At 41.4% G+C, this 144,179-nt stretch overlaps 5 protein-coding genes across 5 annotated transcripts; 1 reads left to right on the forward strand and 4 right to left on the reverse strand.

Moving 5' to 3' along the window:
- Positions 1–603: 603 nt before the first annotated feature.
- LOC117560569 lies at positions 604–16,881 on the reverse strand. Its single transcript, XM_034237494.1, has 5 exons — positions 15,269–16,881; positions 13,965–14,152; positions 12,671–12,815; positions 6,033–6,338; positions 604–1,787 (listed from the first exon to the last, which is right to left on the reverse strand). The coding sequence occupies exons 1-5, from the start codon at positions 16,841–16,843 to the stop codon at positions 1,629–1,631; spliced, it is 2,373 nt and encodes a 790-aa protein (XP_034093385.1). The 5' UTR covers positions 16,844–16,881; the 3' UTR covers positions 604–1,628.
- A 29,334-nt stretch (positions 16,882–46,215) lies between these two features.
- On the forward strand, positions 46,216–50,202 carry LOC117560619. The gene is made up of 7 exons (XM_034237550.1): positions 46,216–46,257; positions 47,097–47,360; positions 47,466–47,511; positions 47,987–48,078; positions 48,685–48,795; positions 49,131–49,404; positions 49,724–50,202. Exons 2-7 carry the CDS (start codon positions 47,149–47,151, stop codon positions 49,937–49,939), a joined length of 951 nt encoding a protein of 316 aa, XP_034093441.1. The 5' UTR covers positions 46,216–46,257; positions 47,097–47,148; the 3' UTR covers positions 49,940–50,202.
- Positions 50,203–50,835: 633 nt separating this feature from the next.
- LOC117560480 lies at positions 50,836–53,142 on the reverse strand. Its single transcript, XM_034237329.1, has 7 exons — positions 53,032–53,142; positions 52,699–52,785; positions 52,263–52,522; positions 51,905–52,030; positions 51,616–51,756; positions 51,294–51,417; positions 50,836–51,088 (listed from the first exon to the last, which is right to left on the reverse strand). The coding sequence occupies exons 1-7, from the start codon at positions 53,075–53,077 to the stop codon at positions 50,871–50,873; spliced, it is 1,002 nt and encodes a 333-aa protein (XP_034093220.1). The 5' UTR covers positions 53,078–53,142; the 3' UTR covers positions 50,836–50,870.
- LOC117560621 lies at positions 53,079–56,306 on the reverse strand. Its single transcript, XM_034237551.1, has 10 exons — positions 56,258–56,306; positions 55,815–55,999; positions 55,176–55,389; positions 55,005–55,080; positions 54,505–54,764; positions 54,305–54,385; positions 53,957–54,027; positions 53,510–53,607; positions 53,139–53,229; positions 53,079–53,103 (listed from the first exon to the last, which is right to left on the reverse strand). Exons 1-10 carry the CDS (start codon positions 56,291–56,293, stop codon positions 53,079–53,081), a joined length of 1,137 nt encoding a protein of 378 aa, XP_034093442.1. The 5' UTR covers positions 56,294–56,306.
- A 14,743-nt stretch (positions 56,307–71,049) lies between these two features.
- aqp4 (aquaporin 4) lies at positions 71,050–75,883 on the reverse strand. The gene is made up of 4 exons (XM_034237460.1): positions 75,500–75,883; positions 74,647–74,811; positions 71,818–71,898; positions 71,050–71,288 (listed from the first exon to the last, which is right to left on the reverse strand). Exons 1-4 carry the CDS (start codon positions 75,881–75,883, stop codon positions 71,082–71,084), a joined length of 837 nt encoding a protein of 278 aa, XP_034093351.1. The 3' UTR covers positions 71,050–71,081.
- Between the last annotated feature and the right edge of the window lie 68,296 nt (positions 75,884–144,179).

A 144,179-nucleotide genomic window follows, 5' to 3' on the forward strand; every position in this document is an offset into this window, starting at 1 on the left:
TTATATGATCATTATAGTTATAAAATAAGAGAATACATTAAAAACAGGTATGAAATACTATATATTAAAAAAAGAATACAGTTTAAAAGGGGAGTGATTTGTAAAATATCCATAAAGAAAAAGTAAATCTGTTTACAATTCTGTTTCAAATGGGTGTTGAGAGATGTATCCATAGATCTCTTCATTTTGCTCTCAAAGTGCACCAGATTGATGCTTTTAACTTCAATATTTAAAAATCTTCCCGGGGGAGCTTGCCCCCAGACCCCCCTATGTGAGGTCCACACACCACCTATAAAAATAGTACTTTACCCCTGCTTACACCTATATGCCGTGAGCTGATTATCGAGCCTTCATGGTAACAGTCGCGGGTACACTGTGTATATGTGTGGGGAGTGTTGCAGTAGAACATTCCACTGTAGCGCCCGGTACATTAATGGGAAACCATAAATGTTTGAGCACCCTCTATGAAACGTCAAGCTACCCCACAGCACCCCCAAAATAAATCTCTGGCGCCGCCACTGAGCCTGACTATTTGTGTTGGGGGGGCCCGACTTTTTTTTTTCTCCTGACAGAAAAAGTTTGAGAACCACTGCTCTAATGTTTCGATGCTTCAACGTTCAAAAAGCGCTTTATTTTTCTCATACTGCCTGTGCTGCAGCACCTCTTTTCACCCTCTGTCTGAAACCAGAGCCCAGCCTGCTCTGATTGGTTAACTGGCCAGCTCTCTTGTGATTGGTCAACCGCTTAGAGATGTTTCGAAAACATCCAGCCCTTTAGCTTACCATGTACAGTGTGTTAGAGCACTAGCCAATAGAGACGGGAGTATCTTAGTGATGTCATTATAATACGGAAATAAACGAGTCAAATCTAGGCGTTTCGGCAGGGAACCGGAAAAATAAGCGGGCCTCTTTAATGCGTTATAAGCCCTAAAAAAACATGCACTAATTTGATGAGCTGTAGCCACCAGTCATTTCCAAAGAGTGTATTTTTTCATCATGCTGTAAACATAAGCATGATGTGAAAGTGCATGTGTGTTCAGCACGTGGTCTGAGACCATGGACAATAGGAATAGGTTTGGTCCAAATCACAGTTAATATACATACTGTACTTTCTATTTTGAACTTGATAGGTCTATCTTTAACAACTGCTGGGGAAAATGTGGGCGATGTCTAAATCTCTGAGCAGGACTGTTCTATAGCAGGACCAATGTACATGTTTTTTGCATCAATGTGATGAAGTGCCCTGATTTTCAGGTATTTATTTGATGGATAAAACAAAAACAGTCATGAGCCTCTCATTGTTATCTATCAATGTTTTTTCAATTTGATTCCCTGGAAATATACTATATCACAATATAAAATGACATCAAATATATAATCTACAGTGCTAGCCTCCATTTCATTTCAATATAAATGCTAATGCTATACGTCACCTTTCCCCCTGTTCCCCTGCACCGATGAATCTATTTTATACTGTAATAATACTACCGTCTAATTCATGTGCTAAGTAGTATCAAAAAAGACTTGCATCTCAGTCACCCATACAGCCTGTTTTCAGAGTGTTTTTTTTTCTGTCATGCTGAAGTGAATCGGCTCTTGCTGTGATAAACAGTTGCTGGAGTTTCTTACTCAGTCTGTGAGTTCATGTTTTATTTGTATGAGGTTGGGGGGGCGTCGGCTCCCTTGGCCCTCCCTCCGTAGAATGTATTCACTAAACTGGGATGAGTCCACTCCACCGCCACATGACCCTGTGATCCAGAACCCTCTCTGCTGCAACCGCTCCAACACCTGCAGGCACACAAAGCAGAGCAGCACATTTACACACTTCATCCACCTTTTCTGTAGAATGACCCGCCTACATTACTCTCTGTATTTGTATGCTGTAGTTTAGTAGTATCTACAAACAAAGAGTCGATATTTTTCTAAGACCATTTAGTGCTTAATAAAATACACAACAGCTGTAGCCTTATTATGCTTTAGGAGCTAGGTGTGTGTAGGTGTGTGTGGTACAGTGCGTAGATGCGGCGGACAGACGGGTCTCAGTTGGTTTAGTGTCCTCTGCTTACTTTTAATAGGCCTACTTGTAAATACAACTTTTGGCCCGTAATTTCAATTCCCCATTTCAGCGACCAGAGAGAGGGGGGGGATATATCCAGTCTCTGATAGTGTTACGTTATTATGAGAGTGCTCTCATACTTGTTTGATTCTGAAATGGTATATATTTATATAAATGTGTGTGTATATGTCCGCATCTGTAGCCTGTTACTAGTATACAAACTGTAGTATCATATAATGTCCTTTGTTTTCTGTCATGTTTGTATTAATGTTTGGAACTAATTGAAGCAGGTCACCATTGTAAAAGAGGTCTATGATCTCAATGGGTTTTATCTGTATAAATAAAGGTTTTGAATTGAATTGAATTGTTGTCTCATTATACCGTACAGTGAATGAATTCAAAGTAAATATATAAGTGGTCATGAACACATCTGTCCATCAGACAGAGGGCTGCTGTGCCTCCTGTCATCATTAATGGACGTCTCTTTAAAATGACCGCTCAGAGGAGAGGAGTTCTCATTTCTCTAACCGCCTGCTGCTTCCCCTCCTCTCTCCTCGGTTCCCCTCCTCAGTCCTCCTCTCTCCTCGGTTCCCCTCCTCAGTCCTCCGCTCTCCTGTGGGCGGGACTAAGTCTCGAGGATAGGAGTCGAGGAGGGGAGTCGAGGAGGGGAAATTAGAGTATTGAGAAACCTCTCCTGTCTTTCCATCAATGGAGTTTTTCTTCCCTGATTGGCACGGGCATATTCATCGTTGACAATGCCAGGATTCATCGGGCTCACACAGCGTGAGACATCCTTTACACACATGGATTGGCCACCACAGAGTCCAGACCTCAGCTCCATTGAGGATCTTTGTGATGTGCTGAAGAAGACTTTGCGCAGTGGTGCCACTCTCCCATCATAAATACAAGATATTGGCGGAAAAATGAATGCAACTCTGGTAACATTGCAGCAGATTATCGAAATGATGCCACGGCAGTTGCTAGTTGAATCAACTGAGGCAATGAGGCATGGTCACAGCCAATGATGTTGGAGGCGTTTGTGTCACTGAGTACGTTTCTTCTTAGTTTGACCGTCTGAACTCTTTAGTAGATGAGGGATTTGTTTCAGTCTGCAGCTTTATTTCAGTAACTCACAACTCCATCACATGTACCCTTCAGCATCTGCGCATATAGTACATCAAAGTGTAAGCCTGTGTCAGCATGCAGTTTACCAAAGCGCTAACAGGCGTCACTATATAACGGGCATTAAACAGATGCCCATCTGTAACAAGATTGCTTCATAAAAGTGAAAAAGGAGCAGTCTTAGCGCTGCCTTTTTAATGATGTGATTGGTGTTCATGTACTTCTTTGTGATAGAAACTCTTGGAGCAATGAACCGAAACACAAAGCTTAGGTAAGAGATCTCAAACAGGTTAATGGGAAGCTATCTCCACATTGACAAAGTATTGACCTTCTACTTTACTCATCCGAAGCACAAAAAACATTCTTCTCCAAGATACAAGTTATTGTCTTCTGAAGAGAGAGTATGGCACCAGAAACATATCTACAGGTGAGATGATGTCCTTTCGGCTCTCTGAACCTCTGTATTAACTGTATCATCTGAAGAAGAAGAAGAAGGTGTTCATGACTTTGCTTTATGCATATTCAGAAGTGAAAAGGAGCTCATCTCTTAACACAGCTGATGCAGAGAGCCTGAGGAACCAGACAGGCTTGTTTGAGGGCCGTTTCTCAATGTCGACTAGAGCTGCTGCAGAGCCACTATTTCATATAGTACGTCATCGAGTGGCGCCGAATGCTGGGCATTTAACACTCGATGACGTAGTATACTTGAAATAGTGGCTCTGCAGCAGGTATACTCGACATTGAGAAAGGGGGTGTTTCTCACCAAGAAGTGGTCGACCAATCACAACATAGCTGACCAGTTAACCAGTCAGAGCAGACTGAGCTTTGGTTTCAGACAGAGGGTGAAAAGAGGTGCTGCAGCACAGGTAGTACGAGAGAAATAAAGAGCTTTTTGAACATTAAAGAATGTCAACATGTCACAGTAGAGACACCAAATACAAATATGGCCCCTTTAACAGATTGTTGCCCCTGCACCAGAATAGAGCTCATCAACTCTAGTCAATTTGAGTCCTGAAAGAGAACTTTTACTTTTATGTTGTCAGCGTCCTTATTTATTAAGATGAATACCTTCTAAGCTGTGAGCTAGTTGGTGTAAATGGATAAAGGCAGGGGATAAACATACATAGCCTACAGACAATGAAACAAAGATAGGAAACACCACCAAATACAGGAATGAAAAGCAGCAAAACAAATAGCTTGTTCTTTGGTAGGCTATTTGGTTGTGTATTCTCACTTCCAACCATTTCTGAGAGCTTTGCACATTGTAGAAATTGATCAAAATGTTTTCTTCATTTGTATTTCATTCTTAAAGTGTCTTCAACTGGTGGACAGTCAAATTAATACATTTACTCCAGAAGAGGAAATGTGATACCCTAAAATGATATTGCCAGTTACATGTGGTCAGTGTAAATGCAAAAGAAGAAAAACATTCTATGATTAATGTGTAACCTGGTGACGCCTGCATTGATGTGTGTGTGTGTGTGTGTGTGTGTTTAAATGTGTTGATCATAGCTGAGAAAGAGGGTCACTCTTCATGCTATCTGGGTAAAATCCACCAGCCTGTGGCCTGAAACACCAACATTCAGGAGCAGTCCATTAGTGTGTCTCTCCCTCCCCTCCCTACTGAAGGGTACAGCATGGTGACATTATCTCAGTCTGCCCTAAGGAGCTTCTCTGGCTCTCTCTGTCTCACTGGTATTTCCCTTGAGACAAAGCGACACAGACATACAGCAATGAAATGTGTCAATTCATCTCCACTTTTGAAATTCATCGGCTCATTGTCAACGTTTTCATTCACGGCTTTTTGACTGAATATTGATCTGTAATTTAATTAATGAAAAACCGATTCAATGTGACAAAGCTGGAGACGATCTGCAGAGACGAATGGAATCCAGACTGGAGGCTATCATCACTGGTAAGGTGCTTCAATTAAGTAGTTCATGCTTATGTCGATATGATGTTTCAGTGTTCCTTAGAATATATATACCAAATGTATTACATTGTTTTGCTTTGTCAATATGCGTTTTTGAGTATAGATTGATTAATTCTAGCAAAGGGCTGCAACATAACAAATGTAAAAAAACGAATGTGACTCAGTAAAGTCGTTGTTCATTATTTGAGAGATGAGAAGTAAAATGTACAATCGTTTTTTTTCAAATCAAGACGTAATGTATTTTATAGAAACAAATAATTAAGAGAGCAGTGTGTAGTATTTACATATAGTGCCATCTAGTGTTGAGGTTGTAGATTGCAAACAAGTGAATACCCCTCCCTTTCCAGCTGAGAACTAAATTGTCCATTGATGTACGTAAAAGTCCCTACAGTTTGATTTGTCCTTTCCGGGAAAGGAACGGGCTAATGGAGAGACAAGATTATACAGCTCCACAGTGCTACAATAGAGTTATGAAAACAATTTCAATGTATGGCTGGTAAAACTAGATGCACATGAGAAATCCTGAATGTAAAATAGCTTACATTATTGGATATTATCAATAAATAGTTAATAGTACGGTCATGACTATTAAAAAATTGGCATATAAGTAAGTTTCTCAGACTGTTTAAATCATTTATGTTTTCTGTTTAATAATTGGAAATCTTTATGGAGTTACAGTGCATGCGAAAGATCATCAGTTACATGTTCCACAGTAACTTGGAAATTAATCTTATTCTTGATATATACATGACAAAATTCATCCATGGTTGCTTTTGTTATTTATCACTATTGTAGTTTTATAAATGGTCACGCTGGTGAGAGCCAAAAGCACATTTTTTAAAGCAGGGCCTATAATATCAGTTATTGTTGTTGTATGCTCACAGAAAGTAAAAGAAAACCCACAAAGAAACTAAGCCAGTACCTGGACAGAGTTGAGTTGGCAGTATCCGTTGAGTGGGAAGCGAGCGATGTGTGTGGACTCCTGGCTCCAGCTGGTGTTTCCGGAACTGGACATGGCGTCTCTGACTTCAGGAAAGACCTCTTCGATGGTGGCCCGGCGGGCACTCACGCTGATCCTCTCACCGAGCTCTGGAGCCACATGAATCACCACACACTCACACTGCGGGGACACACCTGCACAGTCCTGCTCCATCCTCCAGCGCTCCAGAGCAGCCTGCAGAGGAGTCAGCTGGAAGAAGCTGGCCTCTTCATACAGCAGTGAGTATTCCTGCAGACACACACACACACAGAAAACACATATACAATAGGTGAAGACAAGCTGAGAGATATACACACATACGGAGGTAACAAAGAAAGAAAAAAAGCTAGGAGATAAACAAACAACAAAGAAGCACAAGCCCACAAACATACATTAGAAGAATAGTTTGGGTGTTTTAAAGTTGTTTGATGTACAACTCTATAGGCAGTGTTACCCAAAGGAAGCTAACAATATTATGCTGCGAAGGGGGGCAGCAGCAAAACGTTTTTCAGTGTACAGTGGGTAATACATTTTCGAAAATTTTGTTTCATATTTAAAAAAAATTGGTCATCTTTGTAAGGCAAATGGAGTTTGCCTGAACAAGTCAGGAGTGAAATTGTTTATCTCTAACATATTCAACTGCCTGCGTCATCAATCTGTTCCCTCTGCCAAGGACAAGCAACAAGAGGAATCAAAACTAGAGAAAGACACAACACATCGCTCAGAAAACCTTGAAAATCTATCACTGCACCCGCCTGAGGAATGTCTTGATTATGGGAGACAAATGGAGGAGTCTCCACCGCCCTTCACCCCCCCTATCACCTCTGAGGATACTCTTCCTTCACCCCACAGCTCTCTCTACTCTCCGTTCACCCTCGCCCACCCTCCTGGAGATCGCTGAACACATGAAGGAGATACAGAGGGTTGGCACCGATTCCTTCCTGGAGTTCAATAACCAAACTAAGGTGATACGCAGGGCTGGCAGCATGTCCTTTACCCCCGCTCCTTAACGACGCCCATCAAAATCACCGAAGCAGAGACGCGCACCACCTCCCCCGTCTCCGTCACCGTGCCTACGTCAACTACCTCCTCCCCCTGGATGCGCACCAACACCCCCGTCACCATGCCTACCACAATCATCCGGACCAAAACGTCCTCCCCCCCTTCAAGACTGCTGTCTCCGAAGCCTGATAAGGATGTGTGTGTAAAAAACGCAAACACTGACTGATATATGCTGGGTCCAGGCTCAAGGGCGTATGGCACTCTCAACTCTTTCCAGGACATGCCGGGGCCCTGCCTGCCAGTAGCTTTGCAGATATCTGTGTTGATAGGTAATAGATTAAGAGCGGTGAATCAGCTTAGAAACAGGAACGCTCAAAGGTTTGTGTGAGTTTATCAAATTTAGAAGTGATTCCATGTCAGCCACAGCTTGTTACAAAAAACATGACTGATAGTGTGTTTAACAAACTTAAACTAGCTTTATTAAATGTTAGGTCTTTGGCAGGAAAAACATTTTTTATCAATGATTTTATCACTGAGCACAATCTCGATTTTATGTTTTTAACGGAAACTTGGATTGAACAAAATAACAGTGCAGCTGTTCTTATCGAATCAACCCCTCCCAACTTTAGTTTTATGAGTCAGGAAAGAATGCTTAAGAAAGGGGGTGGAGTTGCTATTCTGTTCAATGATTCCCTTCAATGCAGGAAGACATCGTATGGAAACTTTGATTCTTTTGAATATGTGGCCCTTCAGCTGAAATGCTCCTCTCGAGCTCTGTTCCTAAATATCTATAGACCACCCAAATACTGTGCAAGCTTTTTTGATGACTTTACTGAACTGCTGTCTATAGTGTGTATTGACTTTGACCGTCTAGTCATTGTTGGTGATTTTAACATCCATGTTGACAACCCCCAGGACAGAGGGGCAAAATAACTGTTTTGTGTTCTTGATAGCTATGGACTGACTCAGCATGTGACAGAGCCCATGCACGCACAATAAGGGGCACACTCTGGACTTAATTATCTCAAAGGGTCTGAATATCTCTGAGGTTGTGGTGACTGATGTTGCACTCTCTGATCATTCCTGTGTTTTCTTTGAGAGCTCTATTTCTGTTCACAAAAATGTTCAAAAAGAGGTAACCACAAAGCGATATTTAACTGAAAACACTAGGGAAATGTTTACTCAGAATTTTTCTTCCACACTTGCCCCTGCTAACATCTCAGTAAATGAGCTAGTAGGTCATTTTAATTCAAAAATAAAAAATGTTATAGATGCCATTGCTCCAACTAAGGTAAAGGAAGTGTCTGGCAAGAAAATATCTCCATGGAGAAAGGCCATGACCGTGAGAACAGAGAAAAAAGAGTGTCGAAAAGCTGAACGCAGGTGGCGAAAAACAAATCTCCAGGTGCACTTTGAAATCTATAAAGAGAGACTTGGCCTTTATAATTTGGAATTGAAATTTTCCCGACAGTCTTTCTTCTCTGATATCATTGCCAAAAACAAAAACAACGCACGTGCCTTGTTCGCTACCGTCGACAGACTAACTAACACCCCAGTGTCAGTAGCCTCTGAATTTCTATCCACCAGGGCGTGCAATGAATTTGTCTCCTTCTTCTTGCCTCTGCATCAGGTACAGCAAATGTTTTGTCTCTGTGCCCACTTAAAATCAATTCAAACACCATGACACAATTCCATCGGATTAATGATAAAAACTTAGAGGACATTATACAACTTCTGAAATCCTCCTCCTGCTGCCTTGATATTATTCCAACAGGGTTTTTCAAAAATGTTTTTCCTTGCATGGCCTCAGATCTACTTCATATAGTAAACAAGTCTCTTCACTCAGGTGTTTTTCCACAGACCCTGAAAACTGCAGTCATTAAACCGCTCTTAAAAAATCATAATCTAGATGCTTCAGTAATGAACAATTACAGGCCCATATCAAACCTCCCATTTCTAGGTAAAATCATTGAAAAAGTAGTCTTTCAACAGTTGAGTAATTTCTTGCATTTAAATAGCTGTTTTGATGTGTTCCAGTCAGGCTTTCGTCCAAACCACAGCACTGAGACTGCTCTTGTAAAGGTCTTCAATGACATCCACTTAAACACAGTGGCAAAACTTCAGTGTTAGTATTATTAGATATCAGTGCTGCGTTTGACACTGTTGACCACAACATATTACTAGACCGACTAGAAAACTGGGTGGAACTTTCGGAAACAGTTCTAAATTGGTTTGAATCCTACTTAAAGGACAGAAACAACTTTGTTTCTATAGGTAAATACAAATCTGAGTTGACAAATATGACATGTGGGGTTCCTCAAGGCTCCATCTTGGGGCCTCTTCTCTTTAACATCTACATGCTACCACTGGCTCAGATAATGAAAAACAACAAAATAAGTTACCATAGCTATGCGGATGACACATACATTTACATAACCATTTCACCAGGAGACTATTTTCCAGTTAAAACACTGAGTAAGTGCATTGAACAAATCAATGACTGGATGTGTCAGAACTTTCTCCAATTAAACAAAGACAAAACTGAGGTAATGGTCTTTGGAGCCAAGGCACAGTGGCGACTGGTCATTAGGGGCAGGTGGGGCACATCCCCACCTAGTGTCAGCAGAAAGTATTAAAATAATGATTACAACAAAATGCAAAAAATAAATTAAAATATATTTTAAGATCATGTTTAATCATCTGATTCGTCTGTACATTGCTGTTTTAGTATGTGTTCTTCTAATTAGTGTCTACAGTGTGTGCCTATTGAGCTGTTTAGAGCCATGTGGGACAAAACCCGATCATGCCCCTCCCTCTCACTGTCTAAGTGAACGGTGACTGTAAAAACTACACTGCGCATGCTCAGAGTATTTTCCTATTTAATGTGTGTGGCAAAAAATAATGACCATAGAGGCATAGAGCTGCCATCCCCACCATACATCATCTCACATAATTCAGAGCTGATTGGCTGTAAGTACGTGTGCCGCGAAAAGTGTGGTGTGTGAAGAGGAGGAGAGAGACGTGTCCTAAAACCAGGAAGTAAGCTGCGCATGGCTTCCCTCCACAAAAAAGCAATGAGATTTCTCCATGGGATTTTAGAAAATAGCTCAAAATAAGATCTGTGGGAAACGTACCTGTTAGATAAATGCACGTTTTGTTCAGCCGGATAATATCCTACTTTTATCATTTTCGAATCATAAATCTATCAATTAGATTTATGATAGACTTTTGAAACTACAAGAAGATAGGGAGGACTTTTACAAAAAAGTAATAGAGATTTTTGTCCAGAAGGATAGGCAAATGGACTTCATCTTCAAGTCAAGGTAAGATCGCAATTTTATTGAAAATGGGATCTTACTAAGAGAGAACAATTCAATATTTAAATGATACAATTATTTTTTTTGGGTATCCTTCTGTTGAACTGTCTGTTAAAATTAATTGAAGCATCAGACAAAAAAAGCTTTTGAAAATAATATTATATTTTGATTTAGGTCAAAATATAATATTTGTAAACCTGAAGAGTCAGTGCCAGTGCCTCACCAGCCATGAACCTCTCTGCAGAAGCTTATCTAAGTTTTTTGTGCCCCACCACTTTTGCACATATAGAAACGCCACTGCCAAGGCAGAACGTATGAAAGTTAGCGCTGAGCTTCAGCCTGCAATGTTCAAAACAACAGATAAAGCCAGAAATCTAGGTGTAGTCATGGACTCTGACCTGAGTTTCAACAGTCACATTAAAACTGTTACTAAATCAGCCTACTATCACCTAAAGAATATATCTAGGATTAAAAGACTAATGTCACAGCAGGATTTGGAAAAACTTGTCCATGCTTTTATCTTCAGTAGACTGGACTACTGCAATGGTGTCTTTACAGGTCTCACTAAAAAATCTATTAGGAAGCTGCAGCTGATTCAGAACGCTGCTGCTCGAGTCCTCACTAACACTAAGAAAGTGGATCACATCACTCCTGTTCTGAAGTCTTTACACTGGCTTCCTGTGTGTCAAAGAATATATTTCAAAATACTGCTGCTGGTTTATAAAGCTTTGAATGGTTTAGGCCCAAAATACATTTCTGACCTCCTGCTAAATTATGAACCATCCAGATCTCTCAGGTCTTCAGGGACTGGTCAGCTTTCTGTCCCCAGAGTCAGAACTAAACATGGTAAAGCAGCGTTCAGTTATTATGCTCCAAATATCTGGAACAAACTCCCAGAAACCTGAAGGTCCGCTGCAACTCTGACTACTTTTAAATCCAGGCTGAAGACTTATCTTTTTGTCGCTGCTTTTAATTGAAACTGAGCAGTTGTGTTCATCAGTAAAGTGGAACTTCTGTGTGAACTATTCATATCTTAAACTGTACTGTAACTTTTTATTCATGCACTTTTTATTCATGTATTTTTTATTTTAATGTTTCTTTTATTATCTTTTACTGTTTTTAAATGCCTTTGTCTGAATGTCTTTCATTTTTGTAAATCTAAAGGTGCTATATAAATAAACTTGCCTTGCCTTGCCTCTTTACACTGACAGCAACCAATAAATCAAATGCTCGGACAAAAACAGTCTGTGGCTGCCATTTTCACACTCTCTGCCCACTAATACTCATTGATAAGCTTCCTGCTGGTACTCCTGTCTGTTTTTCGAAATTGCTAATCTAAACAATACATTTAACTGAGTATTCATCATCGTAAATGAGAAAGGACACGGTCATAATTAACCCTTTTCATTATATTTTAGGGTTCAATATTTTGATCATAATAATTACCAAATGTGACTGTTAATCAAATAGACCATTTTAAAGTCCAGTTCAGCCTTTAATATGTAACGATAGAGAGGATGAAGGGTAACGGGGCTGCAGGCCGGATTTGAACCTGCGTCCGCTGCAGCAGGGACTGAGCCCCAGCTCATTTGCCGTCAGTTTACCCAAAGGAGCTTTGGGTAATAGCATAGTAATGATAATAATAATGAACATAATGAGCATAGTTCATCATTTGTGATCAAATTAAGCCTAAAGCCAGATAGGCTCTGGTCTTGACTTTGTTGTGAGCTGTTGGATCTTAGTGCATGCTTGGCTTGGCATTGGGAGTGTCGTTGGTTGAAGTCCCTGACCGGACCCCCACACTGCTTCCAGGGCGCTCTGTATATAATAGCTGCTCACTGCACCTACAGTAACTAGCATGGGTTAAGTGCACTAAATTTAACTTTGCACTTGTGTGACGATAAAATGATGATTCAAAATTGTCCATTTTCATTTCATTCCATCCCATATTGAAAGGAACTACAGTAAGGAAATCATACGACTTACATCCAACAAAAGCATGCTTCTTAGTTCAAAGTGCTGTGCCCTGTTCAGTGACCGACATTACAACATTGTGATAGACAGGATGCCTGAAAAGTTCTGAGCCATTGTGGTAACTACAACATCATACACTCTTAGGAAGGTTTCTGTAACTCCTCTTAACGTTTGACCATAGTTAACTCTTCCTCCTGTCTGGACACCTCAGTCTCTTGGTCTCCCTGTTCAGACACTGCGGTGATAAACTGTGGTAGTACCTGATCACAGTTCTAGACAGACACTCACTTTGAAGTCATCAGGGATGAAGAGTTTTGCGGTCCGGAGGAAGTTGAGGATGAAGCGGAACATGGGGCCGTCCCGGTCGATGAAGTAGTGCTGCTTCAGACTGTCCAACACTATGGGCTCCGTGCCATCAAACAGACGCCCGATCCTGCCAGAAGAAACAGATGAAACGGAGAACTCTTCTTCCAAAGGTGTGTCCACTACACGGTACCCATCCTCTCCACTTGGCTTGCTCTTTTGGTTTTTCCACTGTGGATAGTACCTTTTTAAGTAACACATCTGCTGATGTTGCAAATGAGCTGAGTGGATTTTAAATGGCTAAGTGAAAAGAACTGCAGATCCCTGATTGGTCAGAGAGAATTTGAGCTAGCACGCAACAAGACCTCAGTTACACACCCAATGTTTTTAATTAGCAACTACCGTCAATAGCAATTGCGTTTTCTTTTCTTTTCTCATCCCAGATATAAAACAAATGTTTTCCAGCTAAAATATCGAGGTCGTACACGATGCCTTACAAATGACTAATTGCAGAGCTTTTATTTTACTGTATTTTTGTAGAAGAGAGAATCCAGCTAGTCTTACATTTACATAAAAGTTCCAAGCAGTGTCGCTCTGCCAAACCACTAATCATCACACCTAAACTACACTGAGGCGATTCTATCGTAAAGGAAATTCTGAAGAAATCAGAATCCAGTAGAGCCGTACCATGCTGTGGTAACATGGGCGAAAACTAACCAAATGTTGGGGAGCCTTTCATGTCTTTTAGCCACAGATGACCTAAGATATGTGGCCAGCAGCTTAATGTTTAGATCTTATGCTTTCCTATATGTAATATCTATAGTCTAAGAATCAATACAACTTGTAAATATGAGCTACTCCCTCAAGCCAGAAATCTGAAAAGTGAGAGTCAAACTGTGATGTCATCCAGTATGATGTCAAGAGCTACTAAGACAATGTGAGTGGTTTGTTTTGTTCTCAACACTCAAATGAAGTTTCCTATTGTAGTGTTTCAGTTGTCAAACACACAATGTTTCAATATACTCAGAACATTCCCCAGTGTGCTCTCACTGTCATTTAGCTTTCAGATTTCATGGTATGGAGCAGTTCCAGACTTTAAACTTGATGGCACGACAAAGCTCAGCGCCCTAGTTTTTGGATTGGGTGAGTGAGTGTTATTATTTTTGGTTTGTCTTAGAACACAGCATAACAGGAATGTTTATTAATGGACAAATGATGGTGACAATACCAAACACCTTGATATAAGCTTATGTGAACAGTAGAGGATGGGTGTTCTCACCGTGACCCAGGGTACTTTGTAAGGGTGGCCAGGCTGCTGGTGTACATGTGTCCCCCCACATCGATGTGGACAGGTGCGTTTGTTTTGGTGAGCTGGGCTGCTGTGGGGATGCCGGCTGAGCCAAGAGGAGACACAGAGAGCCGCTGCTGACTGCACACACTGCTGCTGCTGCTGCTGCCACGGCTGTCCTGGGACACCAAGCACACGTGGGGTAAAATTAGTGTAGTCAAACTTCAACAGGGACCGGATATCCATACTCACTTTAGAACAGTCATCCAACAGCAGCAGTATGGTGTAAGGGCATCACTTTAGATTATAACACCAAAGTATTGGAAAATACTGTAAATAAAGCGTCACACTTCTCTACAGACTGTCAGTACTAATCCATCTGTCACTCCATAAGACTGCACATATCAACATACAGTGGATTAGTGCAACTTCAATAAGGATATGCTGCAGTTAGAGAAATGTTATCAATAACAATGGATCAAATGTCTCTGTAAAATGAGCGGTATCACCTGTAGGGACAAACCGGGACAAACCCAAAGAGAGCTTTATGGAAGCTTAAGTGTTTTTGAGCTCATTATTTTAGGAACTTTTTTCAAAACTTTCCCATATGACGCTTCTAAAATTCAGGAATCATCACCAGCACTTGTGGTCAGATCAGTGGTGGAATGTAGTGTTTGTACTCAAATGCTGCACTAAAGTAAACATTTGAGGAACTTTTGTACTTATATATAATATTTTTACATTACATTACAGTTTTTAATAGAGTTTACAAATATAATTTGTTTATTCATTTCTACTTTAAATCAATTAAATGATACATCAGTAATAATGGTTCATAATATAATAGTAACTCTGAAAGTTGCTCCACTGCATTGTGAGAGATGTGACTTTAAATAGGCTACACCAATATTTAGAGGCTACTACATTTTGAATGAAGGACTTTTACTTTTCATGAAGTATTTTTGTATTTGGGTTTTGGTACTTTTACTGAAGTAAAACAATTATTCTTCCACCCCTGCCCTGGTCACAACCATTGTGCCAATGCGCAAACTGAAACAAATAGTAGTGCCCAAGCTGTTTGATCCCTCTTATTCTATAACACTTTCATGTTGAGCACACTGTCATTCATTACACACGTGCACGTAATTCACAGAGAACATGTCCTCTTGAACAGAGGGTGCGCGTGGGGGGGGGGACGTCATGAGCTCAGTTTGTAAAAACAGAATCTACAGTATGTGCACACAAACAGGAGACATGTGGTGCTGATGCGGGAGAGGTCACGTGTCCTCTGTTACCTGTGTGGGCGCCGAGGGGGACCGCGCACCGGGCTGCGGAGGATCAAGGGAATCCGACTTGCTCTCATTCCTCTCCATCGGCGTCTCCGCACGTGTCCCGGGGCGCACGCACAGCCTCTTGGCGTGTGGAGCCCCCGAGTCCTCCTCGCGGACCCTATCCATCGTGTTTGATGTGTTTATCGTTGCACCTGCCCCACTAAGCGGCTTCACATCTTCACCGTCAGTCACCAGGCGGAGGTACGGGATCACGAGCTGGATGTCGGACTGCGCGTGACCGTTGACCGTTTCCGAGGCAACGTAAAGCGTCGTCGTCGGCCTGGAGCTCGTGGCGCCAACGATGCTGTTCAGCGTTGCTATGGAGACGGCGCCGATGCAGTGGTTGGTGTAGGTCTTTGAGAGCTTGGCGGCGCGCGACATCATCTGCATCCTTGTGCCCAACAAGTTCTTACCGATAGCTTTGTTCTCATACCACGTCATGTCGCTCGCGCAGCAGTGGTCCCGGGGCCGCTGGAAGTACGCCCTGCACAGCGGGTTCCGTTTAGACACGTACCGGACGAAGCTGGCGTACGGACACTGCTCCGAGCCGGTCTCGTACATCCGGGGCAGAGTGTCCTCGTCTGAGTCCGGACGCTTCCTGGTCCAGGCGGCGGAGCGGGACTTGTGGTACGGCCCGAGAGCTTTAAAATACACAAACTTCCTCCCGTCCTCATCCACCGCCAGACCGAACGAGTCCTCCTCCAACTCCCGCTGGTTCTCCCGGCCCCGGGTGCAGAAATACATGCAGGTCTCGAACCAGACTTTGTTGAGCAGCCCGAAAGGTGTGTCGGTGTTGAACACGGAGGAGTCGTACAGTTTCCGCAGGTCCGATCGCGTGATGGCTTGTTTCTGCACCACGGGACCGGCGCCCTGCTCCTCCAGCCGCCGGATGACCGCGGCCAGGGTCAGGTTGGCGCTGCGCAGCTCGGGGTCCTTGGTGAGGTCCAATGTGCGGCAGTAGGGTGGCTCGTTCAGGTACCGGTTCAGGGAGCTCCGGATGCTGATGAGGGACGACTTGCTGTACAACTGTCCACTTTTGGAGCGCGCCCCCGCGTAAAAGGAGCGCAGAACCGCGCACAGCGACTCCTTATCCAGAGTTTCAAAGTCTGGACTTTGGGCTTTCTCACTCAGGTAATCCCGAAAGATCCTCACCGCATACCGGGTGGCCAGACGCGTGTTCTCACTCAGCCTGTTCCGCTCTGTCCGCTGAATGTCTCCCTCTAGGTGAGCCTCCAGCCCAGCGGGCATGCTGCTGCTGAAAGGGTCCGCCTCCCCCTCCTCCTCTCCTCGGTCCATACTCCGCATAACGACTGCCTGTATCTCCGCGCTAGAACCGCTGGAGTCCAGCAGCACTGTGTCCCCAGACTCCCACTCCAGCTCCACACCATCTCTGTCGGAATCCTCGTCCTCTTCATCCCCGGTGATCTGGACCTCCTGTATCTCATCTTTATCTTCCTCCTCATATTCCTCTTCCCTGCTCCTCTCGGGGCAGCTCATCTGCTCCTGCTCCGTGTCTCCGCTGGCAGGCATGCTCGCCATATTGCAGTCTGCGAAGCAGTCCTCCGGCAGCGCGCATGCGCTATATTGGACCGCAGCGCTGAAAGCCTTTTGTGTTTAAGTGACCTTCAGCCGTGCACGAGGTTTTTTAAGGCAAGGGGAGCGAGCGCAGCGGGAGGGTAAATTTGGAAGCGCGCTCCCTGTCAAAAGGCTGCAGTATTGGACTGCATATTGGACCAGCAGCATGAACACTGATGTGGTGAACACCAGGACTGCAGGAGAGTGACCCCCAGTAACTAAACTTACAGTTTGATACATCATTTGATGAGTTTATGAAAGCATAATCAGAAATTAATGAAACAAATTCATTTTGCCAATCAATTAGGTAACTGTGTTTAGCAAGAGTTGCCATCTAATAGGCCTACCTCAAAACAGACTACGCAGGGAGAGAAAGATACACGCAGCCATCACTGAGGGAGAATATCAAATCAAAGCTTCAGCACATACAAACTCACACAGATATGACATATCTAGCTTCACCTTGTGTAGCTAAATACTGCAAACTACGAGGAAAGTAGGCTACCTTTGATGGTTTGTGTCTGCCTGTGCTGATGTTAAGTTATTTTAGCAGCGTCTTAATATAGTATCCCATCACGGCTGCTCACAGCTAAGAGCACTGGGTCCTCCCCTGGGCAAACATGACCTTGATATACAGTCTGCAGCCAACTTATTATCTCATATTAAACTGCTGCTGGGTGAAAGACGTGCCACTCATTTTTTTCTGTCCCTGAGGTTTGAATAACTTTAAAAATGTGAACATTTCACAATAAAGTTATAATTTACTTTAAAATATCATTTTCTTTGGGCCCATATCTTGAAATACCTGATTTTGTTACGTTTTGAGATAATATTGAGAGAATAAGGGCAATATTGTCTAAATGGTGTAACCATAAAAATGCAGTACCAAGAATATAAGTTGTTGAAAAAATGTGTAATAATGTTCTAAACAGCCTCTGAAATACATTGGCATAATCTTAAACAAGTATTTTTTAATACCAAATGATAATAGAGACACATAGCAGTTCTGAATATTTCCATTAACATGGGGAATCATGTCTGCTAAGTCAAACTTCTGGTATGTCTAGTGGTGTAACCATAGATATATATAAACACTATATGACTCACCCGCGCTGCTGGCCAATGGAGACCGACGTTGCCACTTGGCCGCCATCTTGCCACAGGCAGTTCTCTCATTCATAACATTATGGTTTACTATTTAAATAACCATAGCTTGCTCAATTTTCAACCAATTTTCAAACGGTTTGGGTTTTTATAAACATCAAAGATGTAGTTATGATACTGCATACTTATAATCATGGACTTTCATATGAAAATAACATTAATCAGATAAAGCAATAGCTATACACACACACAAGGTATTTATATAACATTTTTGCCAGTATATATTTCCATTTATTTTATTATATTGTTAATATTTAAAATAAATTATAAATAAATTATAACATTAAAATGTTGACGGCATTCAAAGCAGCCAAAACACAGCACATTTCTCTGTTAATCTCCAAAAACAGCCATAAACCTCAGGTTCTTTTTAATGTCCTCGACTCGATCATTAATCCCTGTGATGTTTCTCCAATTGTGCCATCGACTACTCTCTGTGATAAGTTTCTTACATTTTTTATTGAAAAAGTATCTGCTCTTAGGCTAGCCCACACTAGTGCTACCCCAGATTCTGCTCCCTTTCTGTGCCCTGCTGTCCTCGACCACTTTGAGCCTGTATCCCTCTCTTCTCTCTCGGATGTAGTCATGCACCTGCGGCCGACAAACTGCACCTCAGACAGCATTCCCTCTCGCCTTCTCAGAGACGTCTTCGAATCAGTTGGAGCAAGTATTTTATTACTTATAAACACCTCTCTTAGCTCAGGATGTGTCCCAGCTGCCTTCAAACATGCCGTGGTCAAGCCACTACTTAAAAAGAAAAATCTTGACCCCTCCATTCTCGCAAATTTTAGGCCCATTTCCCAGCTACCTTTTTTATCAAAAGCCCTGGAGCGAGTAGTCTACGCCCAGCTGCAGTCTTTCTTAACCATGCATGGCATCCATGAAAAGTTTCAGTCTGGCTTTAAACCCATGCTGAAACAGCCCTTTTAAGAGTTTTTAATGATCTGCTCCTAGCCGCCGACTCAGGCAGCCCAGCTGTCTTAGTGCTGTTAGACCTGACAGCTGTGACACTGTGGACCATAGCATCCTGTTGTCACGGCTTGAACAGTCCGCAGGCATCACAGGCTCTGCCCTTGCATGGTTCAGGTCTTACCTGACAGACCGTAGCTTTTTAGTGTAGCTAGGTGCCTTCTCCTCTGCCAAAGCCCCTCTTACCTGTGGGGTCCCCCAAGGCTCAATTCTGGGCCCCATCCTCTTTTTACTGTACATACTGCCCCTAGGTTCAATCCTCACGAAACACAATATCCCCTTCCACTGCTACGCGGACGATGTACAGATCTATCTGCCTCTCAAAGCAAATGTCAACTCACTACAGCAGTTGATGGACTGCTTAACAGAGTTAAAATCCTGGCTGAGCAAAAACTTCCTCAACCTCAATGAGAGCAAGACCGAGGTAATCTTTTTTGGACCCCAACCTCTAGCCTCTCCGGTTGATATTCTGGGCTCCCTAAGTAAAAACATCCTCCCCTCTGTCTTGAACCTTGGAGTGACCTTTAATAGCACTTTTAAATTCGACAAGCAGGTCAGCACTGTAGTAAAATCCTGCTTTTTTTAAATAAGACTATTGGCCAAAACCAAGTCGTATTTATCTTTTAAAGACCTGGAAAGGGTTATTAACGCCTTTGTGACCTCAAGACTGGACTATTGTAACGCTCTGTATGTGGGTATGGACCAGGCATCAATTAAACGCCTGCAGCTAGTCCAAAACGCAGCTGCACGTCTCCTGACTGGCCACAAAAAGCGTGACCACATCACCCCAATTCTGGCCTCACTACACTGGCTTCCAGTCAGGTTCAGAATTGATTTTAAAATCCTTTTATTTGTATTTAAAGCACTAAATGGGTTGGCTCCGGCCTATATAGCTGAACTCCTCCAGCGCTACACCCCAGCCAGAGCTTTAAGATCTGCTGACCAGCTGCTGCTGGTAGTGCCTAAGACCAGGCTCAAAACCCGAGGGCACCGAGCCTTCGCAGCAGCTGGCCCCAGGCTCTGGAACACTCTTCCCCTCTATGTGAGGTCGGCCCAGACCCTAGGGGCTTTTAAATCCACACTGAAGACACACTACTTCTCTCTGGCCTTCTAGTTAGAGTGGGGTTACGACTCCTGACTGTTCCATGTGTTGTTTTTATCTGTTGTGATTTATTGTGATGTAATGTGTTTTTATGTGTTTAAATTACATGTACAGCACTTTGGCTCGACCAAAATTGTTTTTAAATGTGCTCTACAAATAAAACTTGATTTGATTTGATTTAAAATACATTTATATTTTATATATAAAAATCGGTCTCATGTTACCACTCTGTAAGCCAAGAGTTGTTAATTTAACAATGCCTTAGCTTGAAGAACAGGGACACAACTAATGACAATAGCATATGTTGGTATATTATTTAGATATTCACACCTTTATCAGAAGAACCAAACCAACATAAAATGTGCTCACAGACAGGCCAGTTCTGTCTAATTTATCACAATTATTTTTGACATGAGATCTTCATATCATCCTAGTTTTGTATTTAGTTTCTAGATTTGTAAACAAATCCAGAACCTTTGAAATATGTTATTGAAAAAAGACCAAGAATAATATAAACTGTACCATGTGTCCTTTTGTGTCCTTCTGTAGTCCATTTGTGGTTTGTCTTGTCTCCCCCCGGCTGATATATCACAAAATCCACTGTTTAAATTGTTCCCTATATTGCCCCTATGCCCCTGTAAGGTGTCCTTGGGTGTTATGAAAGGCGGCCCCCCAAAATAAATGTATTATTATTATTAAGAAGAACAACTTGGTGTGGTGTGGAGGGGATGTAGGAAGCAGGAGCAGGTGGGGAGAGATGGGGCTTCAAGGTTCAAGGTTATTTGTTTTAAATGTGTCTTGGAGATAAGGACCAGCTGCACACAATAAAATACAGTATAACACAAAACCAATAAGACACACGGTGACACATGGACATGGCACACCAACAATCAATCATCGTCCAGCCTCAGCTTTGGTATTCTTTCACAACCATGTTATGGGTTTATTAGACTGAGCAAACATAAACATATGTGGGGAACATAGTGCTGCGTCTCATGGAACATGAAGATTTAATAAATACATAATACAAAACCGTCCCTTCTTAGGGCGAGTTCCCACTGCCTCCTCCTCTCTTCGGTTTTGGGAAACCTTAAAAACATGAGAAAGGTAGCCAGATATATAAATTATTGTCAACATTTTCCTCCCTTCTTTCCTTTAACATTAAGGGTAAGGACAAAAATACACACCGAAATTATCATATTTTTGGTATGTATGTATGTATCAGTGACGTGCGGTGAGGTTCATGGCTGATGAGGCACTGACTCTTTCAGAGTCAGATTTACAAATATTATATTTTGACCTTAATCGAAATGTTCGGTTATTTTCAAAAGCTTTTTTAGTCTGATGCTTCGATTCCTTTTAAACAGACTGTTCAACAAAAGGATACCCAAAATCTAAATATTGGATTGTTCTTTCTTAGTAAGATCCCATGTTCATTACAATTGTGGTCTTACCTTGACTTGAAGATGAAGTCCATGCTATCCTTCTGGACAACAATCTCCATTACATTTTTGTAAAAGTCCTCCTTATCTTCCTGTAGTTTCAAAAGTCTAGCTTGTTGTTTGCGTCTGCGTAGAATAACAGTAGCAACAAGAACCTGTGGGCTCACGTTCGCCCCCTTCAGTGCGGCAGAGGTTATGGCTGCCTCTCCTGGTGCTTTTCTCATTGCCGTTGTATGATGAGACCAGCGAGCGAGCCTAAATATCATATATACGTGAAATAAGTTATTTAGAGACTATGGATGGCGAGGATAAATGTAATAAAGGGATCTACAAACATTACATTGGTGACATACAGTGAGATGGTGCAGGCATGCGCTTAGGGCCCGCTTTCCAGCCAGTTTCTGTGGGGTGACTTATCTGAGGTGAGGCAGAGCTCATCTGTGCCTCACCTCACCCCAGAGTAATTGGCTTGAGCGCGCTCACAAAATAAGTGCCCGCGCTACATTAGTGCTCCAGCCAGTTACTGTGGGCTTACGTGAGGCAGAGCTCGTCCCTGCCTCAGTCCTCATCGCTCCCATGTAGTTGTAGCGGAGCTCGGCCAATTTGCTGATTTTGACTATAAAAAGCGATTGGAATCATACAGAAATCACACTTACAACACAGATCAGTGGAGACATTTTATTATTATTACTATTTAGTTTTTCTTTAGTTGTTTTTCTGTTACATTGGAGTATGACAGGTGAGGCTCTGCCTCCCCTGACTGCACGTCGCTGGTATGTATGTATGTATGTATGTATGTATGTATGTATGTATGTATGTATGTATGTATGTATGTATACATACATACTTTAAGAATAAGACAACCACACTAAGAGTAATAAAAAAGGTGTTCAAAAGAAACATTACATAATTGTGTAAAGAAATGGTAGCAACATATTCTAAAGAGGCTGGGTCAACAACAATCTTGCAATACTATTATCTCACATAGCCCCACTGATCCTGTGTAGCAGGACTTGTAATGTACATACATCCACTAAGTAATTAACGATTATCCTAATTTTAGTCATAATATTGTTATATCTTACATGTGAAAGGTGATCCCACGGGTTCTTCTTTGCAGACAGCTGCGATTGGAGCATCTGTAGGATGCACAAAAGTCTGGCATAGTCAGGTACTTCTGTAAACACAAAGCCAGCAAATTCCTGTATCATAATGCAAGATGTTTTTAACAAGCCAAACCACTTGGAATAAATCATGTGTAACTTAAGTTATGTTGAAAAGAAAGAGCAGTTCTGCCTCTCCCACTGGTGTAAAGTTGCTGGGTCAACTTTGTAATACTAGGTCTCACTCACAGCCTCTTGTTATTAGCCAGCTAATAAATACAACCACATACACAAAGAAAAGCTGCAATTTCAACATGTCCAAGCATCCTGTATCATAGCCATGCTAATAATGTTTATAATAAAATAAACCGTTTGTAAATCAGTCAAGATTTCAGCGAGTTAACAGTATTTTTGCGCAGATCACTCACCTTACAACAGCTACCATAACGCGAATCAGAGTAACTGTTGACTGTGGTAAGATGGCGGCCGGTCAGCTACGCTGGAAAATCTCCCATGAGCCATCTAGAGTTTATATATCTATGGGTGTAATAGTGGATGTATGGGTGTATACAGTCTATGGTGTAACCCAGAGCCATATAATAGAAGAGTTGCGACATCTCCGTTCACTCCAATGGACCAGTTTTTTACAGCAATGGCGGATCGTGGAGCCTCTCAATCGTTCCCCGGAAGTTAGCTTGCCGCTAACTTCCGGGGAACGATTGAGAGGATCTGCGGCTAGCAGTCTATGGTTGCAGCATAATAGACCGTTCGTGATGGACTTTTGAAGGTAAGAAGACGTTTAAAGATTTATATTGCGTATATTATCAGAACATCTGAATCAAATTAACTACACATGTGTATTAAAGGATGTTAGTGGATTATCCCTTCAATCAGTATATTTAACGTTTACAGATAACAGATTAGGCTAGAATGCCGGATAAAGTTAGCAACACACGTTAACCACAAACAGCCTATTAATCCGTTCTCCTAATGTTATTTCCTCCAACGTTGTGGAATTAGAGAAAAGGGGCTTCTTAACGTGCTTTTATCCGGGGTGGAGGGAGTTACATATTAGTTAAATATAACATTGGGGCGTGTGATTGTAGTGGGTGGAGGTGGTGACCAGGTGAAATGAGGATATCCATCTTGGAGTTCAAGCTAGTATAATATAGTTAACGTTACACAATAATAAGGAAGAGAGCTATTTTTGTGATACATCGCTATTTATTTGGATTTAGAGTGGATATTTGAGACTTCTAAACAGTAAACTAAAACGTAACTGATTGGTGAGTGTTTTTAGCAGTCATATTATGTCTTTGTGATTCTGTTGATTATTACCCGTCTGTATTATGTTGCAGCTCAGCTGATTTTGGATTGATGGCAAAGGGAGAGGGACTTAAAGAGCCTGTGACACCATCTCAACAACTGTTGTGCAATGAAATATTGGGCTACTAGTAATCTCGAACCGTCAGTTTAAAAAAGAAAAAGCGATACCGTTCCGTTAAATATCAATAATTTCGAACATCGCGGGGAAATTCCTTCGACTCATTTTGAAGTTTTGGGGGAAGCCGGAAGTGACGTCAATGCGGGAACGCTTCACTGTGCGGCGAGAGAGCCAAACACGGACAAAGTGTGTTGTCATGCGTAGAAATGGTGAATTACTGAGTTTAGGCACGTTAATAACGTTTTAATGAAGTTGACTACAGTATATTCATATTTGTCAGTGCTTTCATGTCAATTCGGCGAACATAAACATAAATGATCGTGGTGAAGATGATGATTACATTAGGATTACAAATCGGTAGTGAGAGCTGCTGAATTTCCTCCCGTAGGATGTGATATCAAAACAAATCGATTACTTTTGTAGTTGTAAACTCAAGTGGATGAAACGACATTTATTAGTGCTTTCATGTCAATTCGGCGATATAATATACATTAAATGATCGTGAGAATGATGATTAAAAATCGTTTGTTTGTGCCGGTCTGCATTTCCTGATGAGAAAACAAACCGATGCTTTTTGTAGTTGTAATACACCAACATGGATTAAACGTGTGTTTTTTTCACCACAATGTTGGGGAAATTAATGGATAAAATGCACGGATTATTATTATTATTATTCCCACTCCGATCGGGACACTCGGTCCACCGTTTCCCCGCAGCGAGGCTCCCCCCCGTTGACAGTTTACGTGGGCTGGGTGCAGTCGCGGACTGGCCATCGGGACGAATCCCGATGGGCCGGTACCGAAGTGGGCCGGTCGGATAAGTCACTAGCACATCCCCCATAGGCGGTGCGTGAGGCTCAGGTTTGGGAAGGCTAAATAACTTTTTTTACCTGACGCTGCCCGCCTCCAGCGTCTATAGAAAATAGATCAACTCAGTGTGCGGAGTTTAAATCTCTCAAGTCATATTACAGGATAAAGGAAATACAGTTTAAACTGCCGTAGGCCTATGCAGAGAAGACGCCGACGTCTCGCATATTACATCATCAATCAGATCATCGATCATATAATATCATAATATATCATATATTTCCTTATCTGCCGTATCTGGCCGTGCAACACTTACAGTGTCACATACTGTATGCAGAAGTATTATTTTAAGCAACACATTATGTTGACGAAACTCTCGAGTCAAATGTAATTAAAGTCAGATCCACTCGTGTCTTAGACGTGAACGCGCTCTCAGCTGGTGAGAGAAACCCTGGCTTGATTTATCGAGTTGATAACCAGCGTCGTAGGACCGCTTAGCGAGATCTCGTTTGTTAGTTTGTTGTTGTTAGTTAGTTTGTTACTCAAACATATCCAGGGTCTGTTGAACTGGCTTCGTAGTACAGGGCACAGGTGGCTGGCAGCGCTAATGTCAAAGACACAGACATTGCATTATATTTGTATTTTACCAGGATGCAGTGACACAAATATTTACATATTTACATTTACTATCTACAGCACCCGCCGCCCCTGACATCCCCCCGTTGACAACTTACTAGCGGTACCGAAGTTGGCCGGTCGAGAGTCCCGGGATGATTTTTAGTCCCATTCCACCACTGGCTACATGACCGTATGATCGCCCATATTGACGCACCTAATTCCTAAACTTCTAACAGATACAACATAAACCGATCCTTCAGCCTCATATGAGCTCTCAGACACGTTCAAAATTAAACTGTCATCGCTGTCTGAGCTTGCTGCTGTGTGCGCCATCGTGCGTTTACATGCAGATGCTGGGATCCTGAACGGTGCAGCTGGAGCGCTGTGCCCGCAATGACGTCACACGTAATTTGGCGGGACTTGAAGAATCCCCGAGCAGATCCAGGAAATGGTCAACATTGAAGGGCAGATTAATGGTTATCAAAGTACAAATATCCAAAATCAGTTCAGTAACGGGTTTCAAGGGGACAATATTTACTCAAATTGATGGGTTTGGATGATGGGGGAAACTCGTGTCACAGGCTCTTTAAGTGAGAGTGAAAACACAAGGTACGTTTAAAATAGGTCAGCAATTTCCCATCCTATAGGTTGCTAAATGTATCTAACCTTTTCTCCTGTCTCCCTCTTTCAGCACAAGAACCCCACGGATTCAATGGAGCCTGAAGACCTGCAATGAGACCCTGCACCTGAGTCTCAACTCCCAGAGCTTTGCAAGCCTCTCCCTGTTCCTTATTTTGATTAAACAGACGTTAAGCTTCCTGATGGTGTGGTCTTCGTTTTGTGAAAAATATGATTACCTCACATATGTTGTTGCTGTTGTTGTCTTTTGTGATAGTTAAATTGCTCCTGCTGACTTGAGCCAGCCATTCTTTCCTCCTCTCTGTGTCAGTGGGGAAACCTTACATGTGTACTCCTTTCTCTGAGCGATTGGAGCATCCCCAGGCAGCACAGCAAACCATGGGGGAGACTATATGCCAGGACAACACGGAGGAAAAGGCACAGACAAACTGCATGCATGCTATTCAATGTTTATTGAATTCCATTTATTTACTGTCAGTTAACAATCATTGATAGGCACCTGTCGGTCTCCTGTCCTTTCTGAAAGTCATAAAGAAGACATTACTTATTTAGATTACTTATGTCCTCAATTACCAGGGGATTACTGAAACCACCATGAATTAAAGAAATTGTAGAAACTAATCTAATCTGAATTTTGAAACCTTCCTTCCCTCCCTCTAAATATATCAAACATTAGGAAGTGATGCTCCTGACTACCATTCAAGTTTAAGAAGATAATATTTGTTTTAAACAATTCAAAGCAATAAACAACAGCAACAGGCTCTTTAACCATGTATATGTTAACAGGTAAGATAGCTGTTCACACTATGTATATTTTCTGCTATTTTATTTCTATTTGAGATGTTTACATTTTCGATTGTTTAATTCTAGTCTTTTAACTGTCTTATGTACAATGCCTTGTCTTTTGCTGCTGCAAAGCAAACATTTCCCAAATTGGTATCAATAAAGTACTTCTTATTTTATCTTAATCCTCAAATATTAGCAAATGTAACTTTTTCAAATACTGATGTAACTACATACACATATCGATTTGTTGTATAAATATGGCAAATCAAAAACTTTATTCACTACATATTACCAAAAATCGTAGTTCTATCTCCTGTTATCAATGCATTCACATTGCCCGCCATGAACTTCCGGGGAACGATCCTCGTCTACATGAACCACGTGACGATAACCGTTTTTGGACTTCCGTTGTCGTAACTCTTCTCTCTATATAGCTCTGGTGTAACCCAACCAAGCCCCCAGGAAGTGCGCCGGACTCAGATGAAAATATTCGTGCTGGCCAAACGGCGGTACTACACTTCCGTTTGGTTGCCAGGCCCGGAAACACTTTTTCCCATTGACTTACATGGGGAAAGAGTGGTCTGTAAATCGTTGGATAATTTTTTTTAAACTAAATAAACTACCCAGTATGACACTTGTATAGCCCTTATTAAAAACATTCGTTCCTCAAGTTGTAATAATGTGCTAATAACGTTATTCTGAGAGTTATTTCCCTCTGCATTATGAACGTGCATATAACCCACGGGACCGTGCCACCCGGGGAGGGTGGGGGCTGGAGCTATTGGAGCTACAATGAGCCGTTAAAGGCATAGAGTGAAATTCAGTGAATACACGTAGTTTACAGAGATGCTGTTTGAGAAACCAATGTGAGTTGCGTTTATCTTTACCCATGGATGCACAATAAGAACGGACCCATATCGTCTTACTGCCAGCCAACGGAGCTGTAATAATGGATATATTGCACATGTTTGCTATAATTCATTATCATACTACATGGGCTGTATGATTAAATCTTGTACCGTAAATGTTGTATTAAATAAAGTTAATATTACTTATTATTATTGTTAGGGAAATAATTATCATAGACGCCAAGATGTGACATACAGGACAAACCTTGACGTCTGTTTACCTCCTTTAAGGACACAGGCTGCTTCAGCCAATAATGTTATTGTTCCCATTCTGTGACCGGTCAATACTGGGTCACAGATGGTCTGTATTGTGGGTACACTGGGACACTTCCTTCTTTGTTGTCTGAGGACTCCAGGGCATGACATATCCAAGGCCATAAGTGGCGGAAGCTGGTAACTTAGTGTGCCCAAACTATCTAAAGCTATCTTATCAAAACATGTTGATGACTCTCTTGCCCCTTTCACACCAGCGCTTTTTCAGCTCCGGCTCGGAGCTGGAGCCTGAAAAGCGCCGGTTTTTCCTGTTCACACCGCAGCGGCGCCGGCTTTTAGCTCCGGAATCCGGTTCACTTCCAGCTCCAAAAAATTGTCGGTCTAGAGGCAAGAGCTTCGGAGCTAAGAGGTGGCGTCGCTTACGTCTCTCTTACGTCGAGGCGTGCAGGAAACTAAACCCACCTCCCCTGAACATGGGTCGACTGTCATGCCTGCCTACAAGCAGTAGTGCTTATAAACACACTTTATAAAGTCAGGCAACACTAACCAGGCTTCATGTGATTCTGTTTATTTGTACCTTACTTTGACCATCCGTTCACTGTTATTGATCATTGTGGAGAGAGGCAGACGTGTTGTTTTGTATTATAGCAGCTATCGGATGGAATCAATACATGGGCTGCACAGGTTGTCGTGTCCGACTATCACAAGTAGAATCATAATAAAAATTCTCCGGTAAAATGTGCCTGTAGAAAACGGTTTATGCCACAATAGGATAGCAATAGCAAGTAGTCAGTTTAGTTGCTATGCTAACATCACCCATTTTATACCAGAGAAACTTTCATAACAGCGTTGTGATACCAAACAGCGTCAATTCAGACTGACACACATTCACTTAGGCTAAGGGGAACTGGGGATATGTATCAGCTGCTTGTGTGAGTCGGACAGTGAATACTTTAGAGCGGCCGCTGCAGTGTGAGCTAACCGGGAGCTAACGGAGGAGAATAAACTCCCGTGGAAGAGCAGCCAACACTGCAGTGGTCGGTAAATGCCACAGAAACACATTAATAAACAATGAACCACGGCACTCTGGAGCAAAGTATAAGGTTGGAGAAGTCGTTATTCAATTTATTCTGGCTTCGTGTGATTAAAAGCAACACGATCATCGACCCGACGCAGTTGTTGTTGTTGTTGTGAGCGCCGTAATGCCGTTGGGGAGCAAATCAGCGATGTAAACGGTGACGTCATGACGCAGCGGGTGCTGGGCGGTGTGAACAGAGCGGGAGCAGAAAAGGGAAACCGGAGCTGAACCAGAAAAGCTCCCGCTCGGAGCTAGAAAGGGAAAAGCGCTGGTGTGAAAGCCGCATCTGTGGAACCAGTTAAATGGGCTGGCAAGAGAGAGGCTCTCCAGAATTGACGTGGCAACTCTACCGTGAAGTCAGAACCTCTGGCTCTTGGACTTGTGATGTGAATCCTCCGGCCGTAACTCAAAATAAACCATCAGTGTTTGACATCAAAGCTCCGACTCTTCCTGTGTCTCCTCCCTGAGTCGGTGACTCCACAGCATTGCTACACAGAAGTTTCCTCTACAATTATTATTATAATATATATATATATACAGTGCAATCATTCTTTCATGCTAAATGAAGCTTTGTTGCTTGGATATCACTAGATCCTGTTACAGCGTAATATAAGTACATAACGATTGATGTCACATTAGCATAATGACTAGCTAGCCGCTAGCTGCTAACTGCCACCTCTTTAATATCAAATCCATCATAATAACAAATCATTACCATGCTGTCATGAACGCACGGTGCTGTTACGTGTACGCAAATTGACGTGCTTGATGTGAACGAGCATTTTGGTTAAAGTTGCGCATGCTCTATGAGCGCACATACGGGTACTTCTCAGGCATGCCGGGTAATCTGTGACGTTTCGCTCTCTCAAAAGTTGGGCCATTTTATCATCATGCGCTAATGAGCAACTCTCATAGGAATGAATGAGGCCCCGCCTCCCACGCTGTATCCAGTTCTTATTATACATCCATGAACCCAACCCATGGATGTATAATAAGAACCAGGGTGTAACCACTCTTTTTGGAGCCATTTTGAAAATGTTGAGCCAGAAGATCATGTGACATAATGTGATGTCAAACAGAAGGACCCCTGAAGACCCCAACTGCCACAAGTCAAGGTTAGTAACTCTCTCTAAAATTTGACAAAATAAAGCATTTTCAGGTCAAGGTCAAGTATGATTAGAATACATGTCAAATGGTATGACCTCAGTAAAATGTTAATAAACATAGATGATCATAAAATATTCAAATTAATATGAAAAATAGTTTTAAATATTTAAATCAAGCTCAAGTGTTTACATAGTCGTCCACAATAATGCCTGCAAATTTTGGTTTCAATTTGAAATGTCCAGTGGTGTAACCGGGTTACTCCATTTGACCTCTTCCTTCATGAGAGTAATTTGATCAATGTATGGACAATAGTTCTTCTTTTGTAATGTTTATTATTATTATTATTATTATTAATATTAATAATAGGAATAATACTAGTAATAAGAATAACTTTTAAATGATTATTGTTGTTACTGTTAAAATGATAATAGGATGTGTATTATTAATAATAATAATAATAATAATACCAGTCATAAGAATAACTTCAAAATGATTATTGTTGTTACTGTTAAAATTATAATAGGATGTGTATTATTAATAATAATAATACTAGTCATAAGAATAACTTCAAAATTATTATTGTTGTTACTGTTAAAATGATAATAGGATGTGCAGCTTGAAATATAGTCTAAAATCATTTTAAAATCTAGAAATCAAATCTTTTTTTAGTTTCACATTTCTATAGGATAATGCACGTAAGCAAGCAGTATGTAGATGGGTTGACTTGAGCCTTCCCTTATAGATATACTGTCTTTTTACGTTAGTGAGCCGGATCATTTGGCTCGGCTCTCTTAAAGCGCCGGCTGTTTCGGCTCCCAAACGTCTCTTCATGTTACCACAGTTTACCACGGAGCCTCAGTTTCGCCGCTGCGAGACTCCGGCGCTCGCAGTTCACGCGCGTGCTCCACTAAACCCCCCCCCCCGCTCATCGCGTCTAAATCGCGCACGTTCCGTGTTGTTGTCCTGTGGCAGGCACCTTCGATGTCGGGGAAACGATCTTCAATACTCCGAAAATAATCCCACCAGACCTTTGCCCCTCCAACAGAGGGATGTCCTTGTCCTTTTTCCTTTTCGTTATTTCAAGCGATAAAAACTCTCGATCTTCTCTCGAATTATTAATATTTGTGGACGCCCTCGGCCCGAGTTCAGGGCGTCCCGAGCTGAATAAGGGCGTCAAATGACGGCAAGACGCCCCCCTGGCGGAAACGCTGACTACAATACAACCGCCCTGAAACACCATGCAGTCTCCTATCGACAGTTCCTCAGATACTGCCCTTTTTATGTTACTCAAGCGAAAGAGTCCGACCGAAACACCTGTAGCTGCTTTGACCATGACAACTTTAAAATGATTGTTGACAGACTCTGTCAGAAAGGCATTCTGTTGACTAACAGCATTTCGGAACTTCTGGAAACCATTGTTTGTGACCCGACCAACCAGAAGTGCACGTACCGCTTATGTACTAAGTGTTGCTACAATGAAGTGGAGTTTGAGGGCCCACTACATGATAGCATCATCACATGGGAGCAGTGGGAGAGGATTGTTGTTACAGTGGAGGAGAAAACATCTGCAAAAGATTGAAAAGAGTGGTAGGACGGCAGACCTTCTCAGTCTCCTGAACAAGAAGCTAGATGCCTTTACATGCCATCAGTTTAACTGGCTGCACCAGACCCGGTCTCTAAGAGAATTAAAACATTCTCTGCTTAGAGATGAACTGTGTGTTCATATTGATTTCTCCGAAAATTATGGTTGCAAGCTAAATCGCGAGATCCAGGCGTTTCACTTTGGTAGCAGCCGGAAACAGGCCACCATCCACACCTGTGTGGTATACACAGGTGATGCCACTCACACCTATGCCACCATCTCTGGCTGTCTTCGCCATGACGAACGTGCTGTGTGCGCACATTTAGAACCTGTTGTGAGAGATGCCATGACAAAATGTGAAACGCCGCCTTCCTCCCTCCACATTATAAGTGATGGGCCTGTAACACAGTACAGGAACCGAAATAACTTTTACCTCTTGAGTACTATGCCTTTTCTCTTGGGTTTCAAGAGTGTGACTTGGAATTTCAGTGAGAAAGCACACGGGAAAGGCGCACCAGATGGAGTTGGGGCAACTGTGAAGCGTCTTGCCGATACAGCAGTGCAGAGAGGAAAATATTTGCAGACCCCCCTGAGGATGTTTATGACTTCCTGATTAAACAGAAGTCTACCGTTAACTTCTCCTGGATATCTGAGGAGGATATTGAAAAGTTTGATGAAAAAGTGCCAGAGGTCGTGCCAGCTGTAAAGCCCCTGTCACACTGTCCCGAAATTGACACCTGATGGACACACGAATATGGAATTGTGAATTTCGCACGAAGATGGCCCGAACCACACACGAAGGCAACATTTACATTACATTTAAGACATACAACTGCAATGAAAGTACCAAAAACAATTATGTTACAGTACTATGATACTGTACTGATATCTTCAGACTTTGTTCTTTACTTTATCCGTCTTTATATGTAGAAAATATTAAGTTTTCTCCGTAATGTTGTTTCCATAGCAACAACAACTTCCTGTCAACTCTCCTTCAAAATAATATATTATATCCTTTTCAGTTTCACAGAACACAAATTGGGTTATTTTTCCTAATATGTTTACATGATTTTGTTGTGCAATAAAACAACCAGATGGTGGAGTTTCTCAGGCTCCGGCAGCAACTTCGTGAGCGGTGGGAAAATCTTTGGCATGCCAACAAATTGCAGAAGGACCTTGACCTTTCGTGTTGAATTTGTGTGTCAATTTTGCCCTTCATAAGGCCATCGTGAGGGCATCTTGTTATCATCGGTGCCATCGGGCATTCGCCCCCATCAGAGTGAAGGCGAATGCCCGATGGCACCGATGATAACACGAAGATGACACGATTCGACAAGATGCCCTCACGAGTGCCTTACGATGTTGCCGCTCATGAAGTTGCTGCCGGAGCCTGAGAAACTCCACCGGCGGTCATACGATGGCTTAGATGCCCTCACGAATGGCCCGATGTTGTTACGATCAGAGCCGAATTTGAACATTTCCTTTATCGTGTGTCCATCGGGTGTCAATTTCGGGACAGTGTGACAGGGGCTTAAAGGGCACCATGAAGCTGCATCAAGTCATCTCCACAAAGCCAGCCACAATTCTGTACAGAGACATTTCATGCTTCTGTTTGAGACCAGCAGCCATTTGCAAATGTTACAATCCGTCGACAGTAGACTTCAGAAATGTGTCAGAAGTCCCAGAACCACCCAGGCTGAATCAGAGAGGCAAATTCATTGTTGTGAATTATGAGGTTAAGCCTTTTGTGGGGCAAATCGTTCAGGTTGTGGGCGATGAGATAGAGGTGAGCTCATTTCCCTTCAGAAGTGCAATTTTTTGGACTCTAAAAAAATTGTAAATTGTACTGAAATCAGAGGTCAATCAGTTTCTTCATTGTTAAGAGTATTATTTTTGTGCTATGGAAAAAAAAAGTTCACATTTATGAAAATAAATAAATCATTTTTCATTCAATTTCATGTGTCAATTCCTTGTCATTCTCTGTATAGATAGTATGGTCAGTTGGTGTAACCGATAAATCTCAATTGGCGTAACCAATGTTTCTTATAAAAAGTTACTATGAATATGATTCTAGCACTCTTCTACACTGAAAAAATGAAATTTAAAATGATTTAAGCCAACTGACCCAAGAATAGAGAGAAAATATTAATGTCTACGGCATACTGACTTGCTCAGTACAACAAAAAACGATATTATCTAAGTTTAGAAATAACATATTTTAAATATACTTTGAGATGATAATTCATAATAAATAAATTATTTTCATCAGTATACTTACATAACTTCTATGGGTGAATTATTTAATACTTGTCATGTTTTGTGGTTACACCATTTGACAATTTAATGGGACTGTGATTCCTTAATTGATTACAAATGGTAGAAATGTCATATAAAACACTATGACACCAACAGAAATACAAACTATACATTTATACAAACATCTAACATGTTGTTTTAATAAGTTTAAAGCATATTTTTGATTTGGACATCATACCAATCCTTATTTGTCACTGACCCTGCTACTGATATTTGTTGTGATGGAAGTCATATCATCTTTATTACATTGTGGATTATCAAGGCAAAACACAAGAGATGGTAACACTAAAACAAAACACATTGAAAAGAGCATTTGTTGAGATAAATATCTTCCTTGACTTCCTCTACACAAAAAGTCTTCACACATCACCACCAACTTCAAATAGCACATCAAATGTCACCTCACACACTGCTTCCCTTAGGACTACCTTCAACAGAAGAAATAATATGTTGGCCCACTAGTACACCCGACATCAACAAGCACTCAGGTCCCAGCTGTGCATCACTTTTTAGTGTCCCCGTTTTTGTTTTTTGTGCTGCCAAATTAATCAAAACTCAGACTAACGGCCCGTCTACTCACTAAGCGACAGATGATGTCATACTTGCGTATGTGTTCATAACACACGGCTGTTGTTATGCTTGCTGTGATGTTACATTAGTCCGTTCTCTGCTTGTAATTATGCCGTTACAAGCTTCAAAGTTGTATTTATCATCGGAATTTGCCAAAACAAGTTTAATATTCTGAAGCCAATACTTTGTTTATTCGAAAACAGATGAAAACAAACTGTCTTTTATACAAAATGGAAGTATTATACAAATAAAACTACATGTTGCTTTAATCCCATGTAATTGTAGAATGAACACAGTCTTCCTTTGTATAAGTCAGGTGTTTTGAGTAGTCAAAATTACCTACAAATCATTGTACACATTTGTAAATATTATTTTCCACTTGTTACCATTGTGAGGCTATTTTTATGCAGCGCTGCGTGATTTTGTAGCTACAATTCAGACTAAGTACTCAGATCTTGTACTTGAGTAAAAGTAAAAGTACCAGAGTGGTACAGTAAAAGTCCTGCATTCAAAATGTTCCTCAAGTAAAAGTAGAAAAGTATTCTCATCAAAATATAGTGAAAGTAGCGACAGTAAAAGTATTCATTGTGCAGATTGGTCCATTTCAGAATAATATATATGAGATGTTTTATAATGATTGATCATGAAAGTGTTCTCAAAGCTGGTAAAGGTGCAGCTAGTTTGAATGACTTTGTATACTGCAGGGTAGCTTGTGGATTTACTCCAGGTGGAACTAAAGTCTGATTTAACACTTGATTAGATTTCACATCATTCATCCACATCTGTGAAGTAACTAAAGGTATTAAATACTTGTAGTGAAGGAAAAGTACACCATGTACCTCTTAGCACTTATGTTCACTGCCAACCTAAAAGTACCTCAAAAAAAAAAAATAGTAATCAATGATGTTTTGAAAAGTTATTTGGCTGATTGTTTTTATATCGGCTCAGCCAGGTTATATGGGAGGCCCAGTCTACGTACACTCTAAAAACAAATGCTTGGCCTTTAAAGAAAATCAAGGCAATAGGTTGCATCGATGGTTATTGAGTTAAGACAACTTCTAATGAAATTTTGTTAAAGCAACAAAGTTATTTGAGTTAGGGGAAAATACTTTTCCTCTACAATCAGGTGTTTTCAATTACCACTTACTTAATAATTGGTAGCATAAAAACAAGTTTTAAGTTGATTACTCCAAACGTTCCAACTTGTTTTACCGTAAGATTTAAATGTAATCTTAATTTGTGTATACTTAATTACCACATGTTGAACATGGACAGATGTTTTTAAGTTGACAGCCATTTGTAAATTAAGTTGCTCCAAATAATATTGTATTCAATCGGGTTTTCCTTTTAGTTTATTCATGTTTTTGCCTTTAAAGAAATAAATTAATTGATTCCACAACAAAAATATTAGGCAATTCACTTTTTATTTTTGAACTGCAGTTGTTTATTTCAACACATGATGTTTCAATCAGGAGAGTTTGAATTTCAAGTTGTATTTGAATGACAAAAGATGACACTCACCTTAAAATGTCCTTTGTATATTTCTATTTGTCTTAACTATGGGAACTTGTCCAGGCATCTTAAGTGGGAGTGGACTTGAAATCCTTAACTCAAGGTGTAGAACAATTAAGTTATCAAGCCAATTGAATTACAATACCTCAACTTGAATTTAGTTTGAAATCAATTAATGCAGAAATCAGAGTTCAAATGACACAATTAAGTTGATGTAATTACCAACATTATTACGTCAACACAACTAATAAATTAAGTTGCAACTTAAACTGTTTATCTAAAATCAATTAACTCACATTTTTTATCTTGCAACCAGTGCATTTAATTAAGTGGAGGTGAAAGGTCGCTTGAATTGGGTTTTGAGATGTACAGATCACTCATTTTGAAATATTAAACTTAGTTTTCTTTTCTTTAATTTTTCATCCTCGTGTAGAATGCTATCACGAAACACACATTTGGTTGTTTATAGCATAAAGAACATCTGAGTTAATGTGAGGTAGGGAAATACTCATTTGAGTATGTGCATATAAATATGTAATTTACAACAGCTGTAAGATGCTTGAAAAGTGCTTGAATTTGATTTTGGAAAAAAAAGGTGTAAGAACCCTCTTATTGACCTTTGCCTGAAGGTGACGAACACGACTGTGTGCACACCTAGACCGGACTTAAAAGACGTTCCTCTGACCAACGCTGACCTCATTTTGTGTGTTGATGGGTCTGCCTCTCGCGACCAAGGGGGCACTAATCGGGTGGGTTTTTCTATTGTTTCAGATTCTGCTGTATTCCGTTCCGGACCAATCCCATGTCTCAGCACAAGCAGCAGAGCTCATCGCACTAACTGAAGCCTGCACGTTTGCAGAAGGCAAAACCGTGACTATTTACACTGACTCACGCTATGCTTTTGGGGTAGTGCACGATTTTGTGGCTATTTGGAAGTGTAGACAATTTCTGCAATTAGTACAGACCCAGTTTCCCTAAGAAATTGGGTCTGCTAATTTAGCTGCTGACTCAGCCGCAAAGGAAGAGTCTGATTCCTCTCACACCTCACGCACCTTACACTCATTTGTTAGAATCCCTGTCTCCTCCTTCACTGACAACATGTCGTCACTTCAGCAGCTAGCTACACCAGTTGAGAAGGCTCGGTGGAGGGCTGTTGGGGCTGTTTTTGACACATGGGTTGGACAATGTGTCAAAAGGGGGGATGTTAGAGGCTATAAATCAAGAGTGGTTCACAAGGGGGGTGAAGCATGCCTAATTTGCATTATGCAAAATTCATTTGAGCACCTAATGCTGGATTTCATTGAGTTTAGCCCATCAGAGAACATCTTAAATTAGAACAACGGTTCACATTTTGCTAAAGAGGGAACGGCACAATCAAAAACAAACTAGCAAAATGCTGTGCAGACACAGGTCTGTCATGGACACAAGCTCTGCCCATTGTGCTGATGTACATGCGGATGTGGGAACGAACACGGAGCCAACTCAGCCATTTTAAATCCTTTTTGGGGCTCCTCCACAGATTGGACTCAAGGTTCCAGGATGTCCTCTTCCCTCCACAACTTTGTGTGAGGATGCTATGTTGCTATGTTGTATGTTAACCTGTCATCCACTTTAGCGACTGCCACTGGTCCACTTAACCATCTCCAACCCGGCGACTTTGTGCTGGTCAAGGATTTCCGGAGAAAGAGCTGGAAATCCAATCGTTGGCCCCTACCTGCGTCTGGTCAACCAGACAGCGGTCAAGGTCGCCGAGAGAGAGCTACGTGGGTCCACGCCAGCCACTGCAAGGTCGTAGTCACAGGAAAGGAGAAACGGTAGAAGCAGAAGACAACAAGTGACGTGTCCTAGTCACCAACAAAAGTAGATGACAACAAGTGATGTGTCCTAGTCACCAACAGATGTAGATGACAACAAGTGATGTGTCCTAATCACCAACTTGCACCACACTTGCACTACATACACTAAAACACACTACACACAAGGTATCACGAGCGAGTGCCAGCTGAGCGGTTCCATATGCCCTCTGGTTCCTCGTTTGTGTTACCGGTGTGCGGAGTCTGACTGTCCGTGTCACAAAATCGACCGAAGGAATACACACACACACCCCATGGAGCATTCCCACCTCGTGACGACGGCTCGCCTGGGAAAACGACGCAACCGTGAGCAATACTACCGGAGAGCCTGAACAATCATAAAATGGTTCCTCTGCAAATTTGCCATGATAGTTGTGTTAGGACTAGTCCTATATTTTATGTATCCATGGTCAGCACACAGCATGTCAGCCGAAATCGAGGTATCTAAGAGGTACATGGGGAAAGCAGGGCGAACCACATGGGCAGAGGGGCTCCTCAAGACAGGGATTGGTAACATTACTCTAAGGGATGGGGAAGATAGCACAGTGCAGTTACGGTGTTTACAATATCTCGTATTGCATATTCAGTGTCCCTGGAAGAATCCTTTCTAACGTAGCATTCCCTGATGTTAACCATATTTCCCTCCAACTGGCCTGGCCCAGTGATGCTGGGTTTGGATAGGTACATGCACTCTAGTGGATTTGAATCCAGCAGTCACTGTCCTCATGTCCTTAATGTACACGACACATCATTACCCAGAGTTCCAACACCACGAACACCACAAGGTAAAAAGCCCATAACATAGATACCTTACACGTTCGGCTAGAGAACCTCACTTACGAGACGACGCAAGGCTTCCAGGTCATGCCCATTCATAATAGCCTCTAGGAATATGCTCATGCAGCACCAATTTGCTCTTGACCTTTTGTTCGCCTCAAAGGGTGGGCTGTGTCATGTGATCGGTGACTCCTGTTGCACTTACATTCCCGACGCCACCAAGAACATCACTGACACCGTGCTGCATCTTAACAACTTGTTAGCCGACATGAAAGCGGATGACATATCCAACGCAGGCGGCTGGGACTGGTGGGCCTGGCTTACATCGGGGGGGTGGCAAGCATGGCTGGCTAGGATAGTTACACCCCTGATAATCATTTTCGGCCTATTAATCAGTTGTACCTGTTTGATTATCCCAATACTGAAGAAAGGCTTTTCCAGCCTGGTATCTTTAGCTTTCGTTCAGTATACTGCTATTCCATTACAAGACAATCCTTTCCGCCACAGTGAGATAGACCAGCTAGAATCAGAAGAGTCTGATTCCGACACTACAATATAATCAATATAATCATGTGAATCGAGTGTACTCTCCTCTTATGCTTACATTATATTGGAGTCTGTCCTCCACAAAAAACAGCCAGTTTTCTATGATATATTTGTGATGTGTTTACTTAAACCAGTGATGGAGTGTATTCATTAATGTGTTATATCAGTCTATCCTGTCATTTGTTTTTATTGATCAATTATGATCAAAAGGGGAGAATGTAGTGGACATTTTTATTATATTCCTTATATGTTCAAAGTAACCAAAGGCTTTTCATTTGGTTAGATGTGCTGTTTGCCTCTTGTTACTCTACTTCAAGGCCACAGCTGCTATTATGAAAGACTCACACATAGTCACATGAGAACTTGCCTTTCCTGAGATCTACAGCTCAAGGACATGTGTCTAATAACAATGTGACCGTGTGAAGACAGATTTCTGACCTTCCCATCCTTTCCTCAATATAAGCTTTGTTACCATATTGAACTGCGCACACTCGCGCAGACTATCCTATACTCTGTGAGACCTGTGTCTATATTTTTATTGTATCTGATGTTTGTTTGAGGCCTCGAATAAACATCACCAGAAAGAGAACTCTGTCTGATTCACCATTTTATTTGATTTGATCACTCTGACTTGTACTCTACAGTATTGGGGTTTTTAGATTTCCATAACACAAATCACCCGATTATTTACGACCAGAACTATTTACCGGGATACAAACCGGAGGCATGGCCGTATCTACCATTGAGGTCACCGAGGTCCGGACCTCGGTAATATTTTCCGAGCTGTGTATAACAAAACTTGTGAAATAATTACACTAAACGGGGTTCTTTGTAGTACTTCCATTTACTGACCATGGGGGCGCTGCATAACTACGTAGCCTCGATTAAAGCAAACAGAAGAAGACGACATGTATCAACAAATCACCGCAGCCCGGACTTGTACCGGAGCAGCGGAAGAGTGATGAGGTATCTAGAGATCTGAGTCCAGCGGGCTACTTGTGTTTCTGTTCATCAGGACATCATAGGACCAGCAGATCCTGTGTGAACGCTCTACGTTAGTCAGTGGACGTCCGACAACATGCACACTAACTTATATTGCAGCTATAGGCTATACTTTGGTTTAAATTGCGTGAATAAACTAGCTAGAGAGCTAAAGTTAATTACATTCATCCAATGTCAGAAGGATTACCTTTTAACAAACGTTGTAATGCTTTTCTTTTATTTCAATTTGAGTAAAACATTGAAGATATAACATTGTATTGTTTTCTTTTTACACTGACTCAGATATAATGAAAAGACTACGTCAGTCAAAGCTCAGCTTTGGTAAGGAAGAGACAGGACAGGCAGAGAGAAATAGAGAGAGTGAAAGTGATGGAAGTCAGGGAGGAACTGCAGGTATAGTCACACAAAAATAATGTAGGCTTAACAACCCCATATCTATCTATTTATCTATAACAATAGTCTTCATTTACAATAGGCATAATTTTAAAACATACATCTATTGCAGTTATGATGTCATAATAACATACAATTGTATAAAACACAATTTGCTTACATCTTTGTTCTCTTTTGAGAATCAAACAAAACAGATTTAAATTAAAAAAAAGAATGCAAACAAACAAGTGAAATGAACTGAATTGCTTTTGATTCACTGGCAGGAGCGACAAGTGAAGAGGAGCAAAAAGTGAACAACGAGGGAGAGATTGAACAAAGAGAAAGCGTAGAGGACAGAGAGAGTAATGAACAGGAAGAAGACAGAGAGAGACTCAAGAAGATGGAAGAGAGGCTGTAGGTTATGGAAAGGAGAGAGACATGGAAAATGAATGTTGACCAGTGGCGAGCCGTCAGGGCCCTCTGTGAGGGCCTAAGATATTCTACAAAATAATATTTAAAAACATTAAAACAAATTATATATTTTTTAATATATTTTTTTAGTTATATTTTTCATTAGTTTTACCAAAATAACTTGATTTAATTGTAATTAAAATGACATTTCCAAAGAAATAAATCCTTCGAATCTGCCTATTCAGTTTATGTTGGAATGTGAAGAGTTAAATGAAAGAAGCTCGTCTCTGCAAGTTACTGTGAAGAGAGGAGCTGTTGGACGTCCAGGCGGTCCAGCTATGAATTCACAGAGGGCCCCGCTATAGTAACTGAACGAGAGAGTAATGTCAAATGACAGTACAATTGACCAATCATATCTTCCCGCTAAATGGGTGGGTGTTATTATCACGAACTTTATGACAAGTTCCGCCCGCTGTGAAACGTTTCTTGTTTCCATAGCAACAACAACTTCCTGTCAACAGCGTTAACTCGCCTTCAAAATAAAAGCATGCCAAATTACACTTAAGACATACAACTGCAACGAAAGTAACAAACACAATGCAATATCCTTTTCAATTTCAAAGAACACAAATAGGGTTATTTACAGGTGTTGTTTTGTGTGGTAGCGTGTCGCTTTCATTGATGCGTTTTGCACCCCGGGCCGTTGTTTTGATATTCCGCTGAAGTATACGCTGTGACGTAATAACTCGAGGGAAGGGGTGGGGGTCAGAGGGCCTAGGTATAAAAGTCACGGCTCGCCACTGATGTTGACAATGTTTTGTGATCATTTTAGCCTCTTCTGCATGTCCAGATCATTAATAGTAACAATCAACTGATTCTTATTATGTATTAATTGATGCTGACATTATCAGCCCACTGACATGGTTTGAAATCGATATATTATCCAATTTGTGACCCCCCATAGGACTTAAAAAGCACCATAACTAGATCATGAAAATCCCAAAAATCTCGGGGGGTATCCCCCAAACCCCCCTAGCATGTTTGGACCTCGGTATTTAGGAAATCCTGGATACGGCCCTGACCGGAGGAACCAGGCATGGAGGGAGGTGGCAGAGACAGTGGGTGAAACTGGTAGGTTTTTGCCTGTTTGGGGATTTTATATCCAGTTTACTTCGTTTTAACATTGCTATTGCTTTGTATGTCGGGGGCGGGAGATTCATGTGATTGGTTGTTGGTTGCGTTGCTCGCAAAAAATCGCCAAGCTTCAGACACGCCCAGCATCAAGATTTTTTTATGCCTGTAGTGTAGACGGGCCGTTAGAGTTAAATCATAACTTAAAATTATAAAAGCACTGGTCATCAACACATGCAACACAATCCAATACTGGACTCAACCCTATCCACAGCAAGACAGTGAACAGGTCAGCTCCGTGATTGGCACGCAGAAGAAACGTTCCTTTCGCCTCGGTAAATTGTACGTAGAATAGATGACCTCAAATCGCAGTCAATATTTTTACTCACATATTACACCCACCAAATCATTGTTCCAAATATCCCCCTCACAGGAGAACACTGAAGCACATGCTATCATGGCATCAAAATAAATCAAACTTCAAACGTTTTCTTCAAGTCTGGGTTTTGACCAAATATTCTACAAAATGTCCTTGCCAAATCACCTTCAACTTTCAGTTGGACGTTACCTGCAAAAACATCAGGAAAACATTCCAAAATGCCACCACTGTGCTATACTTTCAGAACATAATTTACATTTGCATACTGTATCTGTAACCAGGTGTTTAGTCCATATGTAAAAGAAGTTCAACTTAAAAAAACTTTCAAAGACCATGTAGGAAAAGTTTTCTGTCTGTGAATATTGTACCATGGAAATGTGTTTTTTAACCTTTTGTAAATGGCTCTAGATGCAAGTCAAAGCCTAGGTGTCACCTGGTGCATCTATCAACTGTTCCTCAGTAAACATATATCATTTCATTATCACTTAGATGCAAATATCATTCGACATTTTCAGCCATTATGTGACGATATGATTGTGTAACGTCTTTCTGCGGCGATAGAGTGTTTCTGCTCCGGGGCATGACACCAGGAAGCCGGAGACACTTCACAGGCACGGATGCCCCCGCGTTTGAATTCTCGTTAGCCGCGCCTGCTTCAGACATAGCGACCCAATTAGCAATGAGCCATCCTTTTACGTGGAGGCCTTTGCTGTAGTGTGTGATCCTAGCCTGATTTGCATGCAGGTTGTGCAGACGCTGATAAAAGCAACCAGAGTACATGTGCAGTTTTTCAAATGTAATTTTATGATGATTTGCATGCCCGCTGTTGCTTCAGGGCTAGGGGAAATAACACAGCCTGTCTTCAAAAGAAGATCTGTACAGCGAGCACAGCAAAATGTGTAGGACTGCGCTTTTTTTGTGCAGGCAGGTAATTCGCTCCCTGACTAATCTGCAGAGATAGGGAGAAGTTCAGAAAATAACACAAAGAACAAGCCTTGGCTGGCTTGGAGGCTTGTCAAAAACCTGAAGAAATTAACACCAAGGTGTAAAATCTGGAACAGACGAGGACATGCAGGAAGCTGAGAGGAAGTGTGTTCACGTTAGTTTGTGAGTTCATTCAGAGCAGGCTTTTAGAGCAGTATGGATGCATTTATCTGTACATACGTGCGTATATCTGAGGAAAAATAATGTACTAAGTGTACGTTTACGTTCGATGAAGTACTCGCAGTTATTAGCAGCCGAACTTCAAAATAAGTGCTTTGAATCATGCTTTATAGGGAAGCTAAAGAGAATAGCATTTTAAGGTCAGAACCAGCATTTTCTCTGTATTTATAAAAAATATGTATCCATAAGCATCTATCTGTGCAGAAAGCAAGCCGTCACTTTGTCTTAAATGAATTTGAGATACATTATTAATAACCTGACAAACTACTGGGAAGCCTGAAGCAACATATTCAAATCTGTGCTTAGCACAACACAAAACAAACAAGGAGGTGTCTGTCTGTCTGTCTGTCTGTCTGTCTGTCTGTCTGTCTGTCTGTCTGTCTGTCTGTCTGTCTGTCTGTCTGTCTGTCTGTCTGTCTGTCTGTCTGTCTGTCTGTCTGTCTGTCTGTCTGTCTGCCTGCCTGTCTCTCTGTCTGTCTGTCTGCCTGCCTGTCTCTCTGTCTGCCTGCCTGCCTGCCTGCCTGCCTGCCTGCCTGCCTGCCTGCCTGCCTGCCTGCCTGCCTGCCTGCCTGCCTGCCTGCCTGCCTGCCTGCCTGCCCGCCTGCCTGCCTGTCTGTCTGCCTGTCTGCCTGCCTGTCTGTCTGTCTGCCTGCCTGTCTCTCTGTCTGTCTGTCTGTATGTATGTCTGTCTGTCTGTCTGCCTGTCTGTCTGTCTGTCTGTCTGTCTGTCTGTCTGCCTGTCTGTCTGTCTGTATGTATGTCTGTCTGTCTGTCTGTCTGCCTGTCTGTCTGTCTGTCTGTCTGTCTGTCTGTCTGTCTGTCTGTCTGTCTGTCTGTCTGTCTGTCTGTCTGCCTGTCTGTCTGTCTGCCTGTCTGTCTGTCTGTCTGTCTGCCTGTCTGTCTGTCTGTCTGTCTGTCTGCCTGTCTGTAACAGCCCAATAAATATTCTCATCTCAGATATTATGCTCCATCACTGCAAACAATCATGAGTCTTACAGTACGTCGACACAGCAGCTTTTAACAAATCTTCCAACGCTTCCAACGCTTCTCTGCCCATTGACTTTGAATGGGGATGACGTCACTTTGCCTCGCTTTTCGCCGAACTGCATTGTGGGGGAGCGAAGCGAAGATTTCCAGGATTTCCAGGATTTTCAGGATTCAAAAGTTGAGCAATGTTCAACTTTTGAAGCTGAGCTGGAAGCGTCAGCCAATCAAATCCCATTTATGCAAATCTGACAGTAGAAGCGCTAGCCAATCAAACCGCGTGTAAGCAGGGAGAACCAGACCGCAGTTCATTTCCTCATATTCCAAACGAGAAATTACGGTAGCAAATCACCCGGTTCTTTACGACCAGAACTATTAACGGGATACAAACCGGAGGAACCAGGCATGCAGGGAGGTGGCAGAGACAGTGGGTGAAACTGGTAGGTTTTCGCCTGTTTGGGGAGTTTATATATATATATATATATATTGCTCGCATAAAATCCCCGGGGCTTTTTGCTTTGTATGTCGGGGGCGGGAGATTCATGTGATTGGTTGTTGGTCGCGTTGCTCGCAAAAAATCCCCAAGCTTTCAGACACGCCCAGCTCCAAGATTTTCAAGATTTTTGAAAAGCTGCTGTGTGGACGTACCGAGATGGATCGCGCGTCTAAACCTTTTATTATTTGTTAACCCTTTGATACACAACATGGGTCAAAAGTCACCCGAGTGAGTTTTAATTTTAAATATCTTTGCAAGAAATTACTTTAACAATTCAAAATGCCAGGTATTCCTCAATTAACTTGTTTATGATCAACACAAAGTCTTACTTTCATTTTTCATTTCTTAATTTTTGAATACATTTTTTTTTTGTATCACTACCCTTCTAAGGGACAATATATGGGCTCAGAACAGTCTCATAATACACACATGCACACAGAAGGATTCACACTTGTATTTCATGATCCGCAAAAGGATTCAAACTTGTATTTCCGGATCCACACTTGTGTTTTTCAATGCATACACAAATGTGTTCCGTTTCATATACATGTAAATAAAATCCAAACACAGAAAAAAGTTTTACATGTGTATTTTTGATCCACACATATTAGTTTTCCGTTTAAAACCGCTGCACCTTCAAACACAAACAGCTTTCTGTGCACGGATCGCTGTGCATTCGTGTGTGGGTTTTTTGAGACTCCCCTGACGCTCACCCGATTCGTACTTGTAATTTCTCTCATCTATAGCCAATCAGATGTCTCCTCCAGTCTAAGCCAATCACATGAGCGCGCCCCCACGTGGGTAGGATTTCTTGCGTTCGTGACGTAGCGCTTCATTTACGCTTTTTGCGCAGTCCGGACTCCGGAGCTGACAGGTCAACTTCAACATGGCGTCTAGCACAAGTGTAAGTTATAAGTGTCTCGGCGTGAATGATTAAATATGTTTTAGGTATGAATTATTGTTATGTTAGTGATGTGTTAGCATGGAAGTAATATGGGTGGCATGTAATGCTAGCGTTTGCTGGCAAGTTAGCTATATTATGCTAATAGACTACCTAGGATTATAACCTTACATAGCTAACATTAGCCAAACATTTCTTTAACTTCTTTCATTCTGTTGCTTTGTTTTTTAGGAACAATTTAGACAGAATTAATCCAAAATTTGCTGCTCAAATTATTATTCAAAAATATATTCCATTGTGTTTAATGATGGGGTGGAATTGAACATTAAGAGATGATGTTAAATAGGATTAACCAGTGTTGGTAAACAAACGGTCGAACGTTGAGCACTGTTGGTCATATTTTATCTATCTTTTCTATTCTTTTCCCCCCAGGAATCAGTAAAGCGTGAAATCCTTCAGAGACTTCAAGATCGACTGACATACATCTTGGATAGGACACCTGTTGATCTCGAAGGGCTACAGTTTGCGTGCCGTCAGGCTTTTGTTATATTGAGTGCACTGGGTGACATTGTTGATTTAGGGAATCATATACAGTCTGCACTTGCAGACCTGAATAGCCTTATCCAACAAGAGAGAGATAATCAACAGATATTTGTGACCCTTGAGTTGCAAAAATGTTGTGGACGTGGGCGTCCACGATTGAATGTGTCAGTAGAGGCAATGACACATCTGGTTGAACTGGGACTGCCATCGAGTTGCATCGCCAGACTCCTGGGTGTGTCTAGAGCAATGCTATTTAGGCGGATGACCGAAAATGACATTTCTATATCTGCTTCATATAGTGGCTGCACTGATGACGAATTGGATTCATTGATCACCACAATAAAAAGTGCAATGCCAGATGCTGGCTACCGTGTAGTCCGAGGTGCTCTACTTGCGAAGGGACACAGAGTGCAATGGGAACGGGTGTATGCATCCATGCATCGTGTGGACAGTGTTGGTGTGCTCGCCAGGATGACCCGGATGGGATGTGTGGTGAGGAGAACATACACAGTTCCTTACCCTAAGTACATGGTGCACATTGACACCAACCACAAGCTCATCAGGTTTGTCTGCATGCTGTCTGTATGTAATCTGTTCATTTTATTATTTTGAATGTCTAGTTGTATATATCTTGTGTATGTAATCATATCATTGTCTATCATTGACAGGTACAACTTTGTTATCTTTGGGGGAATAGATGGCTATTCAAGGAAGGTAAGACTATTCTATTGTCAAGAACCAACAACTGCAAAATGTTGCCGAACATCATGTGATGGTTTTACTTTTCTAAGCTTCAGTTTATTTTCTGTACCAACAGGTGGTGATCTTTAGGTACACAATCTAACCTATAGTTAATTACATATCGCCTCTTACCAAACAGACGATATGGACTTCTAAAGTCACCTTATATTTTAAGTGATTCAGATCAAACAATATGCATTTACTTATTTACTTAATTTCAAAATAAATACTTTGAAGAACTTGTGAAATAATTAAAACACTTATACTAGTAACCGCACAATATATGTCAAGAAGCTTGCCTGAGCTATCATGATATTCTGTTATACATTGAATAATTCTGTTGTGCGTTGTTCTCTTAATGCTGCACATTGTCATTTGACAGATGCTTCAAGTTAAACTGATTCATCAAGGTACTAATATGTTGTTTTATGTGTACTTGTATGTGTAGATTATGTACTTGAAGTTAGCAGACAACAACCGGGCTGACACCCACTTGTGTTTCTTCAATGAAGCTGTGAACGAGCACGGGTTTCCTCTGAGGTATTCACATTATTTCATATGTAATCATTAGTGTAATCGCGGACCTTTCCATCAAATTTAGATGTTCCCCTCCAATGGCTGCATCAGTGACGACCACTTTACTTTTGATGGGACTCATTCATTGCAAATATTGTCGTGCTTTACTGTTAGTTCAAAGAGGCAATCTGAACATATAAGTTCAAACAATTGCCATTATAAACGGTACTTTTCTAGGTCACAAAAGTGCTGTCGGACACAGCCATATCAATTGTTAATTCTATGTGAGCCCCTCACATATGACAATATATAAGCAACATGTCAGATTTTTCTATCCCTCAGCTGAGATTCATGTACTGTACAGAAATATGAAAATATAATCTATTCACAAGCTGATGTGAACCATCCCTCATTCAGGTGTGGAAGATAACTCGAGGTTTAATAAAGTGAAAGAGAACTCTTAAGGGTTACAGTTAAGGACCTGTCCAGATATCTCAAATATGTATGTCCAGAGAGAGCCATTTGTGATCACATTATGGATGTAGATCATTATGGAATTGTACCCCTCGTTTTTTGGACCTTCAAATACGTAGATTTTAACTATGCATAATTATTTGATTTATTTTCCAGAGTGAGAGGAGATCATGGTGGAGAAAATGTGGGAGTAGCACAATTAATGTTCTCAGTTCGTGGAACTGACAGTAACAGCTTCATTGCAGGGAAAAGCGTACACAATCAACGGTGAGTTAAACCTAATTTTGTAAGCTTATGAGCATATTTCTTCTTCTTAATATTCCCTTTAACAAACCTTCATAAGCACATGTTGAGACCATTCCTTCACAAAGAAGAAAATGACAATTTTCACAGAAATTTACCAGCCACGCAAACATTTGAAAACTCACTTAATGTTATGTTTGTACTCTCCTGTCAAGTCAGTTGATTTTTTTTAAATAAATGCAATTTTCAGTTAGAGACATTGCCATTGACTCAATGACTAGGAAACTTTAAATTGTTCATAGTGAACAGTTTGAATTTTCTTTTAAGTTTAACATTTTTTTTGTGTTTTCTTCTCACAGAATTGAACGCCTCTGGCGTGATGTGTTCATGAGTGTTACGGGTATCTTTTACAACACCCTGCACTCTCTTGAGGAACAACACCTGCTTGACATCAGTAACGTCCTGCACATCTTCTGCTGCCACTACGTTTTCTTGCCACGCATCCAAGCCAACCTGGATGTGTTCAGTGAGGCCTGGGCCAACCATCCCATCAGGACAGAGCAAAATCTGACACCCAATCAGTTGTGGCAGGTGGGCCAGCACCTGAATCCTGTTGCAGATCCTGAGCCTGAGGTAAATTATGAATTTTCAAAACCATCACTATCTCTTGTTTATTATCAATCAATAAAAACCCAAACAGTATAATAAGTTATCTGATTCATAAACTAACTCCCGTTCTTGGATTAAAAGAACCTCTGCTGGGAGCAAGCAAGAACACTTTTCTATAATATTACACTATTACCTTAACATTATTCCACAATCACTCCATTTTTTATTATTATAGAACAATTGCATACCCTCTTTATTTCGCCTGATCACATATTTTGTAATAAGAAGCAGTAATGGCACAGTGCTTGCTTTAATATTTGTACACTCACTTTGTCTTTTTTAGGGTTCACTCATACCAGAGATTCAATGGGAAGAGAGTGGATACACAAATGAGCATCATACCGGGGTCAATGTCCCTACGCTGAACTTCCCTCTCTCAGACCTTGAAATGATGCAACTGCAAGACAACATTGATCCATTGGAAGAATCTGAATGTTTCGGAGTGGACATATATCTCAATACTGTCCAATACATTGAGAATTTAATTGAGCACCGATAGTTGTTACATTTAACAACTATAGTATGATTTGTGTCATGATTTCAGTTATTTGGCAATGATGGAAAGTTAATCATTTTATATTTACATAGCTTATGCTTGATTAAGTTAATCTCAATTGCATGATTAGACATTTTTCTTTTGACTTATAAATTAATGGAAGTGTTTTTAGAGATGCATTTTCAGTCAGGATCAAAAACCGTTTCAGAGCAACAGAATTACATTCATTTTACACTCTGTACAAAATAAAAACATTGTAAAATAACTATTCGGAGTGTAATGCTTTACTGTTCAAGGGATTGGGCATTGTTACGGCCCGTCCACACAGCGGTGTGCGTTGAAGCTTTCAACGCTTCTGCCCATTCACTTTGAATGGGGTGACGTCACTTTTAGCCGAACTGCATTTTGGAAAGCGACGTGGAGCGTTGCTGGCGTTGCTCGCTTCAAAAGTTGAGCAATGTTCAACTTTTGGCGACTCGGCAGAAGCGTCAGCCAATGAAATCCCATTTATGCAAATCTGCCATTACAAGCGCTAGCCAATCAAACCGTGTGTATGCTGGGAGAGACTACGCAGGTCATTTCCTCATATTCAAAAAAATGGAGGGAAAATTCATTATTTTATATCCAGTTTACTTAGTTTTAACATTGCTATTGCTTTGTATGTCGGGGGCGGGAGATTCATGTGATTGGTTGTTGGTCGCAAAAAATCCCCAAGCTTCAGACACGCCCAACTCCAAGCGTCAACGCACGCTGCTGTGTGGACGCTCCGTTAAAGTGTAACAATGATAATGGACAAACAGTCTTTTTCCAAATATCCTTTATTTATAAAACACGGTAGGTGTACCAACTGTAACCCTGTATCTCACAGTGTATTGAATAGAGAGGCAAATCCTTCTCCAGAAAAATACAAAACAAACTGAGAGTCAGTGTGTAGCTACACAAGCCCAAAGCCTGAACTGATGGAACTGAGGGCCATCATCAAGTCCTGGTGGAACTTCTCATAAGTTTGGTAGTGGCTTGGGAGCTTCAATTTTAGGAAGCAGGTGAGAGCCACTGGGTATTTTGAAGTAACAACCTCAACTTCAAGGTTTGTTGTGAGCAGCTCCCACCCGACCCAGAACTTCAAGAGGTCACGCAGCACCTTCGGAGATGCTATGGGAGAGAATTTGTTATGTATGCGATACCTCAAATTGCATTATATCAAAACTTAAATTTGAGCAGTAAAACTTGCAGGAATATCAACGGTTAACCCATGCATAGATTTGTATTTGTACACCGATGTGTGTATATTATTTTTCATCAGAACTGCCATCTCTTCAGCTGCACTACAGCTTTAGCAGTCATTAATTAGTGTTACCTTCCTCTATGAATTGCCTCAAAAATCCAGTGACGAGACCGACTTTCTCCAATGGAACGGCGTCGTCCTCGTCCTCATCGCTGTCACTTTTGGGCTGTGGCCAGTGGATGTTCTGGATCACAGTCTATAGGGGATCAAATACAAACGTGTTCTTTGCTAAGATTGAAGCTCATGTTATATGCTACAGAATTATCTTAACATTGTAAAGCATTGATTTAAGATCTACACACCAGTTTAAGAGCCCCACAAATGAAATTGCATGATAGTGTTTGCAAACAAATCCCATGAATAACATAAATCCAATAAAGAAAATGGTACTTACCTGTGAGTTCAGCTCATCATTTTTCTCTCTTGGAAATAATATGGGGTGGACATCTGGCCTATTTGAAACAAGCGGCCAGATTCCCGTTTCTTTAAGGCCTTTGCGAATCTGCTTGATAGGCTGCCTAACACGGTGAAGTACCTACAAGTAAAAGGAACAATCAAACTGAGGCACTAATGGAAAAACACCACAGTAGCAGATACAGGAGGACTTACAAAGCAAACCTACTAATTACCTAAACATTGTATTGTATTGTTTAAATAAAAATGGTACAATATAAAATGATTACTGCATGGGAAAGAAGTTCCTGGAACAGCCAGTCATGATTGGTGGAGGTTGGAACAGGGAGGTCCCAGGACAGGCAAAGATCAGTCACACTGGTGGTTTCTTGAGCAGTAAGTTGTGTATTCTTGAGCTAAAACAGGAGAAAAGAGGACATCTTTTAAATGCATGCAAAAGTGGACAAAAAGCCTAAATCTGGAAAAATCAAAATGGGACACAAAAAAGCATTGGAAATCATTTCTAGCTAAACAGCCCAGCCTTGACGCATGAATGGAATCTTTTTCATAATGCACAAGATGACAAGTGTATGTTAGCATTGTGGTGCAGTGGTGTATGACATGTCACTTTTTAACTAGGACACTCACAAAACCAATTGTTTCACGGTGGTCAAGATCAGGACAGTCCAGCAGGGTAAGCGCTGATGCTGCAGTATCCGTGCTCCCACCAGTCAACAGAGTCACTACAGGCACACTTAGTCCTGAGAAACCAAAACCACCATGCAGGAAGGAATGGCCTATCATCCGACCTGCCATCTCAAACAGGTTGCTTTCCCGAAGCACAGCAGCTGCGGAGGGAACCCGATGTTCCATTTCGCCTTCAAAAAGGCTTGTAAGAGCTGCACAGCCTTAAGAGAAAAGGAGAAATAGTTTAGACACCATGTATTGCTATAACGTAATTTTTAGGTCAAGCTATATTGAGTGTTGGTTCAACTGTGAATATGCATGTTGTAATCTTTGTTGGTTTATTAAGATTTAGCTGCAAGTGGTTATTTCAATTGAAAGACAAATGGGGACATCCCACCTAAATGTATACTGAAGCCGGTCTTCAGTTTCTGCATGGCCATTGACAAAACGTGTCGGTTGACACCTTGGCCGACTGCTGCATCCCCTTGAAAAGACGACCTCATTTAGAAAAGTACAACCAACAAGATGATATTCAACATACACTTACCAAGAGACAACATGAATCATCCTTCAAGCTTTCAATACAATAAATGTAACTAGTTCTTTCTTCCCTGGTCTAAGGGACATGAACTTAATCCTCAACATGCAAGTAAAAACAAACAAAAAGGCAAAATTCGACCCAGATGACAACCTATAATGAAACATGAGAAGTTACACTATTTATTAATACCTCTCAGCCTGCACTTCAATGGAGCTGCCCAGTTAACATTGTTCATTTTAAAGAATGAAATCAATGAACTGTCTGTTTCTTCTTCTGCGTCAAACAAGTCGATTGACAGAAAGAGGCATGGACATTCATAGTTACGTTCCAGCAGTTCCTCTCTGAACAACTGACATGCCTTCCGGGGGTCCACTTCATTGGCCCATGCTGAAATGTAATTTGAAGGGAAAAAAAGTGGTTGGTACAATAAACTTCATAATATGTCAGCTTCAATTGTAAAATAGTACTTCATTTATTGTCTCATTTAGTAAGCCCTGTATTTTAAAGCAATATATTAAAAGGTAGTAACTTGAAATCAATTATCCTTTCCATATTACTGGATCAAACATGTAACAACATTCATTTTGGTGATCATTGCTATTTAAGTGTTTGTGAGTAGTCACTGTTTCAAACTACACCACAGCAGTAATTGTTCTGAATAAATAACCTGCTGAAACTGTTGCTGGCAATCGTTGAACTGAAGGTCCTGGCATTTCCTCTGTCCTTGTCATACTGGCTGCATCGCTATGATGAGCAGGGTCCATTCTTGGAAAAGACAAAACAAAAAACATACTCACAGGAATGGAAAATAGAGACTAGTGAGCGCCCTTCTTTTTTTACATATTTCTTCTTGCATATCAAACAAAGTAATTTAAATCAGATCCCTAATAAGTATTTCGGCTCTGTTAAGATTTCTACATTTCCTAAAAATGCATCACATGCTCTGATGCAGCTGCTATAGCTGTAACATTACAGCATTTTAAAACACAAAAAAGGAACAAGCACATTCACCAAACGATATCGTTATTAGGTTTGACACTTTGTATATGTTGTTCACCTCTCTCAAAACATGTCTATCTTCCATCTTTTGCTTGAACAAGTCAAAACGTCTTACCCTTCACCACATGTGCTTGCATGAAATGAGAGGACATCAATTGGGTAAGATTCAAGACATATAGGGCAAACCTGTAAAAAACATAAACAAATGTCAATACCTTTAAAACATATCACATTATTATAAGAGGTTTTATGTTTAATAATTCTCTCTCAGATAAGTGATACAGGAAACATAATTCTATGATAAAAAATGAGTACATAGACAGTGTGCAAAAAGTCTGTTTGGTGAAATGTGTTATACCCTACCTATATACACACCTGCAATCATGCTGTCATTATTTACTGAAAACAATAAGGCTTTTATACTAAATTGCAAAGTAACTTTAACAGGATCAGCATCAACTACCTCTGACAATTCTCCCATCCCTGTGTTAGGTGGATTTGGCTGCTCAATCACTTCATCAAGAGAAGTCCCAGATTCACTCTCCTAAAAAACAAAAAAGGTACAGAGAATTGGTTCTATAGACTTTGAAACAGTCATTTGAGCAAACTAAAACATTACATATTTATTTGAGAAATGAGAGAAACGTTTTAATAACAGCTTACAGTCAATATGTCATTACATTCCTCCACATGTAAAGGCAACAGCTGCAAAGGCATTTGACTGCCACATGTTATGCAGGTTGACTGTGGCATCTTTGCAAACTCTGCCGAGTCATAGGGTAGTGGTTCGGTAGAAAGTTGCTCCTGTAGTGGAATTACAAACACAATGTTTTTTCCGTTGTTGGACGCTGTTTTGAGGAGCCTTGTGGAGTACCCCTCGGAGTCAGTAGGAATTATGGACAGCTTTCGACGTCCACTACCACCTATTTTAAAATCAAAATAGGAACAACACAAGTGTGCTTTAAAACCACCTGACAGTACATACATTAATATTAGGGATATACGTTACACTTTGTCAGACAAACTTTAGTACTGTTTTATATAACTTGAAGAAGTGATATGAATGGTAATTCAAAGTAGGGCAACAGAAAACACATGTGGGGCTTCTGAGTGTGAAAAACACAACACAGCATTTTCACCAATGGAGATGAGAACAATATTACCTGCTGACTTGAAAAACATCCAGCCTCCTTTTAATGTTTTCAGTTTTGGAAATTCTTCCTCAACCGAAGCCATAGTCTTTAAAACAAAGTGAAATAACATACAATATTCAGCAAGTGATTCACATTTTAAATCATTGAGAAATCTTTAATACTGTCTGTTTATATGATTACCTCACTGTGCAATAAGTTGTCCGGTAGATTTAGCATCCTCTTTCCAAGGCCAGCATAGGCAAGTGGTAGCTCTTCCGAGCCCTTAGGTGTAAACTGACTGGGTCCCGAAAGGACATATATGTGAAAGTCCGTCCGTTTGACGATGCAAGGAGCCGGGGTGGGAAATCGTCTTTTGCCTCTTGGCTGATCAGTACTGAACATACTTGGGAATTGCCTGATGTGGGAATGACAAAAGGATCTGTGAGACTAGACATTGTTATATCATTTGCAAATCATTGGCTTGCGTTGATGGTTTTGTTAACATAGGTTGAACAAATTGTATGAATAAAAAGCGAAATCATAGTTAATATTCTGTCGATACAAAAACAATCTTGACACTTAGCTTTATCTTACCAAAATATTTGTTTTGAAAACATTAATATATTGTGTTTGGGACGTTTCAAGGCAAGGGGTTGTTAAAGGTTTTAAAAGCAGTAATGGAGGATACATACTATGGACAAATGTTTTAAAACATTAACTCAACATTACATTAGAGTAATGCGAGGGGTGAGATCAAATATCAGATGTTTACACATCTACGGGATTAAGCCACAGTTTGATCTTGAACTGTCAAATGTAAAAAAAAGTCTATTAAATCACCTTCTCATCGCCTGCCTCACCCTGACATCATTGTGGGATTGGACGCTGTCTACCGCCCTGACTGCTACGCTGACCGGTGCACTCTCTGCTATGCTCACTTCTGGTGGAGTTGGAGTCGCAGACAACTCCCTGGCTATTAATTGAACTAAAGCCCGTGCTGCTACCTCGACCCGAGGCGTTACACCCTGTCGAACAGTCAATTAATTTTCTCTCACATTCACTTCACTGCAACATTTTACTTGGTAGCAGAAGCACATAATAAGAATGGGGGATCGTTAGACCGTTAGACAGACAACGCTAGTTAATGTTAGCTTATGGAGCTCAGCTACTACAACACAGCTAACCAAAACAGTTCTATATAATTCTCGAATTAAACAACTAACAACTAAGCAAAACCAATCCTTCATAATTTAGGAGTATTTCATAATTTAAACATAATTTACACTTGGAGCGGGAGGCGCGCGACCACCAGACGCCATTTTAAAGATGACCTCTGACCTATGCCTCTGACCTGTCAGCTCCGGAGTCCGGACTGCGCAAAATGCGTAAATGAAGTGCTACGTCACGAACGCAAGAAATCCTACCCACGTGGGGGCGCGCTCATGTGATTGGCTTAGACTGGAGGAGACATCTGATTGGCTATAGATGAGAGAAATTACAAGTACGAATCGGGTGAGCGTCAGGGGAGTCTCAAAAAACCCACACACGAATGCACAGCGATCCGTGCACAGAAAGCTGTTTGTGTTTGAAGGTGCAGCGGTTTTAAACGGAAAACTAATATGTGTAGATCAAAAATACACATGTAAAACTTTTTTCTGTGTTTGGATTTTATTTACATGTATATGAAACGGAACACATTTGTGTATGCATTGAAAAACACAAGTGTGGATCCGGAAATACAAGTTTGAATCCTTTTGCGGATCATGAAATACAAGTGTGAATCCTTCTGTGTGCATGTGTGTAAATGAGACTGTTCTGAGCCCATAACAACATGGGTCAACAATGACTCGTATTGACCTACAATGTTATTTTGTACATGGCTGAGTGTTTCTTAGCTATATTTTTGGAAATCAACTTATTTAATCATTTAATATTCCAAGTATTCATTTAATATCTTGTTTTTGATCACCACATATCATTATTTTTATTCTCCCTTTCTTAATTCTTAATTTAGGAACTAAAACAGTTTTTGTATTTCTACATCAAGTGTGATAAAAATGAAAAAAAGATACTATAATAATAATTTCTTTATAAATAATAATTTTAGCAGTGATTGGACCAAACATGTATTCACTAAGGAATTTGATAGGAAGCTTTTATTTGTAAACAATTGCTGAACATGTTAACCGTGGACAACTTTTCACATGCCAAACTTGTCACAACTCAACAGGCTGCTTTTGCACGACTGATTCATGTAAGTCTTATTTTACACTTCTTTTACCTAAGGAGATATTTTATATCTTGTGAAAGATAACCCATAGTACATAATATTTGAACATTACCTTGTCATCCATTACTAGTGAGGAAGAGAGTTCATGTCTATGTGAAATTACACAGGAGGAACTGGCCAAATGCTGCTAGTGTACGATATTATATATCGCAACATCACAATGGAAAACTTCTTCACCAGTATCCCTCTGGCTGAAAAGCTCCTTGAGAAGAACCTGATCATTGTGGGGACTCTTCGCCAGAACAAGCCGGACATACCGCCTGTCATGAAGCCATCCAAATTGAGGGAGAATCATAGCTCAGAATCTGGATTCAGTGGCAACATGACCATGGTGAGCTATGTGCCGAAAAAGGGGAAAGCTATTGTCCTCCTGAGCACCATGCATGATGACAGATCAGTGGATGACAACAGTGTAAACAAGGAACTAGAAGTAACCCAGTACTATAACAAAACTAAATCAGGAGTGGACACAATGCCAGATGGTTCGCACCTACACATGCAAGCGGAGAACACAGAGGAGGCCCATGGTGCTCTGGCACAATGTGGCCACCCCCAATGCCTACTCAGTCTTTACTGCACAACACCCTGATTACATGTGATGTGACCAATGCACAGCGGCTTTTCAGCAAGGAGCTGGGCAAAGAGCTTGTCATGCCACATACACTATATAGATCAACATAATGGGACACTCATCTTAATCATTGAATTCAGGTGTTTAGGAACCAAAGCAACTCAGCCACTAAGTGGAAGACCACGTAGAGTTACACAGCGGGGTCGCCGAGTGCTGAGGCGCATAGTGCGTACAAGTGGCCAAAGCTCTGCTGTCTCAATAACTGCAGAGTTCAAAAACCAGCTCTGGCATTAATATCAGCACCAAAACTGTGGGAGCTTCGTGGGTTTTCATGGCCAAGCAGCTGCATCAAGCCTTACATCACCAAGCACAATGCCAAGTGTCGAATGGAGTCGTGTAAAGCACCACTGGACTCTGGAGCAGTGGAAACGTGTTATGTGGAGCGACCAATCACGCTTCTCTATCTGACAGTCTGGTGGACGAGTCTGGGTTTGGCGAATGCCAGCAGAACGTTACCTGCCTGACTGCATTGTGCCAACTGTAAAGTTAGGTGGAGGAGGGATAATGCTATGGGTTGTTTTTTCTGGGGTTGGCCTAGGCCCCTTAGTTCCAGTGAAGAGGATTCTTAATGATTCATCTTACCAAATCATTTTGGACAATTCTATGCTTCGAACGTTGTGGAAAGGGTTTGGGGAAGGCCCTTTTCTGTTCCAGCATGACTGTGCCCCACAAAGCAAGGTCCATAAAGGCATGGTTGAGTGAGTTTGGTGTGGAAGAACTTGACCTCAACCCATTGAACACCTTTGGATGAACTAGAACGGAGAGCCACACCCTCTCTTCCAACATCAGTGTCTGACCTCACTAATGCTCTTCTGGATGAATGGGCAAAGATTCACAGACACACTCCAACATCTTGTAGAAAGCCTTCCCAGAAGAGTGGAAGCTGTTAAAGCTGCAAAGGGGGGACCAACTTCATATTAATGCCTGAGAATTTGGAATGGGATGTCATAAAAGCTCCTGTAGGTGTAATATGTAGGTGGCCCAATACTTGTGTCCATATAGTGTATGAGGAGGCACATGGATGGCACGCCCCACCTCCAAAAGCACATTACAGGGGCAATGGAAAGATGTGGGCTAAAAATACCAAATGCACACATCCCCCAGCCACATGTCGTCCAAATCACTGCTAAAATAATTATTTATAACATAATTATTATTATTATAGTTGTTAGGATGTGACATACAGGACAAACCTTGACGTCTGTTTACCTCCTTTAAGGACACAGGCTGCTTAAGCCAATAATGTTATTGTTCCCATTCTGTGACCGGTCAATACTGGGTCACAGATGGTCTGTATTGTGGGTACACTGGGACACTTCCTTCTGTGGTGTCTGAGGACTCCAGGGCATGACATATGCAAGGCCATAAGTGGCGGAAGCTGGTAACTTAGTGTGCCCAAACTATCTAAAGCTATCTTATCAAAACATGTTGATGACTCTCTGTGGAACCAGTTAAATGGGCTAGCAAGAGACAGGCTCTCCAGAATTGACGTGGCAACCCACCCGTGCAGTCTCACCGTGACTGCCGTGACTTGTGATGTGAATACTCTGGCCAGGAACTCCAAATAAATCACAGTGGTTTGACATCAAAGCTCCGACTCTTCCCGTGTCTCCTTCCTGAGTCGGTGACTCCACTGCACATGCTACACAGAAGTTTCCTCTACAATAGTTGCATACATGGGTCATTTTTGACCCATATAAAAACTGTTTTAGTTCCTAAATTAAGAAAGATAGAATGACAATAATGATGTGTGGTGATCAAAAACAAGATATTCAAGGTTCAAGGTTCTTTATTGTCAAACTACCATAGCTACAGAGTAATTATGTCGTTGAAAATCTTATGTCACAGGCTTCTCCAACAGTGCAACACAATAATACAGATACACATATTAAATAAATACTTGTAATATTAATTGATTAAATAAATTGATTAAAACAAATATAGCTAAGAAACACTCAGCCATGCATGAAATAACATTGTAAGTCAATACGGGTCATTTTTGACCCATGTTGTCCTAAGAAGGGGTTTGCATAGCTTGTGTATTAAAGGGTTAACAATTATCCCAAACATTCACGTCAATAACAACTGGCTAGTGGGATTTTGAAATAATTCAATGGTAGTATAGGTGAAACATCTGTAGCATCTTATTAGCTCGCAGTCTGTCCTCATTTCGTTGACCAAACATGTCTCCTCTATTGGAAAGGCCGACACCTGGAGCTCAAAGACGAAGAAGCACTGCACAAGGATCCAGAATCCCCAGGTGGTCAGGGTAGGCAAGCCTGCATCTAATGCTGAGGGGCTTGACCTGAGGGCACGAGAACGGTGCAGAAACCTGGAGGTCTTACTGGAGGAAACCCATGCCCCTCCTGTAGCATCCACCATCTCCTCCGGACCGCCCAATATGAAGGTAAATTGTTTGTTTGGCACTGCAGGGTAATGGCCTTTGCTATCAGCTCCTCCCAGAGTGATCAGTCGGATGTGTTCATGATGGCCATATTGATCTCTAGAGTTTACTACTGGCAGATTAGAACCACAACAATGAGATGGGCCTCAGGTCCGAAACACAGGCTGGGTGTGGCAGTTGGGTGTGGTTAGGGCCTGGCTGCTGGTGGAAAGATGGAAGTGTCTCTGCCAGAAACCAGACTTCAGAACGGAATCAGGAAGTGAGTCAAAAGCATGCTGTTAGCCTGGTTCTGGTCTCTTAGGAGGCTACATATTGAGAAGGGTAGGTTTGTGTTTTAAAATTAAACCTAGTTTGTTTTGCAAAGTTCTCTTCACTTTTATCACTTTTGAACATCTGATTTTGAGCAACAACAATGAAACAACAGTTAGTTGGTGAAACAGAGGAAATGTATCACATTCTGGAAGTTAAACATTATACGTTTCAAGAAAGTCAGTAGTAACAGTACAAAGCTTAACAATATTGGTTCTACCCCTTTCAGTATTTGAAAAATATCAATCCCTTTTTCTTCAAAAGCACATAGTATATATTGATCTTTTTATTTTTGGGTGCATTAGATTTATGCCCCCAGCAATGTCAAAATGAGGTGTTTAGGGTGATATACAAAGTATATGACTTTAAAATTGGCTTTGAGTTCACATCCTGACTCCTGGTTATGGATAGAGAAGGATTGTGGTTTCATTCAGATTTTAATTTACGTGTTGTGTCCCTTCTGCAAGTCACTGTGAAGTCATAAACAAGTCTGTAGTCAATGATAGAACATTATTATATTCACAATATACATTTGAAGTAAAGATGTCAACACTTTTGCTGGTTGGCAGATAGTTTAACAACATTTCCTCATTATATTAATATAAATCTGAGACTGAGACATTTCAGCACCAGCAAAGACGTTTTTAAATACTGGTGATCCATTTAGTCATTAATACAGTGAAAAAGAAAATTGAGAAAAAATTGAGTGCAGTACAGTTGAATGAAATTAAACTGTTTAATTCCCTCTCTCCAATATTTTAATAATAAGCGATTAGGATGTATATTTGAATTATGGTTGAGGGAGTTAGGAACCTTGATCAACACACACACACACACACACACACACACACACACACACACACACACACACACACACACACACACACACACACACACAATCAACTTATTTAGTCAGGCTGTTAGCGACATCTGCTGGTAAACACTAGCACATACAGCAATCTATCTCAGAACGATGTGACATTTCCTTTCTGATTTTTCATAAAGGTGACTATCAGGAAAAAAACAATATATATATATATATAACTCATTGGAACATCAACCCATTCATTCATGCGAGATAAACAGCACAGTGGTGGCCTTTCACTTTGTTTAAGTTATTATCTTGCTCATTGATTAACAGTTAATTTCAACTGTCTAGACACAAGTAGATTCTGGATTCATTTGCGGGTAAACTTTTGTTTCATGTAAGCAACCACCAACCATACCATGTTAAACTCTATAAGAAATTAACCATATATTAAATTACCAGGTACATGTATTTATTATCCAAACCGCAGAATTCACATATACATGTGGCGTCCATACATACATTGACATCACATACATTAAAATATATGGCTGTTTTGATATATGTCCAATATACAGTATCTGTAAAATATAAATAATATAACAATAGTGTTTTTATAACATTAAAGTACAATAATGTTTATATGGCAATACATTTCCTTGAGTTAATTTTTTTTTAAATGCATTATGTACGATTTCTTATGCAGTTCAAGTATAAACATAATGAGAAGTAATAAATACATATAGAAATAGGGTTTCTGTAGCTGAAAGTAGGCTGAATGGCATTCACACTAATTATACATATTTATGAATTGACCAAAACATAAATAGAAAAATATTTATGTTTTAAAATCTAATATCATGTTTTTTTTAATATATATTTTTTCATTAATTTACAAAGATATTAATTAAAACATTTTTTTTAATACAACTACATTTGTGTTAAGTACCTAATTTATTAAATGATTATATTAACAATACATTCCATCTTTGTCCTCCACAATGTATATATTCAAATATTTGTTTATCTTTATTGTTACTAATGATTTTAATAAAAAAATGTATCTCTTATATTTTTTCTTTATTTTATTGTTAATTTACTTCTTGCTTTTCTGAAGAAGAAATTGACCAAATGTATCATGGGAGTCTATTGGGAGCTTGGTGGACCTTTTGCCACTCAGATCACTATTTGGCCAAAATGGTTGGTCAGTTTGATAGAATGAAGGCATTTAGGCAAGCCAGACTCATTTAGCTACTGAAACCTTTTGAAATGATTTGAATAGAGTGTATATTTTGGGTGTGAGAGCAGTAAAGTAAAGACCCTCTACACTCTAAGTGATGATGTCACGATCTCTTAAACTGTGATAAGTCAAAAACTCTCCTCCGGACCGCCCAATATGTAAATATGTAAGGTAAATTGTTTGTTTGGCACTGCAAACTGATAGCAAATGGCCTTTGCTATCAGCTCCTCTCAGAGTGATCAGTCGGATGTGTTCATGATGGCCATATTGATCTCTAGAGTTTACTAGTAGTGGCAGATTAGAATCACAACAATGAGATGGGCCTCAGGTCCGAAACACAGGCTGGGTGTGGCAGTTGGGTGTGGTTAGGGCCTGGCTGCTGGTGGAAAGATTGAGTGTCTTCATTGGATGTTCTGATCATATCAGTCTTAAAATCTTCCATGAATAGGATCTGTATTTTCTACTTCTGTGCGTCGCATAAGTCCCATATATGTTTGTCTTGAAATCACATCCATCAAAAGCACATTCTATGGTTTCATGTCTTTTCAAGTGGGAATTGATAAATAGTCTTTTGTATTGGGATAAAATGAGTCACACATTTTACATGTTAAAGACTGCACAACTTCACACTCGTCAGTTTCCTGCGAATTGTGGGATCAATCCAAGTGTGTTTGCAGGCCACCCCAAGTATTAAAGGAGCAAGGGCAGTTTAAATGAAGACAGGGTACTGAATATCCACGACCAAAGGTAAGGTGCTTCACTCGGTAGTGCTTGAGAAGCATCCCTTTCACTGAAGCCACAAATGTGCAGAGCTTAGATTGCCATCCCATCAGCTGCAACCTAAAAAAGTGAGGATAAATAGTGTTATCACATGGAGTGAACAGACAGGTTTAATGCTACTTCCATTTACCTACATACTTTTTGGACTAATATGTTTTATCATACAGAGCTTTTAAAATGACACCCAATTGTATTTACTCATTGATGCCAATAATTACATCTACTCAAAACTATAGTTAATGGAACATCTACCCTAATTGCACAAACATTTGGAAAACAGTCAATAAATATGATTGGAGTTGCAGTGTTCAGAGCCAGGATCTTCAATTTCAGTAGACAATGCGGAAGTAAATGCTTAATATCCTTGACCCAATGTTTCAGGGATATAATTAGTAACAGTTTGTAATATCAAGTCCTAGATATTTCATCCGTGTATCTACCTTCCATTTGTTTTTCTTTATTAAACAATTAACACTAGAACCGCCAACGGGGTCAATTTGACACAGAGCTGTTTTTTATTGTATGTAACTTTTTTTCAATTACATATTAAAGTCTCCCAGTCCGTGACTTTTCCTGAAAGTGTGTTATGTAGCACCCTATGGTGTTAACAATTGTCAATATGAAGTCAGATTGAAGAAATCGGCAAAAGAATTGCCATTTATACCTATTTCTGCCAAGCAGGTCATATTGACCCCACCCCTTTTCGCGCAATTGATTTTGCGTGTAAACAAACATGACGTGTTGCTCCTTATAGATTGAGAGAGAGAGATAGATTGATAGCGACAGTCTGTAGTGAAGGAGCGCGCTCATGGGAGACTGCTCACGCTGCGCTCCGCAGCAAACAGCTGTTTGCTTTTCACCCAACAACGACAACCGCCTCACGAAACCCTATGTTGTACCGTTAATAAACGAAACAATTTAACAAAATTGCTTGTCAAAATACCAATACCACAGCACCATTTTTCTTTTTAAAGCAATACTTTTACTTTGAAAATCAATGCATTCTAATGCTGGGTGAATTTGACCCTGGTGGCGGTTTTAGGTATAAAAAATCTCTGGCGGTTCTAGTGTTAAACGGAAGAGCGTCTGAGAGGCCTTCTTGCTTTTTACCTTACTAAATGGTCTAATGGTCATTGGAGCTAGGGGCGGGACGAAACTCACGGAAGTAGCACTCGTGTGCTTGGAACGGTGATAATATTATAAACAAGGGGACACCAGAGAGGCTTCTCAATACTCTAATTTCCCCTCCTCGACTCCTCGGTCCTCCGGTAGTGACCCGGAAATGGATTTCAGCGCGCCATGTTGAAGGACATTTCATTTCTCTAATGCACATCGAGGACCGAGCATCGATAAGGCTCTCTGGAGGAGCTATAATCGAGGATACACTGATGGTTCCTCCACGGCTCCTCCGCAGATGTATTTCCGGCAACAGTGATGTTTCAAAGAGTCGTGATGCACGGCCGGACTTATCTCAGCCAATGAGAGCTCTGCATGCATCCCCTGGATATTATTTTATTAACTGCTTTCATCGCGATGCGATGTTTCCAGAGAGAACAGCTGTGAGGTCTGTGCAGAAAGCAGAGCAGTGTGTATAATATATATCACTCAGTATAACAGGCAGATTACTCTCTTTATTTGTATGCTTTAGTTTAGTAGATATATCTACAAACAAAGAGTCGATATTTTTCTAAAACCATTTAGTGCTTCACATAATAAAATACACAACGGCTGTATCCTGATATGATATGCTTTAGGAGCTGTAGGTGTGTGTTGTACAGTGTGTAGGTGCGTGTTGTGCAAATCAAATCAAGTTTTATTTATATAGCACATTTATAAACGATTTTTGGTCGAGCCAAAGTGCTGTACATATAATAAAAATAGCCTACAGTAGAGACACTTTACAGCAAATACAACAGCACAGATTGTTCAGAATATCAGTATGAAAAAAAACGACACCCTCTATCCTTAGACCCTCACATCGTACAAGGAAAAACCTCAGGAGAAAAACCCACAGTTTAAAGGGGAAAATGGGAGAAACCTCAGGGAGAGCAACAGAGGAGGGATCCCTCTCCCAGGACGGACAGACGTGCAATAGATGCCGTGTGTAAATCGAAGAGATAATACATTTTACAACATAGGTAGTCCAAATGTTAGGAAATGCATGTGTCTGTAATAAGAAGATGAATCCACGAGGATGTCAGTTACAATCCTGAGGAAGCCATCAGGGAAGCAGCATGACGAGACCCAGGCAGGACCGCAGAGACAGGTTCAGCCACGACCCGAAGTCCACGACTTAATCCAGAACTCAGGATAGAGGATCCAAGACACAGGACTACAGCAAGAAGATCAGCCTCGACTCCGGATCCCGGCGTAGATATAGATACAAAACAAGAAAAAATGTGGCTGGGTTAATCGGTACAAGAGAATACACAGACACAGACAGACGGAAGAACAAGCACTCCCGTAGAATAGGTTGAGGGCAAAGGGTAGCAAGTAAGAGAGTAAGAAACATAGGTGGAGAGGCACACTCAGGGAACAAGGTCCCCACTGGAGCCTTAGTTGGAAATTGATGAGAGATAGGGAGGTACGCTGTGTCTACGAATCGTAACACTCCCCGGCCTGTCTAAGCCACTCTACAAACCGTTTCCCTCTAATAAAACTCGAGAGGTTAGAGAGGGAAAAGGTCTTGGGTAAAAGTTATTCTTGATAAGAGAAGCCTAAAAGGCCAGAGAGAAAAAGTGAGTTTTAAGTGCTGATTTAAAAACCCCCAGGGTCTGGGCCGACCTCACATGGAGGGGCAAAATATTCCAGAGCCTAGGGCCCGCTGCTGCGAATGCTCGGTACCCTCTGGTTTTGAGCCTGGTCTTAGGCACTATCAGCAGCAGCTGATCAGCCGACCTTAAGGCTCTGCCTGGGGTGTAGCGATGGAGGAGTTCGGCTACATAGGCAGGAGCCAGCCCATTTAGGGCTTTTAAAACAAATAAAAGGATTTTAAAATCTATTCTGAACCGAACTGGAAGCCAGTGCAATGAGGCCAGAATTGGGGTGATATGGTCACGCTTTTTATGGCCCGTTAGAAGACGTGTAGCTGCATTCTGCACTAGCTGCAGGCGTCTAATTGAGGCCTGTGATGAAGGCAGTGCATAGATGCGGCACAGTGGCGGCGCCAGAGATTTTCTTTTGGGGGTGCTGTGGGGTAGCTTGACGTTTCATAGAGGGTGCTCAAACATTTAGGGTTTTCCCTTAATCTACCGGGCGCTACAGTTGAATTTTCTACTGCAACACTCCCCACACGCACATACAGTATACTTGTTACAATGAAGGCTCGATAATCAGCTCACGGCATATAGGTGTAAGCAGGGGTAAAGTGCTATTTTTATAAGTGGGGGGTGGACCTAATATACTCTAGGGGGGTCCGGGGGCATTTTCTTTTAATAATGAAGTTAAATGCATCAATCTGGTGCACTTTGAGAGCATAATTAAGAGATCTATGGATACATCTCTCAACACCCATATGAAACAGACCTGTAAACAGATTACTTTTTCTTTATGGATATTTTACAAATCACTCTGTACTGTATTCTTGTTTTTCTGTCATATAGTATTTCATAACTGTTTTTCATTTATTCTCTTATTTTTTTATAACTATAATGATCATATGAATTGTGCCTCGGAAATAATTGTTTACATAAATCGTGACCAAACCGTTTGAGAGGATGGAGACAAGCAGTCGCCGGAAGTTTTGCCGGATATAAATAGGGGTGGCCGTGGTTCGGGGCGGAGTTTTAGGCGTGGCCATGCTCCTGAACCTATATTAACATTTTAACCTCATTATATAAGTCGTCATGAACACATCTGTCCATCAGACAGAGGGCTGCTGTGCCTCCTGTCATCATTAATGGACGTCTCTTTAAAATGACCTCTCAGAGGAGAGGAGTTCTCATTTCTCTAAACGCCTGCTGCTTCCCCTCCTCTCTCCTCGGTTCCCCTCCTTGACTCCTCCGCTCGCATCTCCTGTGGGTGGGACTAAGACACGAGGATAGGAGTCGAGGAGGGGAAATTAGATAATTGAGAAGCCTACCTTGTGTCCCCTTGTTTATAATATTATCACCGTTCCAAGCAAACGAGTACTTTTGTTTTTAAATCACTTCCGCGAGTTTCGCCCCGCCCCTCGCTCCAATGACCATTAAACCATTTAGTGAGGTAAAAAGCAAAAACGCCTCTGAAACGGTTCTTCCGTTTACGTGTTTAATAAAGAAAAACAATTGGACGGTAGATACACGGATTGTTATCTGAAATCACTCGCACGATACAGTAATCACCCAAATAAACTAACAGCCACTTTTAACAAACAAGGTGCATTTATCTTTAAATTATCCATACTTTTATCGGCGCTTCTACAAAAATCAACAACATAAGTAATACATGTACACAAACAACTAATAGTAGATTAACTACATTATTCAAAAGTTTACAGTAGCTTCGGATAATAACACAGGAGAAATAAATGGGACCTCTCTTTTCCTCCCCCTCTCCTGACAGCCCGTCAGTATCAGTCTCATGCAGCTCGCTGATCCAGTAATGAGTGACCCGACAGTCAAGAATAAACATATTTATAACTAGTTCGGTTACCTCCAGAGGTAGATAAGATTGCTAAATGTGTTAGGTCTAACTTGAAGCATGTGCCCCGCTCACCGGTCCCCTCAGCGGACAGAGCTGCAGGTGATCATGCAGAGCTGCGTGTCTCAGTCAGCAGAACCTGATCACTGATTTCTCTCTCTCCCGATGACTTCACTCGCGTTTATGTCCATATCGATCAGATCTAGCTAGTTCTGAAGACACAACACTGTTGTGTTACACGTCAGGCTGAGTCAAAGTTTTGCATAGAGTGAAATATCTTTGTGTTGCGCCATAAATCAGAAAATACTGCATTCAAAAAGTCATTTCCTGCATTTTTCTACTGATAAAGTGTGATATAAATAATGTACAGGCTTTCAGATTGCTGTAGTTCGCTAAACAGAGACATTAACGACATGTTTGGTGTTGAAAATGTCCGAAAAAGTGAAAGAATGGGAGATAAATATCCCCAAATCTTAAAATTGTATTATATTATATTTATTGTGTGTTTCTGGTCCTCTTTCAGTTGAGACACTGTAGGTGAAGGATGCTTCCGGAAAAGACCAAACACTGGATGTCTTTCAGTCGCCAACATGGGTTTTCGAGACACTGATATTAACGGGGAAACCCTGCAGGACTCAAATGCCTCGTCTCTGTTCCCTTAAACTCATTTGGGAGCAATTACCCATCAGCCCCGGGGATAACGCTGCCTTTCCTCTGCACGAAAGGCAGCGTTTCTCCCGGTCTGCACGTTGTTTCTCTTTCAGAACACAGAGGACTGTTTGTATAATGGGATCACAGACACGCTGCAAACGGTGTCCGTCAAAAGTCGAGTCCAGTGTCTATGTAGTGTCATTTTTATTTGCTATAGTTTGGGAAGATTGAAAATCGGTAGGGAAAGTCAGCTAAGTCGGTGGCGGTAGAAACATGTCAAAAGCGGTAGACTACCGCCCAAATCGGTAGGGTTGGCAGGTATGTATACAAAGTCGACGTAATGGCGGATCTTCTTTACAACAGCATTTTTTAATAACAGTGTAAAAGGGGCTTAAAAGAAACAGCTAACTATGCTACACAGACAGCTGGTTGGTTAGGTAGTTAAAACAACAACTGCGGACAAAGCAGGTGCTAATGTTTCTACTTTTTACTCGAGTAAAACGTTAGCTTCATCTGGTTGACATGTGTCCACCTCTCTGCTATTCTGTGTGCGTGTGTAGTAGAAGCCAGAAACTAGCCAGATCTACGAACGCATGGCTGCAAGTGTGACAGTATTTAGATAATTACACCTTATAAAGTTATATATGCACAAAGACAGGGTCAATATTTCATTAACTTTTGCTTGCTGGCTACTTACCAGGATTTGCTGGGAGTTTTCCTGGTGGTTCTCGTCGTGGTGTTTCCTTTCTTGTTGTGGTGGCCACATGTGGCGCAGATAGAAAAGTAGATTTCCCATGAGCACACTGTATTTGCGCGCGATTGTTAGTGTAATTTACTCAATGTCTTAAGTTGTTGTTAAAGATAAAGAATATTGATTTGGAATGAGTAATAATTGCAGTTCCTGAAACTGATCAGTATAATTAGTCAATTCTCAAATGTGACCCGCTCTATCGAAATCAGTCGGAAGTCGCAACGGCTCATTTCAAAATAAACGTGGATTTGCGTAAAAAACTATTTTTTCGGGGTTTGGGTGTTTTGTTTGATTTTAAACAAACAAAGTCTTGGCTTTCAGAATATGAAACTTTTATTTCCAAACTCACACGATAAATACATTCTTTAAGCTTGTAAAGGGAAGATGACAGGCAATCCGCTCTTCCGGCTGACATTATGAATGTAAGCGTAGAGTAATCATAAATAACACGGCAGGGTCCGTTATAGTTTGTTTTCATCTGATTTCAATTAAACAAAGTCTTGGCTTTCAGAATATTAAACTTGTTTCGACAAATTCAGATGATAAATACAACTTTGAAGCTTGTAACGGCATAATTACAAGCGGAGAACGGAGTAACTTAACGTCACAGCAGGCATAACAACAGCCGGTGTTTCTCGTGAGGGTTTTCCCCGGGAAACAAACGCAATACACACAAACGCATAATTACACAAACACACGCGTGTATACACGCACACACTCGCGAGCTTCCCCCAGACCAGTAATCCAAACGAAAATATCTTCCCTCCGTAGTATTTTGATCATTTGCTAATAATCAATCAGATCGATGGATTCCAGAGAAGAGAAAACTTTGAAGGCCTTTTTCTCAACATGATGACTCGGTGACAGTCATTATATAATGTGACATATTTCGCTTAATATTTGGAGTACAACAACAATCCTGATATCATTAGAAAGCTAGGAATCTCCTCTTTCCAGCAGTGTATACAACTCAAAATGTGTCTTCGGGTCAATGCGACTGATTTCGATAGAGCAGGTCACAAATATTTTGATTGAAATTTACCAAAGATATTAAGGATATTTTAAAAATATAATTTGTTAGTCAAAATACTATTTTTCGTGTAATCAACTTAAATAATAGTAATAATTTAAGACAAAATTAACTGTTGGATTTTTAGGCATTTATTTTGGTATGTCCAACTCAAACAATTACTTTGGTGATATTTATAGATTTTATTAAGGTAGTATATCTATCCATCCATCTTCTCCCGCTTATCCGTGGTCGGGTCGCGGGGGTAGCAGTTCCAGCAGAGAGCCCCAAACTTTCTTTTCCCTGGCCACATCAATACTCTAAGGTAGTATAGCTTTTTATTATTGTGATATTTACAAAGCCACTGAATTAGCTTTTAGAGTGTAGAAAATAAACATATCTGGCTGTTTTAGCACAAGGCACTGCGCCCAACCAAGTGGTGAACAAAGAGCAAATTGTGTATCATGTGAATGCAGCTTTCCACATTCTGTAATGCATTAGAGTTTGCTGTGCTACTCTACAGGAAGTCCGTCTCCTTCAGAGTGTTGATCAGTGCTGTGTTTCCTTTTTAGTCACACAGAGGACAACACATCTCCCGACACCTCCCTCTTCAGCTAATTTCTCTCGGCTCTGTCCACATCCATGACGGTGAACGGAGGCTCCTGGGCTGTGACTGATCCGTGCCGGAGCTTAGCGGCAGAGTAGGGCGTGTGGATGAAGGTCTCAGAGTAATTTGTCTTCATCTCCGGGTCTGGACAGAACATGTATTCATACAGGGCTGCAGCCAGAGTCCCACCCAGGATTGGACCCACCCAGTACACCTGTAAACACACACACAAACACACACACATACACTTATTATTATCATAATAACAATGAATTACGTTCAATTAACAATTAATAACTAACTAACAGATTAAGTAACTGACTAACTAAGCAACTAACTAAGCAACTAGCTAAGCAACTAACTAACCAACCAACAGCAATTGCACATATTAGTGTATCTGAACAACGATTCTCGATTCAGGTCACAACTAAAGTGGGAGGGGCTTACACTGGAAGTAATTGAAAATGGTCTGATCTGCTTAATTTTCTACTATGACAACACACAATGACACAGTACTAATGAGTTGTCAGGATACAGAGAAGAGAGGCATGTGAAAAAAACAGACAATATTCAATGACATTTTACTAATTCTCAGCACACAGTGTCAGCTTTTGGAAAAGCTTCACACAATGTAATGTTGTGTAGTTAGATGGATTCAAAGTATTAGTATTTCTGTATTGAGAAAAAACACGTGCATACCCAATGATGCTTATGTACAGTATATTGATACAAAATAAAGTTACCCAATGGTGATCCCAGCTCCATGTGACCATGGCTGGGCCAAAGGTCCGTGCGGGGTTCATACTGGCTCCAGTGTAGGGAATCTGAGGAAACAACCCAACCAATGTGTTCCAGAATATGTTTTTCTCTGATCTGATGCATTGATGGGCAAGATTATATTAGTGCCTGTCCAGTAATCAAACATCTATATTTAGTATGCCATAGGAGTCCTCAACCTCCTTTGATGCCGTTACAAATAAATGTAATTATTTCTGTTTTAAATGATTCATTTCTTTCTTATTTTGATAAAATCCTTTAGTCATAAATCAGATTCAGAAGCCAAAAGCAGAACTATTCTGAGCTGATAATCGGTATAAATCCTTGTGTTTAATCTATAGCTGAATGTTCTAATAAAAAAAGCAATGAGCCTATTAGCTTTAAAGGGATGTTATCTCCTTATTTCCCATGTCTATTACAATATTACCTTCCCTGTCATTTGTGTTAACACAAGTCATTACAAAAATGAAGCTGTGAAACGTGTTGTTTATAACGCAATCTAAGCTATAATGTGGCGTCCTATTGCTTCCTATTACACTGAACAAAAAAACACTTTTGTTTTTGCTCCCATTTTTCATGAGATGAACTCAAAGATCTAAAACATTTTCTATATACACAAAATAACCATTTCTATCAAATATTGTTCACAAATCTGAAAAAATCTGTGATAGTGAGCACTTCTCCTTTACTGAGATAATCCATCCCACCTCACAGGTGTGGCATATCAAGATGCTGATTAGACAGCATGATTATTGCACAGGTGTGCCTTACGGCCCGTCCACACACAGGCATGAACAAAATCTTGATGCTGGGCGTGTCTGAAGCTTGGCGATTTTTTGCGAGCAACGCGACCAACAACCAATCACATGAATCTCCCGCCCCCGACATACAAAGCAATAGCAATGTTAAAACGAAGTAAACTGAATATAAACTCCCCAAACAGGCGAAAACCTACCAGTTTCACCCACTGTCTCTGCCACCTCCCTCCATGCCTGGTTCCTCCGGTTTGTATCCCGGTAAATAGTTCTGGTCGTAAAGAACCGGGTGATTTCCTACCGTAATTTCTCGTTCTGAATATGAGGAAATGAACTGCGGTCTGGCTCTCCCAGCTTGCACACGGTTTGATTGGCTAGTGCTTGTACTGGCGGGATTTGCATAAACGGGATTTGATTGGCTGACGCCAGCTTCGAAAGCATCGGGAGCATCAAAAGTTGAACATTGCTCAACTTTTGATGCTCACGATGCTTGCAAAGCCATGCTCCGCTCCCCACAATGCAGTTCGCCTAAGATTCAAAATCTTCTACGTCACCCCATTCAAGTGAATGGGCGAAGCTTTGAAAGATTTTTTTCATGCCTGTGTGTGGACGGGCCGTTAGGCTGGCCACAATAAAAGGCCACTCTGAAACGTGCAGTTTTACTTTATTGGGGGGGTCCGAAAACCAGTCAGTATCTGGTATGACCACCATTTGCCTCACGCAGTGCAACACATCTCCTTCGCATAGAGTTGATCAGGTTGTTGATTGTGGCCTGTGGAATGTTGGTCCACTCCTCTTCAATGGCTGTGCGAAGTTGCTGGATATTGGCAGGAACTGGAACACGCTGTCGTATACGCCGATCCAGAGCATCCAAAACATGCTCAATGGGTGACATGTCCGGTGAGTATGCTGGCCATGCAAGAACTGGGATGTTTTCAGCCTCCAGGAATTGTGTACAGATCCTTGCAACATGGGGCCGTGCATTATCATGCTGCAACATGAGGTGATGGTCGTGGATGAATGGCACAACAATGGGCCTCAGGATCTCGTCACGGTATCTCTGTGCATTCACAATGCCATCAATAAAATGCACCTATGTTCGTCGTCCATAACATACGCCTGCCCATACCATAACCCCACCATAACATTGACATCAGAAAACTGCTCACCCACACAACGCCACACACGCTGTCTGCCATCTGCCCTGAACAGTGAAAACCGGGATTCATCCGTGAAGAGAACACCTCTCCAATGTGCCAGACGCCATCGAATGTGAGCATTTGCCCACTCAAGTCGGTTACGACGACGAACCGGAGTCAGGTCGAGACCCCGATGAGGACGACGAGCATGCAGATGAGCTTCCCTGAGACGGTTTCTGACACTTTGTGCAGAAATTCTTTGGTTATGCAAACCGATTGTTGCAGCAGCTGTCCGAGTGGCTGGTCTCAGACGATCTTGGAGGTGAACATGCTGGATGTGGAGGTCCTGGGCTGGTGTGGTTACACGTGGTCTGCGGTTGTGAGGCCGGTTGGATGTACTGCCAAATTCTCTGAAACGCCTTTGGAGACGGCTTATGGTAGAGAAATGAATATTCAATTCACGGGCAACAGCTCTGGTGGACATTCCTGCTGTCAGCATGCCAATTGCACGCTCCCTCAAAACTTGCGACATCTGTGGCATTGTGCTGTGTGATAAAACTGAACATTTTCGAGTGGCCTTTTATTGTGGCCAGCCTAAGGCACACCTGTGCAATAATCATGCTGTCTAATCAGCATCTTGATATGCCACACCTGTGAGGTGGGATGGATTATCTCGGCAAAGGAGAAGTGCTCACTATCACAGATTTTTTCAGATTTGTGAACAATATTTGAGAGAAATGGTTATTTTGTGTATATAGAAAATGTTTTAGATCTTTGAGTTCATCTCATGAAAAATGGGAGCAAAAACAAAAGTGTTGCATTTATATTTTTGTTCAGTGTATGTCTATCGCTATCTCTCAATCTACTTACAGTAACAACTGGGTGAGTGTTGTGTACTCACAGCAAACAGGTGACCAATAATCACAGACAGGCCGATAGCCAGAGAAGAAGAACCCTTTAGGTCGTTGCGTTTGTGGTCGCAGGTAGCAAACACAGTGAAGACCAGCTGAAAGGTGATGAAGAGTTCCACAACCAATGCGCTGCCCGCGGAGATGCTTGTATGCACCTGTTTTGGAAACACACAAGCATCATTGATATATAAATACAACACCCCTTTTTACCTTTTAAATGAGCTCCGTAACATGATATAAGACATGTAGAACACATTGCAATCTGCCTTCATTGCAGTTTTTTGTAAGATAAATATCTTTCTGGATTTTTTAAAATAGACTTGATGCTGTATTATACCGGATTATCCAGAATAATTGTCAATTCATTTTTTCCTTATTTAGGAAAAAAGTCAAGTATTATGATTTGTAGGATAATAAATATTCCCTCTGAGTGAGGAATTGATTACATTACATTTACATTACATTTACATTATTTATACTTAATTGATCCCAATTTGAGATTTTCTTTTGTCACAGCACCATGTTAAAAAATGAAATACAAATAAATAATATATAATACATATCAACAGTAGAAATAAACACACAAATATCAAATAAAATAATACAAAATAGATCAAATATATAGAAATTAAATTATGAAAACAGAAAAAGGAACAAAACATTAAAATAAATATACAGTACATAATTATATGGAGTATCTGTCAAATACCCAATAAAAATAACCAAAAGTTTAAATACTGTATGATATGCCAAACTTCTACTAATATAAACATAGGTGATAACATGATCTTGAAATGAGCAGTTCATTGCTAGTCATCGCTTAAATAAATAAAAAGTAAAAACCGTGGTGACCCCCATGCCGCCCCTGACAGAGGCTGGAGTGATGCCGTACAGAATGGCGGCCCCCACAATGGACCCCAAACACTGGGCCAGCAGGTAGAAGATGGCTTTAGACAGACTGATCTTCCTGGTCACCACCATGGCTGCTGTGACCGCTGGGTTAATGTGAGCCCCGCTGATGTGGCCGAAGCACTGAACCATGGTGGCGATACTTAGGCCAAAGCAGAGCGAGATGAGCACCAGGTCAGCGGGACGGGGGTCCTCCGCGATAGCCCCCCAATTAATGGTTGACCCGAGGCCGAGCAGAACGAAGAGCAGCATAGCGAAGAACTCAGCACTGACGCAGCGCCAGAACTCCTGAGTCCAGATGACCTTGAAGGCAGTCATGGCTTTGTCTCGAGAGCACCAAGATGGAGGCTGGAAGTGACAGCGTGGTGTGCTGCAGGGGAAACAACACCTCCTGAAAGGCAGGACAGGAAGGCCAGAAATCAATAAGAGACACCAAGGTATGAGAGGGGTTCTTACCACCAAATGGAGAAACAGCCATAATCACAAAGTTTGGGGGTTGTGTCACTTTAGCGTTAGTCACTGCCATAGCCCCCACTGTGTTCCGTTTAGTGTTGACTTGATGCATGTTATCTTAAATGTTGCCGATTTCTTGTTTGTCCAGCTTTCATTGTCTTTAAACTTGTGATGTTTTTTCCACACTATTTTCTTGTTTGTTGTTCTCTCTTTTTGTGTTTTTTACGGGGGGTTGTTCAGCCATCATCAATCCAAAGTTACCTGCTCTCCAAATATAGACTTCTAAACTAACATTCACTTTGCCCATAAGACCCTTGAGAAAGCAAATGGTTATGTAATAAATATATTTTTCAAAACAATAGTTGATGTGAGAATTTTGCAATCATATTTAGGATCCAGAGTGTATCATAGCACAGAGGCTGCTCTGGTGAATGTTACAAATTACCTTTTAATTGCATTCTAAGAAAAGACGTGTCTCTATACTTGTTTGTTAGATGTTAATGCTTCATTCGACACCGTTGACCATTACATTATTTTACATTTACTGAACCATTTAATCGGCATTAAAGGAACAGTGCTAAGCTGGTTTAGGTCTTATTTATCTGAGCAATCTCGGTTTGTACTAACTATTTATCTATCATTCGTCATGCAGTCCCGCAAGATTTTGTACTTTGACCTCTTCAATTTAAGTTGTATTATCTTCCTCAAGGCAATATTATTAGGAAAAACTTCCTAAACACTCGTTGTTATGCAGATGACACATGATTTTTTTCTATCAAGCCAACCAATGAAACCAATCAGTTTACTACACCTAAAGCATGCCTTAAAAACATAAAAAAACCTGAATTGCCTGCAATTTAGAAATGTTGAACACTTGAGTGATTGCACGAGGCCAAAAGGACCTCCAAATCTGGATGGCATTTCCCTTTGTAACAATATATCCTTTAAGAATTCAAGGACTGCCTTCTTTCCTCTGCATAACATTATAAACATTGGGGCATCCTGAAATAAAAATGGTGGCCATTTTTCACTGCTTAGCTAGATTGTGGTAATTCCTGTGGTAGTCCCTTTAATGGCCAGACCAAGAAAAAAGCTATGGAAACATTATTTGTTTGCATTTTTTTATCAAATGGGCCACAAATAACCACAAACCTTTTTTTTTTTTGACTGACCACCCAGTTTTGTTTTTATGAGCCTCTACTAACTGGTCGAGCTGGCCTTCTATGGTAAAAGTGCATTTTCAACAATCATCATATACAGTACAGTATTTGTATGCATCAAACTCAAATAAAACACAAACTCAAATACATTTGTTTCTTTTATGGAAAATGAGCAATATATACAACCAGATATATTCATAAAATATACTAAATTATAATTGTAAAAAAAATAAAATGTAAAAAAGTAATGTAAAGTGTTTTTCATAATAAAAAACAGATTAGCTCATCTTACTGTATATGCTGAATTGGCCTAACAGGAAACCACTGGCCTAACAGCAAATGTCTATATCCTTTGTTGGCCTAACTTGCTCATCTGTGTGCAACTTTGGCCTGAATGCCATGCACGAAAGGTGCTATATAAATTATTATCACTCTTTCACTCTGAGACTCATAAGGCAGTACTAGATTTAGTAATATTGCCATGAATCTAGCCATTTATTTACCATATGTTATTGGAAAACATCTCTGAAACTGAAAAAGTCATATTGCTAGCTTATCATAAAAGGCCAATTCGACCGGTTGGTTGAGCATATTTTCAAAAAAATAATTACACCCTTGTTAAAACTTTATTTGTGCATCAAGTTATCTAATTATGTTCAGTCAGTACTCTGACACTAAAATATGTCAAAAATGATATGGTTACCTTACAAAAGTTGACCAAAAAGAGTGATTTCTTCAGCAGTGATTTTTAGCATGCCAACTTTCTCAATGGAAGCTAGCTGAAGGGCTTTCTGTTCAAACTACAGTGACATCTAGAAGTAAGTATTATTTTATTTTTTAAAAATGTTTTCGGATTTCACATCACATAAACACCATATCCCAACGTGCATTGCGGCTAAAACATACAATCACCGAGCTGAGGATCTTTCCTATGTCTGTTTCCGGTATTGTTCCTGTAATGAGAGTTCACATTTATGCTACATTGAAGGGTGGAATTGACTACACATCTTCAGAAACATAATTTGCTTCAGATATAACTCATAGCAATATTGGAACCATTAAGAAAAGCCAACTGCATTACAAACCCAGTTAACAAACATTAGGTAAAGTATTTTCCTTCAGTAATGAAGATGTAATTCCAATGTAGACACACCTGGGTTCGCTGTTCTGTCTGTTACGCTGAGCCATGCATTGTCTGGAACGTAAAAGTGATGAAGAAGACGAAGTGAAGTGACGTACTTCCGGTTCAACATGAAAACATTCCCAGTTAAACATGCAAAAACAAATCTCTAAATAAAAAGATAAAACACTGGCATGTAATTCACGTTAGAATAAATATAATGGTTTTGAATAATAGATGAGAGTAAAATATACGTCACTTTACAGCCCCGCCCACTTTTGGGGAAACCAACGCTGTCATTTGAACGGCGATCAAGCCTGAAGCCACAGAGTTCTTCTGTTACTGTCCTTTCTTCTTAGAGGAAGTACAGAAACACGTAACTCTGGATTTGTTTTAATGTTTGAGGTGCAATAAACGACACAGCAGCTTTTTGGCATGTTAACTATTATTTTCTGCCTCGCTCATGAGAGTAAATCAAAGCCCTTGATTGGTCTCTGTGTGCCATTCAAGCTTGGGATAACCTCAGCTCAGGTGAGGTACTGTAAAGGACTCTGAGTGTTTAGATAGTTAACTTAGAGTGCGTTCACACCAGTGTGCGAACTATACCACGGTCTCCGGGGGAGCCGGGATTTTTTTTTTGGCGCGGGGGGGGGGGGGGGGGGTAAATGCTGATCCGTGCATTAATAGCAACAGCACAGACATAGGCCTATTATAAAGAGAACATCTGTTGGTGGTGCCGCAGGTCTACATTTACATGAAACGTCCCGATGGATCATGTTCATGTCAACAGATTTCCCGAGCATGTATGGGCTACGCAAACTTCAATCAACTTGATAATAAATAATCCACGGACCACCAATGTAACGTTTGACTGTTTAATTAAATCAATTTAAAATGACTCAAAAACAGGCTACATTGTTTCACATGGGCTATAAGCCTATTATGGCTGTAGCCTACACAGAGCCGAACACACGCGATAAGAGCAGCCAGCGGCACCAACCATGAACAATATTAATATTAATAATACAGCTATAGCACAACACAACCCTCTCACTGCCTGGAGAGACGCGACGCCACACACACAACACAACGGCTCGTCTTCTTGTGTCTCTTCAGCCCCCAAGTTAACTTTAGCTGTCAGCTAATCACCCAACCCACCCGGGCATGTGCAACAACACAAACTACCATTGATCTCATTCTGACCTCTGACAAGTCCAGGATCTCCAGTAAAGGGGTTATAGCATGCGGTTTAAGTGATCATTATATGATATTCTGTACCCGCAAAAAGCTAAAACAAAGGGCCGGCTGTCACAAAACAGTCATATCTAGAGACCTCAAAAACTACTCTAGCGAGGCCTTTAACCTAGAACTGGAGAGCCTGGACTGGTCAGATGAGCTCAGTAGTACACAAGTTGAAGAAACATGGCTTGGTTTCAAAAACAAATTCACTGCAATACTCAATGATTTGGCCCCCCTAAGAACAACCAGGGTAAAAAATCGCGCTGAGCCGTGGATGCACTCCGGCATACTGACCGCCATGAAAACCAGAGACAAAAAATGCTCTGAGTTTCATAAAAGTCAGTCAATGCTTTCCAAAAGCACGAGCAGTGAACTCCAGGCCCACGTGACTGAACTAAAAATTGAAAGAAACAGACTAAGAAATGACGTAAGCTCCATGATCAAAACTGCCAAAAAGAATTTAATCAATGTCAAAACTGAGGAAAACAAAAAGAAACCCCGTGAACTTTGGAAATTACTCAATAACCAGCTTGGCTGCAGTAAAAAACTCAAAACGAGATTTTCGAACTTAAACATAAAGACAGATAACAGGCTCATCACAGACAAACTGGATGTGGCCAAGTACTTGAACATTTTTTTCACAAACATAGCCACAACTCTTGTAAATAAATTACCCTCCCACTCAGGGCTTTTTGGAGTAGATCACATCATGACCTACTACAAAAACCTAGGGGTACGCAAAGATGATTTCAGTCTAGCAAGGGTAACAACAGCAGAGGTACTCATTAAACTGAGCGCCCTCCAACCTAACAAGGCCACTGGCCACGACAATATCCCCTCCAAATTCCTCAGAGACACAGCAACCGCCATCTCACCAGTCATAGCTCACATAATTAACCTCTCCATAAAACAGGGAAAAGTACCCAAAGACTTCAAAATTGCAAGAGTACCCAGGCAACTACCGCCCTGTTTCTATACTTACCTCCATCTCGAAAGTCATGAAAAAAATAGTATATGAACAGGTCGAAAAGTACCTCGCGGAAAAGAAACTAATCTATGAATTTCAATCTGGCTTTAGAACATCCCACTCCACTGACACATGCCTTCTTTATTTGAGCGACCACATCAAACAAGAGGTGGACGAGGGCAAGTACTGCGGCATGGTGATGCTGGACCTACAAAAGGCTTTCGACACTGTCAATCACCCCATTCTGATTGACAAGCTAAAAGCAATTGGTTTTGATAAACTATCGGTGAGCTGGATGCAATCCTACCTGGAGGGGAGAGAACAGATGGTGGAGGTAAACGGTACTCTGTCCCCCCCCCCTCCCAGTGAGCTGTGGTGTTCCACAAGGAAGCATATTAGGTCCGTTACTGTTCCTAATTTATGCAAACGACATGTCATCAGCATGTGACTGCAACTTGTTCCTGTTCGCGGACGACTCAGCCCTGCTGGTCTCTGACAGGAGCAGATTGCAGGTTGAAAAAACCCTCAGCTCCGAGCTCGGCAGAATCTGCACCTGGCTCGCCGATAATAAATTATCATTACACCTGGGTAAAACAGAGTCCATTCTCTTCGGTTCGAAACATAATCTCAGCAAATCCGACGACTTCTCAGTTGCAGTGGGTGACATTATTGTCACAAGTAAGAAGGAAATTACATACCTAGGATCTATTCTTGAGGCAAACCTCTCCTGTGACAAAATGGCATCCAATGTAATAAAAAAAGTCAATCAAAGAACTAGATTCCGATACCGGATCTCCTCTCTGGTAAACAAAAACACCCTGAAAACTCTGGCAGGAGCACTCGTTCAAGGGTACTATGACTATGATTGCACGTCATGGTACCATAGCACCTCCAAGGCGCTAAAAATAAAACTTCAAACATCGCAAAATAAACTGGTCAGACTACTGCTTGACCTTTCATCTAGAACCCACCTCACCTCTGCCCACTTTGACAACCTAGGATGGCTTAGAGTAGACGACAGAGTACAGCTACTTGCAATGGGCCTGGTCTACAAGATCCACTACACCTCTATGGTACCCATGTACATGTCAAAATTCTTCCCAAAGGTCAAGGAATACCATGATCATAACACCAGAGGGAGCTCCACAAATCATGTGAAACATGATTAAATGATATGATGAATTGGAAATGGGGGACCCTGATGTAAACAAGACGAAAGTCTTTCTCTGGTCTGCATCCCCTTAACAATTGTATGTTTTGAGCTGTACTGTACTGTACCCAATATACAAGCTGTTAATAAACTTTTCAATCAATCAATCAATCAATCAGTCAAGTTAGCACTAGCACTGACGTTAGCTCCCTCCTCTCTCGGTTCTGTTGTAGCAGCAGTCACAACGTACGATGTGCTACCACCAGCTACATTCGGTTGGTCTTCTTGATCAGGTTGTTTGGCCGTCTTTTTAAAGAAATTGCCCATGGTACGTTGTTTTTTTCTTTTCGACATGTCAGCAGCAGCAACAATGCCTGGTAAACATGCAGTGCTAACTAAACGAGCTTGTGAGTGAGTGGGTAGTGGGTGGAGCTGCGGGCAGCGTGCAAGCAGGCAACACTTTATTCATGAATCATAAACTCTAAATATAATTTTATTTCACTTATTTTACACCTTTGAAAAAAAAACATGCCCAAAATGGAATTTATTTGGTCATCATATCAGTATTTTAGAGAGCTCCCTCCAAATGTCACAAACCATGTTCCCAGGGGAGCTCATGTCACCACTAGGGGAGCTATAGCTCCCCCTGCTCCTCTCCAGTTCGCACCCTGGTTCACACCTGCCTTGTATAGTCCGGTTGAATCGAACCCTGGTGCGTTTAGCCGCTTGGTGCGGTTCATTTGGGTCTGTGTGAACACAGTCCGAGACCTCTTAAGTGAACTAAACTACCGGACCCTGGTCCGCTAAAATAGGTGGTCTCGGAACGCTTGCTTGCGAACTCTGGAGCGGTTAATTGCTGGTGTGAACGCAGTCCGCACCAAAACATAGGAAGCGTAGTATTTACGAGTCACAAGAACGCGGATATCTTCAAAATCTTTAGCGAAAGAGTCTTTCAAGACATCCGTGGTTGTTTAGTTAAAGAGTGAAGCAGAATGAAGTATTGAACAGTGTCGTGTAAAGTAAAAATGCTCCGTCAGTTACATAAAAGTAAGAACACCTGTCGTCGGTGAAACGCCCCTCCTTACTGCAGAACGTCTCTCATTGTGTTATAATGTTTTTTATCGCACGTTGTCTAATTATATAATCATATGCGCGGGCCGCTAGTGTCTGTTGATCTCCAGATTAACAGCAGCATGAGAATAACCTGCCGAAAGTGCCGATGCTCCATGGCGGAGGCTCCGGTAGAAATTGCCAGGATTTGCGTTTTACCCCCTTAAAGTCTGACCAATGGTTGAACAGCATTTCCGTGCACATGACTTGTGTTTAAAGTTTATAGTCCGTTTGAGTTTTGCCGTGTGAACGCAAACCGAACCTTGTGAAAAATGAAACAATGTAACAAACTGTCGTCTGGTGCGCACCAGAAAACGGACTATTAGGTGTGAATGCACCCTTACCCCCTTAATCCCACCAGGAGCGTATGCGCTGCGTTGCGCTGCGTTGCGCTGCGTTGCGCTGCGTTGCGCTGCGTTGCGCTGCGGCTGCGGCGTTTTTAGCGATCATGGCCACTCTAGTCAATGGGTGCTATTCCACCAGACCTTCTGCGCCGCGGCTCGAAGCGTCCCAGAAGCTCCTCGCCGCAAGGAATTTCTAAAATATAGGATGAATCCTATTTTTGACGCGGCGCAGCGCGGCGCAGGCAGGAAGTGGAACGTTCATCCAACAACTGCGAGGCTGCACACACGACGTTCCGCTTCCGCAACGTTTTGAAACGCGCCTGGTGGGTTATGACGCAGGAGGAGGTCGCAGCCGCAGTCGCCGGACGTGTCTGAAGCTTGGCGATTTTTTGCGAGCAACGCCACCAACAACCAATCACATGAATCTCCCGCCCCCGACATACAAAGCAATAGCGATGTTAACACGAAGTAAACTGGATATAAAATCCCCAAACAGGCGAAAACCTACCAGTTTCACCCACTGTCTCTGCCACCTCCCTCCATGCCTGGTTCCTCCGGTTTGTATCGCGGTAAATAGTTCTGGTCGGAAAGAACCGGGTGATTTGCTACCGTAATTTCTCATTTGGAATATGAGGAAATGAACTGCGGTCTGGCTCTCCCAGCTTGCACGCGGTTTGATTGGCTAGCGCTTGTACTGGCGGGAATTGCAAAAACGGGATTTGATTGGCTGACGCCAGCTTCGAGCAAACATCGAGCCTCATAGCCGATAGATGCTCGCGATGCTTGCAACGCCTTGCCATGCTACCCACAATGCAGTTCGGCGAAGTTTGAAAATATCCTACGTCACCCCATTCAAATGAATGCAGCAGATTGATGCATTTAACTCCAACATTTAAAAAACATTTTTTACCGGGGGAGCATGCCCCCGGACCCCCCTAGAGGATTTGAGGTCCACCCCCACTTACAATCACATGGATAGGTTCCTAAATACATTTACCATTTTTTTTTAAAAAATAGTGACCCCTGTCCACATGTTTATTTGTGGGTAGTATATTTAAACTCTAGGGTTATCACTATGGGCCCTGCCTGTACCTGTTCACTCTGCCATCGCGTGAGGGGTCTGCTAACAAGCGACCAACAGAAAGGTTCATGTTAATGTTGTTGCACGTCACAAAGGCACGTCACCTCGAGCCCCCCCCCCCCCCCCCCCCCGTTACCACCCCCCCCCCAAGTATATTTCAGAACTGTGGGAAACACTACACACACACACACACACACACACACACACACACACACACACACACACACACACACACACACACACACACACACACACACACACACACACACACACACACACACACACACACACACACACACACACACACACAAAGTACTACCACTCCACAATATGAATAAAATATGATGATGATGATATATAATGTTTAATACTTTAAAGCTATATGACTTTAAGTAATATTTAAAGGTACAATTCCTAAGTACCAACGCATAATTAAATCCTATTGTTAGGGTCTGCTGACACATATGTGCCCAAAATAATACCCAGTAAGACCCACTTTTATGAAGCTCATGGTTAGCATTTGGAGACTAACTAAATCCTGCCTGCAGCTGCTTCACAGTAAAAGCCTTCCAGTTGCCAAGGAAGACCATTATCCAATACTTCCAGCTTAAAGCAATTATATAATCGGATATATTACAAGAAAACTGCTAACTGCGCCATGGTTCTAGGATCTTTTGTATATTTGCTCACTTTCTCTTGTAAAAAACATATCTATCATGTATTTTATGTGCATGTCTGCTAAGTGTTTCTGCAAAGAGTTGATTGGATTGGTCGAATGACAGAAATATAACCAACTTTTTGGGTAATCATTCAATCATTATAATTTAGTTATGTTTTTGTAGGAAAACATTTCATACTTTTCCTCAATCCAGACTTTAAATGTTCAGGGTTTGATACTCACTGTTGTCTTGAGGTTCAGCTTATCGACTGATGGTGGAACAAAACAATAATTTTGGTGAACTTTTAAGGCCTAGTGTTACGGAAGCATACCCATGAAAACGTGCTACAACGACCCACAACACTTTAATCAAGAGAAACACGCTGCACTTCAAAAATGATGATCTACTTTGCTATTCATTAAGAGCCTCAGAACTGTGTATTGTAGATTATAGTGCTTTCTTTGTCCCTTTGCTTGAATTTTACTTAACAGACTGTATGTGGTTTGTCTTGTGTGTCATGTTTTGCATTTTGTCTTTTTGTTTATGTATGTCTGTAAGTTGTTGCTATTGTCGGGACCCCCTTGAAAACGAGATGGTGCATCTCAAGGGGTTTATCCCAATCAATAAAAATGTCTATATATAAACTAGGAACAATGTTGCCATCACAAGACCAGACATTTAATACGTTAACCGTGTATCCGCCTTGTCACTGTTGTAGTTCATGAATGGGAGCACAAACACAATGCTACTCAACTGATGGTTCATTCCGTTTTTTTCTGATTATTATGAAATACTATTGCCTAGTATAATATATCATATTGCCTATTATAATATTACTATGTGTCATCTTTGGAAAGAAGGAATAACAGCTGCAATAGTAAGAGTTGTACAGGTGCCACCCACTCATTATTCAATCAGTACTAATCCTTATTATGCATCCCATCATAGTATTTTCTTTATAGATGAGTATTTGTCATTATTATTGTTGGTTTTCATTCAACTGACACCAGTTCAACCAATGACTCATCATGGCTGTTTGTGCTTAAATCTATAGAAGATCATGGTCAAACATTTTGATATAGATGAGCTTGAAATATCCACATAAATAAATGACAACCAAATCAAAGCAACTATTTATAGACAAAATATTAAAGTCTCCAAATACAATGACAAACATGAAAACTACCATGCTTGTCAACACAAATAGTAATTGTTAATTTATTTTCTTTAAAAAGCAAATTAGATTTATATTATTTAGGCTTGATGCTCAGTAGCCCTGCAGTAAACTCACCTTCTCTGTCTCTGTCTGTCTCTGTCTGTGTCTCTGTCTGTGTCTGTATGTCTCTGTCTGTCTGTCTCTGTCTGTCTGTCTGTCTGTCTGTCTGTCTGTCTGTCTGTCTGTCTGTCTGTCTGTCTGTCTGTCTGTCTGTCTGTCTGTCTGTCTGTCTGTCTGTCTGTCTGTCTGTCTGTCTGTCTGTCTGTCTGTCTGTCTGTCTGTCTGTATGTCTGTCTGTCTGTCTGTCTGTCTGTCTGTCTGTCTGTCTGTCTGTCTGTCTGTCTGTCTGTCTGTCTGTCTGTCTGTCTGTCTGTCTGTCTGTCTGTCTGTCTGTCTGTCTGTCCGTCCGTCCGTCCGTCCGTCTGTCTGTCTCTGTCTCTGTCTCTGTCTCTGTCTGTGTCTCTGCCTGTGTCTCTGCCTGTGTCTGTGTCTCTGTCTGTGTCTCTCTGTCTGTCCATCTGTCTCTCTGTCTGTCTCTGTGTTATGGTACTCACCTCAGACGCTCCACAGCCCCGGCCCTCTCAGACATGACTCCGGGGCTTGATGCAGGAGAAGGCCTTTTATAGGGGGCTGTGTCTGGGGGGGGGGGGGATTATGTTTTGGGGGTTGGCCCTGCTTTATGCTGATCTGACATGCTTTGGATATGATAAGAACAGAGGTAGCATTATCAACCTCAAGGAGTGGCATCACAACTTCACAGTTTTCTTTTTCAATAGCTAATAGTCAGACCTGAACCATGAAGAAATGTTACGTCTTTACTTCTGTTTTAATGAGTGCCTCTGGTCTCTATGCACCAGCATTATACAGTTTTCTGGCATATATTTAGATTGATTGCAAATAAAATTCAATACTGTGCAGTCAATATTGCGCATAATAGGCTCTTGGCTCATTACTATTCATCTGCATAGGACTGATGGAAATCTCCCTAAAATAAAAATATATTAAATAGATATGACCTTCATAAATATATTTTGAATGTAACATATTAAAAAGCAAACTAATATTTTTGTTTACTAGGTAATTTGTCCGTAACATCCAACATCATGAAGATTGGTGTCCAGAGATGTTATGATGAATGAATCATGTTCCAGCACTCTAGATTAGTGCTTTGAAATACAACTATCACTATATATAAATAGACTCAGTTATATTAAATGATTTGATAAATTGATGATTTGCATTTTTGAGGATACTATTTCTGTTTTACACACTATATTTCAATGTTTTTGTATTGGTTACTATCTTGCTTTTTTGACCAAATGCTTTTATTTTGAAGTTATTCATAACTATTTTGAAAGCATCAATCTGACAGGAGGCACTCGAGTACTGATTTATAAACTACTAAACACTACTGATTGTATGCCAGCAAGCCTGCACCGCATGTTGTCAGTATTATTGTTTAGAGGAGCGCCCCCCCCCCCCGCACCCCCCAACCCTCGAGCACTCCCAATCCTGCTGGATAAATACATACTGACACTGTGCTGTAACACAAGGCGGCCTGTGTTTATGCTTCTTCATGCAAGCTGACAGAGCAGCCCTCCCCCTGTCTCACACACACACACACACACACACACACACACACACACACACACACACACACACACACACACACACACACACACACACACACACACACACACACACACACACACACACACACACACACACACACACACACACACACACACACACACACACACACACACACACACACACACACACATTGTGTCTATTATATAAGATTTACACGGGCAGTACTAGAAGGAATGTATGAATTAGTTGATTAGAGTTCAATCTTAATTTACATTTAAAAGATTAAATATATGAAAATGTGTGGTGTGACAATGGGACTAATGTCCTAAGCAAAAGCTTCAACTGTGTAGTAACACATCAAGTTATTTCATATTTTGTCAAAGAATATATGTTTTTTTTTTTAAAAGTAGCACAGCACTTATTTTTCGCTGGTTTGCCTTAACATAATCTTTCCAAGGCAATTCTCAACAAAAAAAAGTTTCAAAATGAGTTTGATAATGACCCAAATTCATTTGAAAGGTGAGTGAAAAAGTAAACAAGGTTATACAACTGTTAGATGATTTGTAATGTAAATATAATGGGAAAGATCTGTAGGATAGCAAATTTAGCAGCAAGTGTCTTACCATTATAGTACTTGTAAGTAATTCACATTTTAAATAGATTTAGCTAGTTACACTTCCTGTACATGAATACATAATGAAACAGTGATACTATTACTTTCAGGAATACAATTCTATAAAAAAAACAAGGATTTCATTTGTTTTTCAAAACATATTATTTCAAGCTAATGCCTCATCCTGATAATATCACAGTATTTAAAAAAAATTAAATAACCACTGGGCCCTGACAGTGGATAAAACAAATATTTTCACTTATTTTCCCCTTGACTCCCCATTGATGGTTATCTGTAGTTTGGTCTAACCATTGCAGCCCTCAGGCTGATCCAGGAGCAGGTGCCTGCTGTATTGCATTATGTCTCGTGGTATTTCTGTTTGTATTTGCAGCAAAGATGATGTGACAAGCCATATGACACAGGTCAGTTACACAACAACAGGCTGAAAGCAGCTCGGTCTGACTGTGACCATGAGCTGCAGCAACATACTGTAAGATATCCATTAGGTATTTGATCATTCCTTTCGAGAGGAGAGGTAGTAAAGCAGATAAGCAAGTCACTGAGTTGAACAATTGACTGGTCTCATATGGGTTAAGTGCAAGACTTTCAATAGTCCCCAGTGCTCCCCACTAATAGAGCTCCAATGGGCACCTCAATGCTATGAACCCATCTTCATGAGCAGGACCAATGGTTGAAAATCAAGGGAGTTTATGACCATTACTCGTAAAACCTGTTTCTGATTCTGATTCTGATATAAACTCCAATAAATGTAACTAATATTTATCGTTAGCAAAATGCAGCTAGAACAACCACAGGGGAAACGATAACGTAGGTTTTCAATCACATTAGCAAAGCCAGCTTACGTTTGCTAAGTCAAAGTCATAAAGTTAACACATTTTATAAATTACAGTTGTATACAAATATTAACAGTTTATTTTTTTACCTTGGTGTAATTGATGGTTGTCCTGTGTTATTTTAGAGACTCATTTCTGAGTGAAAGAACATTTATTGACATGTGCACGACATGATGAGAAATGTGATTAGTCTTTGGCATGAGACCCATCAGGTCATGTATTTTATGGGCGAGGTGAAGCCACAAGTAAAATATGAAACCCCCAGTCTAGGCAACAGTGATGGTGATGGGATGAAATAATTGATAAAGTACATTATTTGTGAAAAAATCATAATTAAATGTAAAGGTATTTCTGATTGAACTTAAACTGAGCTTCATTCAAATAATGAACTTATGCTTATCAGAGGATTCTGAAATAAATACCAGGGGAATTGCCAGTTTGGCCGTGAATATCCAACCAATGGTTGACGTGACGTCACTGTCACAACTTCCATTTAAAAATACTGTATAGAGTCCATGTCAATATCTCATTAAAATCTCCAATGTAATTTTCTATTAATTAAAAAAGGGTGACAACTTAGGTTTCATGTATTTAGACAATGGTAACTGTACTTCATCTGTCAACTGATAACATTGGATACTGAATAACTAACTTTGTAAACGTGCCCAGGCACTGCTGATTAAATGTAGCCATCTAGCTAACTCTAAGACAGTCAAAATAATAGTAATATTACGTTGCTATAGCAACAAAGAGACGTCAACTGACAGGCTCCCCTGGTTATCTTTCATGCCATGTCAAATATTATTTCAATTTGCGGCCTGTTTTTTTATTTAAAAGGATATCATTTCCGTGGACAGCTCCAGCCGGGACGTGCCATCCTGAGAACAGGAACGTCACTATACTGAACAGAAATTGCTGAGCATACATTGTTTTCAGTGGATAATGCATAATTGTTCTGGTGATCAGTAATACAAAACTCTAACACGAAGATTGGATTATTTACTTTGCATCTGTTTATTGTCTCTTTAATGACTTTGGGAGACTAATGGCTTAGAAGACCATTTGCATTTCAAATGTACACCGGGTGGTGTCCTCTAAACATGAGAACTTTGTTTCATGTCAACAGTGGTGAACTTACATCATACACTGCAGTAAACACAAATATTTGTGGATCAAAAGTTACAAATTCTTTATTTGTCAAACATTCACAAGCATTTTAGTGAAATAGCTGTTGACATTCCCTGTTCGTAGACTACAACAACGCTCATACAAATACGTACAAACAAAATATATCACATGTAATAATGAGAGTTTGAAGAGGACATATTCTGTACATTTTCAGGTTTATATTTGTATTTTTTACCTCTACTGTGACTCTTTTCACCCTCTGTCTGAAACCAGAGCCCAGTCTGCTCTGATTGGTTAGCTGGCTGGTGCTGTTGTGTTTGGTCAACCGCTTAGAGATGTGTTGTAAATGTCTATCAAGTACAATGTGGCTCAAATAAAAGCGTGAGTGTTACATAGTGATGTCACTAGAAGTAAACAAAGGAGTCCAATGGAGGTGTTTGAGGTAGGGGGGAGAGAACTTGGGGATTGTAGCCATTGCAGACAATGTACATGCACACAAATCTATATAACATAGGTCAGGTAAGGGAAAACCCCCCAAAATGCATAAAAGGGCCCATTTAAGGCATACATTAGGAACAGTTCTGAAGTAAAGATATAGAACTGATATATAACTGATATATAACGTAAAAAGTACGAGGTAAAGTAGTTGAATAACATGATTAACTGTCATAATAAAATAAAAAGATAGGATCTGTTGTAAAGTGATGCAGTATTAACCAAAAGTAATATGTATTACATACCCTATTTCACCAAGGGCATCTGTGGCTCATGGGGATTAGTGTGCTGATCTGCAAATGAGGGGCTGAGATAAATTACCCTAAATTGCTTTCGTGGCATCTTCTGTTGTCTTAAAGTGTATGTAAGGTGCTTTGGATAAAAGGGCCAGCCAAATACCATATAATGTGATGTAAACACATCTGTGTCGGGCAGCTGAGGCTGAGGGTGTTGACTCGATAATCTACCAATCAGAAGGATCGTGGTTTGATCCCAATGTCCATGGGCAAGATACTTAACACCAAATTACTCCTATAGTGATTTCTAAAGTGTGTTTGTAAGTTGCTTTAGAAAAACTAACTAACATGTTTTGTGATGTTATGTAACCACGTAGTGACCATTCAATAAAACAAGGACGAGGGTTAGGGTTAAACGGTTAAGGGAGAATATAGGGGGACCAAAATCACCAAAAGTATGCTTTTGTACTTCAGTATAAATTAGTCTTGAATCTATGTTTCTTGGTCTCTCACCTTTAATATATATGATATGCTACAGCATATGTTTTTTCTTTTTTTACTTTGTTTTTTTTGAAAATAATTGCACTGAATTCCAAACGTACATACTGTCATTTCACTTTGACATACAAAAATACAATTTTAATTTGCATCCACATGTTGAGGCGTCGAAAGGAGCCAATTGAGGTGGTTCGGGCACCTAGTTAGGGTGCCACCTGGGTGCCTCCCTAGGGAGGTGTTCCAGGCACGTCCAGCAGGGAAGAGACCAAGGGGTAGACCTAGGACCAGGTGGAGGGATTATATCTCTTCGCTGGCCTGGTAGTCCATGGGCCAGACCAAATATCGGTACCACCCGAGGTGGCAAAACATTTGTGGTACCATTTTGTTCATAGGGTCCATATAAGTACATTAAGCCATGATAGACGTTCCAACTGAGTAGCTTAGCGGAGTTACATGCTACCCCATTATTGATCAAATAACGCATTTTGTCACTTACAAAGTTTGGCGGTATGTTCTGTGTTTGTCCCTGCTGTGTGGAAAATGGTAATGAAACTTGCCTGAATGAATATTATATAAGCTTTGTATGTTCTATTTGGAATATATTTTCAGATTTTTGGGGAAGAAGCTCATTTTGTTGCTTTTCAGATAATGTTATTGGAGCCGCATGTTATTGGAGCCGCATGTTATTGCCATTTTATCGGACACTGCGTCTGATGTACCGGTATGTAGACATACATTTTTAGTTAAGATGTATAGTTAAGATTAAGTTAATATTTCAAAGTGATGAAACTTTCTGCCTTCTTATAGAGCAAGAATGCAGACTCGTGCTCCGGAGTGATCACATGTGCTATGAATGAATTATGTAATGAAACTATTATCAACAGAGACGTACTACAAACAGAATGTATATTTGATTGCATTACTTAAGTGTAAAGACTCTATATATATAAGATAATACATGAACAATCATAACCTCCCCACGTTGCTTTGGTGTATTTGCAGGTTCCATACACTGCTACTGTCACTAGCAACTAACTGAAAATGGACTCAGTCCCAGAGGCAGGAACCAGCGGCATGGCACCAAAGCGGCCACGCCTGGAGTGCCTCATCCATTCCACATCTCAAGATGAAGACTCAACCCTGGTATCACCAAAATACATTGGTTCCTGGAAAACCCTGCTGAGAGCAGCAGAAATCAGACAGCATGCACCGATCTTAGACATCGCAAAGGACTTGCCAGATGATGTCATACCACCTGTCACTTACCATAGGAAGTGCAGAAGCATCTTTACTATGAAAAAGGACCTTGATGCTATTATCACCAAGAAAGACAATAACCCTACATCAGAAGGTTCAAGAAAGTCAGCCAGACAAACGCCACACCAATCAAGGGTATATAAGGAAGAATGCATCTTCTGTGAGAAAACCAACAAGTACTTGAACGGCCTAAAGACAAGAGAGCCTTTGACCCAGTGTACTGAGCTCCGTGCAGATGATACAATCAGGACAGCTGCAACGAGGAAACTGGACAACAGAATCCCTGCCATTGTCAGCAGAGAACTGGTCGCTGCTGAAGGCCACTACCACAGGTCTTGCTACCGCCTGTACACCAAGGATGCAGCTCCTGTAGCAGCTAGCAGTGTGCCAGATGGAGAGGACATTAACGAGACCAATGATGATGGTGTGCAGTATGATGCCGCAGAGAAACAGTCATACAGTGAACTATTCTCATTTATCAGAGAGGAACTGTTTCTCAACCCTGCTGTGGTCCCACTGGTTGACTTCACAGCTAGACTGGTCTCACGTATGAATGGTCTCGATATAACCAAGGTGAAACCATCCACAAAGAAACATATCCGCCGGAAGCTGGAGAGTGAATTTGGAGAAGCACTCCACATCATTCAGAACGATAAGGGCAAAGTACTCCTTTATCCAGACAACCTCTCCTTGTCTAAGCTTGCGAAAGCAGATCAAGCACTCCAGGCTGAGTTGCAGGTCATGAGGTCAGCAAAGACAGAGGACAGTATCAGCAAGGCAGCACTGAGGATGCGAGATGATGTCAAGAAGCAAGAAGACGTCCAGGCATGGCCACCTCAAATATCAGAACAGGAGCAGAGGGACGTTAACATCCCAACTTCAGTGACCATGTTCCAGCACACATTGCTGACAGGCTCTACAGACTGTACACAACCATCCCAGAGAGTACAGAGGCTATGTAACTCTTTTGGCCAGGACTTGGTTTATGCCATTACCTGTGGCAAGACGAAGCACATCATACTGCCCTTTGCTGTGAAGTCACAGGCACCTGATGCAGTATTGCAGCTGATATCCTGCAAGTGTGCACGTATCTGCAAACTTCCAGCCTGTGTGTGCCTGGAGAACCAACTGAAGTGCATGGACATGTGCAAACTGCAGACATGCACCAACCAGAGAAGTGAAGATGAGGACGAAGTCGCAATGGAACTGGACGAAGTCGCAGTGGAACTGGACGAGTCTGACACTGATGATGAAGAGAACTGACAATGTTTTGTTTAGGCAATGGTCTGGACTTTATAGTCATACCGGTACAACTTCAGATGAATGTATAGTACCCATGAAGTGCATGGCAAGTCACTGTCGATGAGTATAAACTGATGTATACTCAAGTACTGGGTAAATATGTAAGTAAATCAAACTAGACTTGCCCCCATGAATATTTCTTGACCTTGTGAAGGAGTTCTACATGTAAAACTGGTAGTATAGTTGACTTTGTCTAGTTGGCTGGTCAAAGCTAGACACTACAGACATGTACATGTAACTATGTTATGCAGTTCCATGTTTTATGTTTTTTTTTTCAAGTAATAATAATTTTATTTGGCTAAAATATTGTCCAAGTTACTTTAGAATGACCTGTCTAACTAAACAACACCATACGAACAATGCATTAGCCATTAAATGGTTGACTTCATGTTGGTATTTGAGTTATATGTACATTCAAGCCACATTTTACGCCTTCGAATTTGGCGCTTCGGGTCATTGTATTCAATAGCTGATTTCTATGACTAAGCTACCACTCTGGAATGTCTATCATACCAAAATATCATCTATAGATATATGCCACTTGAAAACACTTCACTAAAATGTGCCAGATTGGGTGGTACCGATAAGTGGAAATCCAGGTATGGGCCCATGGACTATGGGAGCGCCTTGGGATCCCCCAGTCAGAGCTGGTTGATGTGGCCAGGGAAAAGAAAGTTTGGGGCTCTCTGCTGGAACTGCTACCCCCGCGACCTGACCACGGATAAGCGGGAGAAGATGGATGGATGGATGGATGGATGTTGAGGCGCAACGGGCAACTCAAAAATGAAATAAAAATGAAAAATAAAAAACGACCGTCCAAAAGAGCCCTTGTCGGGAGTTTAAATCTCAACTGTTTCCTGGATTATCTTGTCCAATGTGTTTGTCTTCTTCTCTATATAATGTCCACCCTTTCCTCTGGTCTTCCATCTTTGGTAGACTTAGTCTCAACCGATGTGTCAGTTTTTCCATTATGTAGATTTCCTCTACTATCTCCATCCATTGTCCTTGGGTAGGGGTATCGATTTGCCCCCATTTCCTTGTGATGGCTTTCTTGCCGGCTATCAACAACACTTTAACTAAGCATCTATCTCTTGGTTGTATATCATTTTCCGTAAAATTACCCAAATAAAGAATCATAAAACTCTTGGCGAAATCAGATCCGATTATCTTTTGTACTACTTTATGAACCATTCCCCAAAATGTTATTTTGTGACATTTCCAAAAGACATGTGAATGATCTGCTTCTGCTGTTCCACATTCCCTCCAGCATGGTAACTTCACATTTGAGTATCTGGTTTTAACCTTGGGTGTTGTAAAAAAACGGATCCGATTTTTCCAAGAGAACTCCCTCCATATCCGCGAACTGCTGGATGATTGGTGTATTCTCCGCATGTTTTGCCATTCATTATTTTCAATTTTCGTGTTGAATTCCGATTCCCATTTTTCTTTTATACACGTGGTTGAATATTTGTTCATTGTTAGTGCTTCATATAGTACAGATATAGTCTTCATATTTGTTCCTCCATACGAATTGATTGAATTGAATCAATTCATTCGCGTCCTTGGAGGGTGTTCCCCTGATGTGTCTTCTATAATAATCCCTTAGTTGTAGATATCTAAAGAAGTCATGTTTCCCTAAATCGTATTTATCTTTCAAATCCTGAAAACTCTCTAGTTCCCCTTTCTTCTCCAAAGCGCACCTTGCTGTGATTCCCTTGGTCACCCACCATTTGAAACCTTCATCTTGTCTTGCTGGTACAAAGTTACTGTCAAATGCTGCCCATTTCAGTATATTTATGTCTTCTTGTATTCTGTGAATTTTTACTTTTTTAAACCCTAACTCCAGTGTGAATAATGTAATTGAATCCATATGATAGAATGATATCCTTTTAATGTTTGTAGAGGAACTTGACTGCCGTGCACAGAGCCCTGACTCCATCGACACCTTTGAGATGAGCTGGAGATGGCCTAGACCTTACCGCTCAACACCAGTGTTAGATCGCACTGATGCTCTTGTGTCTGAATGGGAGAGAATCCCTGCAGCAGGTTCAACATGTGAGATGGATGTGAGATGAAGCCTGAAACCTGAAGGAAGTACATTCATATACCTTCCTGGGGGAAAACACCGATCTATGCTCAAAGGCAACATTATTTGGAATGAATAAAGTGTTACATTAATCTGCTGCACATGGAAGTGGTCAGGGCGTTTTCAGGTACAAAGAGTGCAGGACATCCTCCTGTCAGGGGTTAGGTTAAGGGAAACAAAACCACTTTGATTCATTTTAGGTTTTAAACACCCCAATCAAAAACATGCTGCATTACTTTAAATAACTGTAACTTTCTGATTTAAACCAAGACCATGACCTTTTCTTAAACTAAGGAAGTGCTGCTGTGCAGTGTCTAATCTTAAAACCGACCATATACAGTTTTGCTTCAGTGAAAGATTAATGATCTAAAGGAAATCTGTATGGTGCAAGGGCTCATAAAGAAGATTGTTTTAAAGTCCCAGGGCTTTCTCCTTTTTGTTCCTTTTTAGATTAGAATGTCTCCCTTTTCTTCCTCCTGTCTGGCCAAAATGTAAAACTGCGCATTACCTAGCCAACTTCTGACTGAAATATGTCAGTGCAGATATGAAAGTGTGTCCATCGTGCAGGACACTTATAGATACCAGAGTGAAAAGGACATGAGGCATCACTTTCAGAAGCACTATTGGAATACATAGTTGTTGTTGTTGCCCTGAGATAATTATGTTAGTGTGGGGCACAGACATGTTCTGATTGAATTATGCTTTCAAAAAGGTTTGCACTCTTAAAGTTCAAAATGTGAGATTCTGAGCAGTAAAATTCACTATTGATATGTGAAGATTTAGTAGAGGAATGGGTACATGTGTGTGTTTATGTGTTGTTGTCCCAGCCTGTCTTCTCTCTATCTTGTGTATGTAGCAGGGCCGGCAGATTTAGCTGGCTAGTAGCTATCAATGTTAGCTGAGATCAGCTCTAGCCATGTTGAGAGCCAAGTGAAGGCAATTCTAGTGCTATTTGTTATTAATTAAGACTGTTTAATGCTACATTGTTTTGACAATTTAATACATCTAAATCATCAGGGTGGTTTATTGTCATATAAAGAACAAAGACATGATATAAAAGAAGAGAAGAGTTTATTATCCAGGGCCCTAAGGCAGCTTCTCAGAGTTAAAAAGAACAGGACAGAAGGTTCTACCTATTCTTATTATTTTAAATCATAATACCGCATCTGGAGTCCTGATGTCGTGGTCAGACATTAAGCAAGTTAGACTATCCCCAAACGTAGGCAAGGTAACATAGGCAACACCTTGGAACTAAAGGTTTATTTTACTTTATTAAAACATCTCAGCTTAGTTTGGATGATTTTTGAAGTTGTAGTTAATTAGAGAGGCAACATAAGGAACAGATGTATGTTTTGAGAATAACATGTCCAAATGTACAGTTTATGCACACACTTGGCGAAGATTGTCAACATCTAAACAGCTGATAACCCAGCTGTACCTGTCAGGATTCAAGATTAAACTAAATAAACAAGACAAATTCTTATATTACTCAATGTTTAGGTTGATTATGTAAAGCTAAAAAATGTGAAGAAATATAGAGAGAAGTTTGACGGTGACTAGCTGTGCAGTGTGGGAACATGTGGAGGCACTTAGGTTTCTCCGTCCAAGTTGAAGGCCAGCTGAATGCCACCTAATCCCCGCCTCTGGGAGTCTGCCTCCCTCCTGTTTCCAAACTAAATGTATCTAGATTGCACTTCAGAAAACACATAAACCAGCCTAGGCATTCTGTCGTGTACATGGTCCCATTCAGACACATTGTAATGTTGACGTAGTGTCAGGGACATACTGGGACTGAGATCCAGTAAGGGACTTTGAGACTGAGAGTTCAATGAACCGAAGACCTTGAATACACTTTAGAATGTCTTGCTGACACCTAGCTTCTCGCGTTGTGCTTTCCCGGTGAGTGCGCTCTGGAGAAGTAATGTCCACTGGTCATTAGGCCATTTCAGAGTTGTGGCTATATTTTCGAACATAGAAAAATATTTGTCAACATCCTTCTCTGAAAATTGCGGGACCAGACGTAGGTGCCTAGTAGCATCGAACCTAGCTTCAAGATGCACTGCCCGCGCCTCTACCCCAAGCCTTCTAAGCTCAAGCATGCGCCCACGTTCTGCCTCCTCCGCTTCCCGAGCGCATAACCGCTCTGCATGTCTCAGCTGCTCGAATTTAAACTCTAGTTCCATCTTCCTCAGCAAAACCTGGTTCTCCGAAACCGGGTCACATGTGACTACCTCCTCCTCCTCAGGTTTGCCCACAGAGCACTCCATAACCTCCTTGGCGGTCAAAGCCTCCACCAGCGCTAACCGCTGCTGCTGCTTTTTCATGCTCGGGGCAAGCCTGACACCGTAATGCTCTGCTATCCCCGATAATTCCTCCTTAGTGCACAAGCCCAACAAGTTGACCGTTGGCCTAGCCACAAACTCACATACCTTCACAGGCATACCTGCCCTAGTACCGTCGCACCGGGGGAGGAATAAACTAAAGAACCAACCCCGCTTCCACCAGCATATACGACCAACCAATTAACATATACACAAAAAAACAAAACAAAACCGGCTTCACCCTACACGTCTGTACAGTCTGTTCTTAATAACTCTGGCCACCGCTCCCCTACCGCTATACACTAAATAGAGAAGAGCACCGGTATGACCTTCTGAAGCATCCACACTCAAAATTATTCGCAAGAGATTAACAACTGTCGTGTGTTCAAAAAAACAAAACACCTAAAGCCCATCCCTTAAACGTTTCCATCCCTCACTATCAGACCCCCTATATAACTAACTAGCTGACATACGCCGGCCTAGGAGGAGCCTGACAGGGTCTTCCTACTACCCCGACCAGCATAGTCGGTATGTCTACCAGGCGAAGGAAGGAACCATAGAAAATGGTCCAGCTGCCCTAGCTGGATGAAAACGCTCCTTATTGGAGAATTATTTACCAAGAGGGTATAAAACATGGACCACACACACGACACTGTCAACCATAACTCAAAGTGTGGACTAAGCTCAGCGGCCACCACCAAATTCCTGCTCAAATCAGTTTGGCACGAGCCCCCATATTACGTTACCATTGACTGTTAGCAGGCTCAATGTCGAGTCAAGGAAACATAATAAAGGAGACGGTAGCCGAAGTAATCAAAAAAAATTTTTAATTAATAATTACCACCATGGTTGAACAAAGGAAATATAAAGTAATGACAGACAAGAACACATACTGCACAGACAGGATCAGCACCAGACAAAGGGGAAGGCAGAATACTTATACATGAGGTAATGACGAGACAAGACACACCTGGGTTAATTACAAATGGGTACACCTGGAGGGGAAACGATAAGGACTACAAAACCATAACAGGAAACTACAGCTAGACATGACACATCACACTAGGAGCCCCTGATCAGGGCACAAACACATAACATATACGCACGTCACCAGTGCACTGAATCAAACCAAGACCACCAGAACACAACATTTCAGTATACTACTGACCAGTACCAAAATGTGTTTATTGTCATTATAGTGCTAAAATAGTGATTTCAACAACATACAGGATCAGTCCAAGGGTGCCCTTGCCCCCCTGTAAAATATTGGACTCGTCCGGTCTGATGGTTTCACTCGCTCTCTGCCTCTGTGAAGGCCAGGCTGACACAAGCCTATAGCACAACATATGCAGTAGGTTAACTAATGACATCAGAAAAAAGAAAATAATCTGATCGCCAGTGACTATTTTACAAACAAATAATAAAATAAAACTATTATGGCTTGCCTTCCTAAAAGGGAATATATAGCAGAAGGCACTGTGAAATCTTCTTTTAACATAGGGGTATTTCTGAGGTAGCCCCCCCCCCATGGGCCCTAGTGCACTCTTTATATTGAATCCCCTGCACGGTGCAGTAAGGCTGTTCTGAGGCTTATTGTAGACAATAACTTACCAACACATTCATATTTAGTTTTTTTGTTGGCCCATACGTCGGTATACTTGTTTACAGCTTGCTTTGGATTTCATGTAGGCTGGTCTGGACTGATTCAGTCAGTGGAGGGCAGTAGAGTTCTGCAAAACAGAGACACATCAATACAGTGTGAGGTCTTGCTTTTATATTCGCTCACCCTCTCATGTATTGTCTCTCTCTCTCTCTCCCTCTTACTTCAAACTGAGCAAAGGTAATTACAAGATCTTCTTTATCTGTGATTTACTGAAAAAAATGTTTCAACTATGCCGAGGCAATTATTTCGTTCTTTCTTCTCTTTCTATCTTGCTCTCACACACACACACACACACACACACACACACACACACACACACACACACACACACACACACACACACACACACACACACACACACACACACACACACACACACACACACACACACACACACACACACACACACACACACACACACACACACACACACACACACACACACACATTTCTCATTCTCGTCAGCCTCACTGACCATGGGGGATTTCTGTTCTTTTCCAGGATTGGCTGATTGATTCTGACATTACCACAGCCTGATCATTTCCTCCTCTCCTGAATATGAATGTGTGCAGATGACTCCTTGGGAATTTGAGTATTTTGTGTGTGTGTGTGTCTGTTTGTGTGTGCTTACATATGTTTACATGGTTGCTTTAATTGGATTGGATGTACAGGCAGATGGTGAGATGTACATTTATTTTCTGTAAAAGCTGAATTATGTTTAAACTGTACAGCTGAAATGACAACTGGCTGTCTCATCAGGTGACATCACGCCTGCTGATTCTGCCCTGGTAACAGATTTATTGGGGGGGTCTGGGGGGGTCCGAAACCAGTCAGTATCTGGTGTGAGGGGTAGGGTTAGGGTTAGGGTAATGTTGTGAATCGAGTGGCCCATGGTGGTGGTGGGGTTATGGTATGGGCAGGCGTATGTTATGGACGACGAACATAGGCCACTCGATTCACAACATTACCCTAACCCTACCCCTCACACCAGATACTGCCTGGTTTTCGGACCCCCCCAGACCCCCCCAATAAAGAAAAAATGCACGTTTCAGAGTGGCCTTTTATTGTGGCCATTCTAAGGCACACCTGTGCAATAATCATGCTGTCTAATCAGCATCTTGATATGCCACACCTGTGAGGTGGGATGGATTATCTCGGCAAAGGAGAAGTGCTCACTATCACAGATTTTTTCAGATTTTGAACAATATTTGAGAGAAATGGTTATTTTGTGTTTATAGAAAATGTTTTAGATCTTTGAGTTCATCTCATGAAAAATGGGAGCAAAAACAAAAGTGTTGCGTTTATATTTTTGTTCAGTGTATGTAACGAAACGGTTTCTCTGCATTTGACCCATCCTAGTGTTAGGAGCAGTGGGCTGCCATTATGTACGGCGCCCGGGGAGCAGTGTAGGGAACGGTGCCTTGCTCAGGGACACCTCGGTAGCACTTGGTCTTTCCGAAACTTGAACTGGTGACCTTCCAGTTGCCTATGGACTTCGCCACCACCGCCTATTAAGTCATATATTGTAAATAAAATCCAATAAAACCACGTAGAAATCTAACAATTTAAATCCCTTATAAACCAGCCTCATCAATAGATATTTTGCTTCTGCCTTCTGCCAATTATGTTACAGTATAATTCTAAATAGGCTTCAGTAACCAAAGTATAATTGCAGTTCCAGCCAGTACTCGTTTTCCTTGCCTTCAGTTAGGAGTTCTTTTATACTTGTGTATGAAATCCTGACTGCATTTCTTAAAAGTACACAATAGAAACTGAATTGGTACATTCTACACGGTATGTCAAAACAGGAGCCCTGTGGATGCATAATGCAAATAATGCTTGAATAGATTCATGTAATTATTGTGCTAGTTGCTACAGTATTCACTTTATTTTATTTTCAGCAGACATAAGACGACCCGATGCCTCAATGACTCGCTCAATCAGGAATTATGTGGGTATTTAGATCCCATTTTGGACTGATCATGTTCTGTAGTGCACAAAAAGCATCCAACATGCCAGGGAACTAAACAAGATTCTGCTTTAATTAAAATATGTTGAATATCTCTTTATACATTTTCTGTGTCTGCATGTCAGAGTGATTACAACTACTTTTTATTGGGCAGTCCAGTATTCTATGTTGTCAACAATAAATACTTGAAATCATCCTCCAACAACCTCCCTACTGTATCTACATAAATAAAAACATAGAAAACAAAATGCTCATTGGACTTACAAAGAACACGTCTTTCTCAACAGCTGTTCAAAATGTGTAAATAACAAGATCTACACCCTGTCACAAAGGTATTTAAGGGGCCCGATTGGGGGTTTCCCTTTCCTGTAGTGTGTTATATACATTTGTGTGCATGTATATGGTCTGCAAAGGCTAACATCCCAAAGTGATCTCAAGAGGGAACGCCTCAATTGGAATTCCCTAGCGATCCAACACTTTGTGCTAACGGGTGGGATGTGGAAGTGGTTGACCAATCACAACAGAGCCGGCTGTCCAGCTAACCAATCAGAGCAGACTAGGCTCTGGTTTCAGAGGGTGAAAAGCACCTGCGGTATAAAGACCTTTTTGAACGTTAAAGCATGTCACAGTACAGGCAGAAAATACAAAGTACAGGATCTGAGCACTCCTTCTACCTCGGTCTATGTATGCATCTTTGTATCTACCTATCTCTCGTTGGTATATGGGCAACAGTCAGGATTGTTCTGAAGCACTTTCTCTTTACCCTTACCCTGAAAATGCTACTTCAGCATACCTAATATCTGTACAATTCACCAACTTATCAAACAAATTGTTAAAATGACTTTTTGTTATTGTTATACGTTATTGGCCCCGCAGGTTCTGACCTAGGGGTTAGGGGAGACATACAGCAGCATAATGCCATCCATCTTTCAAACTGCGCATTTTAATACATTATTAGGTATTTAATCTCTCATAGCTCAGCCTTCATCATAAAAACTGATGGAAAAAAATGGATTTGTGGAATTACAAATCCATTACCAAGGTTCTCTGCTGAGATCAAGAAATATCCTTCTTGATGACTGTTCTCAGCAACATTGCATTGATTTTGTGTGTGTGAATGCAAATGCTAGCATACATTTATTCTGTCAGACCTCTTCACACCTTCCTCTGATGTCTTCGTCAACTGACTTTGTTCTTCCTCTGGTAAGAATGTCACTGTGCTCTTTACACAAAACTGACAGCAGCTCAAGTTTGTGATCCTGTGATGTGCAAAACAGATGAATGGATGAACAACATCAAAGAGGCAGAAGTATAGGAAAAGCACTGATCTGTAAACTTGTATTATTACTTTTATTAATATGTGCAAACCCTTCGACCCCCATTGTGAAATTGCTTTATTTATACTGGTCTGTTTTACATTTTACCGCAGGAGGCACAGCAAGCGTGTGGAGCGGACAAACTGGGACTACCTAATTCATGTTCTTGTGATTTTAACAAGGCAACCTCAGCCATTACCTCCCCAAATAGAGACAGTTTATAAAATGCCCGCACAGAGAGGAGAATGATTTGGATCACTGTTACAGCACTATCAGGGAGCCTCAGTGGTGGTTCTACCGGGTGGCACAGGGTGGCAGCTGCCACCTCAGAAAAATGCCTTGCCACACCAGCTGCCACCCCAGTTGGCAGCTTTGTTTTGTAAGAAAAGTTGTGGCTCATCGGACATTTATGAGAGAAAATCTCTAATGTCCGAGTGCAAGTGAATGCCGCACAAGACGCGAGCCTTGTAACCCCTCCCCCACCTGGCGCGAGCTTGGAAATATGATTGGCGGCGATTTCATTTGAACGGGAGGACAGCGCAAAACGAGAAGCATTTCGGATCCAAGTAGACTGAAGGAATGAGGTATTTGCGGTCAGGGTATGGCTGGGGTAGGCTACAGCCATACCAAGAAATGGCTTAGCCACACCATGAACAATGATGTTAAAGTAAGCAAAATAAAGTCTGCCAACTCGCGCGGAGTAAATTGCACAGACAGCAGTTAGTAAGATTGATTTCAGTAGCCACTTGTCTGGAAATACCGAAGACTAGAAACGGTTTTGAAAACTGTTGTCATGTAGTGATCGTCTTCTCGATAGAACATCTTTGATAATATCTTCTGGCCAATCAGAATCACGATAACGGCGTGGTGTTGTTGCAGGAAGTCTCGACGGAGAATACTTTTGCTGTAGTATATCTCTATATACATCGATACAACATTACGTGTTGATAGAAATCAACACGTAATGAAATAAGACCCCACGGTTTGATGATTGATAGGTGTGTGGGCTGTCTTCCATTTTGACACACAGAACAATGGGGGCTATCCACCCTTATCCACAATGTAAAGTAATTCACACAGCCTCTTCCCTCTTCTCTCTGTGAGGAGCAAGCGGCAAACTGTGGGGTAGAGCCGGGAAGCCAATACGGAAGTGCCACACACTGCAGTTCATATATTGGCTGATAGGCGATGGCTGCAGAAAGGAGCAATTTCCATAGACCCCCATGTTAAAATGCCCGATTTTACAGCAGAAAAAAACATGTTTCTACCCCTGGCTCCATACATTTTATTATCGATATAGTTAGATTCCACCTTCATGATTATGGATCTGTGAGTGAATTGTTTTCTAACGCAACACTTTATATTTATATTAGGTCTTAAAGTTTGTGCATACATTAGGGCATGGGCCCCGCCAGCAATAATATTTGGCCCGTAATTTTGAGAATCAAAAATAAAATATTATTTATTTTTTTTTTTTTTTTTTTTACACACATCAGTCGCACATCAGGGTTTCCGTTAGCCGCCGATCGATCGGCCGCCGGTCATTATCGACCGATATTCACTCTTAATAGTTTGATCGGTGCTCTCTATAAAGGCCGATCAGGAGAGCTGGATCTGATCGATATGGACATATACGCGAGTGAAGTATAACCGGACCCGAGAGAGAGATCAGATCAGCTGCTGAGTCTGACAGAGACACGCAGCTCTGCATAATCACCTGCAGCCCCGCCCTCTGTTTAGCGAGCTGCATGAGAAACTGACGGGCTGTCAGGAGAGAGAGGGAGGGAGAGAGAGAGAGAGAGAGAGAGAGGGAGGAGGGAGAGAGAGAGAGAGAGGGAGAGAGGAAAAGAGAGCATCCGTTTCTCCCGTGTTATTATTCAAAGTTAATGTAAACTTTTGAATAATGTACTTTATCTAGGCCTACTACAAGTAGTTTGTTTGAATGTAATAATTATGTTGTTTGTTGTTTGTGGAATCATTTATTGAAAAATGAATCTGAATTTTTTGATCTGTAACGATTATAAACTGAAGCAATATAAAAATGAGCCCCATTAACTGAGTTTAAACATCAGCATATCCGGTCCTAGTCCGGTGATTACCTGCTAACGGAAACTCTGCTACACAATTCTTATTATTATTATTGAAACATGACCGGTAAGTTTCAAATTTGTCAAAATAAATTCTGTCTCGACATATCCGCTTACATTCATAATGTCAGCGGAGGGAGGGAGGCGGCGCTGTGGAAGAGCAGAGTGGCGAGGGAGAGCTGTCATCTTCCCTTTACAAGCTTCAAACATGTATTTATCGTGTGATTTTGGAAATAAAAATGTATATGTAACATATTCTGAAAGCCAAGACTTTGTTTATTTAAAATCAAACAAAACACCAAAAAACTATTTTTTTACGCAAATCCACGTTTATTTTGAAATGAGCCGTTGCGACTTTCGACTGATTTCGATAGAGCGGGTCACATACTGTATGGCAAATGTGTGGTTGTGGGGAACCAGGTCAATTAAAGTACTTATTTAACTATTAAATACATTGAGTTTGAGTAAAATACTTGGTTACTGATTAATTTAGGTTATAATATAAATTGCAAAGCAAAACTGCTGTAATTGATTTATTTTGTCCTTTGATATTTTTAAAGGGTTTCAACCTGAAAGAATCCTAATGTGTCTTGAAAAGTTGAAATAAAGAAAAGGAAAAAGGATTCCAGTTGTCCCTCAAGCCTCTCAAATGTGGGCAAACACTCAAATAAATGCCAAAAACCCAGAGAACTTGACAATACTTATCAGAATATGTTAAATAACACTGCTACCTAGTTAATAACTTTACTCAGTGGAGGCTCGTCCATTGAGGAAAGGGAGGACCATCCTCCCTACAATTTCAGAGAAAAATAAACTTTGAAGAGAACAATAAATACACCTCAATTTAAAAGATAAGTCTGTTAAAATACAGATAATAGCCCTGGCTTTGGGACTGAAATGGGGCTAGAGAGGACGAGCCTCCCTTTGGGCGGGTCTAGCCAGAGGCTCTGGATTGGGCGGCTATATCATCAGTGAACCAATCAGCGGATCTGACTGCGCATCAGAGTGTTGATGGGGAGGGTCATCAGCGATAGAGTTTTTTCTGAACCGGGGAACAGGGGCGCTGCGCCCTCTTACCAAAATCAATTCCTTGAATTAGGCTTCGATTATGTTCTGGCCCGCCATCTTGCGGCTCAGCAAAAAATTGGCCCACGGCCAAACTTACTTGCCTACCCCTGCATTAGGGCGTGGTCACTTTGATTGACAGATACGTGCCTCACTGTCAGCTAACAGCAACTTGTCCAATCTGCTAGGCTACAACCATAGAGGCTACAACGTTAGTTAGTTGTAGTTACTGTACTTGATCCTTTAGCTGTGTTCGTGGTGATCGTGCCTGTTAGGGAATATTGTTACAAATACCAGATAATTAAAATGTCGTGCTGTGCGCTTGAATGTACTAACAGATCTTCCAAGAAGTCTACTTTCAGCTTTTTTCGGTGAGTAAAATGATAATATTATACATGTTAACCCCGTTAGCAGGTGTTTGTGTGCTTGTTAGCTTAGCCTGTTATGTAGCTTATTAGCCAGCTAAGGACGTAACCCTTTATACATATATACAGTTTAGTTTATGATTCAGCCTTGGGTAAGACTTTTATACTATATGGCTATGACGCCCATAATGCTAAACGGGAGCAAATGTTAAAAGGGCTGGGCCGCCGGAGTCCACGCCGCCGAAGCTAACGGGGCTGCAGGGTGCTAGCTCGCTAGCGCGTCCCGGCGGCCGTAGCTAGCACCCTGGGGCTCCGTTAGCTTCGGCCAGCGGCGGAGTCCGGCGTTATAACTGGAGATCAAGGAATGCATCGTAACGCGGACTTGGTTCGCCTGCAGCCCGCTGTAGTATTAGCTAAATAAATGATGTTGAGCAAGGCTTATTAAGCTGAACACCGCCACAATTATTCTGCTATGTATCGGTACTTATTTTATTTTATTAACGTGTGAATGACAAGCATTAAGAATAATACCAAATAGCTAATTATCTTGCAGATTGTCTCGTTTGATTATGAATGTAACGTTTATATAGTGGAACTACACTGTTTTATCAAAACCAAAAAAGTGCCACGCAGTGACTTGGTATGCATGTATTTCAGCAGGAAATGTGCAACCTAGATGACATTTACCAACACAGACTATATAGAAATATTTGTAAAAGTTGTTCATGCGTTACTAAGTGAATATGGCATTTGTAAGAGAATATTTTAATCTGATCTGTTTATAGAGTTTCCTATAGTTTCTTAGATTCTGTGATACTGCAAACATGTGTTTGTAGTAGTATCAGTCAAAGACTCCTCTGTAAGTTGAGGTCACAGGTCAAACGCTTCTCCCATATCCTGTGGGGGGAAGGTTTTAGGCTTGTCTGCGTTTCCTTGAGACAAGTAGAGTATTGTCTCCCATTTGCTATTGATTAGGTAAACGCGGGCTTCTGTGGGCTCGCCTCTCCTCGTGGTGCTAGATGTTTTGTGGCTTTTGGAGCAGAGATCATGATGGTGGAGCACGGGACAGTGTGAAACTAAGTGATCTCCCCGGCCGTATTAATGTACTGTGATCAATAAAACTCTCAGTGCTTTGGCTAACGACGTTCCAGACTCCTTCATTCTACCTCAACATTGCAACAACAGAAGTTTATCTTCACAATTGGCGTCTACGAACAGGATACCGAGATTTCTTCAGAAGACTGGTAAGTGCTTTTTTTCAAATCTATTTGAACAACTGCCTTACCAGACTCTGTGATTGACGGTATCAAAATTACTTGTGAAACTGCGCGAGTGCAATTTGTTTTGGTCTCTCCATGTACATTTGAAGGCTTAATCATAACCTGAGGAATCGGTGTCTAGGGGATTCTATCCTGGCCGGTTTTTCCTGTGATTGCTGCTGGGGCAAGTGCCAACAAAAGCAAGCACAGCTCATGTATAAAACAATAAGAATATTTGGGGCTAATAAATAACCTCGGAACATCGACTTTTAACGATTTCCGCTGTGTGTGTTTTCTAGAATTAAATTACTGGACAATCACACACTGCAAATATTCGGAGAGACCTTAAGGAAAGCATCAGCAAGGTGGAACCTCTGTTTCAAAAAGCAATGTGAGGATTTGTAATTGAAACAAATTGCCGAATTCTGGAGATTTCAACGGGTTAAATCAGACCAATCCGTTTTCGGGTGTCTGCTCAAGCCTGCACGAGGGAGGGCGAATTCCCCTTCCCCCTGTGGTGAACGGCACACGAGGAATGTTTAAGAACACAGACTTGTATTTTCTGTTAATCACACCATAAGCTCAAGAACTAAATTGAGCTATTAAATGGGAAGGGTGGTGGCAGAATATTACATTCACACTGTGTTTAATAAACTAACGGATTATTGAATTGGATGTTGTTTAAAAAAATAAATAAAAAATAAGTACTGAATTAATTAAAAAAATCTCTGCTCTCGGTCGGTTGAGCAGTTTTACCACTACATTTGCATAGTGGTTTTGATTGAGAATAAGGTAGTTTATTGCTCATCAACAGATTACTAGTAAATATGGCTGAGAAGAGCCCATATTAAACAGATATTTCAGTGCTCCCGTTGACGTTTCCGTAATTTCGGACTAAATTAAACTGGATGAATTTTTGGCCAGGGCGCTGATTTGTTGCGGGTTCATGTTTGTTTGTATAATTGTTTCGTGTTTGTTTGTCTACCCGCCGTCTTGTGCATGCTTTGTAACAACTAATAATGAATCAGTCCACAGCCAAGGTAAAATGAACTAAACTTTAGTTATCTCACCAAAAGTAAATTACTTGAGAAAAAATGCATGATGTAGGGATGTAGAGCAAAATTATACATTGTAATCTAAATTTCCGCAAAAGGAAAATAAATAGCAAAAGGCGTCTTACACCCGGGAACCTCAGAGGCATCACTGCGGGTCATCTGTCTGCTCAAATAGGTCAATGTTGTATTATTTGTTTCATTTATTATTAATCTATGTATTGTACGGTAATAATGAAAATAAAAAAAACCTAATGTATTGAACACATTCCGAAACAAAGCAGATAAGACAAGACTCAGACATAATTGTGATTGAACTTTTTTTGCACGGTTGCTGCAAAATGAAAACTTTGTCATTATCTGTTTCCAACTGGCCACTGGAATTGGAAAATTGATATAAGTTGAAGTTCAATTACAGTTTTAAATATAGTTCAACATTCTTTATTAAACTGTTTCAAATTATTTCTAGTCAAAATCCCCTCCCTTTTCTTTACTCTGCTTGGTGCTGCAGAAGAAAAAAAAGAAGAAAAAAACGCAAGACACGGGGTCAGAGACAGGCGTGACCTCTGGAAGGAAAAGATAATCTGAAGCAGACCACAGCACGGTGCGTTGGGGGTTTTATGGCCTGAGCACAAAGGAACATCTAATTTCAGCAGTCAGTTTTTTTTTGGCAGAACTTTTGAGCACTTTGAAAATGTATTTTCATGCCTCTGTGCAAGGCTTAGTCTTTCTATCTGTATAGCCACTGGTGTAAAGTAACTAAGTTCATAAACTCAACAAGTACTATACTTGGGCACAATTTTGAGATACTGGTACTTTATTTGAGTATTTAAAATGTTTTGCTATTTTATTTTTCTACTCCACTACAGTTCAGTGGTACATGGTGTATTTCTACTCCACTACATGTATCTAATACCTTTTAGTTACTTTCAGATGTGGATGAATGATGTGAAATCTAATCAAGTGTTGAATCAGACTTTAGTTCCACCTGGAGTAAATCCACCAGCTACCCTGCAGTATACAAAGTCATTCAAACTAGCTGCACCTTTACCAGCTTTGATAACACTTTCATGATCAATCATTATAAAACATATCATATATAGTATTCTGAAATAAACCAATCTGCACAGTGACTACTTTTACTGTCGCTATTTTCACTATATTTTGATGACAATACTTTTATACTTGAGTAACATTTTGAATGCAGTACTTTTACTGTAACTTAGTATTCCTACACTCTGGTACTTCTACTTGTACTCAAGAACAAGATCTGAGTACCTAAGGTAACGTTAGCCAGAAACCTTCCATTTTGACACACAGAACAATGGGGTAATGTAAAGTAATTCACACAGCCTCTTCCCGAGGAGCAGCAGGTTCAGCTTCATTTAAATATGTCGTGTAGTAATAGATGGATTTATTTTTTCCTCTAAAGAGAGAATGTGTATTTTATGTTAGTATTTCAAAAATCTCCTGGGGGAGAATCCCCCCAGACCCCAAGCGGGAGTTGGGTTTTCAGCATGTCAACTCTTTCACTTGTGAGGAAATGGCAGGATTGCCTCCAGGTCGCCCTTTTTATTTGCTACAAGACAAATGTGTTTTTTTATTTTCATACAGTTCTATTTGGATTGAGACAGGGAAATAATCTAAACCTCACGCGTGGTGTTTCACTCTCCAGGGGCGATATAGCGTGTATGTAATTACATTTCAAATACTGATTTGAGCCCCACCACTGTATGGGTTAGCCCTACCATAGATTATCCAACACAAATACTCGGGAGCCGATAAGTCAATTAGTTGCTTATCGCGACAGGCATACAATAAAACAGTGGAAACAAACATGTGTTTGACTTTCATTAGTGAATGAAACTGTGTGCCCTTTATAGTCTGTGTCCAATATTGTGTATTTGTATATATATATTATATATATATATCCTAAATATATGCTAAGGTCCCGCTACTGACACGATAGCAGTCACTTCGTGCGCATGTGTGTAATTAAACCCATGATATCAAAATCTCACTCCAGCCAGGTACCCAAAGCTAGCAACCCTGTCCATACCCCAATAATATTTTATTGCAGATCAACATGAATCACACAAACGACCTATTTTGGATTCAAAACGGCAAAATTTCCCCAAAATATGACAAGTTTGCATCCCTGCTTGTTATCGTTTTCATCACAGAGCTGGGAAAATGGTGTATTGATTACTGATCTGTGCAAGTCAAATTTGTTAACTGACTTTAGTTCTAATGTTAATGTTAATTTGATTTCAACCCATAAGTAATTATTTAAATTAACTCAACATTCCACATGATGGATTAGTGTTCCACATTTTTCCCACTAATTTGTTTATGATTAGGCCAATGGTAAAGAGAGACATTGATGACCCTGTGTCCTTTTTGTTAGCACGTGGTTCCATTTTGTCTAATGGCGTTGGACAGCTTCACTAAGAGTCACCCAGCTCTACCCTGCTACAGTTCGGCTGAGTGCAGTCACAGAGATGCTATGGCTGCTCTACATGACATTAATGGTTTGGTCCGAGAATGGGCACCATTTCCTGCACCCAGAGAGAATGACGCTCCTCACACTGAACATTACAGCCTTGATACTGTCTCACGTGGGTCTGCTCCCCCCCACCGAGCCATGAACTGAAAGCTTGACGTCTGCTCTGAACACTTGGAACTGTCACACCAGCACCAACCCTTGGGTCAGTTAGATGAGACTAACGGCTTCACTTAGGGCATATGGGTCAGAAATATGACTCTCGTTACCATGGAGTGGGTTGTTTGTTTTTTTAAGGCTATTCATACTGCTATGCAGAGTGAAGAGCCCCTACTATTTTAACAAATAGGCCTAATGTCAGGGGCCTCTTACTGTCTACTTCTGCATGTATTCACATTATATGGACCATGTTTCCACCTGTTGAAACTAGAGGCTGCACGGAACTCAGGCTACAATACAACCATTGTGTTCTGCTCTAACGATTCAATTTATAGATTCTACATCAAAATAGTTCGGTTTTATTGTTTCCGATGATAACGTCACCTTAAGTGGAGGAATGCAAACCTGTTTTAAAATGTAAGGTTTTGAATTTCTTTGACATTTCTCAGTAATGACACCCTCAGACGCCCACTATCATTTATGCCAGTGGTTCCCAAACTTTTTTGTGCCCAAGGCACACCAAAGGACAAGTAAAAAAAAAAAAAAAAAAATAAAAAAAAAATAAAAATCTCAAGGCACACCTATTGTGAAAAAATAGCCCTTATAACACGTGTTATCACTCATATCATGTAAAGTATCTGTAAATGTGCATAATTATTTACTAAATGCCAAACAAAATGTGACAAAGACAACTATATTACGAAATATTTCCGAAATTAATTAAAAACTTTATCAAATTAGGCTTCATCAAAGCAACAACACACTCACACCAGACAGGTCACTAAATAGAAAATTAGGCAAAGGAAACTCAGCAGAAATTCAGCACAGACAACTGTCAATGCAAGGAAGCTGAATTGTCCATGGTCCTGAACTACAAATTACAAATGATAAATGTATTACAAAAAAAAAGTAATATATTACACTACTTCGTTATTATCTACATAAAGTAACTCGTTACTTTACTCGTTACTTTACTCGCCGAGCACGTACAAACTGCGCATGCGTGAGTGGCAATAACTTTCCTTACCAGCAGACGGCGGTAGTCAAGCCCCCAGGAAGTGCGCCGGACTCAGATGAAAATATTCGTGCTGGCCAAACGGCGCTACTACACTTCCGTTTGGTTGCCAGGCCCGGAAACACTTTTTCCCATTGACTTACATGGGGAAAGAGTGGTCTGTAACTTGTTGGATAATTTTTTTAACTAAATAAACTACCCAGTATGAACACTTGGATAGCCCTTATTAAAAACATTCGTTCCTCAACTTGTAAAAATGTTGCTAATAACGTTATTCTGAGAGTTATTTCCCTCTGCATTATGAACGCGCATCTAATCCACGGGACCGCGCAGCCCGGCACGTTCATGTTACGTGTCCCGACCAATCAGAGCACACTGTGCTCACAGGGAGGGTGGGGCTGGAGCTATTGGAGCTACAACGAGCCGTTAAAGGCAGAGAGTGAAATTCAGTGAATACACGTAGTTTACAGAGATGCTGTATGAGGAACCAATGTGAGTTGCGTTTATCTTTACCCATGGATGCACAATGGGAACGGATCCATATCGTCTTACTGCCATCCCACGGAGCTGTAATAATGGATATATTGCACATGTTTGCTGTCATTCATTGTCATACTACATGGGCTGTATGATTAAATCTTGTACCGTAAATGTTGTATTAAATAGAGTTAATATTACCGATATCACTAGATCATTACTAGCTTGCCTCTAGCTGCTAACTGCCGCCTCGTTCATATCAAATCCATGATAACAACAATCCATTACCATGCTGTCATGAACGCGCGGTGCTGTTACGTGTACGCAAATTGACGTGCTTGATGTGAACGAGCATTTTGGTTAAAGTTGCGCATGCTCTATGAGTGCACATACGGGTACTTCTCAGGCATGCTGGGTAATCTGTGACGTTTCACTCTCTCAAAAGTTGGGCCTTTTTATCATCATGCGCTAATGAGCAGCTCTCATAGGAATGAATGAGGCCCCGCCTCCCACGCTGTATCTAGTTCTTATTGTACATCCATGGCGGTAGTGTGTATTTGTCATTCAAAACAGGCAACAACCAGAAGACAAAGAAGAAGAACAGACTGCGTGATATAAACAAACAACTAATAGCTGTGCGTTAGCTTCACCTTAGCATGTGTTCTTTGCAGGTGTTTGTTGAGGTTTGACCACGTGGTGTTTCCAGCAGTGGATAACAGCTTCTGGGCCTGGACACAGTTTGCACCTCACCGTCACATTCCTGTCTATTCTTTGGAATACGTACATATAAACCTACAAAGCACTGATATAGTAAATTAAAAATTAATAATTTTTGTGTAGTTGTATATTGCAATAATAACGTATGGTTGTCACAAAATCCCACGGCACACCCGGACTTGCCTCGTGGCACACCGATTGGTAACCACTGATTTATGCCATGCTTTCAGTGGTAACTCAGATGCTTACATGGACTTGTATGTTTTTACTTCATATCTAACAGAAGTAAGAGAGAAAGAGATGGGGAAGTGAGTAAAGAAGGAGATGAAGAAGAGAGAGGGATGAGAAAGAGATGGGGAAGTGAGTATGAGAGGGAGATGTGGAAGAGAGGGATAGGAAGGAGGAGAGATATTTGCGAGTTGCATACTGACTCTGAGTTTTCTCGATTAATAGCTTATATAGACAATACCATGCTTAAATAGACTCCTAAGTTATTATTTCATATGTGACAATATGTAAGAAAAGAGAGGGAAGAGTCAAATTATATTGAGAAATTGAGCAATTGATTTCATATTGGAACATTCATTTCTCAAACCTATGTTTTATGGAAGAGGAAATGTACTTCTGATAAACTAATCCTTGATCAAACGGTAAATGGTGAATTAATATAACATTTAGAATCATTGAGAAAGGGTTATTCCACAGGGACTAGCTCACATTTAACTTAAAATAACATTTCTCTGCTTTGGACTGATGAGTATATGATTCTTGCATGTTAAATGACTAACACAAACCTTACATTTATAATGTGCATGTGTTAGGAAGGCTCCCAAATCATTCTGAGGGGGCCTATCTTATTTTTGTAATTGAATGATAATGTGCTAATCCATTACTTTGAGTTGTCTGCACTCAGGAAAACATCCCTATCAAGTGTTAACCCAATAACTAGGACAGCTCTGAAGGCCAAGGGTCAGAGAGAGAGGATCACACTCTCCTGCTGCAGAGAGCAACTTATCCACAGGCAAGGAGGTCGTTCGAGATGAGAGGATTCTAATCTTCAACTTTCTGATGAGATGGGATGCTTCTTCATCTTTCTGCTCGGTGGGCTCAGGCAGACAACTCTGCAGGACGAGCGATGGCTTCAGAGGCTTCATACAAGGTTCCATGTTTCTTGGAGGAGCAGATGTTTTCATAACCTCTCCCATCACGGGGGGGGCATCTGGATGTGCCACTTGGAATAGGCAGGTGCACTGCTCTCAAGCAGATAGCAGAAGGAATACAGGCAGATGAGCCTCTGTTTCACTGGGAGATCATAACGTGCTCACTGAATTGAGCCACCAAAAGCAGAGCAATTGGGGGGGATTGAGATATGGCGCTCTGATGAAGAAGAGTTTTGAGCCAATCAGCACCTCAGTGCTAATCTACAGATAACTGAGTTATGGCGCTCTGATGAAGAAGAGTTTTGAAGCAATCAGCACCTCAGTGCTAATCTACAGTATCAGGATGCCTTTACACACCAGACATTCTGTGTCATAAAGAGAGGAGGAAAACATGTTCTTCTAGCTCTGATACAAAGATAACATTTGAATTGAATGATCAGATGATTACAGATGTACAATTAATGATTGTTTTTGTATTCCCAATGAACAGATATGTGTTAAATAGTGGTGATAAATATATTTTGTCAGATCAGATTACACTTTCACACTAAACAAATTAATTAATTGATATTTTCAGATTTATAAGGTATTGAACAATAAGATATTTCTAATATTGATTACAGTTGATAATCTGAATAAAGAACAGATGTTTTGATTTTTTCCTTTTCAGGTTGTTATACAATAAAATGTTTGATTCTTCAGATTGTTAAACATTTTGAGAATTGTTTAGTTTTCCCTTCAGATTTTGAAATGACATAATGATTGATAGTTGAAGTAATGTAATTAATTAAATATCATGCCTTACTCTTGAATAAAGCGTAATGAAGTAAACGTAAAGTAATGTTAAAGATTGAGGACACTGTAATTTTACAGATTACAGATTGATCGATTCATCACTGTGAATGTATACCTTAACTAGGAACCTTAGCTGGATATCTCATGATTCTGATTTATACCTCAATTGATTTCTTATAATCCTAAATTCTAATTGTGTTTTTAATAAGTAATTGCCTTAAAGTAAATCTTTGAGATGTAAGCTGATTTAGAATTTGTGTTTGATGAATGAGATTAACTGAGTGATAAATGATAAAAGATCTTATTTTTGAAACATATATTTTGCTGTAATATTTTGTACCCCATGTGTTTATTATTGTCCCTTTTGACAAAAGATGCCAAGCACTGAAGAGAGATGATTTTTATTATGATTGACTGTGTTCAATCAAGGTGATTGAAGTGTTTTCAATCTTGTTCTACTTTTAATGTAATGAATGTATCTGAGCCCACCCAACTCTGAAGACGCTTATTGATTTTAAGTATTGACTGAAATATTCTTAGACTAATGTTAATTGGTTATCAATAGATTGATAAAAAGAGTGAATCTGTAAGAGAATATTTTAATCTGATCTGTTTATAGAGTTTCCTATAGTTTCTTAGATTCTGTGATACTGCAAACATGTGTTTGTAGTAGTATCAGTCAAAGACTCCTCTGTAAGTTGAGGTCACAGGTCAAACGCTTCTCCCATATCCTGTGGGGGGAAGGTTTCAGGCTTGTCTGCGTTTCCTTGAGACAAGTAGAGTATTGTCTCCCATTTGCTATTGATTAGGTAAACGCGGGCTTCTGTGGGCCCGCCTCTCCTCGTGGTGCTAGATGTTTTGTGGCTTTTGGAGCAGAGATCATGATGGTGGAGCACGGGACAGTGTGAAACTAAGTGATCTCCCCGGCCGTATTAATGTACTGTGATCAATAAAACTCTCAGTGCTTTGGCTAAACGACGTTCCAGACTCCTTCATTCTACCTCAACATTGCAACAACAGAAGTTTATCTTCACAGCATTAACCCTCCTGTTGTCTTCGGGTCAAATCTGACCGATTTACTACTTTCATCAATCATGTTTTACATTCGATTGATACTGAGAGCATGTTAGCTTAGCTTCTTAGCCTGAACTAGGACTCGAACGTCACGCTCGTTGGCAGCAGGTCCCGCCCTGTCCCGCCTCGGCTCCGCCTCTTTGCCCTTATTTGGAGAAGGCGGGAGTTAGACTCTGACGACACCGTCGAGCCGTTAGTGGCCGACTCCGCCTACTAAGGGCTTCACGGCAACTCTGCAGAATCCTATGGGTGACGTCACGGACCCTACGTCCATTTATATATACAGTCTATGGTGAGGAGCAGCAGGTTCAGCTTTCAGAACAAAGTAACAACAAACTAAAATGGCATTTCTTTTTTTAAATATGTCGTGGAGTAATAGATGTATTTATTTTTCTTCTCAAGAGAGTACCAGAATGTGTATTTTATGTTAGTATTTCAAAAAATCTCCTGGGGGAGTATCCCCCCAGACCCCCCTGCAGGGGTTGGGTTTTCAGCATGTCAACTCTTTCACCTGTGGGGAAGTTGCAGGATTGGCTCCAGGTCGCCCTTTTTATTTACTACAAGACAAATGCGCCTTTTTATTTCATACAGTTCAATTTGGATTGATACAGGGAAATATTCTAAACCTCACGCGTGGCGTTTCACTGTCAAGGGGAGCGTGTATGTAATTACATTGCAAATACTGACTTGAGCCCCACCACTGTATGGGTTAGCCCTACCATAGATTACCCAACACAAATACTCTGGCGCCGCTACTGTTTGCGGTCTACAATGACAGAGAAGAGCCTGTTAAGTTTGGCTGTACTCAGCATGGAATCAAAACGCACCAAAGCTTTAAATCTTAATAAGTTTGTGAGGCGTTTTGCTGAACAAGATGGTAATCGCCACATTCAGCTGTTATAGGCATGCCAACTTGATTCTCTGCTCACGGATGACTCAATGAGCATAAAAAACTGTTAAGATGATGACCTTACGTGTAAATATATTTTTCTTCTTTGTGGGGTTCTGCCCGCAAAAAACAGTTTCAAGTCCTGAGAAAGTCAAATAAGACGGCAGGGCTCGACAGTAACGGTTGCCAGGTTGCCATTGGCAACCATTCAGAAAAAATGTCAACCACTTCTTGGCCTTTGGTTGCCATTAGTGGCAACCAGTTTTTGACATAAATAAATAAGGACAGCAAACAGCTAAATGTGCACCCCAAAACAGATAAATGTTAATTATTTGTTCTATTAAGAGTGATATTTAATTATAAGATTATAAGAATTATAAGGTCTAAGAGTGAAACCAATTCATTCAGTTAAAATTCATTAAATGATGTCTGCCACCTTATATATTTATATGTATGGCTTTACTGATGTGCCACAATAATGTCACCTAATGTTATTCAGTTAAAATATTAATATTGTGGCTTTCCAAGTTAACATTGATTGATATGACTGCGATTAAATCAGCATATACTTCTGCCAGGGGATGCCACCCCTGAAATTCTCCTGCCACCCTCTTGCCACCCCATGAATATTTGTCTAGATCCGCCCCTGGCGAGCCTATCACATCGTCCCTGTCCCAGAAATGAAACTGTTAAGAAAACATCTAAGAAGGTAACAAATGAAGCTGTGGAGGATCTTCAGGTTTTCTTGGAATCGACAGACTGGGGTGTTTTCCAGAATAAAAGCAACAGCCTTGGTGAGTTCACAAGGACAAGCCACATCTACAGTCCAAGGCTAGGGCATCATTGTTATGCGGAGAAGATGATTGGCTGAAATCTGACACCCCTGTGGCGGGCAGATTGAGGACCAAAAGAACAGTTTTTTCCTGTCAGCTTTTGACATCATCAACCCCTGATAACCCAGACTCTGAACTACGTTATGCACCATATAGTGTGCGTAGCATTTAGTGATGTAAGTCCATGACTTTCTTTTTTAACTGCCGTTCAACATTAATATGACTTATGAAGATTTGTTGTGGCGGGTTTGTATTTCAAACTTAAGTGCAAAGATACCAATATGTTCATTCAGGTGAAAAGATGTAAAGAAAATAGCTACACACACAAAAGAAATACTCAAAAACATCAAAATACGAGTTCTATAATAAGTCAAAAAAATATCCAAGAAAGATACGATTTCAATACTTTATGCTCAGTCTAACGGGTGTTACCCGAAGTCGCCCCTCCCTTCAGCTTAGCCAATCAAAAGGAAAAAGAAATTTATACAAAAACACAACAAATAAAGAAAGCTTTTAAACAACAACATACAAGGATAATCTATATTTGAATACAAATGTTCTTTCACACATAACAAATAGAATATTTGCCAAACATAATAATCCCTGTAAATAAAAATAGAGGTTTGATTTTCACGTGATCTTAAGGTTGCTCTTTTTTATCGTATCACGTCGTATTATATATATAAAGGCTTTCATGTGTTCATTTCTTAAGCAACCATCTATAAAGAGGTACAATACAGAGTTCATAGAAATAAATAAAGATACATATTTTTCCAAAACAAGAGTGAATCGTGTTTAAAAACTGTAATCAATACTCAAATCTTTCATGTTAATATTCAGTCAGGAAAACTGTGATTCATTCATTGAAACAAATGGAAACGCCAATGTTCTCTGATTGAATTGGAACTCAATCCCACCTCCAATCAGAGACCAGACCACATTCACTTTATTTAAATCAAAACTCAAAATATGGTTAGTGAGGAATCAGCTCTGCCAACACTGACTCTACCCTCATCCCAATACCCCTCCTCGACTCCTCTCTTCCCCTCCTCCGGGACTTGACCCGGAAATCGATCAAGACACGCCATGTTGAAGGACGTCCCAATAGCTAAAATGCACACGGAGGAGTCGAGGAGGGGTGCGGGAGGAGACGAAAGGGAGGATACATGCGAGCAGACCAGAGCCATATAATAGAAGAGTTACGACAACGGAAGTCCAAAAACGGTTATCGTCACGTGGTTCATGTAGAAGAGGATCGTTCCCCGGAAGTTCATGGCGGGCAATGTGAATGCATTGATAACAGGAGATAGAACTACGATTTTTGGTAATTATTAGTGAATAAAGGTTTTGATTTGCAATATTTATACAACAAATCGATATGTGTATGTATTTACATCAATATGTTTTAAAAAATAAAATAGAATTTGCTAATATTAAGTGATAATATTAGGATTAGTGTGAACAAGGAGTTTACATGTTAGGCTAACAGTGCCTTGGTTAAAGAGCCTGTTGCTGTTTATTTATAGCTTTGAATTCTTTAAAACCAATATTATCTTCTTAAACTTGTATGGTAGTCAGGAGCATCACTTTCTAATGTTTATTGATATATTTAGAGAGAGGGGATGTAAAGTAATGCTTTAAAATTCAGATTAGATTAATGTCTACCATTTTCTTAAATTCATGGTAGTTTCAGTAACCATGGTAATTGAGGACACAAATTATCTAAATGACTAATGTCATCTTTATGGCTTTCAGAAAGGACAGGAGACCGACAGGTGACTATCAAAGGACTAGCAGCAGCAGCATGATGATGATGATGTTAAATGTGTTGCTTTAGGAACATCCATTGCAAATACATGGAATTCAATAAACATTGAATAGCATATCATGCAGTTTGTCTGTGCCTTTTCCTCCTTGTTGTCCTGGTTTGCTGTGCTGCCTCCTAGTCGCCACCATGGTTTGCTGTGCTGCCTGGGGATGCTCCAATCGCTCAGAGAAAGGAGTACGAATGTATAGCTTCTCCACTGACACAGAGCGGAGGAAGCAGGAGCAATTTCACGACGAACAGCAAAAAAATATGTGATTTATATACAAACACTGCATTTGCACTTTTTCACAAAACGAAAACCACACCATTGGGAAAGCTTAATGTTTTGTTTAATACAAAAAACAGGGAAAGGCTTGAAAAACACAGAGTTGAGACTCAGGGTGCAGGGTGAGGGTCTCAGTGCAGGTATTCAGGCTCCATTGAATCCCCCTCTGGTTCTTGTGCTGAAAGAGGGAGTAACAGACAGGAGAAAGGGTTATACACACCTATATAGCACACCTATTGGATGGGGAATTGCCTTGGGGAGATAAGGTGTGGTCTTTGTTCCCAACTGAAGTTATAGAACTTTATTATTTGTGAGTTTAACAAAGTATGACAAATGGCATCAGTAACATATGTGATATGAATTTCTATAAAGTTGTCTCACATTCTTGGTCATATTGTATATACAGTATGTAATGAGTATAACATGTCCAGTAAGTATAAAGTGTTTCCCAATACTGTGTATTCAACCACTATGGAATATGTATGTGGGCAGACACAACTGAGTTGTTCTGTGTGTGAAGTAACCTCAAGTCACTCCGCAGGCACATTTTGATGCAGACCAGTTTGTCAAGACAAAAAAGGGCAAGACTAGGCTGAGAGCAGAGGCTATACCCACCATCTTCGTGCATCGCCCTGTGGTCAAAAAGAGAAGGGCCCCTGCACCACGATTCACCCCGGGACCTGTATCTACAAAGTAGGGCTGTGCGATTATGGCAAAAATCATAATCACGATTATTTGGGTCAATAATTGATATCACGATTATTTTGACGATTATTCATTGACCATTTATTGAACTTTAAAACAAATAATATTTGACCAATAAACAAGATCAACAAATATGTTGGAGCGCACTTCCAAAACCATACTAAACATACATTATTAATATGATAAATAAAAATAAATTAGACCAAAATAAATGAAATCAAACATGTTGCAGTGCACTGTCACAACCTACTGAAAACTCCTTAACATATAGCCAACATTTTGGTAAAACATATTCAACATATTCCACTCAGTTAAACGTTGAAGGCTGGCCAACCGTCATGGTCCAAAAGTAACAGGAAATAAATGTTGAACTACAATTTAAGACCAAATAAAAATGTCTAGGCCACCATGGCAAATGCTGGTAGGGCTGCTCATGTCATCTCTTAAAGATTTGTTTGCAAGAAACACCAGCCTGTTTACATGGTCTGACTCTGGTTTCAGAGATGAGCGCAGGCAGGTGACAATATTGCCACCTGTACTGAATACCCTCAGCCACGCCCCGACACAGGGGTGACGCCGGCCAATCACAAAGCTTTGATGCGTTCAAGTGCATTATTCTGGCACAGGAAGATTATGTTACAGGACATTAACGATAAAACAGAATATTGTTGTTCTATTTTTAGACACATCTCGCGATCGACTGGTACCCCCCTGGGCTAAACCATAGGTCCGTTGTGGTGGCAAAGTAGTCAGCTGAAGCCACATCTCTCTCAACTTCCCCACGGCATTTGTCACATAATACCTGCGGAAATAATACCGAGACGGCATCGCGTAACGCTTGTCCAACGTGTTGACAAGTTGCTTAAAGCCCTCGTTGCTAACAGTGCTAACTGGGCACATATCTTTAGCGATGTGAAATGTAATGGCACCTGTAATATCTCTGTCTCTGCGAGCTCGTCGCGTAGGCCGTTGCTCTGTACAATGCGTCCAGAATCGATGACTGTGATGATGTGGTGGATGAAGTCGAGCGGCATCTGCTTTTTGGTCTGCTTTTTGTTGTATTATTGCCCAGTCGTATTGCACTTGTGGTTGTATTTCAGATGATTAAAGAGATTGGTTGTGTTAGCGTGTGGTGCCAACACAACCTGGTAACAAATCCTGCACTGTAGGCCTACTTTCTTTTGCTCCACGTCGGACTCCTGAAAGCCAAAGTACTTCCAAATAGTGGAAATAGTTGTACCCTTCTTTTTAACGAGTTACTGCTCTTGTTCTGACATCTTCGCTTGCGCTGAACACTCACAACACATGTCACTCCCACGTGGCCGAGTGGGCTTTTAGGGTGGGGCGAAGCGCACCCAGCTAAATAATCGTATTTTGTCAATTATGCTGTTTTCATAATCGTCGCAAGCCATAATCGTAATCGCGATTAAAATACGATTAATTGCACAGCCCTACTACAAAGCCCATAGCTCATGATCACAGCTATAGTGTGAAAGGTGACACAGGTATAATAAGTATGAACTCTTAGTAACAAAAGTAATATTTCTTATTTTTAAGTGGTATAATATTTTAAATGTTCGAACATTTACAGTGCCATGTCTTCTACTTACATTAGTCTCAAAGATTGAGGGAAGAGGGGAAGGGATCACTGCCCTCCACCTGCCAGAGGAGCGCAAACAACAAAAACAAGCAAGGTGTCCCGTCATGTACCTGGAAGTTTGGTTTGGCAAAATGGAGTAAGAGAGGGACTTGAAAAACCTTGGTGGCTCTCTACTCATGTTGTTACAGTTGTCTTGGTTACAGCTCTCACGTGTTTTTTTGTTGCCATTTCCACATCTTTAGAAAATATGAAATAAAAAATTGAAGTGAAATCAACCTCTTCTCTGGAGAACAAACTTTGATTTCTCTGTCTTGTGAGTTTGCAGTCTTGCTCCTCCACCTGTAACATCACTGCCCCTCCACCTGCCATACAGTAGGTTACTAACAACATTTCTTATATAATACAGTGATATAATACATGTTTAGTATGCTTACTTATATAAAACAGTAGTATTAAACTTACCTTGTGTTTTCACACTCACTTAAGTCCCTCTCCCTTTGCCATCAATCCAAAATCAGCTGAGCTGCAACATTATACAGGCAGGTAATAATCAACATAATCACAAGGACACAATATGGCTCTGCTAAAAACACTCACTCTTACACGCACCAAAGTTATATTTATCTAATACTTAACTCCCTCCACCCCCGCATACAATCCCGTTTAGAAGCCCCTCTTCTCTAATTCAACAACGTTGGACGAAATGACATTAAGAGAACGGAATTTACAATTAAAAGGTTGTTCAACGTCTGTTGCTAACTTGCTTCGGTATCCTAGCTTGATCTGTTATCTGTAAACGTTCCCTAAATCTACTGATTTAGGGATAATCCACTGACATCCTTTAATACACATGTTAATTTCAATCAGATGTACTGATAATATCCGCAATATAAATCTTTAAACTTCTTCTTACCTTTAAAAGTCCGTCACGAACGGTTATTATGCTGCAACTCTACCGCTCTGCTAGCCTTGGCGCTAACTTCCGGGGAACGAATGAGAGGCTCCACGATCCGCCATTGCTGTAAAAAAGTGGTCCATTGGAGTGAACGGAGATGTCATAACTCTTCTATTATACGCAGTGCTTGAATTGGAATGAAAAAGGTGCCAGTACTCTAAAATCAGCAACTTTTTCAAGTCAATTTTATATATACAGCCCACAAACAAGAATTTGGCTACTATAATGCTGGTGGGTTTGTCTCTTTACTACTGTATATTTTAGAAAGGTTCACTGTACTTAACATTTTTTATGATAGGCAGCGGATATGGCTAAAGCTCAGTAAGGTCAATATTAACTGAAAATATAGCAATCAAAGTCTAGATCTTCTGCTGAAGACACATGAAGCAGAGACCTTTCAGGTGAGAGCCCCTCTGGTGGTGTTCAACATTAATGACAAGGAAACAAAGCTCTGGTCAGAAGCATTTTTTATACAAAGCTTTAACAAAATTAAGTATTTCTGTACATTTTGAATGCAATCTAACTTTCCAACTCAGAAAACGAAAAACGAAAAAGTGCCAAAAGTCTTCTCACATGGCTGAGCTGCTTTGCAATATACTTCACCACTGAAGAATACACATATGTATAAAGTAAACTATGATGCAATCTAACTTTCCAACTCAGAAAAATGATAAAGAGCATGAACAAAGAACATGTAAAAACAAATGCAAAATTTGCACAATCTAAAATGAGAAACTGTAACTGCAAGTAACAAAGTCTGAGCCATGGTAAAGAGTTACATTGAACACCAAGCTGATCAGATAACTCCCTGGTTGGTCTGAAGTCCTTCTATCTCCAGGATCTGTAAAAATCGGCACATTATGCCAAAAGTCTTCTCACTGGGTGAGCTGCTTTGCAATATACTTCACATTGTTAGAAAAGGCTCCAGAAGGCCTTGGGGACATCAGTATCAGGGGCTGGAGCTGGACAGGCTCTTTCATCAGCACTTCTCCTTCCCTTTGCCAGCCAGGACCTCACATACTGTTCCGGATTGAACTGTCCTAGTGATGGTCCATTACATTTAATGAAAACCAGGCTGGACAGTCGGCTGACAGAGAGAGCATTCCTTTTTGCAGTAAGGATATCGTTCATGCAGCTGAATGCCCGCTCACACTCACTAGTGGAGACAGCGATGGTTCGGACTGCTTTCAGTAGAGGCTCCATGGCAGCAGGTGTACGGGATGCCCTGGTTTCCTTGTATTCGCGAAAGCCCTGAACAGTCTCTCTTCTGTCCACTTTCAGCACTTCGCACAAACGTAGCACCTCTACGTCCCCATACTGTACGTCTAACTCCTCTTCAGGCCAACTTCCAGGATGGATAACTTTCATGTCCTAGATTAGCTGATTGTCCCGGGCCTCCCGGCCATGTAATGGGATTTCTCTTGTGCTGACATGAGAGGAGGTTGTGGAAGTCATTCTGTGTCTCAGATTCTCTACCATACTGCGGAAAAACTGACCTGCATGAATCTGTACAAGCCTGCCATTCTCACGCAGGGCAACACCCTTGAAGGACTTCTCAGCTAGAGCTGTATGAACTGTAGTCATGTGTGGGCCAGGCATGGTGACCATGGATTCAAAAACTCGTATTTCTCGAGTTAAGAGCCTATCTGCTGTAGGCAGTGTCATCTCTCTTTTTTGGAGTTGCCGAGAGAGGTCGCTGAGCTCTGTGAGCGCATCGTACATCAGTCCCAGATTGCTGACAAACGTTGCAGATGTGAGCACATCATCCAGGCCCTTGTACTTTGCTCTGTCTCTGGAATCCCTGCTCGTGTCGTTTGCAGCATTTGTGAAGTGATCATGAAGCACTCGGTAGTTTTCCCAGACTGCTCTGACGCTCCTTTCACTTGAAGCCACCCAGCGGATGGACAAAACACGCCCTATCACCAGGAGACGCTGTCCGACTGCTTGCGCACACTGCGCTAACTGCCTCTGATTTTTGGGGGAGGCATGGAACAAGGAATAGAGTTTGTCAAAAAAGATCTGGAAATGATTGAGCCCTGAGACCTCCTTGACCACATCCCCAACTGCCAGCTCTAGACGATGATTGGAGCAGTGCCACACAAACAGGCTTGAGAATTTACTACACAACTGGGTAGCAACGCCTGTTCTCTTCCCTAGCATGACTGAAGCCCCATCACATGCAAAAGAAACGAAACACTGACCTAAAAAGTCCTCGTTAAAATCTCTTCCAAGACACTCCATTAACGCCTTTGTGATGTCATCAGCCGTTGTTCCATCCAACTCGATCAGCTCCCAAAAAAACGTTTCGGGCTCAGCATCAGCTAATGCTGAGCGTAGACACACAACAAGCACCGTTTTACCACTAATAGTGGTAGATTCATCGACCAAAACACAGAGTTTTCTTTGGTTTTCTGTAATGTCTTTTGCCATTTTTTTTTCTTCAGCTCATGAGCTATGTGGTCGATGATTTCGCCACAGGTTTTATTGGAGTGCAAAACCCTGCCCACGTTCAGCCCATTCAGTTTCTGTACATTCAAATCAATTGGCATGTCTGTGAATGGCCGGCTATGTTTGCCAATTTTATATGCCGTTCGAAAAACTCTGATAGTGGTGTCTAATTCAGATTTATGCATAGACTGCACTTGATGTTGAATAGTTTCACGTGAAGCAGATGTAAGGATGTCAGCAGCTTTTACATGGGCTTGTGATTCTTTATGTTCTTTGATTTTTTTTCTCAGGCTAGCTTGTTGTTTGCCCTTGTCAACACCGAAATGAGACACTGCACACTCACCCCATTCAGTTGACAGTTTCAGTCCTTGTCCAGTGTGTATTCCCAAATATTTGACATCTCTGCATATCCGACATCCTAGCTTCTTATCTTTAAGAAGGAGCCATGCATTGGTCTTGCAAAAATATTGCACCTGGTCCGTTGTCCAGCAGTCAGGTGCATCGCTTTGCCCGGTGTTGGTGGTGGCAGTTGAGCCAGCAGCAGTTAACGTTAGAGGCTCTGGAGGAGGCGGCGGAGCTAGTGCTAATGCTAATGCACTAGAACTTGGAGCAGGAGGATCAACCAAAGAAAGCTCCCCATCAGACACAATTTCCAACACAGGCACAGCATTCTCTGTATTTGAAGTTTCTTCCGGCGACAACCGCTGTCTTTTTGCACTTTTATTAATCCACGCTAACATTTTAGAAATGCTAATTTGTGACGTGACTTGCTTTCCTTCTCTCGGGGGCGTGCCTGCTCTGTTCTATCACTCTACATAGCCACCCACTGGGTGGGAGTTGCACTGCATAAACACAACACACGTGCATCTAGGTATGTAAATTGTAAAGCATTAAAACATGGTTTTACTAACAGTTTTCAGTATGTTGTTACTTCGGCATTATTATTATTATTATTATTTTGAAACGTGTATTACTATTAAATCACGGTCAAATAGGTTCATTTTGACATAGTCGTTTCCACCACAGTATTTACATGGAGAAGATAAGCCCCGCCCCCTCTCCAGCACGTTCTGTTTGAATGACAGGAGTAAACAGCTGACAGCCGCTGTGAAACTCCAGCGGTTAGAGCGATGAGAATGTCCGTTCGGCACCTCATGACGCATCTACTGAGTACCGGGCGGCTGTATATATATATATATGGATGTATAATAAGAACGGCGGGAGAGTGTTGAGTACTGGCACGGTGCATGAGTACCGGAGTACCGCCAGCATGCCGGTACTGAGCAAGAAGTGCCGGTACTCCATGGGTCAGAACCAGAAGTGCCGGTACTGCGTACCGGTGAGTACCGGCCCAATTCCAGCACTGATTATACGGCTCTGGAGCAGACTACGCGGAAGTGTTTTCACTACTCGCATATAAAAGCCCCGCCCCCACCTTCACAGCTGGTCGATTTCAACAGAGGAAAATCGACAACTGGAAGATGAGGAAAAGCGTCACATAAATGTATAAGTGCTCACAGCTCCGTGGGAATTATTATGTGCAACTCATTTCTAAAAGGCTTTCACATTACTATAATTATATTTTTATTTAAATGTAGGCTACATTTTACACCGAAACGGAACACAAAAGCAGGACCAACCATCATACATTGAATTCCTTGACTAACAAGAGAAAGATTAATTCATTTAAATAAATATTTAACAACAACTGGGCCGGTTCTAAGGGGTTATTCAGTTAAGCCCGATGAGAGGGGATACAGCTGTGCACATGTCATCATTAACAGATGTCGTTTAAAAGTGACGTTTGAGTGAACGAGGACATCCCAATTAATACCTGAGGACTCCTCTGTCCTCGCGTCACCTCCTCGTGTCTCTCGCTCGCATTTTACGGAGGCGGAGCTAAGACGCAAGGAAGGGAAGCGAGTGAGGGAAAGGAGGAGTCGAGGAGGGGTATTGGGATGAGGCTCCAATCTTCTGCTCCTTACAACCCACTGCCTGTGTTTTAACATGTTCTTTTGTTTTGTTTTAATGTTCTGTATTTTAAATTATTTTATTTAAGTATCCCAGTAATGTCTGTTGCATGTTTTAAATGTATTGTATTTACTTGTTTAAAATGAAATGTGTTTTATTAATGTTCATTAATGTGCACTGTCCCTGTTAAATAAATGAATAAATAAATACAAATAATAATAAAATAGATTTTCTATTTTCATCCTTGCTGTCATCTTGTTAGTTTGACCTGTAAGTATTTCAAGTGCTTGCTTGATTTATTTGGGTAATGCACATATAACGATTAGAGAAAGCAGTTAAAAGCATATTTTTGATGCTCCAAATTCCCCAGAACGTGTTGCTCCCTTTTCAAATAACACTTTTAAATCCAACTTGCCCCCTGTCTCGGTCCCACTCCGTTCGATAATTGCCTATTTATTTATTATTGTGGATTTGATCTCTGTAAATACCACTGAAGGATAATCCTGACTCACTTGAAGACGGTTTGGTACCAGATGACTATATTTGAAGTACAAGAGGGATTGTTGGTCGATTCAGAGTCACAGCACTGTCTCTATTATTCCTGAGATCCTCACTTAAAGTGACAGCTGCCGGCCTGTAGGGAAGAGACTCCTCTCTCACTCTTGATATCGGACTATAATGATGTGACTGGGTGAAGCCAACGATTCCCAGAACACATGACCGTTTTTTGATTACCTTGAAGGAAAATGATTTTGATGCTGAATGATGGAATGAAAGATACAAGACGAGGTGTGAGGGTGATACACAGTAACACTGCTGCCTCCAGTCTGTATGGAGCACAGATGATCATTTTCTCATCCTTTAACCTCTGGTGCACAAAGTGAGGAACCACCACCAGTACATTGAGAGCTTTGCTCTGTAGCTCACCTCTCTCCTCACTATCCCAGTCTGATGCAGTGATTTTATTACTGCAGTCGGCCTCACAGCGATCATTCTCGCAATTCTATGGCCTGCACTTCAGACTGAGATGCCGGGGAAACCACGTCACTGTTTCTCTCACATAAAGAGCTGCTGACCCACTATCTGATAGAGCTCTACTCATTAGACGTAAAATGACATGTATTTACTAATTATTTAACAGAAAATATGCTTCCTATGTTAGCACATCCACCATTCCTTTCAGATTGTTTTCTCTTCAACACTTGCCTTTCCTCAGCCAAGACTTTCCTTCTTCCTGTAGGCCCAGTAGTTACAGTATCTGGTGTTTTGTCACAGAGTATGGAAGACAGATGCACCCAAACACAGACCAAGTGGATACTGTAAACTACAAAAGGCCATTTCTATTCAAGTTAAACTGGTACAAAAAACACTAGGCAAAAGACAAAGGCAATAAAGAAAGGAGAAGCAGCCAAAAACAAAACCAGGAACAAACTGGGATGGCATGAGGAAACACGAGTGGCAAAAAGGAGAATACACAGACAGGAAACATGGAGAGAAACCTTAGTGAACACAACCGCACCATGCAAAACATTGACGGGAACTTTGAAATGTACGGACTCTAGGATAGACAGACATATATACAAACAGGACTAAGCAAATTCACAAGACACAGATTGAGGGGGCAGGCAAAAACACAGGGCAGCAAGGTGATTACACACAGGGGGAAAAGAAAGAAGAAGAAGATATACTTTATTAATCCCTTACAGGGAAATGTCTTTCCCCACTCTGTTGTGTTTACACTAGGGGTGTAACGGTATCCGTATTCGTCCCGTACCGTCACGGTTCGGTGCATGCAGTCACACGACGAATACGCCTTTTTTTTTACGAGTGGGAGAAAAGTCTGTCATTCAGGGCAGTATCCACTACACTATATATAATCCAGGGGGCGGTATTGCGCCTAAAAGTTGTTTGCCAGCCGCCCTTAAACAACAAATCCATGGATGTATAATAAGAACAAATCGAACAAAATACAAGAAGAAGAAAAGTTGGTATTGCGAGTTCAGATAACACACAGGAGCTAGAATCAGCTGTGTGGGAACATTTCGGGTTCCCTGTGGACTACAATAACGATGGAGTGCGAGTGGTGGATCGGACGAAGACGGTGTGTCTGCGTTGTTCGACAGCGGTGCGGTATGCTAATGTAACACACGCCAAACATGCTAAATCGTATCAGAAGGCATCACCCAGATTTGCCAATCACCGGAGCCCGGCAAAAGACAACAGCTTATCCCCGCTGTTTTTAAGAAGCCAATAGACATGAAAGCCGTGAGACCAAAATAAATAATGGAAGCTTTTGGCATATGTTTTTCAAAGACTATGCTGCGCCCTTATGCAATAGTAGAGGACCCCAGCCTTTATTGATTGTGATTGAAACACTATCTTATTATTTATTTTGTAATATTTTCAAGACATTCTTTTTAGTTTTACAGCTTATTGAACCTTTTTGTTTGACATCAACCATTATAGATAATATGGCCATCTGAGTGTGTGTGGTACCGTTTGGTTTTCACTGTGTAGCCTAATACAGTTAATTATTCAAAATGTTAGTTCCTTATTTTTAAACTGAAACTTGCACTACTGTTCAAAATACAAAACAAACCTGGAATTATGCATTTGGGAGTTCTCTTTTCTTTTTCTTGTTGTACCGGACCCGTACCGAACCGTGACCCCCAAACCGAGGTACATACCGAACCGTGAATTCTGTGAACCGTTACACCCCTAGTTTACACACATTAAAACACACAGGGGAGGATATACATGCACACACAGACAACCACATGCAGATAGTAGAGGTGGCAGAGCAGAGAGGCTGCCAGGTACCCGACGCCAAGGGAGCAGTTTCGAGGTTAGGTGCCTTGCTCAAGGGCACCTCGGCAGTGGCCTTGGAGGTGAACTGGCACCTCTCCAGCTACCAGCTCACTCCATATTTATTTATTTTTGGTCTGATCGGGACGTGAACCGGCAACCCTTCGGTTCCAAGACCGAGTCCCTACAGACTGGCAGACAATCACCAATGGTGGAAAAAAACAAAAAGGAAATGAAGCACGACAAGACACAGGGATGGTTTTCTACAGAAACAAAAATAGCAACACAAGGATCATGACATATTCTCCATTCAGCTAATTGTGCTTCCTACCTCTTCACTGCTCCGCGCTTGGGGCTGTGACCTGGAAATTGGCTGAAGTCTTCAATTATTAAGGATGTTCCAATCATTCTGAATGCAGAGTAGCCTCCCAGAGGAGCATGGAATGAAGAACCAATGGAGTATCCTATGCAGAAGTTTGTACAACACCCCTTAAAAACTACAAGTCCCTTTCTATCAGCTGTGCATCGTTATGGTGTAAATACAGCCTATCTACCAATTGGATCAAATATAAAAGTCAGCTGAATTAGTGTTGATACTGCAAGGAGACGTATTGTGTGAAAAGAAATGGAAGATGTTGTTTAATTGCTGATATATTGTTATGAACTTGGTTACACAAGGATAAGGACTCAAATGCACGACCCGGGAGCCAAAGGTAAAGTACAATTAAGATACTTTATTTGCACAAAAAAGGTAACAAAAGAAGATCACTCTTAAGAGATGACAAAAAAGGTTTGAGCAAGGCAAAACAGAAAATCGCTCACAACGTGAGGAACTAAACTTATAATAAGTTTCAGGAGCCAACATAGGCTTTGAATCAAAACGAGCTGAAGAGCATAGCTCTGTCATGAGGACAGGACAAGACGAACTGACACTGAACGCTGGGAGACTGGGGAATTTAAACACTCAACAACAAGACACAGGTGAACACAATCAGGGGCGGGGCTGATACTGATGAGGGCGGGAGAACACATGAGGAAAGGGAGTCAAGGGACCTGAAATGAGACGTGACAACAACAAAACAGGAAGTGAAAAACAATACAAAATAAACATGAAACATGATTGACTAGCACTTTTGACGGTGCACAACATATATTTATGATCCACGTCACGTATTCTGTTTCGGTGACAGTTCTTCCAGTTTGTCCAGAAGTCTTCTCATCTGGGGCCTCATTTATAAAGGGATATACACTCAACAAATTGTGTGCGCCAGTTTCTAAGCAATGTTTGCGATTTATAAAATACTAACTTGACGGGAAAATGTGCAGTCCTTCACGCAAACTCTAACCCAGGGGTAGGCAAGTAAGTTTGGCCGTGGGCCAATTTTTTGCTGAGCCGCAAGATGGCGGGCCAGAACATAATCAAAGCCTAATTCAAGGAATTGATTTTGGTAAGAGGGCAGCGCCCCTGTTCCCCGGTTCAGAAAAAACTCTATCGCTGATGACCCTCCCCATCAACACTCTGATGCGCAGTCAGATCCCCTGATTGGTTCACTGATGATATAGGCGCCCAATCCAGAGCCTCTGGCTAGACCCGCCCAAAGGGATGCTCGTCCTCTCTAGCCCCATTTCAGTCCCAAAGCCAGGGCTATTATCTGTATTTTAACAGACTTATCTTTTAAATTGAGGTGTATTTATTGTTCTCTTCAAAGTTTATTTTTCTCTGAAATTGTAGGGAGGATGGTCCTCCCTTTCCTCAATGGACGAGCCTCCACTGAGTAAAGTTATTAACTAGGTAGCAGTGTTATTTAACATATTCTGATAAGTATTGTCAAGTTCTCTGGGTTTTTGGCATTTATTTGAGTGTTTGCCCACATTTGAGAGGCTTGAGGGACAACTGGAATCCTTTTTCCTTTTCTTTATTTCAACTTTTCAAAGACACATTAGGATTCTTTCAGGTTGAAACCCTTTAAAAAATACCAAAGGACAAAATAAATCAATTACAGCAGTTTTGCTTTGCAATTTATATTATAACCTAAATTAATCAGTAACCAAGTATTTTACTCAAACTCAATGTATTTAATAGTTAAATAAGTACTTTAATTGACCTGGTTCCCCACAACCACACATTTGCCATACAGTATGTGACCCGCTCTATCGAAATCAGTCGAAAGTCGCAACGGCTCATTTCAAAATAAACGTGGATTTGCGTAAAAAAATAGTTTTTTGGTGTTTTGTTTGATTTTAAATAAACAAAGTCTTGGCTTTCAGAATATGTTACATATACATTTTTATTTCCAAAATCACACGATAAATACATGTTTGAAGCTTGTAAAGGGAAGATGACAGCTCTCCCTCGCCACTCTGCTCTTCCACAGCGCCGCCTCCCTCCCTCCGCTGACATTATGAATGTAAGCGGATATGTCGAGACAGAATTTATTTTGACAAATTTGAAACTTACCGGTCATGTTTCAATAATAATAATAAGAATTGTGTAGCAGTTTCCGTTAGCAGGTAATCACCAGACTAGGACCGGATATGCTGATGTTTAAACTCAGTTAATGGGGCTCATTTTTATATTGCTTCAGTTTATAATCGTTACAGATCAAAAAATTCAGATTCATTTTTCAATAAATGATTCCACAAACAACAAACAACATAATTATTACATTCAAACAAACTACTTGTAGTAGGCCTAGATGAAGTACATTATTCAAAAGTTTATATTAACTTTGAATAATAACACGGGAGAAACGGATGCTCTCTTTTCCTCTCTCCCTCTCTCTCTCTCTCTCTCTCTCTCTCTCTCCTCTCTCTCTCTCTCTCTCTCTCTCTCTCTCTCCCTCCCTCTCTCTCTCTCTCTCTCCCTCCCTCTCTCTCCTGACAGCCCGTCAGTTTCTCATGCAGCTCGCTAAACAGAGGGCGGGGCTTCAGGTGATTATGCAGAGCTGCGTGTCTCTGTCAGACTCAGCAGCTGATCTGATCTCTCTCTCGGGTCCGGTTATACTTCACTCGCGTATATGTCCATATCGATCAGATTCAGCTCTCCTGATCGGCCTTTATAGAGAGCACCGATCAAACTATTAAGAGTGAATATCGGCCGATAATGACCGGCGGCCGATCGATCGGCGGCTAACGGAAACCCTGATGTGCGACTGTCGGTCCTATGTTGTAAAAAATATATATATATATATATATATTTTATTTTAGATTCTCAAAATTACGGGCCAAATATTATTGCTGGCGGGCCAACAATTGCCCGCGGGCCGCCTGTTGCCGACCCATGCTCTAACCCAGGCATCCTCAAACTACGGACTCCGGTCCGGATCCGGACCGAACCACCACTGTCTCCGGACTCTGAGCAAATTATACTTTTCATATGTATTATCTCTCTGTATTATATGTGAGACATCGCCACAACGCATTCGCAACGAGTCCAAATTCTCCGCTATGTCCACTGCAAACAGCGCTCTGCGTGTCTGACTGTTCCACTGTGTTCCACCTGTGTGTGTCAACGCTTTGGTCCAATCACATTCAGCATCCAGTCAGCGTTTTTTCCCCCAAACAATCTGCGAATCAGAGGCACAGTAGGGCGGGTCTTCGCGGAATGCGGGGGGGGGGGAAATGTGTGTGTCTCTTTCAACCTGTCTAAGTCAGAGCGAGAATTAAAAAAAACAAAATTCAGAGCGAGAGTTAACAGCTCATCTAGTTCCATCTGTACTGTAGCTAGTAGCCTAGTTTCACCTACCGGGGTGGCAACTGACACCCTAAAAATAGGCCTTGCCACCCCAGCTGCCACCCCAGTTGGCAGCTTTGTTTTGAAAGAAAAGTTGTGGCTCATCGGACATTTATGAGAGAAAGTCTCTAATGTCCGAGTGCAAGTGAATGCAGCACAAGATGCACGTCATGCACGTCCCCCGGTCCTGGCGCGAGCGTGGACATACGATTGGCGGCGATTTCATTTTGAACTGGACGGCGCAAAACGAGAAGCATTCGGACCCAAGCACTGAAGGAATGAGGTATTTGCGGTCTACACTGACAGAGAAGAGACTGTCAGTGTGGCTGTACTCAGCATTGAATCAAAACGCACTGAAGCTGTTGATCTTAATACGTTTGTGAGGCGTTTTGCTGAACAAAATGGTAATCGCCGCATTCAGCTGTAATAGACATGTCAACTTGATGCTCTGCTCACGGATGAGCATACACAACTATTAAAGGTGGGGTAGGTAAGTTTCAGAAACCGGCTCGAGTGCACTAAAATTTGAAAATACACAGCCGAAAATAATTCCTTACAGAGCACCTCCTCCAACACACATGAACGCGCACATGACGTCTGCAGACTGGTGAAAGTGGCCGCCTGGCGAGTCATTGAAGTACTGCTGCAATGCACGCCCAATGAGGGCACGAGATACATTTGTGCGTGCACGAGATGGAAGGCTGACAGACAGGGCGGCAATCCAATCCGTTTAGCCGGGCCGGCTAAACGGATTGGTTGTACTTTTTACAGTATTACGGCTTCCACAGATGAAATTTTTTTATGGATTTTTTGTCAAAACTTCAGATATTCATTGCTATCGGGATGTTAAGAGCATTCCATGGAATATAACAAAAAGTGTATCTCGAGCCGGTTTCTCAAACTTACCTACCCCACCTTTAAGATGATGACCTTACGTGTGTAAATATATTTTTTTCTTTGAGGGGGTCTGCCCCCAAAAAACAGTTTTAAGTCCTGAGAAAGTCAAATAAGACGGTGTGTAAAACTTCACTGCCCAGCCAAAAAAAAGTAACCACTTTGATTTAACTAGGCCAGTAGGTAAGGGCTTTCCACTGGATAATAACTGCAGTATAAAAGAATGCATGACTGAAGTGATGGAGACCATGATGAAGGCAAACAAAAAGAGGAAATAACAGGTCAAATCAAGCAAATCCCCTCTCAGATTCCACAGCAACCAGAAGAACAGAAATACTGGCTGGTGATTTGATTAATCAGCTTTGTGATGGAATAAAAAATGCACAGTGCATTTCCTTAGCTGTGGGTGAGTCCACCGACACCGCTGACATTGCTCAGTTGCTGGTGTTTGTGAGTTTTTATGATGAGGCAAAGGGGGAGTTTGTTGAAGATGTGTTGGGCCTGACGAACCTCAGTGGACACACAAGGGGGCAAGACATTTATAAAGCAATAATGGGAATGCTGAATGAAAGAGGGTGCAGCTGCCTTTATTCATAACTGTGCAGCTCTTACACTGCGACTCTGAGGGGTCAAGCACAGACACAATAACAATGAAAACTGCTGCATACAGATTATTTTTGTTTTTGCAACCTCGTGTTAAGAATCTTGTTGCAATTGTTTAAAAGTTTGAATGACCGTAATAAACGGACCTTTGTCTTATTGAAACATTTATTTTGGACCTTTAAGATTTGTATTTGAGTACCCCTGCTCTAACCCATGCGTACGCACTAAGCACAACAACGGGAGGGACGAGAAACTGCAACACCGTTGGCAGAAGGAAGAATGGAGAGAAATATGTGGAAATAATACCATAAATAAAATGTTACCTCTCATTTATCATATATGAAGAATTCATTTTCAAACATTGATTAAAGCCAATCTTAAAATGATTAAACAAACGCCTGTTTGAGACTCCTCGGTGCACACAAAAACATAACTTGGAGAAATAAATATACGGATATGTTATTTAAAACCACCTCGAATATGTTGTGTTATGAAATGTTTTCTCATAAATGATGCGGTAAGCAGGAGGACAGCATTACTTTAAACTGACGCTGTTTTGCATTTCTATAGGTTGTAGATACGAGCATGGTTTTATATACTATCACGTTCAATCGTGTTTTATGCCGTTTGCCAAGACTTGATAAGTCGCTCGTAAAACACAGGAGGTATGGAAACTAAGAACACCATATGTGGTCAATTGTACAGCTGATATAACACAACACATTAGTTGTATTTCCTTTAACTGGTGGATTATGGATATATAGTTGCTGATCGAAAGCTGGAACACAAACCACCAAATACAAAAACATAATTCAGATCCGGTCGTCATGACTCCACTCCGGAGTGATTCCCCGATCATTTCTTAGAGTTTCTCATCAAGGGGGTGTCTCCTGTCCCTGGTACACACTGCCTGAGGAAGGCTATGTGTATTTATTTTGTCATTAACCTTTTTCGGACCACTTATTTATTTATTTTGGTGACGATCTGACCTCCATGCTGCTACTCTGGTTCAAACTGCATCCACCAAACAATATGATTTATCTCGACCTCCCCAAAATAACCAAAATCTGACACGGTGTGAGATGTCTTTTTTAGCTGTTCTGTCATCATCTCCTGCGATCTTCTTCAGAAAGTCAGTCAAAATGAATGAATGAATGGGCGTTTCTTTGACTATTTATAGGCAAATATGGGCATTACGTGAAGCCCGCAAAAGCTGCACTGCATTTCGAGTCGATTGTGATTTATAAAAGGGAAACCGGCGTAGGAAGTGCCGTACGCACTTTCCTCGCCGGTACGCAATGTTTTCTGAATCGGAAAATGTCGGAACATTTCTGTACCTATTTTTTGGATTTCTACTAGTAAGCAACCTTCCCACGTAAATCCTACACACAGCATTATAAATGAGGCCCCAGCCAGGGCTCTATAAATAGAGAACCACGGCAGATGTTTAATATTTAATGCAGCCGAACCGCGTATTACAATGCCGTTATGTGATGACTTCCAAAGAGAAAAGCAAGAACACTCGGAATAAAGTATTATTATAATTTTTTTTTATGTTTTCCGATTTCATATCACATAAACACCATATCCCAACGTGCATTGCGGCTAAAACATCCAGGATTATGGGTAGTTCGATGTTTTAGCCCAGTGGTCGGCAACCCTAGGTAGGCGTGCCACCATTGGCACGCGGTACCGTAACCAGTGGCACACTAGGAATAAGTGTGCAAAATATTTAAATTGTATTTTTGGATCCTGAACGAGACCGCCGCCAGAGCGCGTCTTCCGCAGCGCAGAAGGAAACAAAAAATGAAAGAAATCTACACCGCAAAAGAATTAAACAAGCGACTGCTGTTTTTCCTGGCCAAGGACAGGTTCCTTGAACACCACACGAGCGTAACGTGTCATTTTACATGATGCCGTTTAAAAAATATAATAATAAAGGGCGTTGCCGGCCGTCAGTGAACCGTGCCGGCCTTTCTGCGTGACAGTCACTCAAATGCGGGACATAGTCTCAATATGTGGGACGTGGGACAAATGATAAAAACGCTGTGCAGTCACGCACAAAGGGGGACACCTGGTCACCCTACTTCTGGCTCTTTGTGTGTCACTCAAGCTCGGCTGTGTGTGTGTGTGTGGCACGAGCATATTTTGTGTGAGCGAGAGAGAGAGAGAGAGATACTATACAGTAAAAAAAAGTTGTTATTAATAAACAAGAATACAGTTTAAAAGGGGAGTGATTTGTAAAATATCCAAAAAGAAAAATATGCTTACAGTTCTGTTTCATATGGGTGTTGAGAGATGTATCCATAGATATCTTAATGTTGCTCTCAGAGTGCACCAGATTGATGCTTTTAACTTCAATATAAAAAAAAAAAATCTTCCCGGGGGTGCATGCCCCCCCCACTTAAATCATGTTTACATGGATAGGATACTAAATATATTTTCACACATCTTGTGTCCATATATTTCTGTTTAGGTGGTTGTGCCACAACTGTGGTCGTGCCACAACCGTTCACGTGCGTGCATGCATGCACGAGTCATAGTGATCTTAATGTGAATTTGGCACACTGATCACATTTTTTTTTTTAAATGGCACTTCATATCAAAAAGGTGGCCGACCCCTGTTTTAGCCTATCAAAACTTCTGAAAAAAGAAATGTGTCTTTCAGAATCTAAAGAGAAAAACCTATGGGAAAAACACAAAAACATTGTACACAATTTCCATCCATCCATCTTCTCCCGCTTATCCGTGGTCGGGTCGCGGAGGTAGCAGTTCCAGAAGAGAGCCCAAAACGTTCTTTTTCCTGGCCACATCAACCAGCTCTGACTGGGGGATCCCAAGGCGCCCCCAGGCCAGCGAAGAGATATAATCCCTCCACCTGGTCCTAGGTCTACCCCTTGGTCTCTTCCCAGCTGGACGTGCCTGGAACACCTCCCTAGGGAGGCGCCCAGGTGGCATCCTAACTAGGTGCCCGAACCACCTTTCGACACGAAGATGGAGCGGTTCAACTCCGAGTCCCTCCCGGATGACCGAACTTCTCACCTTATCCTTAAGGGAGACACCAGCCACCCTGCGGAGAAAACCCATCTCGGCCGCTCGTATCCGCGATCTCGTTCTTTCGGTCATGACCCATCCTTCATGACCATAGGTGAGGGTAGGAACGAAAATGGCCCGGTAGACAGAGAGCTTTGCCTTCTGGCTCAGCTCCCTTTTCGTCACAACGGTGCGGTAAAGTAACTGCAGTACCGCTCCTGCTGCTCCGATTCTCCGGCCCATCTCACGCTCCATTGTTCCCTCACTCGAGAACAAGACCCCGAGATACTTGAAGTCCTTCACTTGGGGTAAGGACTCATTCCCTACTTGGAGTGGACAGTCCATCGGTTTCCTGCTGAGAACCATGGCCTCAGATTTGGAGGTGCTGATCCTCATCCCAGCCGCTTCACACTCAGTTGCGAACCGACCCAGTGAGTGCTGACCGATGAAGCCATTAGAACCACATCATCTGCAAAAAGCAGTGGTGCAATCCTTAGTCCACCGAACCGCAGACCCCCCCCCCCCATGACTACGCCTCGAAATCCGATCCATGTATATTACAAACAGGATTGGTGACAAAGCGCAGCCCTGGCGGAGGCCAACCCTCACCGGAAATGGGTCCGACTTACTGCCGAGGACCCGGACACAGCTCTCGCTTTGGGAGTACAGAGATTGGATTGCCCTGAGTAGAGACCTCCTCACCCCATACTCCCGCAACACCTCCCACAGTAACTCCCTGGGAACTCGGTCATACACCTTCTCCAAGTCTACAAAACACATGTAGACCGGATAAGCGTACTCCCAGGCCCCCCCCAGGATCCTTGCGAGAGTAAAAAGCTGATCTGTCGTTCCACGACCAGGACGGAATCCGCATTGTTCCTCCTCAATCTGAGTTTCGACAATCGGCCTGACCCTCCTTTCGAGTACCTTAGAGTAAACTTTCCCGGGGAGGCAGAGTAGTATGATGCCTCTGTAATTGGCACACACCCTCTGATCCCCCTTTTTGAAAAGGGGAACCACCACCCCGGTCTGCTACTCCTTCGGTACTGTTTCCGACTTCCACGCAACGTTGATGAGACGTGTCAACCATGACAGTCCCTCAACACCCAGAACCTTCAGCATTTCTGGGCGGATCTCATCCACCCCCGGGGCTTTGCCACTGTGGAGTTGTTTGACGACCTCAGTGACCTCCCCCCGGGAGATTGGTGTTGATCCCCCGTCATACTCCAGCTCTGCCTCTAACATAGAGGGCGGAGTTGTCGGGATCAGGAGTTCCTCAAAGTGTTCCTACCAACGCCCTAACACTCCATCAGTTGAGGTCAACAACGTCCGATCCTTACTGTACACAGCTTGGATGGTTCCCTGCTTCCCCCTCCTGAGGTGTCGGACAGTTTTCCAGAACAACTTTGGTGCCGCCCGAAAGTCCTTTTCCATGTCTTCTCTGAACTTCTCCCACACCCGCTGCTTTGCCTCGGCCAGGGCTGAGGCTGCTGCCCTTCGGGCCTGTCGGTACCTTGCAACTGCCTCGGGAGTCCCCCGGCATAACAAATCCCTGAAGGCCTCCTTCTTCAGTCGGACGGCTTCCCTGACCACCGGTGTCCACCAGGAGGTTCGAGGATTACCGCCCCTTGAGGCACCTAAGACCTTGAGACCACAGCTCCCTGCCGCGGCTTCGGCAATAGAGGCTTTGAACACCGACCACTCTGGTTCAATGTCCCCAACCTCCACAGGAATGCCCGAAAAGCTCCGCCGGAGGTGTGAGTTGAAGGCCTCCTGAACTTGGGCCTCCTCCAGACGTTCCCAGTTCACCCAAACTACACGTTTGGGCTTACCAGGTCTATCCAGAGGCTTCACCCGCCACTCGACCCAACTCACCACCAGATGGTGATCAGTTGACAACTCCGCCCCTCTCTTTACCCGAGTGTCCAAAACATATGGCCTCAGGTCCGATGATACGATAACGAAATCGATCATGGACCTTCTGCCTAGGGTGCTCTGGTACCACATACACTTATGAGCATCCTTATGTTCCAACATGGTGTTTGTTATGGCCAATCCATGACTAGCACAGAAGTCCAGTAACAAACCACCACTCCGGTTCAGATCAGGGGGGCCGTTCCTCCCAATCACGCTACTCCAAGTGTCTCCATCATTGCCCACATGTGCGTTGAAGTCTCCCAGCAAGATTAAAGAGTCCCCTTCAGGAGCCCCATACAGGACTCTTTCCAGGGTCTCCAAGAAGGCCGTATACTCTGAACTGCTGTTTGGTGCATAATCACACACAACAGTCAGAGTTTTCCCCTCCATAACCCGCAGGCGTAGGGTGGCGACCCTCTCGTCCACTGGGGTAAACTCCAACAACGAAGCACCCAACCGGGGACTTGTGAGTATCCCCACACCCGCCTGGCGCCTCACACCTTGAGCAACTCCGGAGAAGAATAGAGTCCAACCCCTATCCAGAAGTAAGGTTCCAGAGCCGACGCTGTGCGTAGAGGTGAGCCCAACCAGATCCAACTGGTAACGCTCCACCTCCCGCACAAGCTCCAGCTCCTTCCCCCCAGAGAGGTGACGTTCCACGTCCCCAAAGCCAGCTTCTGTTGCCCGGGTCTGGTCCGTCGAGACCCTCTGCTTTCACTGCCATCCTTCTGGCAGCGCACCCGACCCCATCGCTGTTTCCCGTAGGTGGTGGGCCCGCGGGACGGAGAAACGGAGGTGTTGCCCACGTTGCCTTTTCGGGCTGTGCCCGGCCGGGCTCCGTGGCAAGCCCGGTCACCAGACGCTCGCCGACGAGTCCTCCTTCTGGGCCTGGCTCCAGAAGGGGACCCCGGGCTTCCTCCGAGCTGGGTATCCTTACTTCTTTGTTTTTCTTTCATGAGGTCTTTTGTACACAATTTAAACCAATTAATGTCATATAATTAACAAGGATAAACTGATGTTTTTTAGTCGATGAGTACTGCAGATATCACTGTTAAATCAATTGATCATTGGTTTTATTATGAAAACGTCGAGACCGGAAATACTGTTTTCAACCCGTAACTTTACATGGAGGCTGCCGCATACCTCAAATCATCTTCGTAATATCTATCAAACTATATATCCTACATAATCGACTGGACGTGGATTCTAAAAGTACAATATACACTTCTCGCTAGAAATCAATCAAAAAGCGTTTTAATGGCCAAACTATCCTACCATTTAGGATTTTACAGAGAGGGTTATTCGTGAATAAATGACCATCTGTAACGTTTGCATTCAACGGGAGCACTAGAGGGCGAAAACTTTAAAACGTAATTATAGGACGTATTAAGCGCTTAAACAAACAACATATTTGGTCGTAATAAGGGCTTATGAGTTGGAGGACTTGTCAGTTATATTTTATGAAAAAAATATTAAGAGTACATACTTTCATAATAAGTAGAAGGTCAATGATAGAAATATAGAATATGAAAAATCAAGAAGATACTATAAGTGATCTCTACAATAAAACAGTTTAGTGCAGGATGTACAAAGATATTAATAGGATATAGTTGTGTATATGATTAATAAACCTCAGAAAATCTTGAAATCTTGAAAGGGATGTGCAAAATAGCAATTATATACAGTCTTTAATTAACTATTAGTAGAGAATAACAATGAATGAATATACTTTATAGGGATCTGCAGATAAATGTTTAGTCTTCTCAAGCACCCACTACCAAATATCTCACCTGATTGGAATCCCAGGAAATGCACCACGAAAGGTCTCGGTGGAGCCCCGGGCTTGATTGAACGCACGCTCCAAATCCAGGCCCCCAGGAAAATCCGCCTGAAGGATGTTCGTTAGTGTTGTCTTCGGGAAGGATAAAGCATCTTTCTCCTCAGAATGCTCCGGGAATCCATAGATGTGTAGATTCACCCGCCTATCCCTATCCTCGTATTCCACCAGCTTAGCATTCAGCATTTCTACCTCCGAAGCCAGGGCTGGTGGAGAATTTACGGCGCTGGTCTTCTGTGTCTTCCAGCATATCCAGCCGGGCCTCAGCACTGGTCATTCGGGTAAACACTTCGGCTAGTTTCTCCTCAACAGCAACAACGGCTCTCCGCGTTTCCGATAGTTCTTTCCGAAGGTCAGTAAAGTGCTTTGTTTGGTCCTCAGATAGCTTTTGAAGAAGCTCGAGAATTGCGGTGTTAGTCAACACACTCTCACTCCATAATCGTCCAGGAGCGACGTTTGGTCAGTGTCCGTGGCGTGCAGTTGTGATGCTCCTTCAGCTTCATAAAGGGACGCAAATAGCTTTCAACTGATTGCAATGTATTCCCATCTGCGGTGGGATTTGACGCTCATGGAAGCACGGCATTTGTTTGTGTCGGCTGCCCTTAAAGGCAATGTGAGCGTCCATTCTCATTGGATAACGGATAATTGTACACCCGGAAGTAAGTATTCTCCTTACTGTCGATTGATTTTACAGTGATATCTGCACTACTCATCGACTAAAAAACATCAGATTATCCTTG

The sequence above is a fragment of the Gymnodraco acuticeps genome, unplaced genomic scaffold (genome assembly GCF_902827175.1).
Source record: "Gymnodraco acuticeps unplaced genomic scaffold, fGymAcu1.1, whole genome shotgun sequence".
Classification (NCBI taxonomy): Eukaryota; Metazoa; Chordata; class Actinopteri; order Perciformes; family Bathydraconidae; genus Gymnodraco; species Gymnodraco acuticeps.

Bases quoted from the DNA above. Each gene is read 5' to 3' on its own strand.
- LOC117560569 (XM_034237494.1), bottom strand. From the start codon at position 16,843: ATGGCGAGCATGCCTGCCAGCGGAGACACGGAGCAGGAGCAGATGAGC. The intron at 12,816-13,964 runs GTGAGAACACCC...TTCTTCTGGCAG, and splicing joins ACAAAGTACCCTGGGTCACG to GATCGGGCGTCTGTTTGATG. The intron at 6,339-12,670 runs GTGAGTGTCTGT...GTGTGTCTGCAG, and splicing joins TCATCCCTGATGACTTCAAA to GAATACTCACTGCTGTATGA.
- LOC117560619 (XM_034237550.1), top strand. From the start codon at position 47,149: ATGCCAGATGCTGGCTACCGTGTAGTCCGAGGTGCTCTACTTGCGAAG. The intron at 48,079-48,684 runs GTATTCACATTA...TTTATTTTCCAG, and splicing joins GAGCACGGGTTTCCTCTGAG to AGTGAGAGGAGATCATGGTG. The intron at 48,796-49,130 runs GTGAGTTAAACC...TTCTTCTCACAG, and splicing joins AAAAGCGTACACAATCAACG to AATTGAACGCCTCTGGCGTG.
- LOC117560480 (XM_034237329.1), bottom strand. From the start codon at position 53,077: ATGAACAATGTTAACTGGGCAGCTCCATTGAAGTGCAGGCTGAGAG. The intron at 51,418-51,615 runs GTAAGTACCATT...GATCCCCTATAG, and splicing joins ATGATGAGCTGAACTCACAG to ACTGTGATCCAGAACATCCA. The intron at 51,089-51,293 runs GTAACACTAATT...TCTCTCCCATAG, and splicing joins GAGGCAATTCATAGAGGAAG to CATCTCCGAAGGTGCTGCGT.
- LOC117560621 (XM_034237551.1), bottom strand. From the start codon at position 56,293: ATGGCGTCTGGTGGTCGCGCGCCTCCCGCTCCAAGT. The intron at 54,765-55,004 runs GTAATATTGTTC...ATTTTAAAATAG, and splicing joins GATGTTTTTCAAGTCAGCAG to GTGGTAGTGGACGTCGAAAG. The intron at 54,028-54,304 runs GTAGTTGATGCT...TGTTTTTTACAG, and splicing joins GGATGGGAGAATTGTCAGAG to GTTTGCCCTATATGTCTTGA.
- aqp4 (XM_034237460.1), bottom strand. From the start codon at position 75,883: ATGACTGCCTTCAAGGTCATCTGGACTCAGGAGTTCTGGCGCTGCGTC. The intron at 71,899-74,646 runs GTGAGTACACAA...TTGTTTCCTCAG, and splicing joins TTATTGGTCACCTGTTTGCT to ATTCCCTACACTGGAGCCAG. The intron at 71,289-71,817 runs GTAACTTTATTT...GTGTGTTTACAG, and splicing joins GGAGCTGGGATCACCATTGG to GTGTACTGGGTGGGTCCAAT.